General features: G+C 43.6%; 6 protein-coding genes and 1 pseudogene across 22 annotated transcripts in view; 6 read left to right on the plus strand and 1 right to left on the minus strand.

The window, feature by feature from the left end:
- Positions 1–2,194: 2,194 nt before the first annotated feature.
- On the minus strand, positions 2,195–29,270 carry TACC3 (transforming acidic coiled-coil containing protein 3). Of its 4 annotated transcripts, none has more exons than XM_053266044.1 (15): positions 29,112–29,270; positions 26,565–26,718; positions 25,593–25,735; positions 23,485–23,569; positions 22,207–22,384; positions 12,768–12,820; positions 11,673–11,761; positions 11,527–11,599; positions 10,820–10,990; positions 10,012–10,088; positions 7,789–7,832; positions 6,013–6,173; positions 4,105–4,211; positions 3,880–4,000; positions 2,195–2,356 (listed from the first exon to the last, which is right to left on the minus strand). In XM_053266044.1, the coding sequence occupies exons 1-15, from the start codon at positions 29,156–29,158 to the stop codon at positions 2,288–2,290; spliced, it is 1,572 nt and encodes a 523-aa protein (XP_053122019.1). In that variant the 5' UTR covers positions 29,159–29,270; the 3' UTR covers positions 2,195–2,287. The 4 variants fall into 4 exon arrangements, with proteins under 4 accessions (XP_053122019.1, XP_053122018.1, XP_053122021.1 ...); XM_053266043.1 differs by having other exon boundaries at positions 11,673–11,803; XM_053266046.1 differs by lacking the exon at positions 29,112–29,270 and adding an exon at positions 26,860–26,990 and having other exon boundaries at positions 11,673–11,803.
- Positions 29,271–29,598: 328 nt separating this feature from the next.
- LOC128331975 (vomeronasal type-2 receptor 26-like) lies at positions 29,599–52,339 on the plus strand. Of its 14 annotated transcripts, XM_053266091.1 has the most exons (7): positions 35,263–35,532; positions 37,100–37,203; positions 37,781–37,825; positions 40,268–40,422; positions 42,340–42,708; positions 46,493–46,619; positions 47,433–48,964. In XM_053266091.1, exons 5-7 carry the CDS (start codon positions 42,631–42,633, stop codon positions 48,332–48,334), a joined length of 1,107 nt encoding a protein of 368 aa, XP_053122066.1. In that variant the 5' UTR covers positions 35,263–35,532; positions 37,100–37,203; positions 37,781–37,825; positions 40,268–40,422; positions 42,340–42,630; the 3' UTR covers positions 48,335–48,964. The 14 variants fall into 14 exon arrangements, 12 of the variants coding, with proteins under 12 accessions (XP_053122070.1, XP_053122067.1, XP_053122072.1 ...); XM_053266095.1 differs by lacking the exons at positions 35,263–35,532; positions 37,100–37,203 and adding an exon at positions 29,599–29,789; XR_008310496.1 differs by lacking the exons at positions 35,263–35,532; positions 37,100–37,203; positions 37,781–37,825; positions 40,268–40,422 and adding exons at positions 40,438–41,128; positions 48,989–49,064; positions 50,115–52,333 and having other exon boundaries at positions 42,481–42,708; positions 47,433–47,722.
- Positions 52,340–61,799: 9,460 nt separating this feature from the next.
- On the plus strand, positions 61,800–77,620 carry LOC128330963 (vomeronasal type-2 receptor 26-like). The gene is made up of 6 exons (XM_053264330.1): positions 61,800–62,805; positions 65,528–65,649; positions 67,056–67,916; positions 69,300–69,527; positions 70,150–70,276; positions 76,719–77,620. Exons 1-6 carry the CDS (start codon positions 61,800–61,802, stop codon positions 77,618–77,620), a joined length of 3,246 nt encoding a protein of 1,081 aa, XP_053120305.1.
- Positions 77,621–84,704: 7,084 nt separating this feature from the next.
- Positions 84,705–97,847, plus strand: LOC128330964 (vomeronasal type-2 receptor 26-like). The gene is made up of 6 exons (XM_053264331.1): positions 84,705–84,786; positions 86,153–86,499; positions 88,397–89,257; positions 92,439–92,666; positions 94,008–94,134; positions 96,946–97,847. Exons 1-6 carry the CDS (start codon positions 84,705–84,707, stop codon positions 97,845–97,847), a joined length of 2,547 nt encoding a protein of 848 aa, XP_053120306.1.
- A 4,624-nt stretch (positions 97,848–102,471) lies between these two features.
- LOC128330965 (vomeronasal type-2 receptor 26-like) lies at positions 102,472–116,102 on the plus strand. The gene is made up of 6 exons (XM_053264333.1): positions 102,472–102,662; positions 104,815–105,106; positions 109,036–109,896; positions 112,325–112,552; positions 113,368–113,494; positions 115,174–116,102. The coding sequence occupies exons 1-6, from the start codon at positions 102,472–102,474 to the stop codon at positions 116,100–116,102; spliced, it is 2,628 nt and encodes an 875-aa protein (XP_053120308.1).
- Positions 116,103–134,474: 18,372 nt separating this feature from the next.
- LOC128328858 (vomeronasal type-2 receptor 26-like) lies at positions 134,475–137,962 on the plus strand (annotated as a pseudogene).
- A 5,118-nt stretch (positions 137,963–143,080) lies between these two features.
- Positions 143,081–143,860, plus strand: part of LOC128330966 (vomeronasal type-2 receptor 26-like) — a 15,761-nt gene continuing 14,981 nt past the window's right edge. Inside the window, exon 1 of the mRNA XM_053264334.1 lies at positions 143,081–143,124. Coding sequence (XP_053120309.1) covers positions 143,081–143,124 — 44 coding nt within the window. The remainder of the gene's footprint in view (positions 143,125–143,860) is intronic.

Raw genomic sequence — 143,860 nt, forward strand, 5'->3', positions numbered from 1 at the left:
CAGCCAGCAAGAAGCAGTGAAACCTTGGAGCTGAAATCACTGAAGAAAAGAAAGAGCCAGGCTGGATTGAGCCCCAAACCTGTGTCATACTCCAAAGAGTCTGCCAAGCAAGCACAAGAGGACTCCAGGTAGGGACGTGTATAGAGGCAGGTAGTGATTACGTTTCTCCAGCTTTTTATTTCCCCTAACCTGCTCTGTAACTGTACTGAGTTTGTATTTTTTCTGTAAAAGAAATGTTGTAATTGAACTAATTTTTCTAAAGTAATTTTTCTTCTTAAAAAATTAGAAGCTTGTTGATTGTCTCTACCCCATGCCTATAAGCCTTTCCACATTAGTGAGGTTTGTTTTTAAAAAAATGATAAATGTAAAGGGCTGTTGTAGTGGACCCAGCCATACCAAAAGTTCACTTGGTGGCAGTGGTAAAAAGGTTAGGAGGAATAGAGGACTGTTTCTCCACATTCTCTATGGCCGATACACTCGAAACACTGAGCTGTTCCATCGAAACAACTTGTTTGACAAAACGTTTTTTGGCCATCTGAGTTTCATTTTGATCTCAAAACAAAGTAGCTATCAGTTTCATGCACATCCCTAATAAATCATGGCTAGCTTGGAAGCTAATACCTTTAAAGAAACAAGCTGAACGTTTTCCAAGCTAAGAACATTTCTCCTTCCATATAGAGCAGCAGATATGGAACATGCAAGAGACTCATTCACTGGCACTGAAGAACAAATCCCTTATTTGGAAAGACAAACTTCATTCCAGTTCCTCATTAATTCAAACCAGTTAATGTGGCAGAGACTTTCTGCCATTTTAATAGATGGTCACCAGAACATCAAGCTGTTGAGAATAATCAATTAGAAGCGATAAACTCCTGCAAGGATTCCTTGTGTTCATGAACAAGTTCAACAATACCTACCTAATATAATCAGTAAGCCAAGGGTTCTCCTACTCGTTTTTCTTATGTTCCCTAGAATCTGGCGTGTGTTCACATGTAATCAAAGAACTGCATGTACATCTGGAAAGCACTACATTTCTGATCACCTCATTTTAGAAATGCTTGTTAAACCTCTTCATAAGACCAGTGCATTTTTAAAATATCAAGTTAATTAAATAGAGTGAAAAATGACGGCTAGGCCAACACAATATTCCATGTTCTTTTGCTCTGGTTAGATGAGCTGGGTTGAATCACTTAGTTTATGAAAGTAACATAAGCACACACAGATGCACAAACAATGGCAATTTTCACAATTCTTCTGAATGTATGAACCGACACCAAAGAGCATGCTGCATGTTTTGCCTGATAAAGTTCTGAAGTGTATTGAATATATGGGTTATACCAGCTAACACACTCAGAGGCCATTCACACAAACAAAAACTGTTCCCAGGTTTGGGAGCTCCCAATTTTCAGTGGTGTGGGTGCAAGCAACTAGGTAAGAGGAAGGAGAAGTGATTGTGTGGAAGCAAGGTAGAGGAAAAGCTACCAAGGTTTACCCAGCCAAGCTACGTTGCTTCCACACAATCATTTCTCCCTCCTAGTTGTTTACACCCACACAATTGAAAATGATATGTTGTCACTTACCTGAAAGGTCATTCTCCTCATGATGATGGAGTGTGTCCATAGAATTTGGGACAGTTATATTACTCACTCTTTCCTATGACATACATATTTGTTGGAGTAAAATGGCTGAAAACCTTTATGTAACAGCAGTCGGTATCTGCAGCAAAATCTCACCATTCTATCAGATCTTCTATTCTGATTACAATTCAATAGTTCTATGAAGTGTAGTCTATTTTATAGTGAAGTTTTATCCACACTTGCTCATTCACACAGCACCGGATGTGACCATCAAATAATGAGCAGCCATGTGTGAACTTGTGTTCTGTCATGAACTGAAAGGTTACTGTTCAAACCCAGTATTTCTATTAAGTGCAATCACCACGCATACACCTCAATTCATCGACATGTTGGTGCAAACCCTACAGGCTAGGTGTGTATTACTGAAAATGAGCTAGGCAATGCCTTTTACTTAACTTCGGTCCTGCTGCAGATGTTGGCCTACAGCTCCCCATAATCCCTGGTTATTTGCTACTGTGTCTAAGGATTATGCAAACTGTAGTCCAAAAACAGCTGGGGGGTGCTAAATTGAGCAGGCCTGGCTTAAACTGGAGTGGGGGGGAAATCAAACCCTTAAATACAAATGCACCAACATTTTTATTTACAGAAATAATACTATTCAACCACCAAAAGTCTTCTGAAGAATAAAGATCAGCAAAATTCATAAAGATTTAAGTCATTTTCTCCATCTTTGAAATCAAGTCATCACAGATTTTTGTTAGTTCATAGTTTTCTTTTTCCTGTTAAATGGAGAAGAGGAAAAACAGAGCGTCATACACGTTGTAGGTGTTGCAGTCAGTGAAGAGTCACTCATATTCTAGGATAGGTGCTCACAGATTAAGGACAGAGTTTCCCCTGCCCCCTTTCTACAAACTGGGCCTTTTGAAAGAAACAAAATGAGGGGCCAGGATATGAAGAATGGAAAGAGGAAAAAGGCCTGCAAATTACAAGTAGTCAGAGGTATTACACATGATGAATCGGCACTTTGCAGAGACCTCTCTCAGTTGGGGCAGAGCACCTATGTAAGGTTAGAGATGGCTTTGCTTCAACCATAATGGTATCCAAGTGTGTTTCTCTGTAGGAATGAGTGGCAGCCGTTCATCTCATGTGGCAAAAAGAAAACACAAACTCAGGTTCTGGGCTGCTGAATATAACAACATCAGCACCTGGGAGCAAGGGCAGGTTTTACTTTTCCCATTAATGCTCCTAATCAGAGTGTGCTTGATTAGCCTTAACTCAGTACCAAATAATATGGGCCCTCAGGCAATATGGATTTCACTGGCACACCTGAAATGGAGCATTGGTTCACTTACTGTGAAGGCATCTTCTAGTTGCTGCAGTCAAGGCCATCTCGATGGGTTATCCCCCTCCCGTGCTCCAAGGCACGACTATGCTAATTAGCCGAAAGACAGAAGTCTCTAGAGCCTGAGGGGGATGACCCCACCCAGTTCTTACAAGCCAAGTTAGCAAATAAAGACTGACCTATATGCTAAAAATCATTGTAAACAGCTTAGAGAGCTCTGGCTATAGAGCGGTATATAAATGTAAGTGCTATTGCTATATTTCCAACCACAGATTAAGCTACATGGGGTAAATCTTAGTAAGTTAGAACAGACAGGTGAGTTGGATGGACATATGATACTGAAGAGCCCTTGCCAGCTGGAAGAGTGATCTAATTCCAGCACTTGTACTAAACGAGTAAAACAAAAACAGCAACACCCCACCATCAGGAGCAACTCAAGAGTGGCTAGCCGGGAGGGCCGAGATGAGAAACAAATTCAGGTATAAGGAACAGCAAGGGAAGATCGGAAATAAGAGAAAGTCTGCCTGGAGCAACGCAGGACTGTAAGAACTGGGCGGGGTCATCCCCCTCAGGCTCTAGAGACTTCTATCTTTCAGCTAATTAGCATAGTCCTGCCTTGGAGAACGGGAGGGGGAATAACCCATCGAGATGGCCTTGATTGCAGCAACAGAGAATGTAATGTTCCCAAACACATCTTTGTTTTCATAGAACATAAATAGTTTGATACAAGGGACAACAGATAGTTGGCAAGATAGGGTGTGGATTGTTTCTGCTCAAGTATGCTGATCAATAGTCTTCTACAGCAGCCAAGTAGTTTTAGAGGAGGTTTGTTTAGCTGATGCCCATTGTCTAGAGCAGGCACTGTAGTGTTTTCTCACTGGGCACCATCAGTTATGCCCTGCAACTAGATTTAATTTGTGTACCTTGCAGCAGTCTTAAACACAAATAGGACTCACTGACCTTTTGCTCAATGCTTCTCTCTAGTGACTGGATTCTCATTTGTTCTTTGCGCAAACTGGCTTGGAGTGCTGCCACTTCTGCTTTGGCTTTGCTTCTTACTTGGGCAATCTCTTCATTTGCTCTAGATCACAAGGCATCCAGACAGATTAATCACTCAGGAGGATGATATTCAACTTTAAAGCACTGTAACCCTAAAGACAGCCAGATCTCTCGAACATTACTTACTGGGACAGCTTTTCTTCCGCATGTGCCTTTAGTGCTTGGTATCTCTGCTCTTCCTTCTTAATTCTTTCAAAGTAATCCTCAACACATTTCTTTAGAGCCTCTTCATTCTAGAAGAGGAAAGCAGGTCATTTCAGATTACCTCTACAACCAAGAAAAGTAAGTTGGTAGAGCAAGTCCCCACTGCCATTAACTTAACAAGCTGTCGTCAAAAGCAAGCACCAACAGGATCAGCATCAGGGGCGGCATTAATGGGCCAATGCTAAGGTGCACTGCTGATCTTAAAGATCACCTCCTTGTGCTGGGGGCAGACCAATTTCCTCAGGGCCCACCAAAGCAGCATGGTCTAATGCGGGGCAGTTTGCCAAGTGCCCCTGAAGTCAGCCCCAAGTAGAACCACTCAGCGCCAACAGCTGATATACATTACTCATCTTTGAAAACAAAGGAGCAGCATCACATTTTTCGTTGGCTTGTTTTGAATACACAATTTGCTTAGCACTAGAAGAGATCAGCTCAAAACCACAAATGCCATCTGTGCTAGTAAAACATTCCAATTGCAGAACACCACACTCAAAGAGGGGAAAGGAGGCTGAACACTAGGGATAACTGGCAAGCTTCCAACAGGCTTTACAGCTCCCTGCCCTTCACCCGTATCCCACAAATCTACCACTACTGCACTGTTTTACACGCTACAGAGGTTCTTAGAGATACACGTGATCAATGCCATCTCATGCTATTTAGAGAACACTGTTCATCTCAAGCAAAGTGATGTTTATGGTGTTCAGCTCCAAGGCTCCTCCACCCGCTTTGCCAACTATTTTGGTTCCTGTGCAGAGGGGACTGATTTCGGCCATCTTTAAAGGGGACAAACAAACAAGGGCAAAAATATTCACAACCCTTCCTGGTCTCCAATACGGAAATGCTTTGCTAAGAGAGAGAGGGAAAGCTGGTGCTGCAGATTGCAGCCTTTAGCTCTTTGCAAACACAATTGCTGCAAAGGGAGATCCAAGGTCCCTCTTGCTAATTGATTAAAGAGGGGCGGGATCACACTGAACATGACTCCCTCAGTTTACAGGCACTTTACCAGCCAGCGTGGTGTAGTGGCTACAGTGCTGGACTAGGACCGGGGAGACCTGAGTTCAAATCCCTATTCAGCCATGATAATAACTGGGTGACTCTGGGCCAGTCACTTCTCTCTCAGTCTAACCTACTTCACAGGGTTGTTGTGAGGAGAGACCTAAGTATGTAGTACACCACTCGGGGCTCTTTGGAGGAAGAGCGGGATATAAAATGTAATAAATAAATAAATACCTCCTTAGAGAGGCAGTGTATTCCCAGTCACTAATGTGAACAGCCCACAAGGCAGTGTCTTTGTTCCAATAGAGCCACATGTGTCACATGGTGGTCCACAACTGGATTGAACCACCACAGAAATTTACCACAAAAGAGCACTGAAGAAGCAGCATTAGCAGCTAAGGGTAACAACGGTTGTGAGCATCACCACCAAGAGACTGGGGGTGGGGGAGCAGTACAAAGCACAAGGAGGCATTTCAGAAATTATTTCAGATCCTTCAAAAACAATTATTTACGTGCCACTAGCAATTTATATGACTCTTTGCAAAGCAAGGTAAGCTAAAGAAGTGATAGAAACCTCAGTAACTTAACATTTGCACTGTGGAGCAGACTCGAGTGGAGCAGCAAGGGGAAACAGCTGTGTAAATATATTGACACAGATTAAGTCAATGTGAGGCAAAGCTCAAGGATTAAAATTAAGGCTTCACAGAAAAACATGGATTCAACTACAGATCTGATGGCACCACAGTGATATCCTAGGAGGAGTTCCAAGCGTAAAGTACTGCAAAAGAGGGCAGTCAAAGTTGTACAGGGGTGATAAAGTTGGGAGATGCTCACCCTCTGAAATCCTTCTATTGCTTCTTTTTGTTTCTCAAATCTTTTGAAGAGCTCCGAGAAAGATTTTTCCATGGAACTCAGATCAGACATAACTTGTTGTTTTTCATCCATTACTTTCTGAAGTTCTTTTTTTGAAAGCTCCTTTTGGTCCTCGGAATCCTCTATGGAAACAAATTAGGACAAATGACACACAAATTGCTCTCTAGGAGCCAGAAGAGACAAACATCCAGATATGCAATCATCTCCGGGGGGGGGGGGGGGACACTCCCAAGCGAAGTCAAGATAGCCTGCAGCCACAATCGCAGATCTTTACAGAAGAGTGCAGTTGGTAAATATTTTATGGTCTGGTGGTATTTTGGCTGTATCTTTTCACTGGACCACAGTTCAAGTAAACTACCCTATGTTTTTGTTCAAGTCATGAGTAAAAACCGTTTTCTGTCAACAGCCAAGTCCCACCAGCCCCCAAGAGGGCAAACAGCCTATTATTATTTATTATGTATTTATTATTTTATATCCCGCTCTTCCTCCAAGGAGCCCAGAGCGGTGTATTACATACTTAAGTATCTCCTCACAACAACCCTGTGAAGTAGGTTAGGCTGAGAGAGAAGTGACTGGCCCAAAGTCACGCAGCAAGTATTATGGCTGAATGGGGATTTGAACGCGGGTCTTCCTGGTCCTAGTCCAGCACTCTAACCATATATGTAAAGGAAGCATGCAGACCGACATCTTAGGAACATAGTAAGCTACTATATACCAAGTCAGACCATTGGTCTATCTAGCTCAGTATTGTCTACACAGATGGGCAGCGGCTTCTCCAAAGTTGCAGGCAGGAGCCTCTCTCGGCGCTATCTGGAGATGCCACTGAGGTAACTTGGAACCTTCTGCATGCAGGTGCTTTGGCCCATCCCCTAAGGGGAAGATCTTATAGTGTTCACATGTAGTCTCCCATTCAAATGCAAACCAGTGCAGACCCTGCTTAGCAAAGGGGACAATCCATGCTTGCTATCACCAGACTAGAAAAACATAAGCAAGGTGCTCAGGGCAGCAATGAGATGGCTGTATCTAAAAGCTTGCTTAAATGAATTAGTATTCATGTCTGGTAGATCATTAATACCAAATTCTTAAAGATCAGATTTTAAATGTGCTAACTAGATCAAATTCTGTTTGTCCTGCTAATGCCCTCTACTTCCACTGTCCATACATTTTGCGGCTTCACCATCCTCTGAAATTTTTGGCAAGAACAAAGATCTCCTGTGTTTTGGGAAATGTATAGCCCTGTGGTAAGAGCACATGCTTTTAGTGCATTTTATCCTGCCCTTCCTTCAGGGAGCTCAAGGCAGCACACATGCTTCTCATCCCCATGTTAACCTAGCAAACCTGCAAGGTAGGCTGAACAGAGACCACTCTGACCAGTTCGATGTCACCCACTGAGTTTCATGGCCAATGGGGGATTTGAACCCAGGTCCCTCAAGACCTAATCCAACACTGACACTATAGCAAACTGGCTCCTTGTATGCAGGATATCCTATGTTCAACTTGTGGCAGGGCTGGTAAAGGCCTCTGACTGAGAGCTGCTGCCAATCAGTGAAGACAGCACTGGGCTGGAAGGACCAATGGGCCGACTCTGTGGAATGCAACTTCATGTGTTTAAACCTTAGAACGGCCATATCCGGCAAACACACACATTTGTCAGGCACCGTGCCCCTCCTCCCACCTCAAGGACAGCTATTTTTAAAGACCACAAAAAGTCTGCATATATTTGTCAGCTGAACTTACTCATCATCTGCGTTATGGTGCTTTCAAACTCCGCAACAATTTTTCTAAAAAGAAAAACAAGTTAGACCTCATTCGCCCAACCACATCTTCACACCAGTGAAAGCATTTCAGTTCCCGCCATTGGTGATTGTGGCTACAAAAGTGTGAAGGAAAGTTTCTCCCTTTTTCTGGGCATGCTCTCTAGAGATATTCTGCACCCTTATAGGTGAAACATGACCCCAAGTTAGTTATACTTTAGGTCAGGGTTCCAAATCTTGGGTCCACAGCTGCTGCGCTACAACTCCCACCATCCCTAGCCACAATAGCCAAAGGGGACCCAAGGTTGGAAATCCCTGATCTAAGTACTGAAATATAAGATTTCTACCTCCACCTTTCAAATATAAGATTTCCAAGGTGGCTTACGTCATCATCTAAAATTGAGTCCTCACAAAAACAAACCCCAAAACAATAACCAGCAACACATCAGAACAGCTAAAAACCAAGAGCCATTGAAAGACTGGGGAACATACAACTATTTTTACCTGGCTTTTTAAAAGCATACATTTGGCATGAGGTGAGCATAAGGGGTAAAAGGTTGCAGAGCCAAGCCTCCAACTACTGAGAAGATACTCTCTGGTAGGTAGGCACCCACCTCACTACAGAAGGCAGGAACACTCCAGTGCTGATTCTGACAAGCAGGTAAGGCATGCAAGAACAGGCAGCCTTTCAAATACTCTGGTCCTATACCAGTTAGAGCTTTCAAGGTCAATGTTGGTACTTGAACTGTGCCCAGAAATAGACTGTTTGGCAAGTGAAGTCTGGCAGCATGCTCGTTTCTAGACTTCCGAGTTAGCCCCACAACATATTTTTCTGAACAGTCCACGTAGAACACTTTACAGCAAGATACCTTGGATGTTAACTGAACATGGGCAACTGACAGTGTTGTGTTTTTCTAAGGGTTGCAACTGGTGAACCAGCTGAAGTTGGTTAAAAAGTCTTCCATGATACTTGTGAATCTAACACCCCCAAACAGCAGATCTAATCCTTTAGCGGGAAGGAGTGCATTTTCATCCAAAATAGGCTGAACCTACACTTTCTTGTCAGTTTTATCAACTACAAGCCAATGAGTAAACCATTAAAAATGGATTCGGTTCTGGTTCATTTTTTAAAAACAAACTCTGTTTTGGAATGCAGTAACCAGTTCAGAAACTCTGAAACACTTTGGATATACTTCAAACTCTTGCTTGCAATGCAGTTCTATAAAATGAATAAAATAGCTATTTCATTGAATTTTTTTAAAACTACTTTTGAATGTTTTGAAAAAACCTAACTGGATGAAAAGTCAGGAAAATGACCCATTTAGAATAGCAAAATGGCAGCAAGGAGGAACGGCATAACAATGAAACACAAACTTGCAGCCCTAGGTTCAAAAATCCTCCAAACCAAGGCTTTGCTGCCTATCTACCAGGAGAACTGCGAGTCCTAGGCCTTGTCTACTAGTCTCTTTTGCTCCTTCTCTGGTTCTTTTCAGATGGCTCTAGGAAATTGAGCTTCTCCAAAAAAAAGGCTGGAGCAGAGAAGCCTTTGCCACCCCTCAACAGAATCATCCAAATGCCAAATTACTGAATCAGTTACCACTTTGCATATAGAGATTTGGTTTTAGTTCAAGGCAACAGAGATTTTCAGTTTGGATGGAAAAATCACTGGAGGAAAAAAAACAAATATCTGAACCCATTTTGGGGGTTTGGTCCATCTCCCTGCTGCAAACTTCCTTGGCCTTTTCTGGATTGAGCTTAATTTTATTGGTCCTCTATCCATCTTATTACCAACTTCAGACACTGCTGAAGGAGAATCACCTCACCTAGATCTGAAGAGTAACAGAACTTTGTACCAGCATAGTGATGACAACTTATTCCAAATCCCCAACTGATCTTCTCCAATGGTCTCATGTAGGTTAAAAGCCATGGAGAAACTGGCAAGAACCTTGAGGAACAGCTGTTTCCCACACCTTTCAGAACTTGTCTTGTAAGAGCAGAATCATTGCAGCGCAATTCCCCCACAAGTTGATTCACCAAAAATCAACAAGGTTGCACTCCTCCCCACCGACCTTCTCCCAGTGCAGATTGCCCATCAGGCCCAATCTGGGCAATTTCAATTCCAAAACCAAGTGGCCACCCAGACTGAAATAGGTCCATGTGACTGCTGGCACAGAGACCTTTAAGTCATAGAACAAGTTGTACCCACCTCATTTCTTGGCTTTCAATATAGCAATTGTCATGCTTCCTTTTCCATTCAAGTACTTCATTCTGCTTTTCTTGCACCTGAAATTACAAGATTCCCGACATGCTTAGGAAAAATTGGTGGTCAAAGACCTTAATAAAGGATCGGCTGACTGGAAAGACTTCTCTACTCTATCCCTTTTACAGTTATTCATGTTGGACACCCAATTTTAAGACCAGAGTTTTGAAGGATTTGTTGTCAGTGGCTCACATGTAGACTAACAAAGCACCAGTGCTTCTGAAGAGTTTAATTCACTTAACTCCACTGCTCACGCAGTGGTGGTGTTGGGGATTCTGGCAACCTCCCTTTCCCCCAGAAATGCTCTGTGCTACCCAAAAGTATGTCCTTGGGGATTGTGCAGCCCTCAGGGTGGCACACAGCACTTCTGGGGAAGTAGAGACGCAAGTTTTCCGCGGTATAGAAATATTTTAAATAAAATAAAATAAAAATCGACTTTCTACCCCTGCCCCCAAGCACCAGTGCTTTGCTTGTCTGAATGCCAGCCACTGTTCTTTGGGCAGGTTTTCCAAGAGATGTATCTGTATAACCCTGACTCAGCCTGGACATTGCAAATGCATACAGTCTAGCCAGGCCTGTTTTGAGAACTGAACTTTTGGCACTAAAAATACTTTCACGCAGAAACAACCATCCTACTGGAACCAGAGTCTTCATGTTGTTTAGAACACATCCCTTTGGATGATGAGGTGAGTAAACAGGAAAGGCAACTTTGACCTTCAGAACACATTCTAAATATTCCTTCTCAAGTCCTTACCTCAGATGTAAGCTTTTTGACAACAACATCCATCTCCTGCTTAACCTTTTCTACAGCTTCATCCATGTCTTTCTGGCTGTATTTCAACACTTCTATAATAGCCTCAGTCAAAGGTGTACAAGAGAACAATGAAGTATCATCACTGGTTGGCAGGTCTGGAAAACTGTTGCTCTGCAATGAGAAATTTAACTGGTGTTCACTTGGTAGCTCATTTGTGCTAAGATGTTGCAATACTGCACTTAAAATATCTATCCCAGGTTTTCAGGTTAGCATCACATTGCAGCATTATTTGGAGTGGGCTTGTCTGCGAGTACTAGAGCTAAACAAGTATTGGAAGGCCCCACTCTGAATGCTTCCGGAAGGCCCCACTCTGAATGTATGTGCACACACATTGTCTTGATACTGCCGCCGGAACATGACTCATTCCACCTACTGATGACAAAAATACAAGAGGGAACACTGCGTTATGGAATGGACAGCAATAGGAAGTTGCCATTTGCTGTTCTGTTAATAGCTGTAGGGACTAAATAAAAAATTTCCTTGTCAGTAAACAAGACTGCAATGAGATTTCTAATTCCTGAGGCTGCAGAAGTACAGTACTGTAATAAATATGAGGTTCTTGTATTAAGCTGGACCTGGGACACTCTATTTGTATTCTCAAACAGCCACACAAAAATATCTGACAGGACATACTAGATGGCACTTACCACATCTGGAAAAGTTCCTAGAAGGTCCAACCCCAATGGCTTTTCTTCCACAGTTGCTATTTCTGTAGACAGTCTAAAAATCAGAAATAATACTGAAGTATATGTACACTCCAAGCTGAAGAGTGTTAATAATTCTTGATACCTACCCATTTTGAAGTATTTCACGAGCTGCAGGTATTGATTCACAAGCATCAGGACCAAGACTCTTGGGACTCTCACTGAGCAGAGGATCAAACTTCAAGTACAGAGATTGCTTTCTCAGAACTGATTCTTTAAACTGAGGGAAAGTTAGGATTGTTAACCAGTTCAAACCACATTCCCCTGCACAGGGCTGCACAAATTCAGCAGCTGCTGGATAACAGCTCCCATCCCTGACTACTGACCACTGTGGCTGGGGATCATGGGAGTTGTAGTTAAACAGCTGGAGACGTGAAATTGGGTAGTCCTTTTCTAGCATGATAGTTTAATTAACTAGCTATATTTCTCAGGAGCCATTTGCCCCAGTACCATACTTCTGTAAGGATATTGAGAACTGAGGTGATGAGCAGTCTGAAGATTCAACAGCTAAGTACATTCAGTGATAACTGAAATGAAGTTTACATGTTTGCCTAAGTGCTGTTTTTAGATCACCTGTATAGATAGATTCTCAATTCTGTTTTGGAAGATACAACTCAAACGGTGCGGAAGATTGTTCAGTGATCACTAAGGACTTTGCACTCGGCTAAACTTATCCGCTTTCTCTGTTAGCCCTGAATGCTTATGACTGTACATAGCTGTTCAGTAGCAAATTAGAATACCTAATCAAGCTACAGGCAAAAAAGAGAAAGAAAGAAAAAGAAAGAAGACCAGCTGCTTTGATTACAAACTTTTTTACTCATGAATATCACAACACTGAGGGGAAAATGCGTCCACATGGAAACATCTTTTGCCCATATATACATACAAGATGGTTGTTCTTAGCAGGATGTGGAAGTAATTGGAAAGGGGAGATTATGACAATTTCATGCCACAGAGGGAGCTGCTGGCTTCCAGCACCAGTGAGTAGATATTACTCCTCATGTTCCATTGGCTGGGAAAAATATGAACTTCCTTTATCAATTGCCTGCAGATCCCTGGGATATCTGCTCATTCCAAATATTCCCAACATGAGTAAAATTCCTTTATTCTCTTTTATGGGCTATTCTGAGCCAGTAGCTTAATGCTGTAAAATCTGATAATAGGATCAGGTACCAGTTACTTACCGGGGCTGTTCCAAACTGTTCCAGATAATCTACTTCTATGCCATTTCCTAGAACTAGAAGACAAGGCGGGGGGGAATTAATACAGAAGCCCATGATTTCATATAAGTATTCAAACTAGCAGTATTATGTACATAAAACACAACAAAATAGTGTCATTTCTGAAGATAAGCAAGTGCAAGAACATTGTCCTGTAATTTGCAGTAGCCTATGTGTACTGAAGGAGCAACTATCATAATTCTGTACTGCCAGACATGTGCATCCCTAGGTGGTGTGCATAAGTTAAAAATATAAAAAAGAATAAAATGATAAAAACAATGACATGAAACCGATTAATGCTAATTAAAAGCCTGAGAAAACAGGTGCATCTTAAGGGTCTAACAGTGAGTGCATTCCAGAGCCCACGGGCAGCCACAGAGAAGGACCTTTCCCGAGTAGCCACTAAACAAGCTGGCGGTAGTTGTAACCAGACCTCAGTCGATCTTAATAGGCAGCTGGGTTCATGACAAATAAGGCACTCTCTTAAATACCCTGGACCCAAGCCGTTGAAAGCTCTTAATAGGCAGCTGGGTTCACGACAAATAAGGCACTCTCTTAAATACCCTGGAAAGATCTTAATAGGCAGCTGGGTTCATGACAAATAAGGCACTCTCTTAAATACCTTGGACCCAAGCCGTTGAAAGCTGCCATCTTCTGCGACAACTATAGTGTCTGGATAACGTACGAAGGCAGCTCCACGTAGAGTGTGTTACAGTAGCCAACCAGTATATGTACCACTTTTTTCAGGTCATTTATCTCCATGTAGCTGACGTATCAGCCAAAAGGTATGTGCGTGGGGTGGGGAATTAGCCCTGGCCATTGCCTCAACCTGAGAAACCAGAGCAAGTTTTGGATCTAGGAGCACTTCAAAGCTACACACTTGTTCTTTCTTGGGGTAGTATAACCCAATCCAGAACAGGCAGACCTAAACCAACTCTCGAATTCTGACCCCACCCCACCAGTCAGTACCTCCATATTATTTGAATTCAGGCAAGCATTTAGGGAAGCATTCACAAATTCACGGGTGTCTAATTGACAACCAGTTTCATTACCCGTAGATACAAAGGGGTTAAAACCCACATATCCAGAGTTCCCAGAGGGCCGGAAGTTACCACAGTGGTCATTTCCAGCTGCCTTTTTGTCCATGGGAGCCATTTTTGAGGCTCATTTCAGCCATTTTAGTGGGGGAAATCCACAATTTTGGGGACCATTTGGGGATGCCAGAAGACCCATGGAGCATGGTAGGGCACTTTACTTGACCTGTTTCAGTGGGGTAATTTCTTCGGTCTGGGAACCTAACCCCTGTATTCCCATGGACTCAAGGACTCATTATCCACGGTTTCGTTATCCGTGGTAATATGTGGGAATGGAACCCCCACCGATAATAAGGTCCACCTGTAGATAGGATCAGAAGCTGCCAAGAGATTCAAAAGGATAAACAGAGTCACACTCCATCTGTCAATACCCAATTGGAGATCATCTGTCAGGCTGACCCAGGCAGTCTCAACCCCACAGCCTACCTGAAAGCCAGTTTGAAATGGGTCTAACTAATCTGCTCCCTCCAAGACTGCATCGAGTTGAAAGGCCACCACCCTCTCAATCATCTTGTCCAACCATGAAAGATTGGAGACAAGTCTATAATGGGCTAACTGAGGAATCCAGTGCATGTTTCTTCAAGTAAGGTCAAATAGCAGAGATTGATAATATGTACTAGACCCTCTCCAATAATACTATTGGCAGATGAAATGAGCCAAGTCGGGCAAGAATTAAGAGAACAGTTAGTAGTACAGTATGAAGCAGCTTGTCCACATCATCACGAGTCACAAACTGAAAGTGATCCAATCTGATCCCATAAGAGGAGTTGTTGGACACCTCTCTAGTAGACTGTGCAATACATGTGTAAACCAATTCTGCCCAAATAAGAGATTTTATCCACACACAAAATCATTAAAAACGTCACAGCGGTTGATCGAAAATTCAAAATTTGAGTTCAAGGGGGTACATAATAGTCCTCTCACAACCCTAGATAACTCTGCTGAACGTGAACTTGCAGAATCAAAGCAGGAAGAAAAGAACCGCTTCTTTACCACCCATACTGGTGGAGTATAGAACTTCAAATGTGCTTTGTGTTATAACCATTGAATTTGCAGTCTTCCTTCACTTGCACTCTAGTCATCTACTTTGCCACTTCAGCTCCCATAATTCTTCCAAATATCATGGTGCTAACTCTGAAGCAGGTCAGAGAGAATGCTTAGGAGTGATTGTGTCAACTGCTCTAGTGTGTTTGTTATCCATGTTTATACCAGAGCATTGATAAAATCATTGGCAGAGCCAACTTGAAATTCCAAGGCTTCTTGGAATCCTATGGGATGGACTAGCCTAATAGGTCCTCCACCCCTGCAGAGGTGGGTTGAAGCTGCAAATCATACCTTAACCAGATGGTGGTCTGTCCATGACAATGGGAAATTAACAGGAGTCTCCACCTACGGAACACCACCCTGATCAGAGCTAAAGACAAATTGAGCATGTGACCAGAATCATTTGTCGGTCCTGAGACCACTTGGGATAGGCCCATAATCATCATGGCTGTTATAAACTGCTGAGTCACTCCACATTCAAGTCCCCCACTACCAGACTGGGTGATACATGCATCAACTCTGCAATCAGGTCCTTCAGCTCAGTTAGGGACTCTGTTGGGCAGCGGGTTGATCGGTACACCAACACAAGTCTCAGTCTATCCTTGGTCCCTAGGCTTAGGTACACATATTCAATCTAGGCCAATTCCCTGAGGGGGATCCTGAAAAATGAGATGGTATTCTTGAAGACCACAGCCGCACCATCTCCCTACCCACATCCTGTCACCTGCTCCACCACAGAGTATCGCACTGAGAGAAGCTGGGACCAAACCGGACCACTAGCTTCTCCTGACAAGGTCTCCATAATGCATACCAGGTCAGTTCCTTCATCCATAATCCAGTCATCAATGATCTCAGATTTCTATTGGACCAAACTGGCGTTACAAAGTAGCAACGTGAAGTTTTGTGGGTGATTGGCACTGCTCCCCAACGTCAAAAAGCTGGCAGACCAGCTGGAAGGAGAAACTGCTATTATATTTCTAGTTTCCCTTCCCCTGTATTAACCTGACCTACTATGCAGTCTTCAATCCTCGACATTTTGTTTCAACTAATTTAACTAGTAGGTTGTCACTGAAAGGAAACAGCTTTGGGTATGAAATTATTTTGAGACACTGTTTTGAAGTAATGGTGGCTAGTGAGGTGGATTCACTGGTATACCTGGTCCCTCAGTTGAAGCTAGACTCATCTAGATTTAGACCTGCTAATGACCATTCATTAGAAAGGTACATTGGTACTCACCGTGAAGGTGTCTTCTGGCTGGTGTAGAAGAGGTCACCCAACATGGGATTACATCCCTCCACGTGCTCCAGAAGGCAGGAAGTAGTCATACTTAGAAGATCCTTAAACCCTCTGCATGTGGGTGGATCCTCTCAGTACCTAGAACAGCTCAAGCTTCAGAGACACCCATACAGAAAAAACACCAAGAGCAGCAACACACACAACAGAACTACGAGGCCGCAAAGGACCCAACAAAGAACTCAGACTCAGAAGAACTACCCGGGTGGGCCTTGGGTGACCTCTTCTACACCAGCCAGAAGACACCTTCACGGTGAGTACCAATGTACCTTTCTCGGCTGGTGTAGGAGGTCACCCAACATGGGAGATGCCAAAGCACCCACCACGGGCGGGACAGAAAAAAGGCAGAAGAAAATCACTGGGGAGGAAGGACCCTCTGGAGAACCCTCCGCCCAAAAGCAGCCCTGGAAGCCTCATGGTCATCCAGCTTATAATGCCTTGAAAACGTGAATGGTGAAGACCACGTTGCCGCCTTGCAAATCTCATCCAAGGAGGCTGGAGACGACAGTGCGGCCGATGTAGCTGCCGATCTGGTAGAGTGCGCCGTGACATGGCCTGGCGGCGGTAGATTCTGTGCCTTGTATGACTCCAGGATACATGACCGCACCCATCTAGCAATGATGGAGGAAGACACCTTGGACCCACGTTTCGCCTCCTTAAACGCCACGAATAGTGCATCAGACTTTCGGAAGGCCTCCGTCCTGTCTAGGTAAATCCGTAACGCCCGGCGGACATCCAGGCGGTGCCACTCCTTCTCCGCCCGATGCTTTGGGTCCGGGCAAAAAGATGGAAGATAAATGTCGGCGGACCTGTGAAATGACGAGTTCACCTTAGGAATGAATGACGGGTCCGGGATCAATCTCACAGAGTCCTTGGAGAAAATGCAGAGGTTGCTCTTGACCGATAGAGCTTGAAGTTCCGACACCCTCCTAGCTGAAGTAATGGCGATAAGGAAGGCCACCTTCCAGGAGAGCAATTGTAAGGACACCGAACGGAGAGGCTCAAAAGGTGGGAACTGCATACCCCTCAGAACTATGTGGAGATCCCAAGATGGAAAACGATGACACACTGGAGGGGACAGGTGGGTTGCACCCCTCAGAAACTTTCGCAGTAGGGGGTGCCTGGCTTGGAAGGAGTTGCGTTGGGGAAATAGCATCTGCACCAGACAAGCCGCCTGTCTCTTCAAAGTGTTAGGCTTTAGACCCAACGTCAGGCCATCCTGAAGGAAATCCAGAAGATCTCGAAGCTTGCATTCCCTGATCTGCAAGGAGCGCCTGGCAGCCCAGCGCAGGAAAGACCGCCAGGTGGATTGATAGATCTTATTGGTTGAAGGCTTACGAGAGGCTAGGATAGTCTGGATGACACTGTCTGACAGATGTTCCTTCCTTAACAACGACCTTTCAACTTCCAAGCGGTCAGTTGTAACCAATCCGGGTGGAACACTGGACCCTGCTGCAACAGATCTGAGCGCGACGGTAGCCTGAAGGGCCCTTCTACCGCTAGGTCTACTATCTCGGAGAACCATGGTCTTCTGGGCCAGTACGGCGCTATAAGGATGAGTGTGGCCCCCGACGTTCGCAGCTTCCTCAGGCAACGGGAGAGAAGGGGAAACGGGGGGAAAGCGTACAGTAGAGACCGTGGCCACTGCACCGAAAGTGCGTCCGACGCCTCCGCTCCCCGAGTCGGAAAACGAGAGAAGAATCTGGGCAGCTTGGAATTCTGAGGGGTGGCAAACAGGTCTACTAGCGGGGAGCCCAGGATCTGGGTCACCCAGTGAAAGACTGACGGATGAAGACTCCACTCGGCCGGGTGTATCTGCTGCCTGCTCAGCCAGTCGGCTTGAACGTTGGACTTTCCGCTGACATGATGAGCCAGAATGGAAAGGAGATTCGTCTCCGCCCAAGAGAGGAGTTCCACCGCCTGAAGGTGAAGGGACCTCGACCTCGTCCCCCCTTGCCTGTTGATGTGTGCCTTTGTAGACACGTTGTCCGTGCGGATCAACACATGCTGGCCCACCACCATTGGGAGAAAAGCCTGTAGGGCTAGGAAGACCGCCCGTAGCTCGAGCCAGTTTATGCTGTGGCGAGCCTCCTCTCTGGACCAGAGACCTTGCGCTGTTTTGTTGAGGCAGTGAGCCCCCCAGCCAGAGAGGCTGGCGTCCGTTGTCACCAGTACCCGGGCTGGCTCTAGGAAAGGTTTCCCTCGCAGAAGGTTCTCTTTCTGGGTCCACCAAACTAAAGACTGCCGCAGACGGACCTCCGGCTGAATCCACCTGTCCCGCTTGGCAGCAATCCTGTGTTGAAAGGGGAGCAACACCCATTGGAGTTGGCGTAGGTGGAACCTCGCCCAGGGGACTGAGTCCATTGCCGCCACCATGAGGCCCAGGAGACGCGCCAGTTTCAGGATGCTGGAGGAAGGACGACGAAGGACCTCCCGCACCAGAGAGATGAGGACCTCCCTCCTGTCCTGGGGAAGGAAAAGCCTGCAGGCAGAAGTGTCTATGACCACTCCCAGGTGACGGAGACGCGTGGCCGGAACGAGGTGGCTCTTGCCCTTGTTGATCAGAAAACCGTGGGCCTGCAGAAGAGACACTGTCCTGGTTAGAGCTAACTCCACCTCCTCCGCTGATCTTGCCCTGATCATCAGATCGTCCAAATAGCAATAAAGGTGGACTCCCTCCATACGTAGGGTGGCCACCAGGGGGCTCAGTACCTTGGTAAAAACGCGAGGCGCCGAGGACAGGCCGAAGGGTAAGGCCCGATACTGGTAATGACGCCCCTTGTAACAGAATCTCAGAAGTGGACGGCTGCGGGGGTGGATAGGGACATGCAGATATGCGTCCTGGAGATCTATGGACGCTAAGAAGTCCCCGGCTTGAAGGGCTTCTGCAATGGTGGTTAGGGTCTCCATCCGGAAGCGCTTTTTTACCACGTACTTGTTGACTGGGCGAAGGTTTAGAACCGCCCTGGCCGAGCCGTCCTTTTTTGGAACGGTGAAAATGATAGAGTAAATCCCCGCTCCCCTCTGGGACCGGGGCACCAGTTCCACCGCCCCTAAGTCCAGGAGGTGTTGAATGGCCTGCAATAGGCCCTTGTGCTTGACGGGGTTCTTTGACATAGGAGTGATCAGGAACCTGTCTCTTGGAGTCCTTGTGAGTTCTATTTCGTAGCCCTGGGCGATGATGGAGAGGACCCACCGATCTGAGATGGAGTCTTTCCAGGCGGGCAAGAATTCCAAGAGGCGAGCCCCCACCCTGATGCCCTGATTGTCAGGAGTGCTGCTTGGCACCCCTACCCTGGGGAGGGAAGGGCTGGCGGCCCTGATAGGAGGAACCCTGTCTACCCTGGGCCCGGGTCCTACCCCACTGGGACCTAAAGGGGCGAAAGGAGTCCCTTTGTCTGAACTGAGGTCTGAAACCCCTATTCGCCTGGGGAGACCTACGAGAGGAGCCCTTATCCTCCTTACGGGGCGCCGCGGGGAGCACCTTCTTTTTGTCTTTGGTTTCAACTAATACCTCCTTTAGGGCTTCATCGCCAAAGAGCTTGCCTCCTGTATAAGGGACTGCTGCGAGGTTGGACTTGGACGTATTGTCCACCTTCCAATACTTCAGCCATATATTACGCCTGGCTGAAATACCGGCACCTATGGCTCTAGCGGAAAAACACACGCTGTCAAACGTGGCATCAGCGGCTAAGGCGGCGGCCTTCTGAAGGCGTAGCAGCTTCTTGCGCATCTTAGCCTGATCCGCCGGGGGGTCATTAAGGAGTTCATCCAGCCACAGGACCGAAGCCCTAGACACGAGGGATGCCGTAGTGTCGGCCCGAATGGCCATGGCTGCAGATTCGTGCGCCCTATGAAGGGCAGCCTCCGCCTTTTTATCGGCAGGGTCCTTAAATGTAGAATCCCCATCCTTAGGGACCACCACCCCACTAAGAAGAGCCCCAAAGGGAGCGTCAGTGAGGGGGGGCTTTAAGAGCTGAATGGTGTCATCCTCAAAATTATAGAGCCTAGCAGCCGAGGCTGTGGCACACTTGGCGGATGACAGGGCCTCCCATTCCTCCTTGATGGAGGCAGTAAAACCCTCAGGCATAATAGCCCTGTGTTGGGGAACTTTTGACTGAGGAAGCACAAGCGAACCCTTAGAAAAGGCGTCTGGCTCCTGGGGAGATACAGGCTTAAGGCCCAGGGCCAAAAGGGACTGGTTGATGACGGGTTGTGCCTCTTCCAATAGGGACAGCCTCTGATAGTTGGATCCTTGCTCCCTTCCCTGGGGGAGCTCCCCCTCCTCGCATGAGGACGAGAGAGAGACTTCCTCGCCCTCAAGGCCAGAGACTGGAGGAGGGTCGGGCCGGTACACATCAGGGGACTCCTCCCCCGAAACAGCGGAGGAATGGCGGTCCCAAGGGCCAGAATAGGGCTTGGTTCTCAAGGCGCGCCGAAGGCGCTTACGGGTGGGGGATCCATCACCCGAAGAGGAGGAGGAAGAGGAGGAGGAGGAGGGGGACCTAGCCCTCCGTCTCCTAGAGGACTTTGAAGGGGGGCGCTTCTGAAGAGCAGCAGTAACTGTCTTTAACACTGCCTCCTCAATAAGGCCCTTCAAAGCTGCAGAGCTAAGTTCAACATTGGCCCCAGTCAGCTGCTCGCCCAGCCGATCCCGGGGAGGGGGGGGGGGGACTAAGCTCTTCCCCGCTCCCCCTCGAAGGTCCCGCTCTCACCACCTCCAGTCCGGACTGCAGTTGCTCCTGGCTGCCGGATGTTGGTCCGAGAGTCGCCCCTGCTGCCGCTCGTGCAGCCTGCGTTTCAGCGCTGCTATCGTCCCCGAGTGGAGGAGGGGATCCAAGGCGCTCAAAACTGGGCTCGCCCTCGACTTGCTGAGCCGAACGGGCGGCCGCCGGCGAGAGGTGGGGCGGAGGAGTAGCAGCCGCCTCCAGAACAGGTCTCGCGGCCGTGGGAGGCTGTGAAGCCCGCTGGCGCCCAACGGAGGATGGGGAACGCTCCCTGTGGGATCGCCGCCTCTTCTTCTTCTTTCTGGCCGAGAGCGGGGTGCGGGGATCGTCGTGCCCGGCCTGAGCGCGAGCATCCAGATCCCGGCTGCCCTGAAGGTGAGGGGAACGCTGCGGTTCAGATATTGCGGAGCGGCTCCCCCTGGTGGTCAACACGCCATCCTCCTCTGCTACAACGCCCCGTTTGGGCGGGAAAGAACGCTGGCGTGCTGCGGATTCCCTCCTCGCGAGGAGACCTACTCCCTTTCTGGAAGCCATTCGATAGAGGCGCTCGCCCAAGAAGCAGGGAGGGGAGAGGAAGGGAGGGAGAGGCAGGGAGAAAAAGATTGAAAGCTTTTTTTTTTTTTAAGGCGAGAGGAGGAAGAAAACTAGAAGGACAAGAAAGAGCCGAGGGAACAAGGTTGACGGTAGGAATAAGAAGGAAGCTATATCAAGGAGAAGCGAGCTGAGAGCGAGTGCTACCTCTGGAGCGAAGGCAGGAAGTAGAACTGAGAGGATCCACCCACATGCAGAGGGTTTAAGGATCTTCTAAGTATGACTACTTCCTGCCTTCTGGAGCACGTGGAGGGATGTAATCCCATGTTGGGTGACCTCCTACACCAGCCGAGAATTGACTTACTGCAAAACACTTTATGAGAAGATGCCTTTGAGGAGGACAGAAGCCTCTCCAGGTAGAGTAGCTACACCTTCAAGTATCTTTACATAAACAGGAGAAAAAGGCATCCTCACACAACTTCAAAAAGCAGCTTTCATCCTAACAGTGAAGTACTGGGCAGATGTTTCTGTACTTCCTGTATATTCTTTTTGAGAGACCTGTGCCTGCAATGTCATTTCCCTGTGCTCTAAATATCTGTTCCATGCCTCCTATCTGAAGCATAGCAAACAACATTCAGTATAGCTATAACTAGGAAAATCCCCATGTTTATTAGCAGGCCCTAAAAGTTCCTTAGAACTAAAAGGTGCTCTTGCCTTCCAAGGGTGATCTGAATTCGACATTTTCTTTGTCCATTATGCAGTTGCTTTCATTCACTGTTGTTTCAGTCTTTCTACAAGAAGGTCCATCCAAGAGGTTGTCCACAAGTGACTGTCCATTTAAAGACAAAATATCTTGGTTTGAGGCCTCAAGAGATGAAACACTTTGGTGTATCTAAGAAGCAAACAATAATTTTGTTCCATTAAGTGAAGTAGTAAGGTAAATACCAACTGTACAATACATGTCTTAACTTACACCCCTTCACTTAACAGAATAGGTTTGTAGTAGTGTGGTGGCTCTAATGATACATCTGCATCAAAGAACAAAACAGATGACCACATATTTCAACGACAGCAGAACTATTCTTTGTTGTTCTTCAGGCTAAGATTTTGCTTTCAGCATTTCTTGTATTTTGTTGCTCACTAAAGGTCTTACTTAAACAAACCAATTTTTCCTGGAGTTGTACAATATACAGCTTTATTAGCACTGTCTTAATGCAACTATCTAGTAATATATTCAAAACAATATTCCTTACAGAATCTGAATGAAAGGAAGTCATCAGAAACATAATCAGGGGCCTTTTTTTATTCAGCACAACTGAGAAGTAAAGAATATGGTATGGTAGGAAATCCCAATTTTTAATAAAGAAAAAGCAAGTTCCCTCAAGCATGTACAAGTAAGTGGCATACTGCTCAGCCTACTGAAATATTAAAAGCCAGAGGCAGGTTTCAGTAGGACTTCCATTAGCCATGGGAGAAGGATGGGTTTTCCTGCCCTCCACAGCTCTTTGCCCCTCCACATGACTTATAGAAGGAATTCAAAATAGCACAGGTATGTATGCAAAATATACATAGTTCATTATTACAGAATTTGCCTTTTTTGATGCATAATTTGAGCATTCCATATTATTTATTTACTGTAATTGTACACCACCACAAATTATGTCTCTGGGCAGTTTACAACAATTTATAACAAATTTACTAAAATAAATTAAAGCATCAAAACAATATAAAACCACAATTCTAGTTAAGAAGTTTGAACAGAAGAGTCCTTAAAGACTTAAAAAGCTGTCAGATATGGGGAGGCTCATATTTCAGCAGGGAGTGCATTCCAGATTATCAGGGCAACAACAGAGAAGGCCCAACCCTGCATAGCCACCAGACGAGCTGGTGGCAACTACAGATGGACCTCTCCAGATGATCTCAATGGACGATTTAAGTATGGAAATGCACACAGCCCTAATTGTAGGGGTGAAAATGAACATGAGTACATACCATTAGTTCCACTAAAGATTCAGCTTCAGTTTCTGCCTTAGCCACAGCCTGGTTTTCACTTACAGTCTGCTCAGTCTCTGCTTCCCTACAGGAAAGAAGGGAAATTGGACAGCAATCTTTAAAATATGCTACATAAAAGGAACCTACAGAGGTTGCAGTGGATAATTTTGTATGTTTGATGCTGGCCAAAGGTCAGTTTTGCAGACTCTGTTAGAGGTTATTTTTGGAGCCTGTTCAGATCCTATAACTGAATTGCCGACATCACCACCTAGCAACACGTCAAAAGAACACTTGTTTTGCACCCCCTTTCCTCATATGAATTATCTTAGTAGCTGTCTAAGCAGGCAAATTGCATCAAATGACAAGCTCTCTCTGATCTTGTTGTTCAGCTCCAGTAAACACTTCTATAGGAAACATTTTCTGATTTTAAGGAAACTCGGAAGGTGATCAAAGTTATTGAAGAGATCAGTGCATTTATAACAGAAAAGCCAGTAATGTTTGCTTGTAGCTAGCGTAACATCTCAACAACTAGGCCTGGTCTTTCCTTCTGTGCCTATCGCCTCATTTGCAGTATATGCCTTAACTGGTTTTATTGTTGTAAACTGCTTAGAGACTTTGGTAGTGGGCGGGATAGAGATATGCTAAATTAAAAAATAAGTAAACTGACGACTCCTGTAGGAAGGCAACCCCTGCTAACTGGGCAAAGAGGCACCTTTTACCGGGGTGATTCTCTTTATTTAACAGGGGGAGAGTAACTGGCCCTATCCACCCCCAGCACAGTACTTCCAGTGACTGTTGCTGGTGTGTGTCTTATGTTTCTTTTTAGAATGTGAGCCCTTTGGGGACAGGGAGCCATCTTATTTGTTATTTCTCTTTGTAAACTGCCCTGAGCCATTTTTGGAAGGGCGGTATAGAAATCGAATTATTATTATTATTATTATCATCAATCCTAATGTTTGAAAGTTAATTAGTACCAAGAGGCCTACATCTGGCACTTCTCTCAGCTACGATCTCAGTGACAGGGCTGAGGACAGGAGCCTTTTACATAACCAGGCACTGCTGTCAAAGTATCAGAAGTCCTGGCCCACCAGAGTTCCAGGCAAGTAAAGTACTTTCTCTCTGTACACTTAGATTACAGTCCTAGGTACACTCACCTGGAAATAAGTGATGTTTAACTCAACACCACTTACTTTTAAGCAAACATTCACAGACCCAGAATGCACACAACACTGATTATAGTATTGCCCACCTTGTGGTCAAAGGGCACCACAGTCTTGTTTTTACTCATAATTCAAAAAATGTGGATCCTCCCTGATGTCTCTAGAGTAGCCAGGAAAATAGGAAGCTGCTTGTGTCAGACCGTTGGTCCATCTAGCTCAGTATTGTCAACACAGACTGGCAGCGGCTTCTCCAAGGTTACAGGCAGGAGTCTCTCTTAGCCCTATCTTGGAGATGCCAGTGAGGGAACTTGAAAGTTTTGCATGCAAGCATGCAGATGCTCTTCTCCAAGCGGCACCATCCCCTAAGGTGAATATCTTATAGCACTCACATGTAGTCTTCCATTCAAATACAAACCAGGGTGGGCCCTGCTTAGCAAAGAGGACAGTCTGACATTTGACAAGGACAAGCAGCATTGTGTCTGGGAGTGGAGTGTATCGGCTCAAGCAGGTTGCATAGAGCAACTGTGCACATTCCAGCCCAGAAAGATATGTCATCAACAGAGAAATACAGCACCACCTCTTGGATAAAAAACAATGTGCTAGGCTAACATAGCTCTTTCCCTCAGTCCTTAAATCAGGAAGAAGCCACTGTATCATGCAACTCATTTCCAGGCAAAATAGTCGTTTCAGCACTGGCCCCTGCTGCCACTCTTGGTCATGGAAGACCAGAAGAGACACTTGCAGTAAAATCCCAACTGTCATATTCCGGGGAATTATTGCTAGAGAGCAATTTACAGCCATCTTTCTTTGCCCTAAAGACTCCAGAAAGATAATTTGATCAGCACTTCAGCATTCTTTTGGGGAAAGCAATGGTCATTTTATGGTCATTTATTCATCTAGGTTGAAGTACAATGCATTTCTCTAACTAGAAGTAGCTAGTTTACTCACACAGCATTGGATGCAGGCAAGACAAGATCCACTGGAACCTCTACACAATTATCTTCTATTGAAGCAATTTCAGGTTTCTTTCTTATGTCTGGACTCAGACTTCTGCGTTTAGAGGAATCGCACGAAGGGGTTTGAAAGGTTACCTTAGGAGAAAAAGTTTCCAATAGAGAAGTCATCACACAGACAGAGATTATATTATTATTTATTTATATCTCCTTCAGGACTTTCGTTTATTGCATAAAAAATGACAAATAGTAGTCCATTGCAAAAACTTGCAACAAATTGATATTTGTCGATTTTTTATCCAATAAACGAAGGTCCTAAAGGTGAAATAGAGTTATCTTAATATGTGTATTGCGTTGCCTGTATATCAACTTATATATTTATATCCCACTCTTCCTCCAAGGAACCCAGAGTGATGTACATGGTTATGTTTGTCCTCACAACAAGTGAGTTCCGTGGCTGAATGGGGATTTGAATTCAGGTCTTCCCAGACCTAGTCCAACACCCTAACCACTACACCAGCAATATACCAACAACACATGCATGGGTACCTATTATTATGCCTACATTCTCCTACAAAGGATCATCATTCTTAAAGGAAAACAGTAGTGATAATATTTTAAAAAAACCCTGGGGAAAGACAACGTGTGGCCAACTAAGAGGCAAGACAGATCCATTCAGCTACCCATACTCTGTTATAAAAATAGTACAATAAATATTTAAGATGTGGGCCCTCTCCCCAATTCTACGCTTTACACAATCCCACCCCTAGCAATAGTGGTCATTGTCAGCACACAGCCCCAACATGTCATGACTTTGCAGAATGCTGCTGTGACTCTTGAGAGGTCAGTTCGTGAGTCCACTGCAGTGGCTGAAGCATACTAGGTATTTGCCAGCACAGAAATTCATTGTATGAGACTGCGTTGAGAACCTTTGTACTAGAAAAGAACTGTTAGACATTAAACATACCTTCCTAGGCTTCATGATCCCCTTTGGTGGCATGTTTTCTTTCTGCAATGGAGAAATCCTGCCTGTGGCCTCTGGAGTTACGAGAAGTAGAGTAAAACTTTCACCAGCTATGTCATTGCTGATATTTTCTTCAGTTAGGGGTTGCAGACTCATTCTAGAAATAAAGGCAAAAAAGACATGCCCAGGGACACATTTAACTTTAAGATACCTGTGGAGTATAAATATTTTAAATAAATAAGTATTCAAACCGTCTTCTAGACTGTGTGAAGCTGCAGTAAACAAGGCTCAGTTTTACCAAGACTCCTCTTCCAAAAGCTTCAGTATGAGAATAATGAATCTATTTTGTTGTCTTAGAACAAAATAGAAGCTCTACCATCAGGAACATTGGAGGGGGTGGGGGGAAGCACTCAAAGACAATAGAACTTCTACTGAAACAAAATGCAGCAGGAAGGATTTTAGCAGAACTCAACTATTGTAACCATTGCACACTGGTTATCAATTTGGTCATCACCTGTAAGCCCTTAATTGCTTATAGCCAAGATACCTTAAAGACAACTTCTTTCACATGAATCTGCTCATCCAATAAGTACTTTTAGGGAAGCCCCTCTTGCACATCCCACCACTTTATGAGATTTGTCTTGAGACACGCAAGCAGGCCTTTTCTGTGGTAACCCTCAGTCTGTGAAACTCTCTGCCAAGTGACCTTCAACTGTCCCCTTCCTTACCAATTTTTCAGTATTATCTGAAAAGATTTGTCTCATGAGGGTTTTTTTCAAATATCATCTCAATTTAGCACTGCTGTTGATCTTTTACTCCCTAACAGTGCTCCCAGTAATAGGGATTCCCAGTTGTTGTTGTTGACTAAAACTCATATCATCCCCAGCGGCAATGGCCTTTGGCTGGATATGATGAGATTTGCAGTCAACAACATTTGGGAATCTCTGTTAAGGGAACACTGCTTCCAATCAATTTATTTTTTACTGCCCCTAACGGAAGTTCTCCTTTCCATGGCTCCAATCAGCTTGACTAGGAACCTTGTACTGCTCTTCAGGCAGTGAGGTGAGAGCAAAAACCAAACACCTCTTTTCTTTCCTCTTCCTTGAGGCTTTGCCCCAAGGTATACAATGCCAGAGTGTCATATTTGAAGTTTACTGCCAGTTTTAAACCCAACTGTGCATTTGCTGTGGGGCAGTTCTGGAACACTGTTCCCTCCATCAGGGATTCCCAGATGTTGTTCACTACAGCTCCCAGCATACCCAACTGCAGTTGCCTTTGGCTGGAGATGATGGGAGTTGTAGTCAACAACACCTGGGAATCCCTGTTAGAGGGAACACTGTTCTGGAAAGGAGTGTTTTCTTTTTTTCTAGAAATAGTAATATGAATATTTACATGCCACTTTTCAACAAAAAAAGCTCTTCAACCAGTTTACATTTAAAAAGTTAAAATAAGACGGCTCCCTGTCCTCAAAAGAGACATAGCTCATTGGCAAAGCAACTGCTTTGTATGCAGAAGGTCCCAGCTCAGGTTCAATCCATGGCATCTTCAGGTACAGTTGGGAAATCCCCACCTGAAAACCCTGGAGAGATGCTGCCAGTCAGGGTAGACCAAGGGTTCCCAACAGGGGTTACTAGGGGGGACCTGAAGGACTCACAGGGTATACATCAAGCCCTCCTATTTCCTCACACTGTAGCTGCACTATTTGGATACTCCACTCACAGGAGAGCTGCTCTTGTAGTAGCAAGCATGAATTATCCCCTTTGCTAAGCAGAGTCTGCTTACACTATAGGTATTAGAAACTACCTAATCTGGCTCAGTATAAGGTAGTCTCCTATGTTCAAAGAGCTCACAATCTAAGAAGACCCAAAGGGAGCAGAGCTGGTCTGGTAGCAAGCATGAGCTGTCCCCTTTGCTAAGCAGGGCCTGCCCTGCTTTGCATTTGAATGGGAGGCAACAGGTGTGAGCACTGTAAGATCTTCCCCTTAAGGGATGGGAGTCGGGACCACTCTAGGAAGCACATTAGCTTGCTTGCATACAGGTTTCAAGTTCCATCCCTGGCAGCATCTCCAAGATAGGGCTGAGAGAGATTCCTGCCTGTAACCTTGAAGAAGCCACTACCAGTCTGGGTAGACAACACGGGGCTAGGTGGACCAATGGTCTGACTCAATATAAGGCAGCTTTCTATGTTCTATAAGGCCAACACCATCAACACTCACTGGAGAAACGCTGTGGTGGGCTGAGGCCTCCCCTTTCTACATTTAAGAGAATCGCTCCCTGCTAAACACAAGAGCACTAAGTAGGTGCCTCTCTGCTCAGTTAGCAGGGGATATGCTCGTACAGTGCAGGTTGTGTGTTCTAAATCGCTTGCTAACAAATAAAGCGCACGGGGGGCGGGGGGCAGATTGCAAGCATTGCAAGGCCCACTCCGCCCCGTGGGTCGCGGGAGGGCCTTTCAATCCATGTCGCTCGCCCGCCTTGGAACGAGAAGCGCCGACAGCGGCCGGGGATGGAGGCCGCCGCGTTCCCCTCAGGACAAGGGAGGCCACACACCTCTTTTGAGCGCGGTCACCGAGGGGGCTTCCCTGGAGAAACGACATGGTGGCGACGGTCCTTCGCGGCAACAATTCAAACTGGTCTGCGAATGACGAGAGCCTGCTGCGCGCGCAGCGATACCCGCCCACCCCCAGCCGTTTGTCTCAGAGCCCTGGAGAAGGAGCGCGCCGGCAAGGCAAAAGTGGGACGCTACCATGACGCGCAGAGGGAGCGTGATGATGAGATCGCCTAATTGCCCCCTTTCTACTAGTCCATCTTTTGTTCTCGTTAGAAAGACTCAACAGTGGGAGTGTGCTATAGTACGTTTTCCTGTACATTTTCCAGGGGGCGGTGAGAGGGAGAACACAACACCACGACGGGGCTCCCCTACCAAAGGGGTGCTTGTGGATTGCTCCGAATCTCCCTCCCTCCCTTCTGAAACGCTCCGCCTCTCCCCGTCCCATTGGCTGGAAAGTTTGAAATTTCAAACGTCGGCCCACTTAAGGATTAGCAGCTGCTTTTAGACTACAGCCCCCATAATCCCTCGCTCGCGACGCTTCCATCAGACGATTATGGGAGTTGAAGCTCTTCATCGGCTACAGCCAATGCTTTAGTTTAGAGAGAGTTGTTAGTTTCGAGAGCTACTGAAGGATCTAGATAGAGAAAGACCCTGTTGAGCGACAAGGGGCTGCCAAGGTATCGAACGAGCTTTCAGGTCAATTCAAAAGTAAACTAACTCAGCTGCAACCTGTTATTAGCTATTATTATTAATAATAATATGTGTCATACAGTTTGTTTTGTTTGTTTATTGTTAAATTTATATACCGCCTTTCATTAAAGCAATCCCAAGGCGGTTTACAGCAAAAAATTTAAACACAAGATGGTAAAAAAGACACAATTAAAATATTAAGTGAAAAATATTAAACAAATCTGATTAAAAATTTAAAGCAAACGCATAAAAGCAATACAGAGTATAAAGAGTAGCAGCAGAGAATCAAATAAATGCCTGGGCAAAAAGCCAAGATTTTACACTCTTTCTAAAAGCTGTGATGGAGACCGAAGAGCAAATAGCCACTGGAAGAGCGTTCCAGAGTCTGGGGGCGGCAGCAACAGAGAAGGCCCTGTCCCATGTGCGCGACAACCGAGCCTCCCTCATTGTTGGCACCCGGAGCAGAGTCCCCTCAGATGACCTTGTCAAGCGAGCAGTAACCCTTGGGAGCAGGGGGTCCCTCAGGTGTCCCGGGCCCAAACCATTAAGGGCTTTAAAGGTCAAAACTAGCACCTTGAATTGGACCCGGAAACAAACTGGTAGCCAGTGCAGCTCTTTCAAAATGGGTGTGATGTGTTCCCACCAGGCAGCTCCAGATAAAACCCTAGCTGCTGCATTTTGCACTAGCTGCAGTTTCTGTATATTCTTCAAGGGCAGCCCCACGTAGAGCATGTTACAGTAATCCAGCCGTGACGTGGCATGGGTAACTGTGGCCAGATCTGCCTTCTCGAGAAAGGGACGCAGCTGGCGCACTAGCCAAAGCCGTGCAAAGGCACCCCTGGCCACCGTCTCCACCTGAGCTTCCAAAAGCTGAGCTGGGTCCAGTAACAAAACTTTTCAACAAAATATACTCAAATTATGCAGCAAAAGGAATAAGAAGAGGGCTCTCATTCCTAAAAGAGTTAAAGTGTTTAAAGTGTGCTGTCAAGTTGATTTTGCCCCCTGTTTAGAGTCTTTAAAAAGGGAGCTTCCAGTAAACAGCCATTTGAGAGAGGCTACAAGAGTGAGTGCCTGAATATACTTCGGACACATATGCGAAGACACAGCTTCCTTGAGAAGTCCATAATGCTGGGAAAAGTTGAAAGAAAGAGAAGAAGACGACGACCAGCAGCAAGTGGATGGACTCGATTACGACAGCAATGAATGCACCACTGAGAGAACTTAAAGGCCATGTTGAAGACAGATCATCCTGGAGAGAATCTATCTCTGTGGTCGCTACGAGTCGACACCGACTCTAAGGCACTTAATCAATCACCAGTCCACCTACAGCCTGAGAATGAGCAGCTTTGGGGAGATTGTCTCCTCCTCCTTCCAACCAGACAAAATTGATTCTAACTTGCAGGGCAGGAAAAGTGGGGGGAAATGCCCTGTCATCTATAGAAATCAAATGAATGAATAAATGAATCTGCCAGTAGCCAAAGCCATAAAGACCACTAGGTGCTTGCTTATTTATTTACTTTGCACCATCAATGTGCATGGGCAGTGCAGTGGCATAGCAAGCTTGGAGAGGGCCTAGCAACAAAAAGTGAAGATGGGCCCTCTTGCTCCGCCGTCTTCTTTGTTCCTATATGCAGAAAAACTGTAAGGACATGATGAAAACAAGGTTCTTAGAATGCCCTTTCTTATTCTTTCCCTTCTGTGCATATACTATTACACCTTGTACATAGATGCATACAGTTTCACACACTTACTTGTGCACACATATTCCCCTAGCTCAGAAACATTTTTAACCTATATGCCTATTGTGACCTGATATATGCATATATACAACCCTAGTCATGTTCCTATCCCTATTTGCCCATTTGTGCACACACTCTCTCTGTTTTTCTCTCACATACTGTTTATTCCCAAGCATGCGGTCTCAGGAGTTATGATTTAGAGTTACCATACCCAAGAAAGGGGATCTAAAACTCATCAAAGTTGCTGGTTACCATATGAGAAGTAAGAAAGGACTTGACTTTTCAGGGCTGGCAAAATATGTACACCAAGGACAAAACATGAGCAATGGCCAGAGGTAGCCCAGGCTTCCAGACATAAGAAATGAGAAGCACTGAAAATAACTCAGTGCATACTTCTGAGAGGTTTCTGTAGATAATGAAACACAGTTATCATAAAGGACTGCTGTAAGTACTCCAGGAGTGATATATGTGAAATGTTTTAAACACTTGGATCTACTATATAAATACTACTGTTGATTTTCCTCTTCCTGCCACATCTCTTTTTAGCTCATCTATGGCCCTGCTCCATTTATTTTTTATTTTATTTACATTTATAAACTGCCCCATCCAAAGGCTCTGGGCGGTGTACAACAAGTTTAAAAAGACATAGAAACACACACCATTTAAAACACAGTGATCAAAACAATTTAAAAAAATAATTCAAAACCATTTAAAACCAGTTAAAATACTCTAAAAACAAGTAAAAAACCTATAAAACTCCAGGCCTGCCCTTCTACCAGATAGCACCCAAAGAAGACCTTGCTGGGATTCTCTCTTTCCAACTGCATTTCAAGAGGACATGGATTGGAATTATTACTACCAATGATGCGTATGGGGATAGATTTGTGCAAACTGTTTCTACTGTTTTACCAGGCTGGTATCTGTTTTGCTTTCATAGAACAAAGCCACAAAATTACTTTTGTCACTGAACTGAATGGCATGTTTGAAAGGGCAAAAATACATGACAAAATTATACATAGCCAAGCCAATGTTGTAATTCTAAATGGAGAATCATATTTTGTGGTGATTTTGAGATGTTTCTCATATCTATCAGAACGAGAAGATATGAAAAGTAAACCAAAAGGTAAGTGTGGATAATGACAGCACAGATGGAGCTCACTCCAGTAATTTATCAGAGGATTTGGGATTCAGAAATAATCCATGGTGCTCTCTCTTTCACAATTCATTCCAATGCCATACCAAAATTCCACCAGTTTGTTGAGAGCAGAAAACCTCTCAAAGCAGAAAGAGATGGTTTTATCAGGGACTTCTGGCAAGAGGCCTTTGGCTGTGTATTCCCAAATAGAATTCCTGGCAAAGTAGAGGGGAATATTTGCACAGGGGACATGAAGTTGGAAAGTCTTCCTTCATCTTTGAGATGAGGATGACTAGCTTCAGCATCTGCAATGCTGTCTACGTTGTGGCGCATGCTTTACATGCCATGCCCTCATCTGGAGTCAAACAGTGAGCCATGATGTATGGAGAAGAACAGAAGCTTTGGAATCAACATTTGGGGCAGGTAGTGTGCTGGAAATCCTCATGTGGTAGAGCGCCCTATTAGATTCAATTTGTCCTTGATTTATGTAGCAGACTGTCCTCAAAGAGAGGCCTCAATTTGTGCAGTAAACTGTCTCCCCAAACTCTTCTTGTGCTCTCATTTTCGCCTTCTTTTTCTTCCTCAGCATCTATAAAGAACACACTAGTTACTGCTTCTATCACTATTCTCTCATTTCCTCTCAACACAGTCTATGATGACATAGGAACATAGGAAGCTGCCATATACTGAGTCAGACCGTTGGTCTATCTAGCTCAGTATTGTCTTCACAGATTGGCTGCGGCTTCTCCAAAGTTACAGGCAGGAATCTCTCTCAGCCCGTGGAGAAGCCAGGGAGGGAACTTGAAACCTTCTGCTCTTCCCAGAGGGGCTCCATCCCCTGAGGGGAATATCTTACAGTGCTCACACTTCTAGTCTCCCATTCATATGCAATCAGGGTGGACCCTGCTTAGCTAAGGGGACAAGTCATGCTTGCTACCACAAGACCTGCTCTCCTCTCTATTACAGTACATCTATTTCTGCACTGTAATTTGGAATTTTACTTCTTAAAATTTATGACATGACCTACAACAGTTGGTCATTCTGAGAAATACTACTGTTAACTGCAGTTTTGGCTGTGTGTGTGTATTATCTACAACTTTTCCCATATATATCTATATCTATATCTATATCTATATCTATATCTACAATGTGTAATGTCCAAATGTTGAATGCAGACTACTGCTACATGGCCATATTGGTTGTGGATTTGTGGCTTATATTTAATATATTTTCAGAAGAGAAGAATTTATGCATGCATTCATTCATTCAATTTCTATACCACCCTTCCAAAAATGACTCAGGGTGGTTTACACAGAGAAATCTATCTATATATTTAATTCTCCTGGGTGTGCCTTTTGAATGTGCGTCCCGGCAGCCCAGCTGATTGGCTGGGCTGCGGGGGCGCCTGATTGGGTAAGGTGCACCCAGGAGGAAGAGAATTGGCCGGCTATGAACCAGGGCCGCTGGCGGGCCCGGCCTGGTGACGGGTGGTGGCTGCGGGCCCAGCCCGGCCGCAGCGAAGCGGGGGCGGGCCCAGCCGAGGGCCGATGCGGTGAGGTGGCCGGGCCCTGATACCGGGGCATAAGGTCGGGTGGGAGAGGTGGCTGGCCCCGGCTATGAGCCAGGGCTGCTGGTGGTCCTGGCCTGGCGACGGGTGGTGGTTGTGGGCCCGGCCGCGGTGAAGTGGTGGTGGGCCCAGCCGAGGGCCGATGCGGTGAGGTGGCCGTTGGCTGTGCGGTGGGCCCCGATACCGGGGAAGAAGGTGTGGGGGGGAGAGAGGTGGCTGGCCTGTGGCCGGCCACAAAGACTGGCAAGCGGTGGCAGTGGGCATGACAGGCCGCGAAGGCGGCACTTGGCGTGGTGGTCCCGCCGGCGGGACGGGCTGCGGAGGCAGCTCTCAGCCAGGTGGTGCTGGAACCAGCCGCCGAGACCATGGGAGAGAGACTGGGGTAAAGGGAACCGGGCGGCGGGACTCTCCTGTTTGCCGTGGCAGCGGCCCAGTAAGTAGGACTTTTTAAAATTCGGGGGGAGGGGGGCAGGGGGAAGGGGGAGGGCAAGAGGGAGTGGGGCAGGGGGAATGGGAGGGCAAGAGGGAGTGGGGCAGGGGGAGGGGGAGGGCAAGAGGGAGTGGGGGAGGAGAGAGGATCAGGGATAGGGGACAGAGGGCAGGAGAGACTGGGGCAGGAGGGTGAGAGGGAGGGGAGGGGAGGGTGCGAGAGAGGGGTGGGAGGGTGAGGGAGGGCAAGAGAGAGTGGGGTGGAAGGGAGGGGGAGGGAGGGGAAAAGAGGCAAGAGTGTGGGGCAGAAGGGAGGGAAGGAGAGTGGGGCAAGAGGGAGAAGGGAACAGCCAGCCCCAAAGAGCGCACCGGCAGGGGGGGGGGGAGAGGTAGCCAGCCCCAAAGAGCGAACAGATGCTCTGTGCGGGGTTGGCTAGTATTATATTAATTCTCCTGGGTATGCCCAGAGTCCAGCTGATTGGCTGGGCGGCGGACACGCCTGATTGGCTGGGCGGCGGACACGCCTGGTTGGCTGAGGTGCACCCAGGAGGATTGGTTGCCGCGGTGGCGTTCCAGCTGTGGAGGTCAGAGGTGGTGGGCCTGGCCCGGCCGTGGAGGCAAGGCCCAGGAGGGGGGAAAGAAAGTGGGGGCAGAAGTGGCAGTGGGGAGGAGAGGCGACTGGGCCTGGAAGCAGAGACTGGGGCAGAATGAGGGGGGAGAGGTAACTGCCAGCCCCAAAGAGCGCACGGATGCTCTGTGCGGGGTCGGCTAGTAATAAATAAATAAGATGGATCCCTGTCCCCAAAGGGCTCACAAACTAAAAAGAAACATAAGATAGACACCAGCAACGGTCACTGGAGGTGAAACTTCTCTTAATAATTCCAAATCATAATTAATGAAATGGAGGGGGAGAGAGAGAAAAGACTTCATTTCTTGCATAGCTGAGGCTGACAATTATGATACATATATGTGTGTGACAGAATCAGTCAACTTCTTATTTTAACTTTAAAGCTTCCTCAGATTATGGACTCTGATGTTATAAATGTCCCTCAAAGTTTCAATAAACATGTAGCAGAGGAAGAGTACATTCAAAAAGCAGCAATTTAAATTGGGGAAATGGTTAAACAAGGAGGACTGATAACTGAGCTGCCACATCATGTCAGTTTATTATGCTTATTTTGTATTTTTGTGTGGCTCATTGTGGGTATACCCCTGGCAATGGACAGGTGCCCCATAAAGTCTCAGTGCCATCTGAGGCAGATTGCCCTTAATTCATCACAATCCTGCACAAAACATCACAACCTGGGTGATTTGTAGGGCAGAGAATGGAGCACAAAAAGGAACAAGCCGCCAAGAATATCATAGTCCTTTGGGAATGACTCCACAATTGAAGACATATTGGGCTGGGTTCCAGCCAGTACTTCCTCAAACAAAGCAAGTTTCATTCCCATTAAGGGAAGGGGTGGTTTTTGCTGAACCCCACCCCTTCCTTTTTTGCCTCCTGCCACAGAATCTGCTCCCAAGCAGTGTTCTCTCTAAATTTTTTCCTGTGTGTGGAATGAGTTTTGTTCTGGGCATCAGTATCAAGGCAGTGTCTGCATGTGCGTTCAGAGTGGGGCCTTCCTGATTCAACCTGAGCAGGATCTAAAATTTACTGAGTAGATATAAAAAAACTTGTGTGCATGTGCATTCCTTAGAGTGGATCCCCTGTTTCATATCTTCTGTTCCTTCTATCCTTTCCATTTCATACATGGCTGCTTTTTACTCCTATCATTCTCGGAACAGGTGTCAAAACAAGGTGAGATTATCTCCCCCACCCCTGGGAACACATCTATCTAGGTCATGGTCTCAACTGACCATGAACTGGTCAACACAGAACTGACCAGTTCTGTGATGAAACTTTCCTGCCTCTCTGCTTCTGGATCAAGCTGTGATTACTTTAATGCCTATGTCTTACTCTGTGTCATTCTAATCCCAAGTGGCTTTTGCCAGGGCGTGGGTGGAGAACTCTCCTGTGCAGATATCTTGAACATCTGGTTCAAAAGAAAAAGCAAGCTGTGAACTGGTGATTTCCTTACCCCTTAATTATAAGACTGATTGTGGTTGATTATATTGTTTGCTAGTGTGTCTACATGGTTGTAGTGGTAGCCAGTGTGACTGTGAAATATAAATATATTCTAGTGTTTAGTTAGGCCTAGGAACAGATAAGCTTTGCCAGAGTGATTTCTGATACTTTACATTTAGGGTTGAGCCACTGGAGATGTAAGTAGATCACAGTAGTTGAATCTAGATAATAGATTTGTATCCAAGATGGTAGTATTAGTGGTCTTGCTTCTGGTACAGCTCCCACACATGACATGCAAGGTGGTTCACATTCTTAAATGCATGGTTAATGATCCACACTCTCCGCTTCATCAATATCATCAGTCAGGTGACCTCTTCATTGGAGTAATTGCTTCTCAAACCTTCATCATCTCCAATACAATTGCCTTCACTGAAGAACCTCCACCAGCATCATTTGAAGAGCTTGCGTAAGACGTTTGATTTTAAAAATATGTTTTGCATTCCTATTTCTTTGGGGGCTCACTGAAATGATGAATCCTAGTAGCTGCCATTACAGAAGAGTGGCTTAATCATTTGAGGTTCAGGAACAGATCTTAAAACCATTGCAGGAAGACTCAAAGAAATAATCTCTGTAGCATGGATTTAACTTCTTTCAGTTTCTGAGTCTGAGTTTATCTGTCTTTCATAATGCCTTATTCTTTGATTCAGTTCCTTTCCCCTCACTTTTAATCCAGAAGTTTTTTTCATAATAAATGCATAATTTACTATTTATCTCTACACCACCTAGAAATGTACATATCAGGTGGTATAAAAATTAGATAGGTTAGATAGATAGATAGATAGATAGATAGATAGATAGAATAATGTCAGCACACCAGACATGCATTCTCAATTATATTTAGAAATAATTTGATTAAATCATCCGTGTCAATTTTGTGAGACCATATCTAGCAATCCAAAGACTTATACATATATCTAGTTCTGTTTCTACTCCCATATCAATGGTAATTTGCAGACATATTGCCTCATCTTTCCCCCATGCAGGGAACAACAGTTTTGCCTACCTGACTGGAGTATCACAAGGCATAGGTAGGTTAGCGCCAGTGTTGGCGGGGGGGGGGGGCATGCCGAGCAGAAACTTCTGGCACACTCTACACCTGGCACCTCATTCAACACATTTAACAGCATCAATTCCTCCTCTAATGGTTCAGAATGGGCTTAGGTTGGTTGCTGTTTAGGCACCAGACATAGATTTTGTTTGCCTCCCTACAGGAGGACTGATTGGCCTCAGTCTAGGAGGTTGATTTTTTGTGTGCCTGCCCCATTCTATCCCCCTTTTGGCAATTGGTTGCTGCTGGCAGGAACAGTACAGGCAGGGAATACCAGAGGGATGATATTGGTAAGCGTCCTTGGACATTTTTAGCTAAATAAGTGGAAAATTGATTTTTAAAGGCTTCATGGTATGAGGGCTAGGATTGGGATGTCTTCTATGACACTGCTCCCCTCAAAGACTGAATGGTTTGGGGGAAGTGAGGCTGCTGAATTACTCTGACTCTTTAGGGAGTTGGTGAAAAGGGGCAGGGATCCCATTTGTTCTGATCCACTGCTCTGAGCCAAGCAGGCTTTGGGTGAAGCACACTAGTGTCATATCCCCTTGCATGTAATTAGAGCCCATACTGCTGGACTGGAGCATGGGCCAGATGCAGTTATGTAATATTAATGTTGCTGCAAATAAACAATGAATGGCCCTTTCATCCATAGTTGTGTGTCCAAGCATTGCTTCCTTGTATCTTTTTCAGTGTGGGAGCAATACTTTAAATTTTATCAAAATTCATTTACTGTAGCATCTTTCAAATTTCCTTCAAGGGTTTCTTCATGAGCAAGATTCTCACATAGTGAGATGAAGCCACATTATACTGAATTGACATTTGATCCCTACACTGGAATCAATACCCCTCTGAAGTGAAATTCAAAAGAGGATTTCAAACTTTAGTACAAACAGAAATTTGAAGAATCATTTCAGGGTCACTTCAAAAGAAATTAAATATTAGGGAATTTTATCAGTGAGTTTCTCTATATCTATATGCTTGTTCCCACAAGCATAGCAGCCATTCTCTGAGGACAGAGGGACAGAAGCAAGTTCTTTCCCAGTCTTCTTTCCTGATATCTCTTTTTCAGTTAACTGGAATTGATGAGTCCTGAATCTAGGACTGACTGTAAATAAATTATCTACCTTGAGTTCTCCCTAAAGTTTTTACACCTTCTAGGGGAGTGCCCAAGAATTATCAGCACATCCTGTCCTTGGCATTTGCAGTAAGGGAGATCAATGAAAACCCTCAGCTCTTACCCAATGTCACTCTGGGCTTCCGTATCTATGAGAGCTATTTCAATGCAAAGCGGACGTTTCATGCCATAACTCAACTCATATCCACACCAGAGAGATTTGTCCCCAACTACAAATGTGAAAACCAGAATAACTTGATAGCAGTCATTGGGGGACTGGACCCCCAGACCTCCCTACATGTGGCAACTGTGTTAGACATCTACAAGATTCCACAGGTAGGATGTGTGACCACTGATCTCTCCCTGGGTGGAAATGTTTCCACCTTTCCTTTGATTCCATACTTGAAAGTTGTGGCTATTGAGGGGTGTGAGGAGAAACATTAAAATCTTCACACAGCAGAGTATGCTCTGGTGGTAAAGAAGTTTAGCCAAAGAGATTATTTGGAGACATTAGGTTGAGTGCAAAAAACAAAGTTTTATTAAGAAACCAAAACATCACAAACTGAGAAAGCCATTGAACAACATACCCAAACAGGCACTAGCTTTCAACAACAACTGAAGAGTGACTACCCAGCTCCTAGGAACATAGGAAGCTGCCATAATCTGAGTCAGACCATTGGTCCATCTAGCTCAGTATAGTCTACACAGACTGGTAGTGGCTTCTCCAAGGTTGCAGGCAGGAGTCTCCCTCAGCCCTATCTTGGAGATTCCAGGGAGGGAACTGGGAACCTTCTGCTCTTCCCAGAGCAGCTCCATCCTCTGAAGGGAATATCTTACAGTGTTCACACCTCACGTCTCCCATTCATATGCCACCAGGATAGACCCTGCTTAGCTAAGGGGACAAGTCATGCATGCTACCACAAGACCAGCTCTCCTGCCCTGTCTCCCACACAATCACTTACCCCTCCTCCCAGCTAGCACAGCTCCCAAACCTTGGTAGGACACTTATCCTACCCAGTTCTTGGTTGTGTAAACAGATGTGTGTAAACTCTCAATGTGTTATGAGACAAGTGGTTCTCGCTCACCAGGATCATTCTCCCCTCAGAGTTTAACTCGCTAGGTGGACTTGGGCCAGCCACTCTTCTCAGATTCAGCCCCCTATCAGTGCCTGGATATAATTTAACTCAATTACTTGGGCTGTCTTAAGGACTGCATATATAATAGATATGAAGTGCTTTGAACACATGAAGATGCTATACAAATCCTATTTTTACTCCCCTCCCCCTTCCTGGTTATATCTATTCTTAGCTCATCTATGGCCCTCCTCCACCAATGAATGATAAAACTCCAGGCCTTTCCTTCTACCAGACGACCCCTAATGAAGCCCTTCAGTATGCAGGGATTCTCTCTTTGCTTCTGTACTTCAGATGGACGTGGATTGGAATCCTTGCTTCCAATGATGAGTATGGTGATATCTTTATGCAAACTGTGCTTCCAATGTTTTCCCAGGCTGGCATCTGTTTCGCCTTCATAGAAAGAAGCCGCAAATGTACTTTGATCTCTGAAATTATTAACCTGATTCAAAAGGGGGCAAAAATCAATGATAAAATCATGGATAGCAAAGCAAATGTAGTAGTTGCCTATGGAGAATCTTATGCCATGGTATTTTTGAGATGGTTGCCTTATCTATCAGAACAAGAATACTTGGGAAACAAAACAAATGGCAAAGTGTGGATACTGACAGCTCAGATGGAGCTCACTTCAATGGTCTATCAAAGGACGTGGGATACAGAAATAATCCATGGTGCTCTGTCTTTCACAATTCATTCCAATGACATTCCAGGATTTCATCAATTTGTTCAGGATAGAAAACCTCCCAATTCAGCAGGAGATGGTTTTATCAAGGACTTTTGGCAACAAGCCTTTGGCTGTGTGTTCCCCAATCTAGTTCTGGGCAAATTGGAGGGGGCTATTTGCACAGGTGAAGAGAAGCTGGAGAGTCTTCCTGGACCTTTCTTTGAAATGACTATGACTGGTCACAGCTATAGCATCTACAATGCTGTCTATGCTGTGGCCCATTCCTTACATGCCATGTCCTCATCTAAAGTCAAAGACAGAGTAATAGTACATGGATGGAGAATGAAGCATTGGAATCATCAGTTATGGCAGGTAATGGGTGGAATATGTGGGAAACCACCTCAGTGGTGAATTCAACACCTGCTCTCAGATTCCAATTTTCATCTTTCTCTTCTCAGTACTTATGAAAGACAATAGTTAATGGTTCCATCAATATTTCCTCCTTCCATATTTGTCTTCGGTGAATTTTTATATAGATAGTATGCCACAGAGTGTACTTCATTATAATTATATTAATTCATTCAAATATTCAGTTACTTAGAGTGCTTATAGTTTTCACTAATGTACTAAAAAGCATAGGAATTGCAAGTTAAGGTGCTCTTATCAAATTATATTTCATATACATAATAGATCAATCAAAAGTATTATAGTCAAAAGGCCTGCCCAAATAGATATACATGCAATCAGGAATATCAGAAAGGTAGTTTTAACATCTATGAACAGTAAGTTTAGAGGAAAATGTATTAATGTATGTCCAACATAAAACTCAAATGGTCTTCCAGGCAAGCAAACTCATAAAGGATCTCTCTGTTTTAGAACTATTGGTAGTTTGTTTAATCCAACATATTTATGCACAACTGAACAATGTCATGCAAACTTTGAACTATTTAATGGCATTAATTTCCAGTGAAAAGGCCATTATTCTTGACCAGGGTTTATCTCAAAGCTCTGATTGCCCAGACTGCAACCCAAGTAAAGAAACCCATGTACGTTCTAAATCCTGTAGGATGTAGGGCTGACTAATGAAGCGTTAGAAGGTTGGGAAAATGGATTATAAGCTTATCAAGTCATTCTTAATGTTTTTATAATATTTTTCCATTTAATAACTCTCCTTGAACTCAATGACTAACATCCTGACTGAAGCTGGGATCTTGGGGAACTTCTGCATGCAAACAGATGCTCTACCAATGAGCCATGGGCCCATCGCCTAAGGAGAATATCTTATAGCAATGCTTACATGTAGTCACACATAGAAATGCAAACCTGAGTGTAGACCCGGGTTGGCAAAGGGAGCATCCCCACTTCTAATGTGCGAGTTCTCATTTCTGTGTGTGCAGGGAGGTGATTTTCAACTATTTCCGCTTCCCCCAGAAGTGCTCTGAACAATGTGCATGTATGTTCCTGAGAGTTGTGCAAATGTGTGTGTGTGTGTGAAAATTGCTTCTAACCAGGAATAACAACAGCAATAATTTGTTATTAATTATTAATTATTTAATAACTTTTTATTAATTATATAATAACAGATGATGATGATGATGACTGACGATGATGACACTAGCAACAACTATTATTAGTAGTAGTAGTATTACTATTAGGACACCAGGAACAGCTACTGGAAGGACACTCTGCTGGGATAAACTCTTGGATTTTCCTTTTCAATCTAGCTCCATTGCTTTCTGCGAGACATCTCTTTTAACAACAGTGCTGGGGACAAGATTTCCTTCAACCGGAATGGGGAGTTAAAAGCTGGATTTGATGTGATCAACTGGGTGATTTCTTCTAACCAGTCCTTTCATAGGGTGAAAGTTGGGAGGATGGATCCACAGGCTCCTCCAGGCAAAGCACTGACCATTAATGAAAATACCATAACATGGCACAGATGGTTTAACGAGGTGGGTATGGGCAGCTTCTGGAGTATTTTGGTTTTGAATGAGAACAGACTCTCAGGCTGGATGTGGAAAGTACAAAGTGAATTTCATTGGTCGATGTTTAGCCCTTGTAAAATACTGATGTCTTGACTGCAAAGTAGCACAGTGTTCCATATGGTATGACAAATGACGCTCCAAACGCTTGCTGTGTAACTGATTGATTGAAAACATGGAGGATGGAATTTAAATAAATATTTTAGGACTTACACCAAGTTTCTTAATCCATTTAACAGACATCAGTAAAAAGTAAGACTAATGCTATCTTGTACAACACAGCAAAGCAATGAAAACTCTCTTACAAAAATGGTTATAAGCTACTAGGAGTACAAGGTATAGGAGAACTAGTGATACACCAAGAAACACAGAATGATTACATTATATCATTCATAATTTTGACTCAGGTCATCTTAACCATTCATAAGAATTTTGATTAATTTTCTGTTACTGATGTTATATGAAAGGAGACAAAAACATATAATGGTCAGATGATGTACCCAGAATACATAGTGATCCTGGATAAAATAGCTTTTGATGGGAGGAGGAGGAGGAGGAGGCATCTTCGTTGACTGTGGGGCAGCTATTCTGGTGGTGGTGGGGAATAGAAGAAGTAACATTGGCAGGTCAGCAGACTGTTCCAGGGGAAGGGAAGTCAGAAATTTAATAGCTGTCTTCCCCTCCAGTGGTCCTGCCAGTTATTTGACCTTGTGGAGCACTGCCAACAACCCACATAGCCTCACCTTGCTCCTTTGCAATGCCAGGTCGGTCCAGAATAAACCCGAACTCATCCATGATTTGATTGTGGATGAAAGGGCCGACTTGGTGTACATCACTGAGACTTGGTTGGGGGAGTCTAGTGGCCCAGTCCAGTCCCAGCTTTTCCCTCCAGAGTATTCTGTAGAGGAGCAGGGTAGGGGAGGTGGAGTGGCTGTGATCTATAAGGATAAAATCTCTCTTACCAGGGTCCCTGTTGGTGTATCTGACCATACTGAATGTGTGTACTTAAGTTTGGGGACCAGGGCTAGATTGGGACTTCTGTTGGTGTACTGATCGCCCCACTGCCCAACAGAATCCCTTAATGAGCTCACAGACTTTGTCATGGAACTCACATTGGAGTCTCCCAGACTTTTGGTGCTGGGGGACTTTAATGTTCATTTTGGGACCAACTTGTCCAGGGCAGCTCAGGAGTTCATAGTGGCATGACAACTATGGGCCTATCCCAAGTGGTCTCTGGACCGACGGACACTGCAGGTCACACACTAGATTTGGTCTTTTATTCTGATCAGGGTGGTGTTCAGTGGGTGGGGACTCCTGTGATTTCCCCATTGTCATAGATGGACCACCATCTGGTTAAGTTTAGGCTTACAACCACTTCCCACCTCCGCAAGGGTGAGGGGCCTATTAGAATGGTCCGCCTGAAGAGGTTATTGGACCAAATTGGATTCCAAAAAGCCTTGGAGGAATTTAATGTTGGCTTTGCCGGTGATCTTGTTGATGCCCTAGTGGAGAACTGGAACAGCATGCTCACCAGGGCAGTAGACATGATTGTTCCTACATGTACACTCCGACCCCGCTTCAAAACTGGCCACTTGGTATACGAGGATCTACGAGGAAGATCTACGAGGGCAGAAGTGGCAAGGTAGGCAACTGGAGCGCAAGTGTAGAAAGACTCAACTTGAATCCAACAGATTACGACATAGAGCACATTTAAAGCTCTATTTTCAAGCAATACGTGCAGCAAAGAAGCGGTTCTTTTCTGCCCATATTGCATCTGCGAGTTCCTGACCAGTGAAGTTGTTCAGTGTTATGAGGGGGCTAGTATTGCCCCCGCTTCCTTGAATCAGAATTTGGAGCCATCAGTTACCTGCTGTGATGTGTTTAATGAGTTCTTTGCAGATAAAATATCTTGTATTTGGACCGACTTAGATGGAGACTCCACAGTTACTGCTGTGTGAATTGGAGGTGTCCAGCAACTCCTCTTATGTGATTCGACTGGATCGGTTTCAGTTTGTGACTCCTGAGGATGTGGACAAGCTGCTTGGAGCACTGAGGCCTACAACTTGTTCTTGAACCATGCCCAACATGGCTTGTTTTGTCTACCAGGGAGGCTGTTGTAGGAGGCCTGGTAGAAATCATAAATGATTTCTGAGGGAGGGCAGGATGCCTCCTTGTCTTAAGGAGACAATTATTAGACTTCTTCTTAAGAAGCCTGCATTAGATCCCTCAGAGCTGAGCAACTATAGGCCTGTCTCCAACCTCCCATGGCTGGGCAAGGTAATTGAGAAGATGATGGCCTCTCAGCTCCAGACAGTCTTGGAGGAAACTGATTATCTATTCCCATTTCAAACTTGCTTTCAGGTGGGCTATGGGGTGGAGACTGCCTTGGTTGGCCTGATGGATGATCTCCAATTGGGAATTGACAGAGGAAATGTGACTCTTTTGGTCCTTTTGGATCTCTCAGTGGCTTTCAATACTATCGACCATGGTATCCTTCTGCAATGTCTGAGAATATTAGGGGTGGGAGGCACTGTTTTACAGTGGTTCCACTCCTACCTCTTGGACAGATTCCAGTTGGTGTTGATTTGAGATTGTTGCTCTTCAAAATCTGAGCTTATGTGTGGCTTCCCTCTGTGCTCCATACTGTCTCCAATGCTCTTTACCATCTACATGAAACCACTGGGAGAGGTCATCAGGGGATTTGGTGCGGGGTGTTATCAGTATGCTGATGACACCTAGATCTACTTCTCCATGTCAGCATCATCAGGAGATGGAATATGTCCCTATATGCTTGCCTGGAAGCAGTAATGGGCTGGATGAGGGAGAATAAACAGACTGAATCCAGATAAGACAGAGGTACTTATTGTGCAGAGTCAGAACTCCAGAAACGATTTTGATCTACCTGTTGTAGATGGGGCCACACTTCCCCAAAAGGAACAGGTATGCAGTCTGGGAGTACTTCTGGATCCACACCTCTCCATGGTATCTTAGGTTGAGGCCGTGGCCAGAGGGGCTTTCTATCAGCTTTGGCTGATATTCCAGCTGCACCCATTTCTTGAGATGAACAACCTCAAAACAGTGGTACATATGCTGGTAACCTCCATACTTGACTTCTACAATGCGCTCTATGTGGGGCTACCTTTGTACATAGTCAGGAAACTCCAGTTGGTATAGAATGTGGCAGCCAGGTTGGTCTCTGGGTCATCTCGGAGAGACCATATTACTCCTTTGCTGATAGAGCAACACTGGCTGCCAATAGGTTTCCAGGCAAAATACAAAGTGCTACTTATAACCTATAAAGCTCTAAACGGCTTGGGCCCTGGGTATTTAAGAGAATGTCTTCTACATTATGAGCCCCACCATGCATTGAGGTTGTCTGGAGAGGTCTGTCTCCAGTTGCCGCCCGCTCGGCTGGTGGCCACACGGGGATTGGCCTTTTGGGTTGCTGCCCTGAGATTGAGGAATGTGCTCCCTACTGAAATATGATCCTCCCCATCTCTGACAATTTTTAAAAAGCATTTGATAACCCACTTTTTACACAAGCTTTTTCAGCATTTTAAATTTTTAGGTTTTAATCTGTTTTTGACTTTTAAATTGTGTATGTTTTAACTTGTTTTACGTTATTGTTAACTGCCCAGAGATGAAAGTTTGGGGTGGTGTACAAATTTGATAAATACATAAATAAATAAACAAACATCTGATTCAAGCTCTTTATTCTCAATATTATTACGTTTTTCTTACATTCATGACTTAGGTCCAGCCTCTTTCTGTATGCACTGAGAGTTGCCATCCCGGTTCCAGCAAGAAAGTGAAAGAGGGGGAGCCATTTTGTTGCTATGATTGCATCCCATGTCCAGAAGGGAAGATTTCAGACCAGGAAGGTAAGAAATGTTCTGTGCAATGCATGGAGATTAGCTGTGAACCAGAGGGATGTGTATATTAAATAATGCATACATTAGGGCTGATTTTTCTTCATTATGTAAAACAAGATTCATTATTTTCTTCATTATGTAAAACAAGATCTTCATTATGTGAAACAAGTCTGCATGAAGATGGATTGGACAGGAAGTTCACAAAGGGAAAGAATATGTGGACCAGAGTGTCTGTATGTGCCATTGTGTGTTTCTCTCTAATTTCCCATGGATTGTGACACATCTTCAGACACTCAAATGTTAGACATGTATATAGAATACTCCTTGGTCAGTTGAGGTGGATTCGCTGAGTTTAATTTCATTTCAGCTTAAAGACGCAAACAATGAGACTTGGACATGCACAAGTTATAATATGGATCACTGACCCTGTGTCTGTTAACTCTTGATCTGTTATAATTTTAGGGACTAAATCTACTATCATGTTTTACACCATTCCTGTTTTTGTTACTGCTGCATTAGAATAGCTAAAGTTAAAAACCAAACTTGTATTTTGTTTTGTTTGAATATTTTTATTATGTAATGTTGTTTTATAAATATCAAATAACATTTCATATTTGCACCTCCAAACTGGATGCACAAAAGGACCACAGGTGACAAAGCACACTTTGAGAATGGACAGATTCATAGCTGGGGGCAGTCCCACAAGGAACATAGTCTTAATCTTAGGAAATTTGGCTTGAGTGAGAGGGACAGTTATAGCATGCTGCTGATATTTATAGCACATTTGAGAGATTTAAAGTTGTATGTGTTGTTTTTTTTCAGATATGAATGACTGTTATAGATGCACAGATGAAACTTACACAAATAAAAAACAGGATTTCTGTATTTCAAAGGTGGTGACATTCTTATCTTATGAAGAACCTCTGGGGATCAGTTTAGCCTGTTTTGCACATTTGTTTTCTTTGATCACAGCACTGGTGCTAGGATTATTTATGAAGCACCACAACACTCCGATAGTCAAAGCTAACAACAGGAACCTCACCTACACTCTTCTCATCTCCCTCCTGCTCTGCTTCCTTTCTGCATTGCTGTTCATTGGTCAACCTACAAAGGTAACTTGTCTCATCCGACAAAGTGCTTTTGGCATCATTTTCTCAGCGGCTGTTTCTTGTGTGTTAGCAAAAACCATCATGGTGGTTCTGGCTTTCGTGGCCACCAAACCAGGATCCAGGATGAGGAAATGGGTGGGGAAAAGACTGGCCAAAAGCATTGTTCTTTCCTGTTCCTGTATGCAAGTAGGCCTTTGTACTGTGTGGCTGACATCATCTCCCCCATTCCCTGCTGCTGACATGCACTCAGTGGTGAAAAACATTGTACTGGAATGTAACGAGGGTTCTGTGCCTATGTTCTACTGTGTCTTGGGTTATATGGGCATCTTGGCCATTGTCAGTTTCACTGTGGCATTTTATGCCAGGAAACTGCCTGATAGTTTCAATGAGGCCAAGTTTATCACGTTCAGCATGTTGGTCTTTTGCAGTGTTTGGTTGTCTTTCGTTCCTACCTATCTGAGCTCCAAGGGAAAAGACATGGTAGCTGTGGAGATCTTTTCTATCTTGGCTTCCAGTGCTGGGCTGTTGGGTTGCATCTTTCCCCCCAAATGTTACATTATCCTGTTGAAGCCTCAGCTGAATCACAGGGAACAGCTAATGAGAAGAAAGGAGTAACAAACTTGCCCTGTACTATAGCCTATAACTCAGAGGTGTATCCAATCACAGCATCATACTTTTGAGATTGTCTCTCCTAGCTACTAGGGATGTGCAGAACATTCTGTGCTTGGAACGTTCCACCTTGAAACAGGGAGTTTTGAGTGTTATGAGCTTAGAACAGAACACCCTTCAAATGAAGGGCCTGCTCTGAGCTCAGTATGGCCTGTTTTGAGTTGAAACGTTCCAAGCATTCTGAGCGCCATTTTGGATTCCAAAATGGTGCTATTCTGGCCTCTGCCCCCTTTTGGCAACCATTTGCATGATCATCACCACCACACAAATGGCGGCTGCACATGCTCAGAGGCCAGAACACCATTTTGGAATCCAAAATGGTGCTCAGAACATTCTGAGTCAGAACAGCTCAACCAGTTATTCTGATGTAACTTTCTGGGTGGTTAGCATTCCATTCCAAGCTCAGAACTGAATGCTAAATCCAATTGTGCACATCCCTACTACCAACTACCTTGTATAGACTTTCTTGGAATACTCATATAATACTGTCTGAGGATTTTTCATCATCATACTATTTTAAACAGAAATAAAATCAATGTATTGTATATTATGTTGAGATGATGTGTCCAATCTGATTTATTCTAATTGTCTGAAATGTAGAAAAGAAGTATCTTACAACCATGAGATGGACAGCCTACATATTCCGGACAGAATGAAAAATGTTTGAATGAAAGGAGTTGAGTAAATGGGTACACTTTTCTTCACTAACCACAGAGTTACAAGAAAGGGTTACAATCCTGATTTCAAGTATTCATTTCAGCAGTATTATGTGCAGTGTAGAAGCATGGGTTTTCCAGATTATCTAGGGCAATTTCAAACAGTGTGTTGAGTGGGCTATGAAGTTGAGACTGCCTTGGTCAACCTGGTCTAGGAACTGACATAAGGGATGTGAATCTCTTGGCAGCTTTTGATATCATTGAACATGGTTTTAGAAATCACCTGGGAGATTTAGGAATGGGAGACACTAGGGGTGTGCATGGAACCATCTGGCCCGGTTGAGTTAAAGTCTAAACCAGACCCGAATCGGACCAGGACAGTTCGGTCCAGTAACTCCTCGAAATACCCCCTTTTACACACACACATATATACCTTACCCCCTCTGGGGGCTTCTCCGAGGTGGCAAGGGGGGTGTCTGCAGAGGTTCCCCTTCTCCCGCTGGCCTTCCTCCTCTCAAAAACAGCCCCATCCAGGCGTTCTTCAGCCCCATTTGGGTGTTCAGGCCTTTCCCCCAGTATGATGGCCATTTTGGAAGCTGCCATGCCAGTGCAATGCACCTCTGCGTAGCCACATGACACATCTGTTAAGGCATCAGCCATAGGTTCCACTTTCCTGGCTGTGTGGAGCCTGAGCCAGATTGAGATAGCCTGAACTCTAGCCTTAAACCAGCAGGGTTTTTTTGTTGTTGTTGTTTTACAATTAAATTGTAAAAATTTAATTGTAATGATTTGTAATGTCACAAATTGTGTTAATTTCCAACACAAGGGGTTTGTTTTTTTTACAATTCAGTTGTAAAAATGTAATTGTAATGATGTTGTGTAATGTCACAAATTGTGACATGCAGCCACACTTTTCCTTGGTATCTGAAGCCCAAATCAAGATGGAGTACCTGGCACGAGCAAAGGTGCTGCATGTTGCCCTGCTCCTGTACTGCTTTAGGAAGCATCTGTATTGCTAGATCAATTTTCCTGAGATTTGATCCATGGCTGTTTGCTGTTTCCTTCATTAGCTTGCAGGATAGGTTCTGCAGTTGGGAGGGGCTCTCTTCTAGTATCCAATATCATCCTTCATCATTCTTATCCTGACTCAACAGAAAGAAGATTTTATGGTGCACACCACCATAAATGCACCATCTGGACCTTGTCCCAAGCTCAGGAAGAAAAGTTATCGGCTGTTTCTCTAACACTGGCTTGCCATTGTTTTTTTGATGATGAAATTACAAAAAAGTCCAAGCGCTTGGGCATAATATGAAAAACTTTGTTTGAGGTTGGTAATTGGTTTGATAAATGGCATGTCTGGAGGGGGTAATTTTGGCCAAATGCAAGCTGAAGCCTAGAATGGTCAAACACAGGCCTAGAAGAGGATTTCTAACTGCTTAAAGTTATGCTTTTGTATTCAGCTTGCAAAGCAACCTACATAATGTGACAGCTTGTACCAACTGAAATGGAGCTGCTGATGTGAGAAACTGTAACCAAGCCTGTTTTGAGGCCTGTATAATGAACAATGGCCAGACGTGTTGACCTGACTGACAATGGTATAGGGGGAATTTTAACTGCCTACCGTATATTTTGAACAACAAGACTTGTATAAGCAAGTATATAAACAGGATTTAACCACTTGGCCATAGCAGATAAGGCTCGGGGGAATGGAAGAGACCAGCCTACTGTATTGGATGTGTGCCCTGATTCACAAGAGGGCATTTCCAAACAATTAGTCACTGGACAGCATTGGACATACACCCATATGCCCAAACCCTCAAGAGGGAAGTTCCATACAATATAAAAATTAAGTCACTGAGTTAAATGGAAAATCACCCATCTGTGGGACCTATTGAAATAATGTGCTGGGCAGAAGGTCATTAGAGGGGCGGACACTTGCAGTGACCAGAAGCCTATTGAGCAGGAGGAGGTTATTAGGATCTGCATTATTATTTGCCACCCCTTCCTTGTCCAGGCTCGGTACAAAAGATGGCCAAAAGATGGACAATATTACCTTCAGCATCCATCAGAACCAGAAATAGATGCGTCCTACACCTCTGAACCTAACTGATTCAAAGTCCTGGCCAGACTCAGATCAGTTCTGTGTGAGTATATGGATGGGTTGGAAAACTTGATGTATTCTGAATATGTTATCCAGTGGTCTTGATTTATTGCTGCATTATTAGTAGTTGTAATAGGATTTTTTGTTTGCCTTGCCAAAATTGCATGTTTTCTACTGGGTGCAGAGTCACATAAGCCACAAAGCTTAAAGAAACGGCATGGTTCAGAGACACTCCATATGTCTGTATCCAATAAAATATAACTATTTCATACTATACAACTGTTTCCTTGGCTCTCTAAATATACTCAATTTATCTGTAAAAAAAATCTCAGTTTGAATTTATTTGATGCTCTGAGAGTGAAAGCATCTTCCCTAGTTACAGAGAAGGGAAATCATCATCATCATCATCATCATCATCAATTCAATTTCTATACCACCCTTCCAAAAATAGCTCAGGAGAAATAACAAATAAATGATCCCACATACACTCCCAATTTGAGTATACAGACTTGTCAAGGGTACACACAAATGTAACACTTGGGCCTGGGATATTTAAGATAACACTTTTTCTGCATGAGCCCCATTCATTATTAAGGTCACCTGGGGAGTTCTCCACCTGCATTTGTTGCCAGCCCTTTGGGGGCAATTCAAAATCAGGTCTCTTTTATAACTATCCCTGAGCTTTGGAACATCCCCTGTACTGGTGTAACAGTTTTAACATCTCTAGTGATTTTCAGGAAAGTCTTAAAATGATTTTGGTTGATGTTTTAATTGTTTTTCATAATTGTTAATTGTTTGTATTCATTTAATTGATTTTAATGTTTTTGTTGTTAATCACCTTGAGACCTTTGTAATAGGCGGTATACAAATGTATTACATACATACACACACACATACATACATGCATACATACTTGTCTTGATTGCTTTAGTTTCTAATTATGCTCTGCTATAAACTACCATGAGATTTTATAATTTGGTGGTATAATAATGCAACAAATAAATAAATGGTGGGCTTCCAGTCATTGCTGCTTAAGTGAGCAAGATGTGTTTGGGTAAGTGGGGGTGAGAAATCCAAGGTAGCAATATTATTTTCTAATTATTTGCTGTGTTGATTAAAGTATAGTCTCCTTGATCAAGGACTTTCTTGATTAAATACATTGTTTTTTAATTAGGTATATTTTCTGTTTTGTTCTGGATTTCTACGTATTTCCTCTTTATATGCATGCTCAAGAAAAACAAATTGTTCTTCACTTTCATGTCTTCTCCAAAGGAGATCACAGGAATATAAGACAGAAGGTTGTTTGCAGGCAAGGCTCATCTAGACTTCAATCAATGCTTAACTGTCATAATAAAATGATATGAGAATTTGGAGCTAAAGGGCGGGTTCAGATATTTACCGGCTGGTCCGTAAGCCAGTAACATTGTGGTAAAGTGTTAGCATGTGAGAGAGCACTCCCAATGGACATGATGTCTGAACCTCCACAACTTTGCCTAACTTCCAGATCTTGAGAGTATGAAAGTCAGTCAAATGTTGGGTGGAGAATCTTGGTAACTGCACTTTAATGGGCTCAGTTGTCATGCCTGCTTGGAGTGGGCGATCTCACATCCAGGCATTTTACCAAGACGTTACCTGTGGTTGTCGAAACCCACACAGAGTACGAGCGAAAACAGACACAAAACCAAATAAAATATGAATTAAAAGATCGGACTGGCTTGGTTTAGTAAATATGTATAATTCACAGTTCTTTCTCGTAATTCTGTATTGGGTGTCACTACTGGTTATTTATGATAGCCAGAATCAAGTCTTCCTGCCCATGAAACAATTGTATAGAATGGGCATATTTATTTATTTATTTATCTATCTATTTATTAATTTATCCGATTTCTATACCACCCTTCCAAAAATGGCTCAGGGCGGTTTACACAGAGAAATAATAAAGATAATAATAAGATGGATCCCTGTCCCCAGAGGGCTCACAATCTAAAAAGAAACATAAGATAGACACCAGCAACAGTCACTGGAGGTACTGTGCTGGGGGTGGATAGGGTCACAGGGGGTGGATAGGGTGGATAGGGTCATAGGGGGTGGGGTCATAGGGGGTCATAGGGGGTGGATAGGGTGGATAGGATTTAGCTCCCCCTTCTAAATAAAGAGAATCACCATGTTAAAAGGTGCCTCTTTGCCATACCTGAATGTTCTGAGGTGCTTCACACAATCAGTGTGACGCACCATTAGGATTTGTGTGGGTAGAGCAGGCCCAGCCCGCTCTCCCTGCGCATAGGCAGGAAGTCATCCCTGGGTGGCTGGAATGGCCACCCACACGATTGCCAGCTCCATCACGGAGCCAGCAGGGACGGTGGGAATCGGGGGACAGCTGGCCCCTGGAAGTTCCAGAATGCCCCATTCAAGTAGCATCCTGGAGAGCCTCCCGCCAGTGGTCTCCTCAAGAGTCACTGTGGTGAGAAGCCACGTCATGGTGTCTCATGACCACAAAAACACAGTTAATGGAGTGAGCGCTCCAGTAACCTAGTTTAAGGGGAGGGGTTCCTAGGCGGGCTAGCCGCCATGGAACCACTGGGCGAGCCCGGTGGTTCTAATGATCACTAGAAACCAGGCTGGGCTCCCTTAGCCTGGTTTCTAGTGATTGTCAGAATAGCCTCTTTGTCATCCGTTCATATAGGCCCCTTTCAGACATAATGCCAAACCAGAGGTAAACGTGCCATAGATTTGAGTTTATGATGTCCGAAAGTGTGAAACTGCGGTTTCTGCATGCACCTGCAGCTCTGTTTTCACTCCCCAAACTGAATTTGAACCCTCAGTTTGTAGTGAGCTTTGCTGCTGAAACTTGAGGTTAAAAGGCAGCATTATGTCATCTGGATTTGTGTGCAGGCTCCTCCCACCACCATAGAGAAGCCAGCTCAGAGCAGCCCATAAATGAGTCAGTTCTAGGGTGGTCGCATTTCTTGCTGGCTGCCTCTCAGAGCTGATGATCTGCCCTCCGCCGTCTCCTTGCTTCTTCAGCTGCTGCTTGGCAACAGAGGTGCCCCTTCCCTGCAGTTCCTGCATTTAAAGGGACCGAATGGCATTGGGGAAAACACACTTTAAATTTTAAAAAAGGCAAATAGACACACATGCAAGGAGCCCTTTCATTGACCTAACACCTGATCTAACCCCATTCCTGGGGCTCTCAGATGTTATCAATGGAGTCCAGTTTCTTTGGTCTTAATGTACACAAAGGTGCAGCAGTGGGAACCAAACTGAGGGACATGCCCTAGAATCCTTGGGGAAGAAACTGATTCCTGGACCAATGGTCATGCTTGGTTCCACAAGATCAGCTCTCCTCCCTAACAGAAAGATCCAACACACTCTCATCCTCTTGGCAGCTTGCTGGCCAGGGGCTTGGCCTTCTCATGAGAGGACTAGTCCATCAGAGAAGAGAGCTTGGGAGAGCTGGTCTTGTGTAGCATGCATGACTTGTCTCCTTAGCTAAGCAGGGTCCACCCTGGTTGCATTTGAATGGGAGACTACATGTAAGATATTCCATGGCTAGCCAGGTAGCCATGAGAAGCTAAACTGAGCATGGAGATGGCTTACGGGGAGATCAATCAATCAATCTTTATTACGGTCACAGACCAGGATAGAGTACACAGTAAGGGTGATTACATGTTAAAAGTGAGAGTAGATAAAAAGTGATTACGTCTAAAATGGTACATATTAATACTAAAAGGACTAAAAATACTAAAAATAGTAGATAATACACCAAAAGCATATGAGGGCCTAAAAGCCTGAGAAATAATAAAAGTCATTAAAATGCATGAAGGGGCGGGGATAAAAATGGATGTAATAAAGTTAAAAGACATGAGAAGACAGAAATATATAAAAGCCTGAGTAAAAAAACTGGGGGGGGGGAACCAGCCAGATTGAAGGTTGGAAGGAGCAGTAAAAGGGAGGTGCGTGAGCAATTGCAGGCCCTGCCCAGAGTCACCGAGGATCAGATTAAGGCTGATAGGGCTCACTGCCTGTCATCCGCCGACGAATGCTGATCGCAGCCGCACAGTACCTGGCGACGCCATGTGTGATGGCAGGCTTAGAGTCAGAGAGTAGCAAGGAGCTGCAGAATTGGCTCGGACAGCCTGGATACTTGCTTAGCAATGGAAGGATGAGGGAGGTGTGAATGTCTCTATAGAACAAGCAGCAGAGGAGAGCATGCTCAATAGTTTCGATCTGCCCTAGCCCACAGGGGCATAGTCGCTCTGCAAATGGGGTCCTTCTATAACAGCCTTCTAGCACTGCTGAAGGGACACACGGGGAGATCTGACTCTTTTAAGGGGTGCTTATATTCTCATTTCCTGACAGTCACTGGGACCGGTAGGGATGTTGCCTAGGGACCCTTCCAGGGGCTTTGGTGGAACTGTCAACTGGGCTGGGCAGTAACTCTCATGAGAGAGTGGTCCACTCTGGAGCAGAATCCATCTTCTTTGCACAAAAAGAATATCTTGTGTGATTTAATCTGGCCCGAGATGGATGGTTCTGCCCATGAGGTTTGATTGAGACCAAACATGCTTGTACCCAGTGGGGGGTTGCCCCCCTTTCTCCTACCAACTCTACAAAAAATAAAATAAAATAGAACAATACTATCAAAAATTCAAGGGGCAAATCTTGCCCTCTTCCTAATGGTCTTATCCTATCTCTCCATACATAAGCACTCTCACATGGGATATGGATGGGGGTCTAGGGGGAGGGAAAATAGAAATCCCCTGAGAAAATGGTGGGGGGGATGCATCTCCTGACATATCTGCTGGAGAATGAGCTAGTGTGGGTGTGTCACAAATGGCCATTGCCGGTAACAAACTCATTCTGCGAACATATGAGGAAAAAGTCGAGGGAACGCTTGTGCAATCTTTAACCATTTCAAGTGGGAAGAGAGGGGTTGAATCCTCTCTTTCCAGGGGAGAGAAGAGGAGGACCACAAGACCCTTCCTCCCCAACTGCACAAGACAGTGGTGCAAGCGGTGTGAGGAAAGGGTAAAAATGTCTTTGCCCTGTCAAGGGTGGGCGATCACTGCCAAAAAGGCACGATCACTTTGAGCATGCACATTCTAACATGACGGCCAATGGTTGCTGCTCCACTAGGATGCTGATGACTTGCTATGTCCTAACAGGGTCTTTTTTCCCCTCTAGGATAGACTTTGTGGCAAGATAATTGTTATATTTCTTTATCCAGAAGATATATTTGTCTGAAACAAGTAATTTCTTTACAATAAACTAGAATTGAAAGGTATACTGCCTCTGAAATACAAGTTTCACAGTTCTCTTTTAAGGCCATCTAAGCCATTCTAAGTTAATGTGTCTTTCCTTTTTAGCATGGACCTGTTGGGAATGTAATTTTTTTAAAATTAAGTGTACTTAGCTATATCGGGGGTTGGGGGGAGAGTAGCTTATCCTTTTTATTGTCTTATAAAAAAGACTTATAAAAATTCTGTCTTGTAAAAAAAAAAAGTGATTCTCCTAGCTCATATTTTTCATTCCCTCTAGACTTTCTTTTCTATGCCTGGGTGCTCTATTCCTATTGGTTTCAGAAAGGTGTCAAAAGAAGGCAAATTTCTTTCCCCCACTACAGGGACCACATCTTTCCAGGTCATGGTCTCAAGCTGACCAGTCCTGTGGCAAAACACATTTCCCCTCCCTGACTCTGCATCAAGCTCTAATCATTTTAATACCCATGTTTTATTTCAAGTCATTCCAATCCCAAGTGTCCCTTCCTCAGAGAACAACACTTTTCGGTGCAGATGTCCAGAACATGTTTTCTTCTCCAAATCAGTAGGGTGTACCCAGCTGTGAACTGCTGATTTACTTACCCTTTAATTATAAGAATGATTATTATTGATCCTTCTGCTTGCCAACCTGCCTGTATAGTTGTAGTGGCAACTAGCACGAATGAAGAAACAGAATATGGAAGATAGTATAAATATACCCTGTTGAATTTAGAGTTAGCTCACAAACATATACAGTTTGCCAGACTAATTTCTGATACTTTACATTGAGTGCTGATCCCTCAGAGATGGCAATAGATGGCAATAGTTGAATTTGGATCTAGATAATAGATTTGTACCCAGGATGGTAGTATTAGCGATCTTGCTTCTACTACAGTTTCCACACATGATATGCAAGGTGGTTCACATTCTTAAATGCATGGTTAATGATCCACACCCTCCACTTCATCAGTATCATCAGTCAGGTGATCTCTTCATTGGAATCATTGCTTCTCAAACCTTCATCATCTCCGATACAATTGCCTTCACTGAAGAACCTCCACCAGCATCATTTGAAGAGCTTGCGTAAGACATTTGATTTAAAAAGTATATTTTGCATTCCTATTTCTTTTTGGGGTCACTGAATTGATGACTCCTAGTAGCTGCCACCACAGAATGGTGGCTTAATAATATGGGGCACAGAAATAAAAGTTAAAGCAATTACAGGAATGCTCAAATAAATAATTTCCCTAGCATGGATTGAAACTTTCCTATTTCAATTCCTTTTCCACACCCAATTTCTCTGTCTCATGTTATTTCTTTTCTTATTCTGTTCCTGTCCCACTCTCTTTTTAATCCAGCAGTTTTTCATCATAAATATGAAATGGCAGCATACAGGACATACATTCTCAACTATAGTGAGAAATAATGGCTGACATGACGCGCTCGCTAACCGAGCTGGACCACTCCATGTTGGAACTACAGTGGATCTGAAAGGCAGCCCCAACAGTGGAGAAAACCAGCATTACTGCTCTTTCCTCCATTGTGACGAATGGGAGAAACAGAAGTCACACTGACTGTATGATTGTCAGTTCTCTGCAATGTTGAAACTGCCTTCTGGCTCCACACCAGCCCTGTCACAGAGTTCTGGCACCATTAGAGTATGCATCATGATAGTTAGGTCAAACCATCATTAACCCTTCTGTGGGACCATATTTATCACTTCAGTCAATTAAAAATCTATTTAGTTGTGTGTCCCCCTAGATCGATGGCAATTTACAGGCATATCCCTGTCCTCTGAATTTAATTTTATCAATATTCATTTAGTGTCTCTCAAGTTTCCTCCAAGGTCCTTCTTTCTTTGTGAACAAGATCTTCATGCAGTGATATGGATCCCTACATTGGAACCGACATGTCTCCAAAGTGAAATTCAAAAGAAAATTTCAAGGTTTCTTCAAAGAAAAACAGAATGAAAAGGGGAATTTCAGGGCCCCTCCTAAAGAGAAACACCAGAGAATTCTCTCAGAGAGTTTCATTACATCTCATTTGTCTATTCTTGTGTGTGCAGTAGTTCTCCAAGGACAGAGAGACAAAGACAAACCTTTTCCTAGTCTTGTTTCACAATATTGTTTTCATCTAACTGGAACTGATGGGTCTTGAATCTAGGACAGTCTGCAAATAAATTATCTACTTTGAGTTCTACCTTAAGTTTTTGCATCTGTACTATAACCATTTTAGTTTCACATCTGTTTTAATTTTGTCAGTATTTAATGGAAACTTGGGGATAGGACTCCCTCCCTCCGAGGAAGACGTTTCCTAGTTAATCAAGGAAAATATAAAGTTCACCAAGGCATATGCCTTGCCTTTCTGGAGAGCTATCTTAATAATAATATATGGTACAAAAATAGCAACTTATATTGTGCTATTAGATGGGTGATAAACTCCTGTATTTCAGAAGTAGGTCTTTTCTTGGAGATCCTGACAAAACTTGCTAAAGGAAGTCCATTAGTAAATGGGTGTGATTCCTGAGTAGTATGCTTGAGAAAATTGGTTGGGACATCAGCCACTGCATGCATCTTTTGAGTGTCAAATACTGAAGGTTGTGAATCAAATAATTTTGCTTAGTACAACCTTCTCATATAAATAGATAACTGACTGAAAATGTATGTGGTGTATAACTCACATTCTAGGGGAGTGCCCAAGAATTATCAGCACATCCTGTCCTTGGCATTTGCAGTAAGGGAGATCAATGAAAACCCTCAGCTCTTACCCAATGTCACTCTGGGCTTCCGTATCTATGAGAGCTATTTCAATGCAAAGCGGACGTTTCATGCCATAACTCAACTCATATCCACACCAGAGAGATTTGTCCCCAACTACAAATGTGAAAACCAGAATAACTTGATAGCAGTCATTGGGGGACTGGACCCCCAGACCTCCCTACATGTGGCAACTGTGTTAGACATCTACAAGATTCCACAGGTAGGATGTGCGAGATTAAAGTATGGATTGCAGGATGTGCGAGATTAACGTATGGATTGCAACTAGATATTTGCAGCTTGCTCACGACTGTACACTCCTGCTGTTACTAAAACTGCTGCTATCAAATGTCCTAGCTCAAAGAATCAGTCCTGGCCTCCAACTGATCTCAGTGGAAACGGAGGAGGAACAGGAGGAAGCAACACGCAAGTTCTGAGCTCCTGTTTTTATCTTATTTTCTGTTTTTCTTTTTTAATTGAGACTTTTGCCTTTGGTTTATAGCCTAATTGAGCTGTTTGGCTTGTGTTCTGAAGCTGTGTTAATTTTGCGGAATGTTTTCACTATCAGAAGACTGAGTTTATTTTACTGCAAGATTTGTCTCTTCTGACTCAGCGGTTTTCAGCAGGAGTGAATGAGAAGTATCTGCAAGGAGTGTCTGCAGGCTATAAGGAGTGTCTGCAGCTAAGTAAGAAATGAGGAGGAGGCAGGCTAAGAAACATACTAACAAAGTTAAGCTTTTTGAGAAAACCTCTCTGAGCTCTGTCTGTGTCTCTAAGCCTTTCTATGCAGTAGACACAGCTGCTCAAGAGAAGAGTGACTCCTCTTTTTTGCAACTTCAGTCTGCAGGCTCTTTGCATGTTGAAAACGCTGGGAATGACTTTATTGTTGAGAGCCCGAGGACTAGTCCAGCGGGGGTCTGCCGTGAGCAGAGTCAAGTATGTAATAAATTACCTGGCTTTCATCACAATTTGAGCGGGAGGAGTGAGCCCTCCTCACACTCTATGGATGACCCAGCTAATTTATCTCCGAGCAATTTAAGGAAATCTCCCACTCCTGCTATCAGTGAGGAAATCAGTGAGGAAATACCTTTTAAAATGTCCAAACTTATAATGGAGACTTTGATCTACTTGTTTCAGCGTCTCTCTAAAATCACAGCCCACATGGACTCTTTAGCCATGTATTTGAAAAGGTTATCTAACTCAGCTCCATTGGGTAGATCTGGAGACAGTAAATCATTGCAAGTAAAGGAAGGCAAACAGCTTGCTGATGCTTATTCTCAAACAAGTGTGCAGATTCCAGTTTCTGACCATGTGTCTTTAACTGAGTATTCTATTTTATCCAAGGGGGAGGTTTGTTTGCCCCCCTCTGGATATCTCCCCTCACATGCCAAACATGGCAATTCTCAGTCTACTTATCACCCAAACCATATTATTTTGGACATTTGTCATAATTCTACTAATCATCAGCGCTGGAATACAAAAGGAAAAATTAGAGCTTCATTATCTCAGATTTTGTGCTTTCCTCTTCAAGCAATTGATCTGATTTCCTTCTCTAAACTCAAATCTTTTAAATCTTACATGTTCAAACTGTTGCTCAGATTTGAGTATGCTCTAATTCCTCAATCTCTGCTCAGAATGCGGGACTGTCTAGCTAACTGGGAGATATTCCCCAGGAGAGTTATTGGGGAGCTCTCAAACACTCCCGAGGACCCCGTCGAACTATATCTGGGGTCCATGAGGAAAGGTATGATGATCACACGAGCAAATCTGACAACTGGCAACCCACAGAAGAGAAAATCCTCACGCAGTTCCCCTATAGTTAAGAAAGATCATCAAACTCAGACTTGGTGCACAGATCCCATATTGAACACTATTGATGTACCCAGTTCAACTTTGTTAGGCTCAAGTGAATCAAACGATTCTTTGTTTGTCACTGTTTCGGAAGTGGGCGAACTATCCGTTGGATTGCAACCCCCATACTTTTTGGAGGAGAGTGATATAGTTCAAATACATGGGAATTCATCTTTGGCAACGCAGGAAGATATCCAGTCTAGTCTGGTTCCTAATTCGCAAGAATTGAAGTCTCTGGATTCTGATATTCTGCAGCCTTTGGAAGCGCTGAATGATTCTATTTCTAAGAACTCTCTGTTAGCTCCCAACGCTACCAGCTCAATAGAGCTATCAGGCGAAATGGCTAAGATTGAACTAATAGTGGGATCACTCCTGAAGGATGGTTTATGGTCTAACATCTCTAAGTTAAAATCTCTCGAGGCTATTTTAATCGACAACAGGAATCAAAGGAAGAAGATCTCTCCAGAAGAAAGTGCAAGTAATACTATCCCATCTATTTATCTACAGGAGATTGATAAGCCTAATCTCTCCCGCTCGAAGGATCACCCGAGCAACTTGGCTTCTGATAACCTACATCTTATGAGACAGACTAAAATCACAAACTTTCTTCTCCCTTTGGAAAAGACTGCAGGAAGTTTTGTAAATGCATCCAATCTTCTTTTGCAGCAATGACAGTCTCAGTTGGTCTTGGCCAAGTCGAAGTATCCAAATTTTACATCCGCGGACGCACTGCTAGAAGGGAGTGTGGGAGGTTCCTCAGAGTTGGAAACCCTGGTGGCAAAGTCCACGATGGGAAATGGTGTGGGTCCCTCATTTTTGGAGTTTTCAACCAAACAGCTCTTCCCCACCCGCTCAGTGACTTGTTATGCGAGCGGTGAACAGTCGACCTGGAAAATTCTCGGCTGGAATATTGCCGGGTGGAACAGGAAGAGAAATGATGTAGAGTTTATTACTTTTATCCAACAGTGGGATATTTTAGTGTTTCAGGAGACATGGACGAAAGATGAGATCAATATCAGTGGCTATATCATCTACTCACTGAAAGCCCACTCGGATACCAATAGGGGAAGGCTGAAGGCTGGCTTAGCATGTTGTATATCGCTAGCCTTAAATGTAGAATCTATCCGATTAGCTGACCTGCCCCCCTACGTTATGGCTATTTTGATCAAGGCTAGGAGTGGAGACTTGTTATTGATCAATGTTTATCTGCCTCCCAGTCAATCACTTAATTCCACTACAACAATTTGGGAACAGTTGGATATCTATATAACCGAAGCATTATTGAATTTTCCCCATGCTTCTGTAATTCTTATGGGGGATTTTAACTCCAGATGTGGTACTGATGATAAAACATTGATGGCCTCACGTTTTTGGAAATGGGGAGATTGCATAGATGGTGCTTCTCTCATTAACCATTATTCTAAAGATAAATGTATCAACTCATCAGGAGCTCGATTGCTCTATTTAACTAAGATACATGAGTTGACCATTTTAAACGGTACTATACCCTCAGACATTCCTGGGGAATATACGTTTCTTTCCTCCCGGGGAAATAGTGTAGTGGACTATGTTATGGTTTCCAAATCGATCCTTCCCAATGTATCTTCCTTTGAAGTGGGTGAGCAAATTTTTAGTGATCACTTACCCATGAACATCTATTTAGATCTTCCTCAAGAAAGGAGGGGTAATTTGTTCCCCTGTGCTTTTGAGGAAAGTTCTGCCAATCTTAGCTGCAAGATAAAATGGTCCAAGGAGGTAGAAAATGAGATCTCCAGGTTCTATGATTCTCCCGAAGGTAGAGATTTATTTGATTCCATTGTGCAAGCTCACCTGGGACCTCAAACAATTGTTGTATACGGAAAATTGGAAACTGCTTTTATGCAAAAGTTCCTACATTGTAGTAAGCTACATTCCACACAGACCTATAGTAAAAGAGCAGCTAATAACTGGTTTGATCTGCGTTGCAGGGCTTTACGTAAACAACTGCTGAGTATCTATAGAGAATACAGATTGGGTACAGAACAAACAGTTCCATCAATCTACTATCAGATTAAAAAGGCATACAAAAGTAGTCTTAAATATGCTAAACAACAAGCATTGTGAAATGTCTGGAACAAGCTTATCATGGCCACTACTAATAAAGATAGCCACACTTTTTGGAGATTGGTTTCGGCAACTTTTTGGAGATTGGTTTCGGTTAATATCCCTTGTAAAATTCCGGCTAGATCGTGGGAATCTCACTTTTTTGCTGTCTATAATGATGCCCAGCCTAGCCAGATCTTTGTTCCCCCTCTGATTGGGGAGTTGCCCCGTTGGCCTCCTGTTACGCCCGCTGAAATAACGGATCTAATAGGTCACCTTAAAAATGGAAAAGCTCCTGGTCCTGATCTTATTCTTCCTGAACTATTAAAATCTAATATAGAATGGTGGGCTTTAGTTCTAGCTAATTTATTTACATCAATCAATAGTTCAGGCGTTGTTCCAGAGCAATGGAAATCAGCAATAGTGGTTCCCATATTCAAAAATGGTTCCCATTCAGACCCATCCAATTATCGACCCATTAGTTTGCTGTCAGTGGTTGGCAAATTATATGCTCTGTACCTTTTGGTTAAGCTTGAGGCATGGATCTCAGAAAATCAAATTCTCGGGATTGAACAAGCAGGCTTTAGAGCAGGCCACTCTACTCTCGATCATTGTATGATCTTGCACCATCTAGCAAAGAAATACTCTAGTGGCCCCAAATGTAAATTTTTTGTTGCCTTTATTGACTTAAAATCCGCGTTTGATTCTATCTCCAGATATTTGTTATGGTCCAAACTTGAAAAAACAACAATAGATAAGAGATTGCTATTTTTGATGATGCAGCTTTATTCCAATTCCTCATTACGGGTTAGATATGCTATCAATGGGGCCTTAACTGATTCTATCCCCTCTACTCGAGGGGTTAGACAGGGCTGCGTCTTGGCCCCGACACTGTTCAATCTCTTTATCAATGATTTGGCTCCATTTCTGGAGAGTGTGGACTCCCATGCCCCAAAGCTGGCTAACAAACGAGTGCCCATTTTATTCTATGCCGATGACGCAGCTGTGCTATCCCAGTCCAGATTAGGTTTACAAAGACTGTTGCGTGCTTTTGCCGGCTACTGCAATGATAACAAACTAACAGTTAACTACAAAAAAACAAAGGTCCTGGTTTTCTCTAAATCCAGGAAACTATATAAATGGGTAATAAATCAGAACCACATTGAGCAGGTTTACAACTATAAATATTTAGGCATATCATTTCAATATAATCTAAATTGGAAAACTCAAAGGCTGTCTTCAATTCACAAAGCCCACAATACCCTCAGTGCCTTTTTGCGATTTTACTACTCTAAAGGGGGCCAGTTTGTTCCCATGGCACTCTAGGTATTTCGTGCTAAGATCGTGGCCCAACTACTTTCTGGAGTCCCGCTATGGATCCAGGGTGTAACAGCTGAACTGGAGAGAGTACAGTCTATTTTTCTGAGAGCAATTTTTGCAGTGCCTAGATGTGTGCCTTATTCTGCTCTATGTTTGGAATCTGGGTCTTTCTCTATTGTCTGTAAAGCCTGGGAGCTTACTTTTGCTAGATGGAGTAAGCTGAGATTCAGGAATTTTCTTTTTTCCAACATCTATGGGTGGATTCTTATCCTAACCCCTGGCTAACATTTGTAAATAATAAAATTATTCAACTGGGCCTTTCTCCTTCAGAACTCCTCACTTGGGAATATAATAAGGTGCAGGAAATATTATTTCTCCAGTTGCATGATTTTCTCCAGTTGCATGATATTGAATGGCAGGAACTTAGGTCCTCGGCCAATAGGACTTGCTCCCCTTTACATTTTGGGATTTTGCCACCCTGGGGAGATAGAGGTGCTAGTTATTTGACAACGCTACATTTTTCCAAATTTCGGGCTGCATTTGCCCGAGCGCGGTTCAATGTGCTGCCCTCTTCTCTTTTGGATCAGAGGTTTGCAAAAGATAATCCTGTTGCAGTTTTCTGCCCTTGTGGCGTTGGCCTTCTGGAAACTGTCACCCATGTGTTGTTGTACTGCTCGTTGTATCGGGACGCTAGAGAAGAGCTCATTTCCCCTTTGTTACTTAAATTTCCCGGAAGGTGTGATCTCTTTTATACTTATTACTGCCTCGCGGATTCGAGCCCTGGGACTACAGCAGGTGTGGCTAAATTTTTCTATATTGCCATTAGGTTGAGGTCCCTATTAAGTGCCTAACTGCGAGAGCTGTCTGTTGTTTTTAAATAATTTATTATTATTGATTGTAATCTCTCATATTGTGTTTTAGCATTGTTTTATTGACGTACTGTGTATATTTGTTACTACCATTTTTGCTGGCCAATGGCCGTAATAAAACTGATGATGATGATGATGAAAACCCTCAGCTCTTACCCAATGTCACTCTGGGCTTCCGTACCTATGAGAGCTATTTCAGTGCAAAGCAGACATTTCATGCCATAACGCAACTCATCTCCACACCAGAGAGATTTGTCCCCAACTACAAATGTGAAATCCAGAATAACCTGATAGCAATCATTGGTGGTCTGGACCCCCAAACCTCCCTTCATGTGGCAACTGTGTTGGACATCTACAAGATTCCACAGGTAAGTTGTGTGACCACTGGTGTCTCTCTGTGTGGCAATGTCTGCACATTTGCTATGATTTCATAAATAAAAGTTGAATCAAGGTTGTCGGTCCCAAGAAATATTCAATCTTTTCTCCTTGTAATAAAATTAGAACTTTAATTGTCTATACTCACTTGTTTGAAGAAAAGGTTGCTGAATGACTGCATTTGAAGAAGGTTTCCTATATGAATATACTTATATTAACTGATGACACAGCTGAACTCTAGATTAGATCCCAGTTGACTCTCTGGAAACATTATTTCATTTTCACCTGATAATACTACTAATAATACTAATACTAATAATACTACTAATAATAATACTAATACAACTTTATTTGTTAGCCACCAAACAAATTGTTCTCTACAAATTGTAGAGTACAAATTGTACTCTAAGTGACTCACAACAGAGGATTAAAACATACAATAAAAACACAACACATTAAATCACAACAGACAAAAAAGCTGAAAAGAAAATACAAATTACAGTACAAAACAGCTAAAACTCATTTTTAAATTAATTAAAAATCAGATCAAATCTGGAAATCAGAATTTTAAAAGGCCTGGGTGAACAAAAAGGTCTTTACCTGGCTTCTAAAAGAACGAGGTGAAACCAAGTGAACCTCACTGGGGAGGCTATTCCATAAATGCGGTGCAAACACTGAAAAGGCCCTCTTCCTGGTAGCCACCCGCCTCACCCTTTTTGGCAGGGCCTCTGAAGAAGATCTTAAGGTTTGGGTTGGGACATATGGGACAAGGTGCTCCATTCACACGTGCATCCGTTCACAAACATACCTAAGTCTTTCTTTTTAAAATATTTTCTTTGACAATGAGTACAGTATTGGTGTTAAAGAGTGTGTGTTTTTGAGACAGCAGTCCTCATTTGCCAGTATCACTCTCTCCTCAGAATTTAACACACTAGGTGGACTTGGGCCAGTCACATGTCTCTCAGAATGAGCTCCTATCAGTGGCAAGGATATAATGCAACTCAGTTACATTACTGAACTATTTTAAGGGTTGCAGACATAATCCCCTGCTAAGTGAGCAAAAGGGCACCTTTTATAGTGATGATTCTCTTACCTTTAGCAGGGAGAGACCAGCTGGTCCTATCCTACCACAGCATAGCATCCCTCCAGTGGATGTTGCTGGTGTCCGCCTTATGTTTCTTTTTAGAGTGTGAGCCCTTTTGAGACAGGGAACCATCTTATTTATTATTTATTTATTCTTCTGTATAAACGAGTTTGGAAACTTATGTTGAAAAGTGATATATAAAGAGGAGGAGGAGGAGGAGGAGGAGGAGCGGGGGGGGGGGGCTCTGAACACATGAAATGCTAAACAAATCCAAATTGTACATTTTCTTTCCTTCCCGGTTATATCTGTTCTTAGCTCATATATGGTCCTCCTCCAGTGATGAATGATAAAACTCCAGGCCTTTTTTTCTACCAGATGGCCCCTAATGAAGCCCTTCAGTATGCAGGGATTCTCTCTTTGCTTCTGCACTTCAGATGGATGTGGATTGGAATCCTTACTTACAACAATGAGTATGGTGATATCTTTGTGCAAACAGTGTCTCCAATGTTTTCTCAGGCTGGCATCTGTTTTGCCTTCATAGAAAAAAGCCCCAAATTGACTTTTGTCACTGAAATGAATGACCTATTTCAAAAGGGGGCAAAAATCCATGATAAAATCATGGATAGCAAAGCGAAAGTAGTAGTTGCCTATGGAGAATCTTATGCCATGGTATTTTTGAGATGGCTCCCATATCTATCAGAACAAGAACATACGACAAATAATCCAAAAGGTAAAGTATGGATACTGACAGCTCAGATGGAGCTCACTTCAGTGGTCTATCAAAGAACTTGGGATATGGAAATAATCCATGGCGCTCTGAAGTTCACAATTCATTCTAATGACATACCAGGATTTAGCCAATTTATTGAGAACAGAAGACCTCACAATGCTGCAGGAGATGGTTTTATCAAGGACTTCTGGCAACAAGCCTTTGGCTGTGTATTTCTTCAAAATGTTCTGGACAAGGTGGAGGGGGCTATTTGCACAGGTGAAGAGAAGCTGGAGAGTCTTCCTGGGCCTTTCTTTGAAATGATGATGACTGGTCACAGCTATAGCATCTACAATTCTGTCTATGCTGTGGCCCATTCCTTACATGCCATGTCCTCATCTAAAGTCAAAGACAGAGCAATAGTACATGGATGGAGAATGAAGCTTTGGAATCATCAGTTATGGCAGGTAATGGGCGGGATATGTGGGAAACCACCACATTGGTTAATTCAGCACAAATCCTCATTATGTGTAGTACACTCTCTCCCTTCCTCTCCCCAGCAGCTATAAACGACATGATGGTCATGTTTCAACAATATTCTCTCCTTCAGGTATCCCACTACTAATCAGTTGACCTCTTGTTTTTACATTAAGGGACAGAAATTTTGCAAATGCTATGCTAATTTAAATTTCATGGGATGTACAACATAAAACTCATGTGGTCTTCCAGGCAAGAAGGGAAGCACCAGTGCAGTGCAGAGCAACGTAAAGAGAACTTCCCAAGGAACTGCACAGTACACTGGGGAAGAAGCACTTTTTGACACACACAGCCCCTCCATTCCATAGGAAGCCCTCTGTGCAATCCAAAAATATGTCCCTGCCAGAGGCACAATTCTCAAGGACATGTTTGCAGGTGACACAGAGAACCTTTCTATGGAGGGGACGATGTCAAAAATTGCCGCTTCTGCACTGCTCCAAACACTGCAGTTAGTCGGGAAGTTCTGTTTGGCTGCTCTCTCATTGCAATGCTGCATCCTTGCTCCGTATGTCTGCCCCTCTATTTTAGGAATGTGGGCATAGCAGTACCTGGTTTTGGTTGTTCTGTGCCTGTTGGTTGGTTTGAAACAATGTATTTCTGTGCAAGATGAAGATCTTGAACTATCCAGTGGCATTAATTTCCAGCAAAAAGGCCACTATTCCTGACCAGTATTAATCTCGAGGATCTGATTGTCCTAGACTGCAATGAAAGTAAAGAAACTCTTGTAACTTCTAAATCCTCTTAGGATGTAGGGTTGTCTAAAAAGACGTTAGAAGGTCAGGCAAACCAACTACTGGATTTACAAGCTTATCAAGTCATCCTGAATGTCTTTCCACTTAAAAATCATTTACTCTCTTTGCACTCAGTGGCCAACAGCTTGATAAAAGCTGCATGTGTGCAGCCAAAGGATGCATGCCAGCAGTGGAAGCATCCCCACTTCTAAAATGTGGGTGCTTGTGCATAGGGGGTAATTTTCACCAATCTTGGCTTCATCAGGAAGTGCTCTGAGTAATGTGCTATCACATCCCTGAGAATCATACAGTGGATCGGGGGCGGAGCAGGGGGGGGGGAAGAGAAAATTGCTTTCATCTAGGAATAATAATTATAACAATAGTATAATAATGAATAACAATATTTTCAATGAAAAAGTTCTCAAAGTGATTTATATAGAAAAAGAATAAAAAGAAAAAGATGGCCCCCTGTCCCCAAAAGGTTCACAGTCTTTAGAAAGAAAGAAAAAGACAGACACCAGCAACAACTACTGAAGGGACACTGTGCAGGAGTAAACTCTTGGATTTTTCTTTTCCATCTAGCTCCATCACTTTCTGAGGGACGTCTCATTTAACAACAGTGCTGGGGACAAGGTTTCCTTCAACCACAATGGGGAATTAACAGCTGGATTTGATGTGATCAACTGGGTGATTTCTTCCAACCAATCCTTTCATAAGGTGAAAATTGGGAGGATGGATCCTCAGGCTCCTCCAGATAAAGCACTCACCATTAATAAGGAAGCCATAACATGGCACAGATGGTTTAACCAGGTAGGTATGGGCAGCTTCTGGAGTCTTTTGGTTTTGAAGTTCCACAGACTCCCAGCCTGGATGTGCAAAGTGAATTTCATAGGTCTGTATTTAGCCCCTTTAAAATATTGATTTTTCATATGAAAAATAGCATAGTATTCCATTTGACGTAGCACATGACGCTCCATAGACGTCTGCCCTGATTCTTTTGCTGTGTAATTGATTTCCTGAAAACCTGGATAATGCCATTGAAACAGAGACTTCAATACTCAGATCAGATTTATTCATCCAGGTAACAGACCTCAGTAAACAGACAGGAATAATACTATCTTGTAATATCAGAAATCAATGAAAACTCTCTTACAAAAATGTTTTCATATAAGTGGAAGATGTCTTTTCATAGCTTAATCCCACACCACCATGGTATGGTTTGGGAAGTCAGAACAAGCTCAGTCGAGTCTATAATGAATGTTTCTTCCACCCAAATGTAGCCCTTCTTTTCAAGTTATATGACAATCAGCTGGAAAGCACCCATATGATCGGGATTCCTGTACCACTCCAATAACATTAGGAAAGGGTCCAGAAATATAAGGGTTCTTAGCTCCTTATTCTCAATGATGCTGCTGCTTTATTTTTGGCTTAGGTGCAGCCCATTTCAATATGCACTGACAGTTGCCATCCTGGTTCCAGGAAGAAAGTGAAGGAGGGGGACCCATTTTGCTGCTATGATTGCATCCCATGTCCAGATGGGAAGATTTCAGACCAGGAAGGTAAGATATTCTCTGTGCAACATAGTCAGTGAAATTAGCTGTGAACCAGAGGGATGTGCCTATAAAATCATATATCCCTTCAGTCACCTCAGGGAATTGGGACTGGGAGGCACTGTTTTACAGTAGCTCTGCTCCTACCTCTCAGGCGGATTCCTGATGGTGTCACTTGGAGACTGCTGTTGTTCAATTTGAGAGCTTCTGTATGGAGTCCAAAAGGGTGGTAACCTCCAGGCTTGACTACTGCAATTAATTCTGTGTTGGGCTGCCTTTATACTTGGTCCAGAACCTGCAATTGGTGCTTGATGTGGCTGCCAGGTTAGTCTCCAGGGCAACCCAAAGAAACCACATTATACCTTTCTTAAAATAATTTTATGGGCTACCAATATGTTTCTAGGTAAAATACAAAGTACTGATTATCAGCTATAAAGCCCTTAACAGTTTGGACCCATGGTATTTAAGAAAGCACCTTCTTTGTCATGAACCCAGCTGCCTACTGAGAAAATCGGGTTGCAGTTGCCTCTGGCTTGTTTGGTATTGATGTGTCACTGAGCTTCTATATAGCTGCCCTAGGACTTTGGAATACAGTCAAACTCCCTATAAAAATACAGGGAATAGAGGTGCTGTATAGAATGCAGGTATGGATGTAGCTATAATTGAGCAAAAGGGTTCAAAGAACCCTGGCCCCAAACTCCTGAGGGTCACCCAGAACCACCCCTCCCTATTTTCTTCATCATCTCCCTCACTCTGAGGGGCCACCACAGAGAGGGGTGAACACAGCCCCCCCTCCCCTAGCTACACCCCTAAATGCAGGTATATTTCCCAGACTATGGGAAACACCTATATTGGGCAGCAGCAATATAGGAAGATGCTGAGAGGCATGGCATCATTTCATACTGTGAGGGAGATGGCAATGGTAAACCTGTATTCTACCAAAGAAAACCACATGGCTCTGTGGTCGCCAGGAGTTGACACAGACTCGACGGCACAACTTTACCTTTATAGAATGCATGTGTTTCCATAGAATTTCTGACAGGGACTTCTTTTTTTAACCTTTACTGAATTTGTACTGAGTTTTTTTTTGTTTGTAACTGAGGATAGTTATTGATTTTTTTGAATTGGAATAGATTGCTAGGATGGATAATGACTGAGTTTTTAGTATACTGTCAGGGTATATGGATGGTTTGGATGGATAATTACTGAGTTTTATAAATTTCTGACAGGGACTTTTTGGGGGAATACAGGTGCTTCCATGGAATTTCTGACAGGGACCTTTGGAATACAGTCAACTCCCCTATCAGAATAAGTGCTTCCCTATTTCTTACAAATGATGGTGAAAATGACAGATGTAGTCTGCCAGGCTTGTCTAGGAGGAGTGACCTTTACTGGTTTGGTGAAGTTTGGAGCAGCAGTTCAAAAGATATTAAGGTTTTCCTGCCCAATTAAAGCCTATGGGAAGCAAGTGGGGAGAGTCAGTTTGGACATAACAGCACTCTGGGGGAGAGGTTCTGATGTTTGGGGGTGTGTGATATTTGGGGGTTAGTGACATCATATGGCCCATCAGGGGGCAATGACACATGAAATGGGCTTGGGGGACCTCTGGGGAGCATGAGCATGCAACTTGAGTGAGCGAGTACAGGGCAGAAAGACAGCCAATATCATCAACGCGATGAGGTCATTCACACAATTAAAAGCTGTGTTCTACCAGGGTTTAGAGCTGTGTGTGCTCCCAGTTTTCAGTTGTGTGGAAGCAAGGTAGGAGGAAAACCTCGGTAGAAGTGATTGAGTGGAAGCAAGGTAGGAGGAAAAGCTTCCCAGGTTTTCCTTCTACCTTGCCTCCATACAACCAAAAATTGGGAGCACACACAACTCCCATACCTGGGTAGAACACAGTTTTTGATTGTGTGAATGACCTCAAAGCCTTTTTATTTCCTGGGCTACAATAAGGGAAGGTTAAATTCCCCTACATCTCTGGCTTTCTCACCCAGTCGTCCCCTCCTTCCTTCAGATGGGGCCACTCCCATCTCAGCCAAGACTCCAGAAAAACATGTCATAAGTCGAGGTGAGGCTAGCCTTTAGGTTACCATGAGGCTTTCCTCCCGCATAGCTGAGCTTGCACCCAGAGACTCCAGTTCGTTCTCAGGCATTGGCTCAAGGTTGCCTCCCACACAAAGTGTACCTCCTTCTCTTCCTTCTTTTGCCTCTCCCCTTCTGCATGTAGGGAGACCTCATTATCCAACAATGGCGGCATTTTCCAGTGTAGGTCTATTGAACCCTGCTGTTACCTCTCATTCCAGGCTGTTTGGGGCCCTGATCCTGCCTGGGAGATCGACACAGTGACTTTGCCATTGTTCCTACTTTCTGAGCACTTCTCTCCCAGCTCAGGCAGAGGATTAGGCTCACAACTAGCCCACAATGCTTGACAGAAAACAAACAAATGCAACACAAATGCACAAACACACACTCAAGACAAACATACACACAAAACAAACACAGGCAATAACAAAACACATACAAACACATGCCCAGAAGATACATGCACAAATGCTCAAACACACCCATGCAGCACAAATGCACAACCACACAGAGAGAAAACACAAATACCATCATATCCATCCATCCATCCATTCAATTTCTATACCGCCCTTCCTAAAGTGGCTCATGGTGGTTTTCACTAAAATAAAAAATACATAACAATGAAAAAAATAAAAATAAAAGCAGATTTAAATTAACATTAAAACTAAATATCTTTACAAGCCAGGCTAAATAGATGGGTCTTTAAGGCTCTCCTGAAGGCCTCCAAGGAAGACAATCCTCTTATATCCACGGGGAGCACCTTCCACAACCCGGGGCGACAACAGAGAAGACCTGATCCTGTGTCACCACCAGATTAACTGGTGGCACCTGAAGAGAGACCTCTCCTGATGATCTCAATGAGCCGTGGGGATCTTGTAGAGAAAGGCTCGCTCTCAGGTAACCTGGACCTAAACCATTCAGGGCATTAAAGGTAATAATCAGCACTTTGTACTTTAAGAACAGGCATAATGTGGTCTCTCCAGGATACCCCAGAGACCAACCTGGCTGCCACATTCCAGCGGTGCTGGAAGGGAGGTTTCATGGTATCCCCCAGGAAGATCGGGTGTGCCCATGTGATTCGGGAGTGATTGAAAGTAGGCCAGTAGCAGCTCGTGAATGCGCCGCTGGGTGGGTGGGGAGAGGGCAGTGGGAGGCATCTTTAAGGGAAAAGAAAGTCGCTGCTTACCTCCGCAGCGTGCCGCCCAGCAGCCCATGCGGTGGGGAATTGCCGCTGCCACTCACCTGGGGTAAATGGAGCCGAGCCCCTGCCAGCGGCCAGGTGAGTGGTGTCAGCGATTCCCCACCGCAGGGGCTTCTGGGCGGCATGCTGCGGAGGTAAGCAGCGACTTTCTTTTCCCTTAAAGATGCCTCCCGCCACCCCCCACTGTGGCGTGTTCACGAGCCGCTACTGAGTATGGACCATGTTATTTTATGCTGCCAGTTTTATAATGATGCTAGTTTTGAGCTTATTTGCCCTGAACTTGCCTTATACCCAGATTTGGATGATAACTTATGTTTAACTTGTCTTTTAGCTGAACAGAACGTAGCCAGACTGTGGAAGGTTGCCAGATTTTGTTACATTGTGGGTAGGATATGTCTGGAGGTTATGAATACGCCTTAGTTGGTTATTTTATCATTGTTAATTATAATCTTATTCCTTTATTTTATTTTATATTTGTTAGATTGATATTGTTATTTGTATTTTTTAATGTTAAATAGATGTGGGTGTCATCAGCATATTGATAACGCCCAACACCAAATCTCCTGATGACCTCACCCAGTAAAATCTCCTGATGACCTCACTCCTGATGACTTCATCATGAAGATGTTAAGAAGCATTGGTGTCAGAATGGAGCCCTTGGGGACGCCATATAATAGCTCCCATTTTGAAGAGAAACTGTCACCAAGTGCCACCATCTGATCTGAAATCTACCTGAGACATATGAGTGGAACTACTGTAAAACAGTGCCTCCTATCACCAAATCCCCCAGGCTATCCAGAAGGATACCTTGGTGGGTGGTACAGGTGAAACTCGGAAAATTAGAATATCGTGCAAAAGTCCATTAATTTCAGTAATGCAAATTAAAAGGTGAAACTGATATATGAGACAGACGCATTACATGCAAAGTGAGATAAGTCAAGCCTTAATTTGTTATAATTGTGATGATCATGGCGTACAGCTCATGAAAACCGCAAATCCACAATCTCAGAAAATTAGAATATTACATGGAACCAAGAAGACAAGGATTGAAGAACAGAACAATATCGGACCTCTGAAAAGTATACAGTGTACTGTGCTTGATTGGCCAGCAAACTCACCTGACCTGACCCCATAGAGAATCTATGGGGCATTGCCAAGAGAAGGATGAGAGACATGAGACCAAACAATGCAGAAGAGCTGAAGGCCGCTAATGAAGCATCCTGGTCTCCCATAACACCTCATCAGTGCCACAGGCTGATAGCATCCATGCCACGCTGCATTGAGGCAGTAATTGCTGCAAAAGGGGCCCAAACCAAGTACTGAATACATAAGTATGCTTATACTTTTCAGAGGTCCGATATTGTTCTATTCTTCAATCCTTGTCTTCTTGGTTCCATGTAATATTCTAATTTTCTGGGATTGTGGATTTGGGGTTTTCATGAGCTGTACGCCATGATCATCACAATTATAACAAATTAAGGCTTGACTTATCTCGCTTTGCATGTAATGCATCTGTCTCATATATCAGTTTCACCTTTTAATTTGCATTACTGAAATTAATGGACTTTTGCACGATATTCTAATTTTCCGAGTTTCACCTGCATATGCACACAACACAGACATGTAGAGGACACAAATATGCACTCAACACAGAAACAAAAACACATGTATGAAACATATAAATGTGCACTCACAAAAACAAATACATGCAATACAATGTTGCATGCAACACCAAAAGATGTACATATGTGCAGCGCAAAACACACAAGAAAGCACAAACAAGACACAAATGCAAAACATGAACACAACAAAAAAACCCAAACATACACAACACAAATGTGCAAACACTCACATGAGCAATACACACAGTCACAAATGTGCAATGCATGTGAGGCATGCACAAACACATGTATGCACCACAAAACACACAAATACATGCACACAACACACAGAAACACATATATACAACACAAAGACACAAACAGCCAACATACAAACACTTGTACACAACACACTCACGAATGCAATATACATAATTGTATATTGCAACACAAACACAGAATGCACATCATGCACGAACACATGCAACACACATCATGCAATACAAACACAGAATGCACATCATGCACAAACACAGAAACACATGGCACACACAAACACACGCCATGCACAACATGCACACAAACACACATCACAAAAACACATCCCCCCACAAACCCAAGTGCAACACAAATGCACACATGCATGTAGGCATCACAAAACCATAAACACACACAACACAAATGCATGCATGCAACACAAATTATGCAACACAAATGTACAAACATGCACAACATGTGCACAAACACATGCATGCAACACAAACACACACAGAATACACAAACATCATGCAACATAAACACACTAACACATGCAAATGCACACACAAGTGCAAAAACACATGCAACACAAACACAGGAATGCGCACAATACAAATGCACAAATATATGCATAACACACACACAAACACACAAAGCAGAAAAACACATGCAACAGGATCCACAAATATATGCATAACACACACAAACACACAAAGCAGAAAAACACATGCAACAGGATCCACACAAGCACACAAAGGTATGCAACACAAACATGAGAATGCACACCATGCACAAAAATGCACCATGTATACATGTGCAACACAACCTAATCAACATATGCAACACACAGATGCACATGTTTTGCACACACAAATACAACACAAACACCATGCCACACAAATACATGAACACATGAAAATACAGAAATACATCACAAAAGCAACACAAATGCACAAACAGTGCAAACGCACAAACACACACTGAAGACACACATGCATGACACAAACACATGCATACACAAGAGCATGCCACAGACTCCACACATAATCCATAAAAGATTCATGCCATACAAAGAGATGCATGTCACACACACAGCCACAAAAAGAGATGCATGCAGTACACACAGCCACACAAACACCACACTAACAAAACAAAAAACCCCATGGAAACAGATATTCCCACAAAAGACAAACCCATGGACATGTCCTAACCCTAAGAAATTTTGTTTGAGTGAGATGAAAAGTTGCATCATGCTGATGCAATTTATAACATGTTCATGAGATTTAAGATTGTATGGTTTCTTTTTCAGATATGACCGACTGTTATAGATGCACAGATGAAACCTATGCAAACAAAGAGCAGGATTTATGTCTTTCAAAAGCCATGATGTTCTTGTCTTACCAAGAACCGCTGGGGATCAGTCTGACCTCTTTTGCCATTTTGTTTTCTTTGATCACAGTTGGAGTCCTAGGAACATTTATGAAGCACCACAACACTCCCATAGTCAAAGCCAACAACAGGAACCTCACCTACACTCTCCTCACCTCCCTCCTACTCTGTTTTCTTTGTACATTGCTCTTCATTGGCCATCCTCAGAAGATGACATGTCTCCTCCGACAAACTGCTTTTGGCATCGTCTTCTCAGTGGCTGTTTCTTGTGTGCTGGCAAAAACCACCACAGTGAATCTGGCTTTCATGGCCACCAAACCAGGATCCCACATAAGGAAATGGGTGGGGAAAAGACTGGCCAATTCCATTGTTATTTCATGTTCCCTTCTTCAAATAGGCATTTGTGCTGTGTGGCTAACAACCTCTCCCCCATTCCCAGATGTTGACATGCACTCAATAGTTGATGAAATTGTACTGGAATGTAACGAGGGCTCAGCTGCCATGTTTTACTTCATCTTGGGCTACATGGGCTTCTTGGCGATGGTTAGTCTTACTGTGGCTTTCTTTGCCAGGAAGCTGCCGGACAGTTTCAATGAAGCCAAGTTCATCACTTTCAGCATGTTGGTTTTTTGCAGTGTGTGGCTGTCCTTTGTTCCAACCTACTTGAGCACTAAGGGAAAGCAAATGGTAGCTGTGGAGATCTTTTCTATTTTAGCTTCCAGTGCTGGATTGCTGGGTTGTATCTTTTCCCCCAAATGTTACATTATCATACTGAGGCCTGAGTTGAATATCAGGGAACATCTAATGAGAAGAAAGGATTGACAAATCTGCCCTTTGCTATAGACTGTACACCTTAGAGGTGTATCAAAGTACAGCATCACCCTTTTGTGGGGACAATAGCTGCTCCTCCTCAGTGCACAGTGCAGTGTTGGAGGGCAGAGTTGTACCCATACTTATGAGGCCGAGGAGCAGAACATATCCTTTGCCATCTGAGGGGCACACCTGTGGTGAAAGAAGTAGTCAGTATCCTCAGACATGCTACTTAGCAGATGCCAGAGATGGGTTATAGGGGTGTGCACAGAACCAGTTGGTCCAGTTCAGTTCAAGTCCGGACCGGACCCGAACTGGACCGAGCCAGTTCAGTTCGCCACTTCCTTGAACCCCCTGGTTTTGTTCAGTCTGGGTGGTGGTGGTGGTGTCGCGAACATTTTTAAACATTTTTTTTTAAAAAATTAAGTTGTTGGAGGCGGGGGGCGGATCCGCAGAGGTTCCCCTTTCCCCCTGCCAGCCTCTCTTTATGCCACACCGGCTCTTCGGCCAGGCCATGCAGAGGACAATTGCGCAGGCGCGGTGGCCTCCAAAATGACGGCCGCACCAGAGGGGGAAGGCCTGAACGCACTGAAGAAGTCCTGAACACGGGAAGGCCTGAATGCGCCGGTAGCAGCATAAAGGGAGAGCCTGGTGGTGGGAGGGGGAACCTCTACGCCCTCCCCGCTGCCTCCAACAACTCCCCCGAAGGGGATAAGTTAATTTTTAAAAAAAAAAAAAAATCTGCAATGCCCCCAAACAGTCAGGGGTGTTTGGTCCGGGGTCGGACCGAACAGGAGATGATTCGGTTCGACCCCGAACAGTTGACGTCAAACATGTTCGGCGTCGAACCTGTTTGCACATCCCCAATTGGTTATTACCTTCTTCAAATGCATTACTGATATGATAAGGGGGTGGCTGATTGGTGGTTGATCTGCCCCTTATCCTATCACATGAAGGCAACAAGCTCCCTCAGCGTTCGTTTTCTGAGATTCATGGGTGATTCTGGAGAAGGAAAGATCACACACACACACACACACACACACACACACACACACACTCACAACTGTTTGTTTAAATAGGCTTTATTAAGGCTGATGGTTACAAGTGTAGGTGATTAGGCATATAGGCAAGCAGTTATCAATATCATTTTTCTTTTATTGTAGTGTAGTGTTCAGTTACAGCTAAAAGCATTCCTAAAATCATTTCCCCCCTTTTTGTCAAAATGCAGAGCTGCTAACCAAGAAGGAGTTTTGGCCTCACCAAGAAACAGACAGCAAGCTGATGAATTCATCTTTTGTGTGCAAGAGCGCCCTATCTTGCTGTTATTTAGCAACAACTCAGAACAATTCCCCCAACCTGGCAATTCAATCAGTGTTTCCCCTTTAATTTGGTCTAATAATGTCTATGACAGTTAACTCATACCAATAATAAGTGAAAGGCATCTTTGACGCTTAACAGAAAAAGAATTTCTTCCTAACCCTTCTACTAAATGCTGAATAGTTTAAAACAGTTTAATTTCATTAGGAGCAAGTAGCTGAAGGCCTTTTTGCTTTCTCCTGATTGTTCTAAAACAATCCAAGAAGCTATGTTGGCAGAAAGCTAAAAGCTAAAATACAGTTTCTAAGGAGGGAGGGAGACCGGCAAAAGGAATGTCCATTAAGGCAGCTTAGGAAGAGGGGAGGAGGAGGGACTGGAAGGAAGTGGGGGGACCAGACACTGTTTCCTGCCACCTGGCAAATGATGGCTGCGGCAGGGACTTTGCTGGAGCTCAGGATAGGTAAGAGAGAAGATCCAGGGACAGAGGGGGAAAGAGGGAGGGGAAAAGGTGTGTTAGTCAGAAGTGGCTAGTTTGTGAAAGCATGGCTCTGGGCAATATTTACCAGTTTCCAGGTGTGCTGGAATGAAATCTCCGCTGGCTTCTCCTGTGGGAGGGTGACTGGCTCTGAAGATACAGAAGAGCTGTTTTTGTGGCAGCCAGAAAATAGGCTGAAACCCCTTGGAAGCCCTTAGAGGCCAGTCGGGGGGGGGGGGTGAGATGGAAGAGATGACCCCCCCTGATGGCCGCAGCAGCAACCCCCTAAGACTGCCAGACCCACTGGTGAGTGGATTTTTTTAAAATTAAACTTTAGAACCCCTGAACTGGCTCAAATTCAAGCCACTCCAGGGATCTGCTTTTTTTTGGGGGGGGGGGGGGTGGCGGCAAAAAACCAAACATGCCCAGTTCAGTTCAAATCCAGATCAGACTCAAACCAACCAGGGCAAACTAGTTTTGTGCAAACCCCTACCTGAGATTGAAATTTTTATATGTCCAAACGTGCACAAATACAGTTTGGACCCCAAAGCTACCCGAGGCTTCCCTCCCTATACTCCAAACCTTCGGTTTGTAGGAGGTTTCCCTGCTCGTACCTGAGGTTTCATTTCTTGCCTGTTACATCTGAACACTGGATGCAATATTAACCGGAATTGAGGGAGGAGGCTCCTCTCTCACTCTGGCTGCAATTGACTGCGAGGACTGTTCTTCAGTCCAGAAGGAAGCCCACACAGCCAGTCCCCCACCTGCAGTCTCCCTGACTGCAGAGAGCATCCTGTCCATTACATCCAAATGTGGACAAGAGAGTGGGTTGTGGTGGTGGCGGAACCATGCAGGATGGTGGACCTGCCATTCCGCGTTACATGTGAATTCTCTCATTTCCAACAAATGCCCCTCTTGGTTACCTAGGGAACCTGCTCCCTGCTTCCTACTGCCTCCTCCTGTGCCTTGCATGTTAGGCTATAGTATCTTAACTTCTCTCTTCTTCTCAGAGGGAGCTTCTCCAACTCAGGGCTGGGGTGTAATCACCCATAAAATGCCAGGAGAGCTGTTTTTGTGGTAGCAAGTGTGAATTGTCCCCTTTGCTAAGTGGGGTCCACTTTGGTTTCATTTGGATGGGGGACTGCATGTGAGCATTGTAAGATATTCCCCTTAGAGAAGGCGGCCATAGTTCAGTGGAAGAATATATCCTTGCATGCAGAAGGTCTCAGGCAGGGCTGGAAGAGACTACTGCCTGTAATGTTAAATAGCCACTGCCAGTTAGTTTGGACAATTCTGAGCTTGACTCAGTAAGGCAGCTTCCTATGTCCCTGTGTAGGCTAGGGATTTTTGCTTCTGGGCTTCTAAATTATGAATAGATCCTACACTGTAGTGGCAGATGGCGCACCAATCCTCTTCATCTTGTTTAACTAAATCTGCTAAATGAATAACATTGTGACCCATTTTATCTGGATTTATGGACTTGTATCTTCATAGCTGTGGGGGTAGTAGCAGCACACTGTTCTCCTAAGAAGTCAACTCTTCATTGCTTACAGCTCAAACTCAGTGCACAAAAACTTAATAAAAGGCAAGCAGAACTGATCTGTCTATCATGGCCTATGACTACTTAGGACTTTGAGGTAACCACACAGGCTCAGCTACTCTCACAGACTTACGGAAAACTGAAAGAGTTGGCCTGGTTCTCCCTCACGATCTCAAACTGTACTTGCCTCAAGACATAGTATATCGTAGGCAGAAGGAATGAAAGGATGTCACTCCCCAGATGGAGGGGAGGAAGAGGGTTTGGGGCAAATTCATAATCAACAAGAAGAAGCGATAAAAAGAGCCCCTGGTGGCGCAGTGGTAAAAAAACTGCCGCCCTGTAACCAGAAGGTTACAAGTTCGATCCTGACCAGGGGCTCAAGGTTGACTCAGCCTTCCATCCTTCCGAGGTCGGTAAAATGAGTACCCAGAATGTTGGGGGCAATATGCTAAAATCATTGTAAACCGCTTAGAGAGCTTCGGCTATAGAGCGTTATATAAATGTAAGTGCTATTGCTATTGCTAAAACATGTCAAGTGGACAACAGTATAATGTTGGGAAGGATGATGGTGGGCAAAAACCTGTGAGCTTCTTGTTTAAAAGAAAATGTATAGAAAACCAGATGGCAGTTGAATACATCTAGCTTGAAAATATTACAATATATGACCAAAGTGATAGAGTGGAAGTGGTAGCTGGGGAGGATAGTTCTATCCATAGTGTTGTGGAGGTGACAAAATGAAATGTCCTCCAAAAGTCTTTGGGCAGCATAAGATATAGGACTATGAAGGTGTGGGAAGCAGTGGCCAGGAACACCAGTCAGAAAATTATGAGAAGGCGGGATGAATTTGTATCTGTGCTTGCTGATTGAGGCAAAGCTTGATTTCAGCCAGGATTTATTTGGTGGTCCCTAACCCTAGAAGAAATAAAGTATGTATTAAAAAGAAACCATTTACATGTATTCAGGGTGCCATGATATCAAAACTGCAATCTGGAACCAACACTATCCTTGTCCCTTCTGGGACCACGGGACTTCATTTTCTGATACACTTGCCACTTTTTGGTAACGGCTACCCTTACAATTGGCACTTTCATAGTTCTAGACTATTTTAGATATTAAAAGATGACATCTTTTGCAACAGTTGTTATGGGCCGTGATCCTGACCATGACTGGTACTTTAGAATACAAAGAAAAATTGCAGGGCCAAATTAAGCATTTGAGGTGAGTCATTCAGCCCTATAGCAGAATATCAGAATATAGGGCACACGATGATGCCCCAATATTTGATTGATCATACCCAGCTGCTGAATGAGGTAGGAGGGAAAGCCCTCCAACACAGCTGCTGCATACCACATGATCATGGAAGGAACCTCCCATCTTCTTTCCCCCTTGTTGGGGATTCCATGATGTGCTGACACAAGAGATTGGGCCAGCACTTGGAAACCTAACCTCCCTGTGTGTCCGTTTTTGGTCCCTCCCAGCCATGCAGCCTTGGAGGTGGCTGCTTGCCCCATCTGGCAGTGTCTTTCTGGCCCCCACAGGATAGCAGCATGTCATCGCTTGAAAATGGTGTGTCATTGCAGGATCAGGGGCAACTCACACAAGATCTCGGCCTGAGTTCTCATGAGACTTGCCCCAACTGCCAAGGGATATATAAACCAGAGCTGAACAGTGAAGAGTATCCAGTCCAGGAGGAGAGCTGCCAGGAGAAGGAGCTCTGTGCCCCCCTTGGAGAGCTGGAGGCAGCAGTTCCCTGGGGCAGTCTGTGAAAGGAACAGATTGCCAGATAGTGGAATAGCGCTCCCTCAATGGCCATAATTCTGAGGCTGTCTGGAACCCTCTGTACAGGAGGAGGTGGAAACTTACACCCCTCACAGACACTCAAATATCAGGGGATCTCTTCCCCTCACAGAGAATGAAATATCAGGAACACACACAGTTTTAGAACTAGGATTACCAGGATGTCTCACATCCTGGTAATCATCATGTGAACTGCCCTGAAGTGTCAAACAAACAAACAAACCTCGACTCTCTGATCTCAGTTGTGTTCGCACAGATGTCTTGGTACAAATCAAAGTGACCAGACGGGTCAAGCTTTTAAGGATTTGTGATCAGTGACTGACATCCAGACTAACATTGCACATGCTGAAAAAAATGTTCCATGTGTGCATCAGAGAACAGGTAATTTTCACTGATCCGTGGCCTACTGTGCCTTCTGAAAATATCCCCCTAAGGGTAGCAGGTTGCCCCTCTCCTCATGCCACCAACTCTTGCATATGTCTTCTCCAATTTTGGCACTTGTGGTTGGGGAGGAAAAATTGCAGGGATCATATCAGGCCAGCAGCCCTTGAAGCAAAGAATTTGAGCTTCTATCAGAGAATATGAGATGCTCACCAACAGTCCATATTTCTCCCCACTTCCCTCCAAGCTGAAATCTGTGAATAGCTTGAAAATGCATTAGAGTGAAGGAGACAGAATTTTAATGATTCATACTCTTTCCCCTTTGTATGATATTTTTGCTCCCATCCTTGTAGGGGCACAGGAAAGCCAGCAAAAACAATTCATTCATGTCCTCTTTGGAGGTGTGGTGCTATAGAAGGCCAAGGAGGCGGCTTATTTTGTTTACTACATGTATATCCTGCTCTTCCTCCAAGGAGCCCAGTATGGTGTCCATCGTTATGTTTATCCGCACAATGACCCTCTGAGGTAGATTAGGCTGGGAGATAAGTGACTGGCCCAGAGTCACCCAGTGAGGCTCTTCTCACGATCCGGGGTAATTTGGCGGGTAGTTTGGCCTGCGAGCCCGGTGGTTCTCAGGGTCAGGCGAAATCGGGCTAGGTTCCCTGATTTCACCTCATTGTGGGAATAGCCTCAGTGAGTTTCATAGCTGAATGGCGATTTGAACTTGAACACCCTAACTATTACGTTTTGTCAGGCTCCAGGGTTAATTTTATTTTCACCTGTGAAATTGGTATGCTCAAACAGGAAAATCCATTAATCAAACACAAGTATAAAAACATGCACCTGCCTTGCAATGGTCTATCTAGTTAAGTATATTCTATTCTGACCAGCAGTAATTTTACAAGGTTTAAGATTAGGGTCTTTTGCAACCCTACGGGGTGATAACAGGGATTGAGCTGGGTTCTTCTGCTTGCTGGGCATGTGTCCTACCTAGGAGGTACAGAACCATCCCCAAATATGCTTTCTACCTCTCAGTTACGGCCTCTCCATATATTTGATGTTACAAATATGTTTTCTGACACATTTATTTCCTCCCTAGCACCAAATGGAGAAGTTGTATTTCTGGTGTCCTTTCCTTGCTTTGATTTACTCCAAACCTAAGATGCCCCTTCCTCTTCAGCTAAATGGAAGAGAAAGCTTCTGATCAGATGTGACAAACATGTTTTCCATCACAATTCCACAGGGAATCCACAAGTTTAAATTGGTGATTTCCTTCCCCTTTAATTAACAAGAAGATGTCACTAATTCGGTTTGTTTCTAATGGCCAGTAGTACCATGTCAAGTGACTAATAGCGAAATGTTTTTGAAGGATGTTATAAGCATCCCCACACAATCCAGAGCTAGTGTTAGGGACTAGGTGCAGATGGGACTCAATTTGCTTGCGTTCTGATACTTTGCATTTTATGCTTCTCATGTCAAGCCTATTAGTAACAAGAATAACCTTTCAAGTTAGGCCTCTGTAATGACAGAGATGCTAATGCTGGTGTTCTGGATGAAAAGAAGGAGAATTTGTACGTAGACGGAAAATGTATTCATGCATTCAGAATGATGATGATAGTGCTGTTCCTACTATTACTTCTTCCTCATACAGTATGCAAGGCCCGCCTGGTAAAATGCAGCATCTCTCACCCACATCCTCCATTTCACAAATATCACCAGTCAGGTGACTTTATCCTTGGTGGCATTGCTTCTTTTGCTGCAATCATCTCCGATTCAGTTGCCTTTAATGAAGAACCACCACAAGTACTGCATGATGAGCTTATGTAAGGAGATTTTTTTTTAAGATGTCTGTTTTTCTTGGTCAGTAGAGTGGTACTGAGCCTCCCTTGGATGCCACTACCACAAACTTTATAGGCCAACATGCAGATGGATACTGTACTTGAGCAAATGAAGTGACACACATGCCGGAAGATCATGTTGCTGCGCCGAATCCTGCAGTTGTACTAATGCACTATTACATTCTTGCGCAAAGGTTCCCTGAGGTGTGAATGGATGGAAGAAGAGATTTCCCAGGAAGAGGACCACCACAGGTTGCACTCCTTGTTGTACAAACACAAGAAGGTTTGCTGTCTCACAACATTAGTCTGGAACACAAGCTCTAAACTTATTGGAACTCACCAGCAAAGTATTCTTGCACCAGCACAACAGCCTTGCACATGTGCAATGTTAGTTTGTGTGTTGATCATTGTATTCTTGGTTGTTGATATTAAGCTGTATTTGTTCCAGCTTTCCTTATTTTACTTCTTTTTCTGCTACAACTCTGCTTCATTTATAGTACCTTCATAAGAGAATTGGTAATAAAGGCATTTGAATGAGTGTGTGTGTGTGTGTGTGTGTGTGTGTGTGTGTGAATTTCACAGAAGTATGAAATTACAACACTGAGTGCTGATACCAAGGCTGCTCACATGGCCAAAAACTGAGGGGGGAAAGTGTCCCATCCAGGTTGGGAACTGTGAATGTGTCGCTCCCAATTTTTGGTTGTGTGAGAGCAAACAACTAGGCAGAAGGAGGATATGGGATTATGTGGAAGACAGGAGCTGGACAGGGCAGCTTTTCCTCCAACCTTGGTCAAATGTTGGGTATGAAAGTTAGGTATGACGGTGCTGTCCTACCCAGCTCCTTTCTCCCACACAAGCACATCTTCCTCCTCCCATGTAGCTGACTGTTTGCTCCCACACAACTGAAACTTGGGAGCATGCACAACTCCCAAACCTGGGTAGGACACTTGCCCTGCCCAGTTTTTGGTTGTGTGAATAGACTCACTATTTGGTTGTGTGTTATCTTTATGTAGAAAAACAAAAAAAGAGAGAGAAAATGCTTTTTGAAGCTAGCACTATATTTTTACTATTGTGTCTATATAATTATTACACTGCCCATGTTTCTTGTTCCATGTTTGTGTAGAGTCTTTTATTCTAAGGATTATCTCAGGAAAAGATATATTTATATAATTTCATAAATGTTTATAATTAAAAAGATAAAGGATACCAGAATCATAATGTTACAAATGTAGAACATGATTCTGATTCTAGTGCTGTGCCTAAGAATTACCAGCACATCCTGGCCCTGGCATTTGCAGTGAAGGAGATCAATGAAAACCCTCAACTCTTACCCAACATCACTCTAGGCTTCCATATCTATGACAGCTACTTCATTCCAAAGTGGACTTACTATGCCACAATGCAACTCATATCCACAGCAGATAGATTTCTCCCCAACTACAAATGTGACATTCAGAATAACCTTATAGCAGTCATTGGAGGATTGGATCCCCAAACCTCTTTTTATTTGGCAACTGTCTTGGATGTCTACAAGATTCCACAGGTAGGAGATCTGTTTAGTGTATGGCCCTTCTGGGTCCTATGGTTTTGAGAGAGATGGATACTTTTGCCATAACTATTTGACTCACATACCATGCAACACAATGGTTGGAGGACTACCCAGGCTGCTGGATCTGTATAAACTAGGGGTGTGCGAACCAGCTCGACGTTCAAGAGGTTCAAAGTTGAACCTTTGGGTTTGACGGTCCAGGATCAAACTGAACCACCACCTGTTGGGTACGACCCCGGACCAAACACCCCCAGACTGTTTGGGGTTTTGTGATTTATTTATTTTTTAAAAAAAAAAATTCAAGTCACTTACCCCCTTCAGGGGAGTTCCTTGAGGCAGTGGGGGGGGGGGTTTCCAGAGAGGTTCCCCCTCCCCTCACCAGCCTCCCTTATTGCCGCCAGTGGCCCATTCAGCCACTTTGAACTGAGGCATGGTGACCATTTTGGATGCCGCCAAGCCTGTGCAATTGGCCTCTGTGAGGCCTGGCATGCCGTGCCTCAGTTCGAAGGCCTGAATGGGCCCAAAAGTGGCCAAACAGGTCACTGATGGCAATAAGGGAGACTGGCGGGGGAGGGGGAACCTCTGTGGACCCTCCCCCACCACCTCAAGGAACTCCCCAGAAAGGGGTAAGTAACTTAATTTTTTTTAAAACAAAACCTCGCAAACCCTCCTCCCCAGACCAAACCGTACCAGAGGGGTTCGAGGGGGTGCCAGGCCAGCTGGTTCCGTGCACATCCCTAGTATAAACACCACTAATGGTGTTGTAAAACTGGGCAGTTCAGCTCCATCACAAAGTTGCATAAATGCAGCTGCCTATTGGGAGATAATGAGTTTGGCCTTGTGCAACTATATTTGTGCAATTATATAATGGAGTAGAACTGCTCTGCTGTGCCACACCATCAGTGGTGTTTACACTGAAACAGCAGTGTGGGCCGTGCTCTAACTGCCCACATTGCCTTGCACAGTATATGAGCCATAAGTGTTAGTTGGAGTTTAATTCCTAACCAAATCCACTCATTTTACTGAGTCACTGTACAGACTGCAAACAGTGCATGAAAATATTTCTGGAAACTTTAATAAGTACTAGCTGGGGCACAGAGCAGCCACACTTCTAGTTCTCAGCCCCTCATTCTCAGGCATCCCCCCTCCAATGTTTTTTCCCCTCTGGCCAACAGCCTGGCCAACGGCTCTTTTCAGCTGCCCCTCCCCCACCGCTTTCTTCCCCCGCTGCCTGCCGCCACCGCCTTCTTCACACACACCCAGCTGCTTTCCCCAGTGCCACTTTCTTACATAGGAGCATAGGAAGCTGCCATATACTGAGTCAGACCATTGGTCCATCTTGCTCAGTATTGTCTTCACAGACTGGCAGCGGCTTCTCCAAGGTTGCAGGCTGGAATCTCTCTCAGCCCTATCTTAGAGATGCCAGGGAGGGAACTTGGAAGCTAGATACTCTTCCCAGAGTGGCTCCATCCCGTACGGGGAATATCTTACAATGCTCACACTTCTTATCTCCCTTTCGTATGCAACCAGGGTGGACCCTGCTTAGCTTAAGGGGACAAGTCATGCTTGCTATCACAAGTCTAGCTGTCTCTCTTCTTCAACCCCCCAAATGCCACTTTCCCTGCCACCGCTTTCTTCACCACCACTACCACCCACCGCCACCTTCTCGCTTTTCCGGGCACTGCTCTCTCACCCGTTCATCTATTTCTGCCTGTTTGCTCTTGCGAGAGCTACCACACATGGGATTAGTGACAGTAAGAGAAATATTTTAAGAGAAATATAGATAGATAGATAGATAGATAGATAGATAGATAGATAGATAGATAGATAGATTTTATTTTATTTTATTTTATTTTATTATTTTCTGCCTCCTCTCCATGTCTCTCTTTAGCTCATATATGGCTATGCACCAGTGATGAATGACAAAACCCCAGGACTTACCTTCCACCAGTTGACTCCAAGGGAATCCTTCCAGGACACAGCAATTCTCTCTTTGTTGATACATTTCAAGTGGACATGGGTTGGAATCCTCATTATGTCCACTGATACTGGAAAAAGATTTTTGCAAGCTGTCTCTCCAAAATTGACTCAAATGGGTATTTGTTTTGCCTTCCTGGAAACAATCCCAACACTTTCTTTTCTTTCTGAAATTAATGACCAGCTTCGAAACATGGCGAAAATACATGACAGAATCATGGCTAGCAAGGCCAATATAGTGATTGTCTATGGGGATACATTTTCTATGGTATACTTGAGATGGTTGCCATACCTCTCAGAACCAGAACATGTTACAAATAAACCAAGAGGAAAAGTGTGGATCATGACAGCACAGATGGAGCTCACTGCAATAATCTATCAGAAGAATTGGGATCTAGATATGTTTCATGGTGCTCTGTCCTTCACAATTTACTCCAATGACATACCAGGATTTCACCAGTTTGTTGAGAGCAGAAATCCTTCCAGAACAAAAGAAGATGGTTTTATCAGGGACTTCTGGCAACAGGCCTTCATTTGTGTATTTTCTAATCCAGTTGTAGACATGGTGAAGGGGGATATTTGCACTGGAAAGGAAAAACTAGACAGCCTTCCGGAGTCTTTTTTTGACCTGAGGATGACTGGCCACAGCTACAACATCTATAATGCTGTCTATGCTGTGGCCCATGCTTTACATGCTATGTCCTCATCTAAGCTGAAATACAAAGCAATTGTGGAAGGAGAAGGACTGGAGCTTCAGTATCAACTGGCATGGCAGGTATTAGGCTGAGCATGCCCACCTGGCACAACATCAGATCTGTTGGTGTAGCAAATTCTGATCTGTATAGTTAACATTTAATGATTATATCAGATTGTTGTGGGAGAAAAGAAAAATTAAGAAATTGGTTTGTAAATACCTTTTAACATATATGAACATTATATAATTAACAGTTGTAGTAACAATAAATAAGATAAATCTAACAACGAGTGGAGTGCACAATTGGGTATAGTCTAACAAAGAGCTGGGTGGTTTGAGAAAACTGCTGGTGAGTCTGTAAGTGGGGAACATGTCTATAAAATGCCAGCAACAGAGTGTGTGCTCCCAGTAGATGTAGAGCCTGAACCCACCCAAGTCTGGTTTCCACACTTTGCATCCAACATTCTCCTGACAATCTCCACCAAACTTCAATTCTTATTTACAATTTCTGGGAGGATGTCAGGAGAATGTGAGGCAGAGAAACTCAGGAACCAGACTTGGGTAGGTTTAGACATTACACCTTCCAGTATTGTGTGCAGGGCTGCTGAGAGCTGGTTTGGGTCCTGGTAAAAAAAAAAATTTGGGCCCCCCCAGCAAGTAAAGTAAACATTTCCACTAGTGCCTCTGCCTCTACTCCTTCCCGCTTTCTCTGCTGCTCCTTCATGGCAGGTGGGGGAGCAACTTGGGCTAATTGTGATGAAGATGGAGGCAAGCGGGCAGGAGGCTGTGAGCCTGTGGGCTATTATTATTAGATAGATAGATGATGGGACTAAATGGGGTCTATCCAGAAGCCTGGGCTTAAGTGAATTCATGTGGATCCTGTATTGAAATGTGTCTTTGCATGCATGCAATGCAATGCAATGCAATGCAATGGTGTGTGTGTGTGTGTGTGTGTGTGTGTGTGTGTGTGTGTGTTGGGGGTGGATTCCTTTTCTGCTTGGAATACCAGCTCAGGAGTGCTTTTGCTGGGAGTGGAGCAGGTGTACTTAACTAGGAGGACCAACCGCCCTCCACAAGCCGAATGCTGGCCTTTGCCACTAGTCTTTCTTGGTCTTTCAAAGGATCCTGAAGTGGGGAGGAGCTGAACTGCCTCCATTTGCTAGCCCATTTGCTAGGTGACTGGATCTGAAGCTGCGGTAGGGTGTGAGGGAGCCCACTGATTGAGAAAGCAAGAGAAGCTGCACTGGGAGAGTTTCCAGGCAGCTGGGTAGGCGGGATGGTAGGAGCAAATCTTTGGGGTGGGGATTGGAGCAAGGCGCTGAGCTGCGAACATCCAGGCTGATCCAGTTCCACGAGTGGGACGTCGGTGGCTCAGAGTGAAAGTCCATAGTTGAGAGGACACACTTTGCCAGCCTGCGGAAGCACGTGGACTATTTTGGCAAGGCAACAAGGGCCAGAAGTGCTGGCCAAACACAGTGTGGCGACGGTGTGGCTGCCCACTCGGGCCAGTTCCCCTGCATTCGTCAACTGCAATGAGTCTCTCTCAGTCTTGGGCACAGGCAGGGTGAAATTTACAACATTTTATCCATGACTTAGATGAAGCGATGCACACCCTGGTCAGGCTGAGGCTCCCTTCTGGACTGCCAGGCCCCAGTAATTTGTACCAGCTCCCCCCACCCCCCTGGTTGGCCCTGATTGTGTGGCCTCAGTTGCCGACATCTTACCAACATGTTCCCCAGCCTTTCTAAGCTGTTAGATTATTTTAAGTATGCAAAGAATCCTGGTTAGAACTTACTACCTTTGAAATCAAAAGGACATTCCCCCCCCTTTAACTTAAGGCCTATTAATGTGTAATATTAATGAGGTACCTCATTAACAATCATAATGAGTTGCAGAGGTACTTGCAACTGGTACCTCTGAGTACTAGTTACAGGGGAGCAATGGCAGGAGAGAGGGCACGCCCTCAACTCCTGCCTGTGGCTTCCAGCGGCATCTGGTGGGCCACTGTGCAAAACAGGATGCTGGACTAGATGGGACTTGGGCCTGATCCAGCAGGGCTGTTCTTATGTTCTTATATGGGCTTAGTCAAGGGCTGGCAGTCTAGGCCACCCCATCCCTGGCAGAGCCACACAGAAGATTTAGGAGCTTGACTACCAAGCCTGAGGTTGCCAGTTAGAATCCCTGCTGGTATCTTTCCCAGACTATGGAAAATACCTATATCAGGCAGCAGTGATATAGGAAGATGCTGAGAAGCATCATCTCATACTGTGTGGGAGATGGCAATGGTAAACCCCTCCTGTATTCTACCAAAGACAACACAGTGCTCTGTGATCGCCAGGAGTTGACACCGACTTGATGGCACACTTTACTTTTAATTCATACAGTCACATAAGCATGTGCCAGCCCTCCATGCTGGCATGCAATGCAGTTTCTGACACCAGCCTGGGGAGTGAGGAAGGGCGTGCCTTTATGCCGTAGTCCAGCAGCATCCCCTCTGCTTTTGCAGCCTCCTTCCAGCTTGGATCGCATGTTCATTTTCTGCAAGGAAAGCCCTCAGCAAACCCTCTCTCCTCCCCGGATCTCCTCCCTCCAAAAATATTCAAAGAGCAAAAAGGTAACTATGCTCAGGCTCAAAGGCAAGGCAGCGTCCTATGTGCATTTCAGAAGCTTGACTTGCTCTTATCATGCTCCTCCCTGCAGCCCTTCCAGTTTATCCAGAAAATTCGCTAAAATATAGGATTTTTAAAAATCCAGACATACATTGGGATGTGGTGAAATCAGAAGGGAAAGCCCGAATTCTGTGTGAAGTGCTTCCAAAGATTTTGCATGGACTTTGGAGCAAATCTGGTCAATGTGCGGATGCACACATTCCCTTCTGGAAGAGATTTGAGTTAAAAGTCCTGCGTGGAAAGTGCCCAGGAGGACTTTCCATGATGGGTTGGGGCTTGCACCTGCTGATTTCAACAATGGATCTACAGGCTGTCTTGATTGCCTGTCTCCTGGATTTGCAGACCCAAAGAAAGTTGCTGCTCATGCACTACTGATGGGATAGGAGATCATCTGCCCTCCAATCCATTCCGAAATCAGTGTGTAAACAAGCCTAATGTGTGAACAGGGTGACAGTTTACTTGATTTCATTATAGTGCCCACCTGCTTTCATAGTTCCCCATTGCTGTTCTCCTCTTACTCAATTTACAACCCAGCACGCTGTTGCACCCCTGCAGCCTTTTCTAAACTCTTGTCCTGTTCTTTTCCCTTTCAGCTCCATAACTTTCTGAGAGGTGTCTCATTTAACAACAGTGCTGGGGATAAGGTTTTCTTAAACCAAAATGGGCACTTAATAGCTGCTTTTGATGTTATGAACTGGATTATTTCCTCTAACCAATCCTTTCATAGGGTGAAAGTTGGGAGGGTGGATCCCCAGGCTCCTCCAGATGAAGCATTCATCATCAATGAAAGTGCCATAACCTGGCCCACATGGTTTAACCAGGTACATCTCATTGGTCCTGTTGTTGACAATTTGAGAAATTTTCTAGTTCTGAGTGAGCCCTGAGTATTAGACCTAATCTGAAAAGTTAATGGCATGTTCACGTCCCTTATAAAACACTGATTTCCCCTTTCTACTGAAAATAGCATTACTTATGAATCCATATTTCAAAAGGGGACCCACAAGCTTTTTGCCCTAACATCTGTTCTGTACTGTTAAATTTGACATAAGAAGAATATACACCATTAGCGTTCCTATGTAATCAGGATTGGAGGGAAATCCTGAAAGGAACACACTATTAGCAATCCACAAATTATTCTTCTTTACTTACCCTAGTGGGACCCAGAAATTACACTGATATAGGTTTGACTGCTTTAAGCTTCTTTAAGAGGTTTTTCCTGATGAGCGGAACCATTCGCCATATCACTCTGTAATAACAATAAGATTTTTGGTTTAACCATTTTAAAAAATCACTCAGTGCAGCAATGCTACTTTTATGTTAATGGATCAACAAAACTGAACTTTTGAATTGGTATGAGAAAGGAAATGTAAAATTAAAACAGTAAAATTTAACATCCAGAATTTATTTTGGAAGTAAAGATCTGTCATACTGGAATGATGAAAGAGCTTCTCATTTGTTAGGTTCACTACAGTGACCATGAATGCCCTGCCCGAAACGGAAGTTTGTTTTTGTTGATGTATTAATATGAAGGCAATTTTCTCATTGAGAAGCATCATTAAAAGGCAAGAAAGGCAAAACAATATTGGATAAATGGAGAAAAGTGATTTTTTGAATTTTGTTTGGAGTGAGAAACTCAGTGTTTCGTCTAGAATGATATATAATCAAAATTGTTAAGGAAGGTAGGACTGGGACAGAGCAAAAGGAAACAAAGACCCTAGCACAGATCTTTCAAAAATTACAATGCCAGTACAGGATAAAGCCAAGAAGAAGAGACTCCCATATCACTTTAGTTACGTGAAAAGGTCTCCGAATGTTCAGAATTCCGTGTTAATTATCTCAATATTACATTTTACATTTGCACTGCTAACTGGGCAAAGAGGCACCTTTTACCGTGGTGATTCTCTTTATTTAGCAGGGGGAGAGTAACTGGCCCTATCCACCCCCAGCACAGTACCTCCAGTGACTGTTGCTGGTGTCTATCTTGTGTTTCTTTTTAGAATGTGAGCCCTTTGGGGACAGGGAGCCATCTTGTTTATTTATTATTTCTCTTTGTAAACCGCCCTGAGCCATTTTTGGAAGGGCGGTATAGAAATCAAATTAATAATAATAATAATAGTAGTAGTAGTAGTAGTAGTAATAATTTCCTTTCATTTCTGGATTAGGTACAGCCTCTTTCTCAATGTACTATGAATTGTTATCCTGGGTATAGCAGGAAATTTAAGGAAGGGAAGCCATTTTGTTGCTATGATTGCTTCACATGTTCAGAAGGGACAATTTCAAACCAGACAGGTAAGATATATACTGATGCCACACAAGTCCTCTTTAAAAGTTATTTGAAAGATCCAATACGGATGGGAGCTGAAGCACAGGAAAAAAGTGTGTGTGTGATAATTTTCTCTTTTTATTGTGCACAAATTAAGCCAATATGCATTACAATTGATGCCATCCAGACGAACAAAGTGCAGTACTTTGTCAAAATTCCTGGTGCTGATGCTGAGTTCCCAACACTGGCACTTACATGTGTGGTGAACTTCAATGATCTTTCCTTTACTTGGAAGCACTCTGTGCCACCTGAATATACATCCCTGAGGACTGCCCAACCCTCAGACACATATTTTTGGGTGACACAGAGCACATTCAAGGAAAGAGGAGGTTGTTGAAATTTAGCCCCCGACACACACAATTGCTGGTGCTGCATTAGTTGAAAGCATCAGCAGCACCCATCTTTACAATGGATGTTAGCCCTTTTATTCTGTGCCTCAAAAGATTCTCCAAAGATTCTCAGGGAGAGAATATGAGGTGGGAAATTCTGAAGATTTTCTGCTGAGCTTTAAAATATTCTTGGAATATTCATTAAATAATTCTCACTTGATCATTTCCAAAAATTGTGTTTTCTGAAATAAGAAACATTCCCCTAACAGGCTTATATTCAAACATCTTAGGGAGGGAAATATAGAAAACAGAGGGGATAGTCCTGGAATAAATTGATCTTCACTAAGATCAGTTTACTAAAACTAAACTGATTGTAGAAATGGAAAATTTGAGAAGAAGGCAACTGAGGTGATCAGGGGCTTAGAGCATCCTTTCAAGTCAAGGCTACAACACCTGGGGCTTTTTAGTTTAGAAAAAATACAACTGAGGGGAAACATGATTGATTGATTGATTGCCGTCAAGTTGGTGTCAACTCTCTATAAAACCATGCATGATGTGGAGAAATTTTTCTCCCTCTCACATAACTCTAGAACCAGGTATCATCCCATGAAACTTATTGCAAAGAAATTTAGGACAGACAAAAGGGAGTACTTTTTCACACAATGTATCAAATCAAATCAAATTTATTATTGCAGTCCATGACCAAGAAAACAAGCAATAAAAACAATACAATACAATAAATATATACAATATCAAAAGAATAAATTAGACAAAACTGAGTTACAAGATGGCAAGGTCATACACAGCTAAGTTTATCTCGTCTCATTTTACATGTCGCAGACACAAAATGTATAAACAACCTTTTGAATTCTCTGCCAGCAGCCTGGCTTTAAGAGGGCTTTATAACAACAACAACAATAACAACAAAAATATTTATATATCACTTTTCAACAAAAGTTTCCAAAGCGATTTACATAGAGAAATAATAAATAAATGAGATGGATCCCTGTCCCCAAAGCGCTCACAATCTAAAAGCAACATAGGATAGACACCAGCAACTGTCACTGGAGGTACTGGGCTGGGGGTGGACAGGGCCAGTTACTCTCCCCCTGCTAAATAAAGAGAATCGCCACATTAAAAAGGTGCCTCTTTGCGCAGCTAGCAGGGGTTTAGATAAATTCATGGAGGACAGGTCTATCAATGGCTACTAGACTGAGGGCTATAGGCCACCTCCAGCCTCAGAGGCAAGATCCCTACAAATACCAGTTGCAGGGAAGTAACAGCAGGAGAGAGGGCATGCCTTCAGCCCTTGCCTGTGGACTTCCCAGAGGCATCTGGTGGGCCACTGTGTGAAGCAGAATGCTGGACTAGATGGGCCTTGGGCCTGTTCCAGCAAGGCTGTTGTTATGCTTTTATGTTACATTTGAACCAATTAAGGTAGAGAGCCTTGGATTAGCCTTTATTATTTATAAACCTTTCTTTGTTGGAGGTTGCTGCAAATTCATCAGGATGTCCAAAGCATACTCTTAAAACAAGTTGAGAGTTCTGCTTGCTTTAACAATATCTCTCCACAGCACCAAAACAAAAACTCCCAAGAACTCATTTTGTTTTGCAAAAAGCAGGGAGTATAGGTGCTTCAAAATTCAAGTTAACAAAGTCCTGAGTCTAGGCTTTTAGACTCGGGAAGTCCAGACTTTTCTCCTCTGCTCTTCCCCAAATGTTATTTTGTTTATAAAATAAACTTTATATTTATATACCACTTTTCAACAAAAGTTCCCACAGCAGTTTACATAGATATAAATAAATTGAAGGAAGGAAGGAAGGAAGGAAGGAAGGAAGGAAGGAAGGAAGGAAGGAAATGTCTCCCTGTCTCTAAAGGCTCACAATCTAAAAAGGAAATAAAAAATAGACACCACCAGCAGCCACTGGAGGGATGCTGTGCTGGGGATGGATAGGGCCAGTTGCTCTCCCCCTGCTAAATGAAGAGAATCATCACTTTTAAAAGGTGACTCTTTGTTCAGTTAGCAGCTTTAAAAAAAAGATTAAAAGCTGTTTATAAAAGCTGTTTATCTAGCCCCCCCTCCCTCTGCCCCCTGCCAAAGGATGCTCCTTAAGTATTCTGGAGCTCTGAATTCTTTGTTAAAATTCCCCCATAGAGCCATCTATGGAGTAATATGGGTATTAGAATTATTCCTGTGTGAGAATGACCCAGTGGTGAGAATATGGGTATTTGGAGAATAATTCTCCAAAATATTATCATTCCTTCTAGGTGAATCATAACTGAATAAAATTGAATTGGGGAAATATTCTTTGTCAAGTCTACCACAATGACCCTGTGATATGAGAGAAGGAAATTTTATCTGTATGAGAGAAAGACTTAGGACAAGTTGATGAGATTTATGACAGGTTTGTTTGTCAAGTTTAAGACCACATGGTTTTCTTTTTCAGACATGAATGACTGCTATAAATGTCCCAATGAAACATATCCAAACAAAAACAAGGATTTATGTATTCCCAAGTATATAAGCTTCTTGTCTTATGAAAAGCCTCTGGGGCTCAGCTTAGCCTGTTTTGCTCTTTCCTTTTGTCTGATCACAGCTCTGGTGCTAGGCACATTTATGAAGTATCACAACACTCCCATCGTCAAAGCCAACAACCGGAGCATCACCTACACTCTCCTCATCTCCCTCCTCCTCTGCTTCCTTTCTGCACTGCTATTCATTGGACATCCTGAGAAGGTGGTGTGTCTCCTCCGGCAAACTGCTTTTGGCATCATCTTCTCTGTGGCTGTTTCTTGTGTGCTGGCAAAAACCATTATGGTGGTTCTGGCTTTCATGATCACCAAACCAGGAAGCAGGATAAGGAAATGGGTGGGGAAAGGACTGGCCAACTCCATTGTTCTTTCCTGCTCTTTTATTCAAGCAAGCATTTGTATTGTATGGCTAGCAACCTCTCCTCCATTTCCAGATGCTGACAAGCACTCGGTGAGTGAAGAAATCACACTTGGATGTAACGAGGGATCTGTAACCATGTTTTACTGTGTTCTTGGCTATATGGGCTTCCTGGCCATTATCAGTTTCACTGTGGCTTTTCTGGTGAGGAGGTTACCTGACAGTTTCAATGAAGCTAAGTTCATCACTTTCAGCATGTTGGTCTTTTGCAGTGTGTGGTTATCCTTTGTTCCTACCTACCTGAGCACTAAGGGAAAATATATGGTAGCTGTGGAGATCTTTTCTATCATAGTCTCCAGTGCTGGACTGCTGGGTTGCATCTTTTTCCCCAAATGTTACATTATTGTGTTGAGACCTGAGCTGAACAGCAGGGAACAGATAATAAAAAGAAAGACCTGAAGAATGTGTCTGTGTCTTTTGCCATAGTTTGCAATCCAGAGGATATTTGCTCTGATGCAAAAGCACTTTTCCTAGATCTCTGCTTTGCGCACCAGCCCTTTATCAATCAAGGTTTTCTTAAATAAAAAGTACGTTTTATTTATGGTCTTGGACCAGCAGAACAAAAAGAGTAATTACAATAAACTCAAACCTTTTGACTGGTGCAAACAATTTGCCATTATTAGTGTTGCTGCTATATCTACTCACTGTATCTATACCTATACACTAATTTGCTATACCCACATTTTCAGATGTTACCAAAATCTGAGGTTATCTCACAGTGGATTCCACAAGATGTCATACAAAATTTTGCAATGTTATATGTCAGGGCTGTATTCCAGTCAGCCAAAATATGGAGCACATAAAATTAGTGTGAATGTCCTGGTGTATTCACTAAAGTGGGAAATATAAAAGTTTTATTAAGATCACAATTAAAAGTAACAGGCAAACCTAAGCATTCATGGACGCACTACTTGCAGTTTCACATATCCACGGTCAGGTAACTGGCACCTGACCTTGGCATATGCAATTAAAACCAGCACACAAAGGGTAAAGACCCATGTATCCATGGGCTGTGGGTGGATGGAAATAACCTCCAAGGTCATTTCTGCCCATCATTTTGTGACTAGGAGCCATTTTGTGGCTCAATTTGTTTTTTAAAAGTATCTAAAAACATGATTTTTGTGGGAGAGTAGATTTGAGCACTTTTGGAGGGCTGGAGGCCCGTGGACCATAGTAGGGCACTTTATTTAGCATTCCCCCCTGTATTGGTCTGTTTTCACTGAAGTTTCCCAGCCTCCAGGAACCTTACCCCCATGATACCATAGACCTAATGACTCAGTATTTGCAGTTTCCTTATCTGTGGCAAAGATGGGGAATGGAACTCCCACAAATACCAGGTTTTTCCTGTATAACAGGACATGCCTCAGTGTTTTGACCAATCCAGTGCCACAAGGGCGATTCTTTTTGCATGTGGGATTTTCTGAAATTTTCCCTCAAGCAACACAGAAGGGAAGACATTGAGCCATGCCAAAGTAAACACTCTCTGATGTTTGGCTACAGTAGGTGTGGTAAAATAATCAACCTTTTTTTTTTTTTTTTTTAAAAGGGAAACTGCCATGTGTAATGCAATCAGTTTATCTCTGCTGGATGTCATATGCATTGTTAAGATCAAGTTGATAGGTCTTGTTTTTGACTGGGGGCAGGGGGACAGTTGAAATATATCAATTGATTACACATATTTATATTCCCCCCCTTCAAAATAATATATTATAGTGTTTGATTACTGAATAAATTAGAGTTGCTGGGGTCTTTTTTAAAAATGCTAACACTGTATACTGCTTTGACATGGTTGTTTCTGTTTTCCATTGATATGGTGCAGATGGTGATATATACTGTTATTTTGTCCTTTTGTTTCTTTTGAGTCACCTTGAGCTCAGAATCTGTGGAGTGGAAGTATACAAATAAAGTGATTCTCTCTCTCTCTCTCTCTCTCTCTCTCTCTCTGTATATATATATATATATATATATATATATATATATATATATATATCCATCCATTATTTCTCCTTCAGCATCCCCTTCAGTAACTCACTTGATAGCTATAAACTCCTTTTAATTTAGTCTGATATTATTTTTCACTGATTGCTACAGTGAAGGAAACTCTTAGAACAGTTGTTTTCTCTAAAATTTCAGGTAAAGGTAAAGTGTGCTGTCAAGTCAATTCGATTCCTGGCCCCCACATTTACTCACCTGACCTCTGAAGCCATTTCTGTGGTTATGCAAATGTGCGTGGTCATGCAAATGGCCTCCATGCATGTGCAGAGGCCAGGTGAGAGAATGCCAGGAGCCATGCCGCTGCCATGTAGGCTGCTACGGGGAGCACCACTGCAGCTTCTAGGAGCAGTGTCACACTGGTAAGCTGCACCTCATTTATTTTTAAAGGTGCCTCTCACCACCCCCATAGTGCTGCTCACCCTCACCTGCCACTCTAAGCTTTATCCCCTTTACAAGCAACTGTAGCCATTCAGATTGGCAAACCAGTTCAAGCTGGTTTGGTTGAACTGACTAGCTGGGCTGGTCAGTTCGAATGGATCGGTTTGTGGATGAGCAGTTCACACCAAACTCTGTCCAAATACAGACTGAACCACAGAAGATGGCCCCCCCACACCCCTATAGCACATCATTACAGCACTACATGTATTGACGATAAATACAATTGGTCTACCCATTAATTTTTAATAATTTCTTGAAGAAGAAGAAAACTTTGTAAAAGTGCCATAATTGCTTTCTTTGATGACCATAAGTTACACAAAATTTTGGGAAAGCAATTTTTAACACTTGAAAAAACTTTTTAAAAACTTTTTACAAAAAATCATTAAAACTTGTGTGGAATGATGACCTCCAAATTCCGTACTCATAGTGCTATCATTGTCTGCTACCATCATATGTATTTTGAGAACCTTCTGCCCAGCCATTCCCGAGTAATGTTATATTATGTTATGTTATAATTATAATTATCAAAAAAGGACACTACCCCTTTTCTATGAAGGCACGGGAAAGTTTTCTCCAAAGGAATGCTCAATGATGGCCAGTGTGGGGCTTCAATTTCAAAACTTTTTGTAACTTTCTGTCATTAAAAAAGCAGTTGTGGCAATTCTTAAACATTTTTTTAGGATGTTTGAAAAATTATTAAAAATCAAGAGGCAGACTGTGTTACTAGCAGAGCTTATCTGTTGCCTCCCAGGAGCCCCCTCATTTGTGTGAGTCTCCAGGCTTGGAGATCTCACTCTGTACATGCTCAGGAGCCACACAACATAGTGAGCTCTCTGTTTATACACATGGGGACAGGTCACTTAGTGACAGTGGGCCAATTGGTCCTAGATTTGGCTCCTAACTTAGGAGCCTAAGAGATGCACCCATCAAATGTACTGATTAGATTACTGGACGTCTCCATTTATGCAGATGCCCCTTCTCGCATCTATAAAAGCTGTTTTCATGACAAAAGCCTTGGCATTCCTTGGCAATTCCCACTTCCACTCAGGAGGAAAGATCAGCAACAGTGGGATTCTTGCTGGTCCCTCCCAACACACCTGTTAGACAGCTACAGTCAGTTGGAATTCACCCCCAGGATATGTCTTTGAGTATAAGAACCCCCAGTTACATGATCCAGCGTGCTCTCTCGTGCCTCTTACTTGGGACTCTATTGAGTACCCCTTGTGCTCTCACTTGCGATCCACATAAACCTTGGAATCACCAGCTGCTTGGGTAATCTGCTGCTCAAGCCTTTACACCAGTCAGTGTCCAGCTTTTCATGCCCCTTTTTGGATCGAACCTTTTGCCGATCCATCCAGCCTTCCTTGCAGCCACAGAAAGCTGGACCACAGAGGAAATCATCTCATGGGCATCTTTTCCTCTACTAACCCCTGAAACCTTCCTGCTTCCAAACATGCTGTTCCTCAGGAGTGAGACTCTACAGCCATCCCAGGAGCACCAAGGTCTCATTGCCCAGAACAGGTGAAATTGCAAGTTTGAAAAGTGTGCCCTGCAACTGGATCCACTCTATCCCTTTCTTAGATCCAAGCTATCCCACCCCCAACCATCCCACCCCCAACCATCTCTATCTTTCAAGCCTCTTTCTCTTGCCCGCCTGGGAACTTACTCAATTAGGCCTCTAAGCCAAAACTCCTCATTGCAGTTAAACATATTTTTGATAGTAATATTGCTTTAACCACCAATCTCTCTCCTCTGTGCTATAATAAATATCTTTTTATTTTGAAACTTAAATCTTGTCTCAGTCCAATTCATTTCCTGCGTCCTCAACTTTGTGCAAATTAAAACTTACGTGAAACTGTTCCTTTCTAAGCTAAATTCCCCACTTGATCCCAAAAGGTAGTTTTTGGGGTATTCACCGATCACCCCAGAGAAGTTTCACTAACAACTGATTGCCTTCAAGTTCAACACACATAATACATTGCTGTCATCATGTGCTACCACCATGTGAAATTTCAGAGCTTTCTGCTAATCATTATAGAGTTAGTAATTTTTGTGTGTGTTTCTCATTGATCCTATGGAAAATCTGACCCATGTTGGAAATTCTGACCATAAATCTGACCTGACCACATGACATTCTAAAGGGTTTCTCATTCCAATTCCCATTGTATTTATGTCAGATTGGGCCATGTCAGATTGGCCTTTTTTTTAGTGTATAGCCTAATTTCTGGTGTCCTTTTCTTGTTCTGGTTTATTCAAAGGCTAAAATGTCCCTTCCTTTACAACTAAGTAGAACCCAAAACCTTCTGCTCGGATGTGACAAACATGTTTTCCAAGAAAATTCCACAGGGAATCCACAAGTTTAAATTGCTGGCTTTCCCCCACAAATTATTTTAAAAAGTATACAACTAATTCTGTTGTTTGTTTCTACAGGACAGAACCAAACTCTGTCAAGTAGCCAATAACTAAAAAAAGGACTAGGGACAGATGTGGCTCAATTTGTTTGAGTTCTAATAACTTACATTATATTATATAATCTTGGTGCCAAATAGCCTGTTAGGAATAGAATGACCATTCAAGTCAGTCCATTGTAATGACAAAGACTCTAATGAGAGTGCTGTTGCTGAAGACAAGACAATTTGTAGGTAGAAGGCTGATTTGTTCATGTGTAAAGGATGATATTAGTGCTGTTACTGCTAGTACTGCTTCCTCACACAGTAAGCAAGGCTGTGAAATGCAGGATCTGTCATCCACACCTTCCACTTCACAAATACCACCACTCAGGTGACTTTATCCTTGGTGGCATTGCTTCTCATGCTACAATCATCTCCAGTTCAATTGCCTTCAATGAAGAGCCACCACAAGCATTGCGTGAGGAGCTTGTGTAAGGTGTTATTTTTTTTAATTCCGTTTTTGTTCCTCAGTACAGTACTATTGACTGTCACCTGGATGCCATCCCCACCGTGTTCATAGCATTTATTATTGCTGATATTCAAATGTATTTGTTCCTGCTTTCCTTATTTCCCTTCATTATCTTTTACAGCTTTGTTTCACTGATAATTGCAGACATGATGTACTGTAGTAGGTCAGTGTACAAAGGGCTGTGGGACCTCAGGGAGCCTCCCACTTCCTTGTGGCAATGGCTAGGTGTACTGCTGAGAAAATGCAGGGTGGGGGGGGGGCAGAGAAAGGGATTTTTGCTTCTCTCCCCTCCCTTCAAAAGCCATTTCGACTGCTGCACAACCCTCAACTGCTGTACACCATGTCAGCCATTGCCTTCATAGGGGAATTGGTGGCTATAATGGTATTTGAATCTCTCTCTCTCCCCCCCCACCCCCGTGTGTGTGTGTGTGTGTGTGTGTGTGTGAGAGAGAGAGAGAGAGAGAGAGAGAGAGAATGTTATATAGCAGCATCTTGTAATGATTTTGTATGGTTGTTTTAGTACACTGTACCCTAAACATAGGCCTTACCTAGCAAATATAAAAAGTATGATCTTATACTGTTTAATGGAGATTCTGTTTGATTGTGTGTTATCTTTGTGTAGACAAACAAAAAGGAGAAAGTGCTCTTTTAAACTGCTATGAGGGTAGGTTGTTGTTGTTTTTAGGGTTTTTTTTGTTTTTTTTAACAATTATGGCCATATTCTTTGCTCCCTTCCTGTTTAGAGTATTCTCTTGGCATAGACCCCCTTAGGATTACCCCAAGAAAGGCTACATGTAATAAATTATTCTAATGAAAAGTTTACAGGTGTCACGATCCCCTGCCCTTGCCTGAAAGACTGGATTACCTACCTGGCTGGGCAACAACATCACAGGGAGTGTGTAAAGCCGGCACAGCAGCAACGACCCATTTGGCTCTTCCCCCAGCCCAGAGGAGAGCCAGGAGGAGTGGGCAGCCACTGCCCTGAGATGGGTCAGCATGGCCCGACAGGCTGCTGCCTGGGCTGGTGGCAGTGAGGAAAGCCTCACACCTGCCCCACTGTTCCAGCCCAACTTGATAACGCCTGCAACAGGGGTGGGGTTGACAAAGGAGGCCCCCTCAGAGGCTAGGGATTGGGTGGCCCAGTCAATTGCCTGACCTCTGAGGGGGAAGAGCAAGGAGGGGAGAACAGTTGTCCTGATTGCAGGGCTTTATATATGGAACAAGCAGCCGAGATGAGGATGTCAGTTGGTATTGAGGCTGCCTGGACTGGACGGTTCCCGGGGAGGACCGTAGACCTTTCCTCCCATTGATTGGTGGAGGAGGAGAAGGGTGAACGTCAACTCCCTCCCCACCAACTCTGAGACATCGCAAGTCTTGACAGAGCAGACTCTATGACCCTCCTGTGAGGTAGACAGAGACAGAGTACAACACAGGACATACCAAACATAAAAACAGAATGTCCTTTTAAAAAATTCCTTTATTAATTCTTAATATACAAAGAAAACAGCAAGAAAAAAATAACCTATTAAATTACTTAATATCCACAGTTCGTCCATCCACACATTAATATCTTTAGAAGGGGGAAGACAACCATAATTTCCCCTATTACTATATAAAATAAAATCTGACCATGTAACCCAAAAGGCAAATGGGACTGAATGATATGAGTCAACTTTTCTGAAATCATAATAAGCCACAAATTCTTATAACTCACAAATTATCTAAAGCCATGTTTTGAAATTCTGGCATCAGTTAACATAAATACAAGTAACTCTTTAGATAATAAACCCACATTTTCCCCAACACATATATTTAATAACGCCAGCTGTGGACAAACACTAATCTTCTGGTTTGTGATCTGACTCATTTCTGTAAATACTTCTAACTGGAAAGATGAAACTCCTGAACAAGTCCACCAAAAGTGAAAATAGGTTCCTGTTATTCCACAACCACTTCAGCAGAGATGGGAACTTTCAGAATGTCCTTCTGATGCAGACTACAACTTCAATTCTAGGGCAGTGCCTAAGAATTATCAGCACATCCTGGCCTTGGCATTTGCAGCAAAGGAAATCAATGAAAACTCTCAACTCTTACCCAATGTCACCTTGGGCTTCCACATCTATGACAGTTATTTTGATGCAAAGTGGACCTATTATGCTGCAATGCAACTTCTGTCTACAGTGGAGAGATTTGTCCCCAACTACAAATGTGGCACGCAGAATAACCTTATAGCAGTCATTGGAGGACTGGATGCTCATATCTCCCATTATGTGGCAATTGTCTTGGATATATACAAGATTCCTCAGGTAGGATATCCCTTCCTGTGCTCTTCCAGATGTGATCCTATGGTTTTGAGAAAGATGGATGCATTTTCAGCAATTACATTATTATTTCTTGTTTACAGTCAGACAGGTGTTATTGACTGGTTTGTTTTATCCATATATCGAGTCCTTCCCAAGGACCTGGGATGGCTGAATTTTATTATCAATGTTGCTGTTTTATAGATACCGTCGCAGAATATAGGCTGTTCCCAGTAAAGTTGCTTTTTGTAATTGGCTGATGGTGGTGTTGGTGGTGGTTGTTGTTATTGTTGTTGTTGTTGTTATTATTTCTTGTTTACACAGTCAGACATGTGTTATTGACTAGTTTGTTTTATCCAGACATCGAGTCCTTCCCAAGGACCTGGGATGGCTGAATTTTATTATCAGTATTGTTGTTGTTATAGATATTGCCACAAAATATAGGCTGTTCCCAGTAAAGTTGCTTTTTGTAATTGGCTGATGGTTATTTCTGTGGCCCCTATGGTGCTGAGGTGCTCTTCAAGGTCTTCTGGAATTGCACCTAGGGCGCCAGTTACTACTGGGATTATTTTCTTCTTCTTCTGCCACAGCCTTTCAATTTCAGTTTGTAGATCTTAGTATTTTGTTATTTTTCTTTTTTCTTTTTCTATTCTGCTATCCCCTGGTATTGCTATGTCGATTATTTTAACTTGTTTTTCTTTCTTCTCAACTACAGTTATATCTGGTGTATTGTGTGGCAGATGTTTATCTGTTTGTAGTCAAAAGTCCCATAATCTTTTTGCATCTTCATTTTCTACAACCTTTTCAATTTTATGGTCCCACCAATTTTTGGCTACATGTAGCTTTTATTTTTTGCAGATGTTCCAGTGCATCATCGCTGCTACCTTGTCATGCCTTTGTTTGTAGTCAGTCTGTGCGATCTTTTAACAACAGCTGATTAAGAACATAAGGACATAAGAACAGCCCTGCTGGATCAGGCCCAAGGCCCATCTAGTCCAGCATCCTGTTTCGCACAGTTTCGCACAGTGGCCCACCAGATGCCGCTGGAAGCCACAGACAGGAGTTGAGGGCGTGCCCTCTCTTCTGCCATTACTCCCCTGCAACTGGTACTAAGTGGTCCACTGTTTCATCTGCTTCTTTACAAAGGCGGCACTTGCTCTTTGTTGTTGATTAGTGCCTGTTTTTGTGCAGCCAGTATTAAACCCTCTGTTTCTTTCTTTCTTCAAGTTGCCATTCTTAAGCCACTGCCAGGTCCTGGTGATGTTTGATTTTCTGGTTATGTAGTGCAAGTATTGACCATGAAGTGGCTTCTTTTTCCATTTTTCTGCTTGTTTCTTGACTTGTTCTTTCTTGTAGTCCTGTTTTGTTTCATTGGTGTGAAAGTAACACCAATATTAATAGAAGAAGTAATGTTGGCAGGTCAGCAGGCCGTTCCAGGGGAATGGTAGTCATAAATTTAATAGCTGTCTCCCCTTCCGGCTGTCCTGCCAGCTCTGTGACCACGGGGAGCACTGCCAACAACCCACATAGCCTTACCCTAACCCTTACCTTGCTCCTCTGCAATGCCAGGTTGGTCTAAAATAAACCTGAGCTCATCCATGATTTGATTATGGATGAAGGGGCTGACCTGGTGTGTATCACCGAGACTTGGTTGTGGGAGGCTGGTGGCCCAGTCTGGTCCCAGCTTCTTCCTCCAGGGTATTCTGTAGAGGAGCAGGTGAGGGGACATGGGCAGGGAGGTGGAGTGGCTGTGGTCTATAAGGATAACATCTCCCTTACCAGGGTCCCTGCCAAGGTATCTGACCATATTGAATATATGTACCTAAGTTTAGGGACCAGAGATAGATTGGGACTTCTGTTGGTATACTGATTGCCCCACCACCCAACAGAATCCCTTACTGAGCTCACAGACTTTGTCGTGGAACTCGCATTGGAGTCTCCCAGACTTTTGGTGCTGGGGGACTTTAATGTTCATTTTGGGACCAATTTATCCAGGGCAGCTCAGGAGTTCATAGTGGCCATGACAACTATGGGCCTATCCCAAGTGGTCTCCGGACCAACGCACATTTCAGGTCACACACTAGATTTGGTCTTTTACTCTGATCAGGGCGGTGTTCAGTGGGTGGGGACTCCTGTGATTTCCCCATTGTCATGGATGGACCACCATCTGGTTAAGGTTAGGTTTACAACCACTTTCCACCTCTGCAGGAGTGAGGGGCCTATTAGAATGGTCCGCCCGAAGAGGTTATTGGATCCAATAGGATTCCAAGAAGCCTTGGAGGGATTTAATGTTGGCTTTGCCGGGTCAATCAATCAAAATAGTCCTATTCTATAATGGCTAGACCTCATATGGAATACTATGCCCAATTCTGGGCAATGCTTTTAAAGAGGGACATTGATAATCTGCTAAGCTTCAGAGGTGCTACAAAAATGACAAGGGGCATGGAAAACAAGCCCTATGAACTGTCTTCAGATATCTGAAGGACTGTCTATAGAAGAAGGAGGGGACAAGATAGTGAAATCCAAAATGGATTGTGAGGAGCTCCAAAAGGATCATCTCTCTAAACTGGGGGAATGGGCGAAAAAATGGCAAATGCAGTTCAATGTTGGCAAGTGTAAAGCGATGCACATTGGGATGAAAAACCCCAACTTCAAGTATACGCTGATGGAATCTGAGCTGTCGGTGACTGACCAGGAGAGGGATCTTGGGGTCTTGGTGGACAGTTCGTTGAAAGTGTCGACTCAATGTGCGGCAGCTGTGAAAAAGGCCAGTTCCATGCTAGGGATCATTAGGAAGGGGATTGAAAATAAAATGGCTATTATAATGCCCTTATACAAAACTACAAAACTCCTGCTTGTAGGCTACCAGTGACATCTGGTGGGCCACTGTGTGAAACAGGATGCTGGACTAGATGGACCTTGGGCCTGATCCAGCAGGGCTTTTCTTATGTTCTTATGACATGTTTGCTATTGCTCATGAGGACAGGACTAGAATCAATGGGATGAAATTACAAGGAAGCATGTTTAGGTTAGATATGAGAAGGTAATACTAACTGTAAGAGCGGTTTGACATTAGAGCAGCCTGCCTTGTGCAAGGAAGGGATATCCTTCTCTAGATGTTGCTAAAGAGAGGCTGCATTACCATCTTTAAGGTATGTTGCACTGTACTGCTGCTCTTTTGGAGTAGAATACCTTCATTGTCCCTCTGAACTTCTAAATTCTGTTATTCTGTTAGTTTTAAAGAGCAGGTGTTGTGAGCCAAGTATTCCCCAGTTTTGTTCAGTTCTGAAGCTCCTAACTATCAAAAGTTAGCCACTCCTAGCTCAGCCTGTGCCCATTATGGCAGAATTCAGAAGTAATAGGAAACCAGAGGTCCCTTCACCAACGATTATCCTTAGCCGCACATCTGAATTTGGGAAACCAGAATTTAATGTGAGAAGGGACCCACAGTTTCCCCCCCGAACGCCACTCTTAAACTTCAGTTCAGAGTCAAGTTTGGACTCATTCAACTCTGGTTTTACAGCACCAGCATTACATCCAAATGCTGGGACCGCAGGTTCAGCCCTATGGAACTGGAGTTGAGGGAAGAAATTCCTCCCCCACACCGGCACGATTGGCTGTGCAGGCTCCCCTTCTGTTGGGAAGAAAACCCGCATGGCAGCAACCCCCGCCTCTCTGCAGTCTCTCCCGAATGTCTGAATGCAGATGGGAGAGCGAGGGGAGAGGGGGCTTGAACTGCAAGTCCATTGGACCTGCAATTCCATATTACATCTGAAGGAGACCTGTGTGTAGCATGGGAATGAGAACATTCACTCTGTTTACTAAGTTGCTGTAAGAATTGCTAACAGATATGATTTTTTTTAAAAAAAAACACTTTAAATACATGTGTTTTTTTCCCATTTTCACTTTTGCCTCCCCTCCATGTCTCTCTTTAGCTCATATATGGCTCTGCTCCAGTGATGAATGACAAAACTCCAGGACTTTCCTTCTACCAGATGGCCCCAAATGAAGCCTTTCAGTACACAGGGATTCTCTCTTTGCTGTTGCATTTCAAATGGACATGGATTGGAGTACTTGTGATGGATAATGACAATGGAGAAAGATTTGTGCAGACTGTGTTTCCAATGCTTTCCAACCGTGGCATCTGTTTTGCCTTCACAGAAAGAATCCGTGCAATTAGCTTTATCTCTGAAATTGATGGCATGTTTCAAAATGGGGCAAAAATATATGACAAAATCATGGATAACCAAGCCAATGTCGTGGTTGTCTATGGAGATACTTACTCCATGCTATATTTGAGACTGTTCCCATATCTATCAGAACAAGAACATGCGACAAACAGAGCAAAAGGTAAAGTGTGGATCATGACAACACAGATGGAGCTCATTTCCTTAGTCTACCAGAGGACTTGGGATTTAGATATGTTCCATGGTGCTCTGTCCTTCACAATTCATTCCAAGGACATACCAGAATTTCACCAGTTTGTTGAGAACAGAAACCCTTCCAACACAAGAGGAGATGGTTTTATCAGGGACTTCTGGCAACATGCCTTCAGCTGCGTATTCCATAATGCAGTTGTGGACAATATGAAGGGGGGGATTTGTTCTGGAAAGGAGAAACTGGAGAGCCTTCCTGAGTCTTTTTTTGACCTGAGGATGACTGGCCACAGCTACAGCATCTACAACGCTGTCTGTGCTGTGGGCCATGCTTTACATGCCATGTCCTTATCTAGGCTCAAATACAGCGCAAAGATTAATGAAAGTGGACCAGAGTTTCAACATCAACAGGCATGGCAGGTATTAGGCTGAGCATGCCCACCTGGTAGAACACACCCAGATCGGTTGGGGTAATAATCTCAGATCTGTGTAGTTAACTGTTTTATTATTTATATCAAATACATAGTTGCAGAAGAAAAGAGTGATTAAAAACTGGTTGTAAATACATTTTACAAAATATTGAAATTAAACTACAAACTCTGTTACCCACAAGAAACCAACAAAATCAAGCAGGATAAAAGAAACTTGCTATAGTTAGAAAGTCAAACAATTATAAATACATATATGAAAATACACTGAACAGATGCTCCGAATATTAATATTCTGCTGTAAACATTCTCATAAAAAGCCACTGAATGTGTTTTGACTACAAGTCTTCATCATCAGTTACTTTAAAATATATCTTAAAGTCACTAATACAGAAACATTATATTCAAATTCCTAAAATATATATTAAAAATACAATTATGCAAAAGCACCTAGAGATAGGGATGTGCACAAATTGAATTTTGCTATTCGATTCAAGTTCGAATGGAATCACCCTGATTCGATTTGAGCTTGAATCTGCTTCCCTTGAATCTAGGTCGATTCAATTCAAATTTGATTCTATTTGAATTTGAATAGATTCAGCCTAGTTCTTAAGTGCTAGGGATAACAAAATGGGTTGGGTGGCAGGGCACTATGGGTGCTGTCTACTGCAAGTCAGTAGGGAAAATGGATGAAATTTGTTTTAGCAATTTTTAACTTTTTCCTGTGTTTGACAATGTTAGTATGTGTAGATTTAGATTCCTGGTTGTTTTAAATAAATTATTTCTGCCATAGGGAATAATGGTTATTGGAACTTGCCCATAATTCTGAACTGTGTTGCTGCCTACTCTAAGGCTGAAAAATAAAAATAAAACACACACACACACACACACACACACACAGCACCTAGAGATACCAAAATGGGTTGGGTGGTAGGGCCCTATGGGTGCCAACTACCATCCAACCCCCAAAGGGGTGAATTTTAAGGAATTTTTATGTAATGTGGATTCTTGGTTTGTAATAACTTCTTCATAGGGAACCACACCCTATGAAGAAGTCACTACAAACCGAGAATCCCAAACCAGTGTGGATTACTGGTTTGTAATAACTTCTTCAGAAAGTCATTACAAATGGAGAACCCACAATACAGAAAAATTCCTTTAAATGCACCCCTTTGCCTAATTGCTTTGGGGGTTGGGTGGTAGTTGGCATCCATGGGGCCCTACAACCCATCCTGTTTTGGTGTCTCTAGGTTACGTGGGGAATTATGGGCTAGTTTGTATCCCCATTATCCCCTATGGCAGAAATGCTTTTTAAAAACCCATCATGCCAGAGAAGCTCGAAGGACTGGCATTGCAGGGACAAAATGCAGGCTCGAATCACCAAATTGATTCAAGCTGAATCTAGGGTGATTTAATTTGTCTTTGAATCTGGTCAATGCCCTCAAGGATGATTTGATTCAAGGTCAAATCACTCAAATCAACCAGATTCAAGTTGAATCGATTCAACCATGAATGGATTCTCACAACCCTACCTAGAGATGTAGCCATTTATCTAACTCCAGCTGTAGTTCTCACTCATCTGTATTCTCTTATTCAGCTCTTTCAAACGTATCAGAGAAACAGGTTGGATTGAGTTACATGTGTTCTCTGTAGGGGTTTCACAATCTATAGACTTGTTCACATGACCACTACGTATGTAAGGCAGACATCCAACCCATCTTTGGGAGCTGTGCATGCTCTCCATTTACAATAATTTAAAAGCTAGGTTGGAGAGGAGAAAGTGATCATGTGGGAAGCAGCCTGAAAGCATGCATGGAGGTCATGAAAACTGTCTCAGCACATGTCTGGATGCCCAAAACTGGGCTGCAGCTGGCCTCGGCTGTCCTTCAGGAGGCTTGTGGGGAGCATGGAGAAGCCGCCACTGCCACTCTCTGCTGCCTCCAGTGTCTCCAGTACTTCTGCCATGGTCTCCACTAAAGATATAGAATATCCTTTCTCTTGCCTCCCCCCCCACCTCCAGCCTTTAGGATAGGGATTAGGGAATGCACCTTTTAAAGGGGAATCCTCGCCGGATTCCTTTTGCAAGTATCCCTGAACCAGCCTGTGAACTGGTTCTTAGAACTGAGGCCAATCCAGTTCAAACTCAGACTAGTCAAACCGGGCCAGTTTAATTCGAACCATGGTTCAAATCGAGCTGGCTCACACACCCCTACTTTTAACTTACACATGATTGATAATGGGGAGAGCCCTTGCCTTGTCCTACCCACTTAACTGTTGTGTGAACAAGCCTTACGTATGGTTCTACATGATTGCATGCTATCATTATTATTTATGTCCTCCAGCTCAGCTTTAAACATCCAACACACTGCTGCACTAGTGCAACTTTTTCTAAACTCTTGCCTTGTCCTTTTTTCAACTAGCTTCTTCACTTTCTGAGAGGGATCTCATTTAACAACACTGCTGGGGACAAGGTTTTCTTTAACCAGAATGGAGAGATAGTAGCTGGACTTGATGTGGTCAACTGGATTATTTCCTTCAACCAATCCTTTCATCAAGTAAAAGTTGGGAGGATGGATCCACAGGATCCTCCAGAGCAAATGTTTACCATTAATGAGGATTTCATATCATGGCACAGCTGGTTTAACCAGGTACATTCCAACTGTTAGCAGAGTGGGAGGTCTTCCAGTTCTGAACGAGCACTGAGTCTCAGCACTGATTTGCAAAGTTAATTGTTTGAATCCAAAGGTTACTTCTTCTGAAACCTCCCCAGAATGAATGAGTCCTCTTCTGAAACAATGAATTCTTCCTCCATAAAAAGAAAACTGGATGAGAACCTTCTACTATAAACCAATTTCATTGCAATGCTCTCCCCCCAATAATATACGGGATGGCAATTTACTAAAGGAATATTAGTATCCTTCCCACTCAATTGCAGTTCCTCCCCCAGTCAGCATATAATCAGGCAGGAAGCACCCATGCAGTTGCCTCCCGAACCTAGTAAAAATCTTTTGAATGTCATCATGGGGCTAGTTCAGATTATTGCTAACTAGCATGTGCAGCAGGGTTGGGGACATGCTGATAGCTCACCTGCCCCCAAATCTCAGGGCATCCCTTACTCATGTGAGGAGGGTGTTCATTTGATCCACCCTCTACATGTGCTCTACATCCCTGAGCATGTGCAGAGGGATTATTTAAATGAAGACCTCCCACACATGGAATTCACAGATGTCCCAAGTCCATGTTGGGACATCCTCAGGTGAAGTCAGGGTGGGTATGCTCTCAGCATTTATTGCTTGTGCTGAGTGGCAACTGTCAAAATCAGCCCCAGGTCAGCACAGGATAAAGCCACGAAGAAGAAGGACTTTCAAGATTCTAAATTCCCTTTTCTCAAGATTATATTTTTATTTATTTATTTGTTTGTTTTTGTTTGTTTGTTTGTTTGTTTGTTTGTTTATTTGATTAGGCACAGCCTCTTTCTTTGTGTAGTGAGAATTGTCATCCTGGTTATGGCAGGAAACTGAAGGAAGGGGAACCGTTTTGTTGCTATGATTGCTTCCCTTGTCCAGAAGGGACAATTTCAGACCAGAAAGGTAAGAAATATATTGGTAAGAAATAGGTTGCTTGTAACCCAGAGGGCTGTGCACGTCATTTTTGTGGACTTAAACCATGACTGAAAATTCAGTGGGGATGGGCTAGGAACAAGCTGCAGTACATGATAGGGGTGTGCACAAAGCATTTGATTTCGAATTCGATGTTGAGCAGGCCAGTTGGGCTGCTCAATCATGAACTGAACTGGGGCCAGTTTGGTCCATGATCAAACCGAACCAAGCCCGGTTTGAGGGGACTGGTTCAACTGCAAAGGGCAGCAACGGAGGAGGGGTAAGAACGGTAGTCTAAGGTTCTTACTGGCCCAGCCCAGCACAGCTGCCAGTGCTACCACTCACCACCTCCCAGTGCAGCCCAATCACCAGATCACTCTGTAAGCAGGCCACCCACATGGAGACCATGCAAATGGCCTCTGCACATCTGCAGAGGCAGGAACTGCACTGCCACTGCACAAGCGGCCTGCTTCCAGAGCGATCCGGCGATTGGGCTGTACTGGGTGGTAGTGAGTGCCAGTGCCAGTAGCCAAGCTAGGCTGGTAAGAACCTTAGACTACCTTTCTCACTGCTCCCCCACTGCCCTTCAGTGGATTCCCCCACCCCTTTACTTGTAAAGGTGAATCCTCACCAGATTCCCTTTACAAGTATTGTTGCTCAAACCACAGAACCAGTTCAGGCAAATGGACCGGACCTACAGCTCAGTTTGACTGAACCAGTTCAATTCAAATTGGAACTAAACCACAATTTGGGGTTCATGCACACCCCTAGCATATGAAGTTATCCAGATGTGGCGCAGTGTGGCGTGCTGTGGCACAGTATGGCATGGAGTGGTGTGGTGTGGTGTGTCTTTGTATAATCATTTGCTCTTTTTATTGTACACATACTCTGCAGTCTCAATGAGGTTTCCAGATTCTTTTAGGAACAAAAGTTACGGCTTTCAATGTAGAAAATGGAAAACCATGACAATTATACTCTAAATAAGACTCATTGAAGTTATTATCATGACCGCAGGAAAACGGCCGTGATAACCATGAAAGGGAGCCTAGACTGCTTTGTTCCTGAATTTGTGTGCTGCAGTGGGAGCCCCACGGCTCCTGGCAGTAAACCGCAGAAAGTACCCCCACCCTTAAATGAGTTTAGCAGAGCGAGCGCTCCACTAACTCCGTTTATCTGATTGTGAGTCGCCATGGCATGACTCCGTGCCACGGCGACTCATGAGAAGACCCCTGACTGGGAGGCTACAACAAGTATCCCGGCACGGGGGTCTCCCCAGCATGCCCTGTGCACTCACACGGGGCATGCATTGCTGGGACTTCCAATCCCCACTGCCCCTATCGACTCTGTGATGGAGCCGGTAGTCATGTGGGCAGCCAATCTGGCCACCCAGGGCTCAGCACTGGATTGTCTGTGGGGCGAGTGGGTCAAGCCCGCTCTCCCCACAGAAGCCCCGTAGGCTTTACACACAGATTGTGTGTAGCGCCTCATTACATAGTTACAGTTAACCTTGACCATTATCCCAATCAAAATATCAGAAGAATACACAGAATGACCCCCTTGATATGGGAGGAAGAATTTTTATCTGTAAGAGAAAAACATGTATGGAAAGTTGATGAGATTTATGACTTGTTTCTTTGTTGAGTTTAAGACCAGATTGTTTTCTTTTTTAGATATGAATAACTGCTACAAGTGTCCAAATGAAAAATATCCAAACAGAAACAAGGATTTATGTATTCCCAAGGATATAGGCTTCTTGTCTTATGAAAAACCTCTGGGATTCAGTTTAGCCTGTTTTGCTCTTTCCTTTTCTTTGGTCACAGCTTTGGTGCTAGGCACATTTATGAAGCATCACGACACCCCAGTAGTTAAAGCCAACAACCAGAGCCTCACCTACTCTCTCCTCATCTCCCTCCTGCTCTGTTTTCTTTCTGCACTAATATTCATTGGCCACCCAGGGAAGGTGACATGTCTCTTTCGACAAACTACTTTTGGCATCATCTTCTCTGTGGCTGTTTCTTGTGTGCTGGCAAAAACCATTACGGTGGTTCTGGCTTTCATGGCCACCAAACCAGGAAGCAGGATAAGGAAATGGGTGGGGAAAGGACTGGCCAACTCCATTGTTCTTTCCTGCTCACTCATTCAAGGAGGAATTTGTGCAGTGTGGCTGACAACCTCGCCCCCTTTCCCAGATACTGACAAGCATTCAGTAATGGGAGAAATCATACTTGGATGTAATGAGGGATCTGTAACCATGTTTTACTGTGTTCTTGGCTACATGGGCTTCCTGGCCATTATCAGTTTCACTGTGGCATTTCTGGCGAGGAAGCTACCTGACAGTTTCAATGAAGCCAAGTTCATCACTTTCAGCATGTTGGTCTTTTGCAGTGTGTGGTTGTCCTTTGTTCCTACCTACCTGAGCACTAAGGGAAAATATATGGTAGCTGTGGAGGTCTTCTCAATTATCGCTTCCAGTGCTGGGTTGCTGGGTTGCATCTTTTCCCCTAAATGTTATATTATTGTGCTGAGGCCTAACCTGAATACCAGGGAGCAGCTCATCAGAAGAAAAGTCTCGCTGCTTGCACCCTCTAACCCCAGTTAAGGGCTGGGGTTAAATGGGCTAGCGGAGGTGGAAGTGCCAGTATCGGCACTCCACATGAGCAGCCCTAGCCAGGCTGAGCTTCCCTAGCCTGGATTGGGCTGCTAGTGTGAATAGTCTCATATATTCCTCTACCTATATAAAATCTATGATCCCATCCTTTTTGGATCAGAGCAGAAAGGCAGCAATAGCAATTCATTCATGTCCTCTTTGGGAATGTGGAAGCAGAGCAAGAGCAATGGAAGGGTCCATTTTTATTAGGGTCAGCGTTATTTTTATTTTCATTAATACAGTTCATCTATCAAACAATCAAATGCATCTGCTAGGCTGGTTCACATATCATCAAAGTGGTGGTGGTGGTGGGGAACCGGGGCTACCCACATTTTGTGTGAACTCACCAAAATCCCTGTAGCCCATGCTGCCCTCCTACCATGCACTTATGATTGTGTAAACCCACTCACCTTTTCTACCTTGGAAACAGGCCTGGAAACAACAGAGAGCTGTGGCTACAGGGGGCTACTGATCTGACCATGGATGTGCCACTCTACAAAGCACACTCTATGAGCTTGTTCCTTGAGCCACTTCAGCAGAGCTGGGGCCACCTCCTCTTCCTCGTAGCCAATCAGAGAACAGCTGCTGTCATGAGGCTTTCCAGTCTATTGGCAGTGCAAAGCATGCTGGAAGGCCTTCAAGGCCCAGAGGCTTTCCATGTTTGCAGTTCCAGATTTCAAAGATGCCTGGCTGAGTCTATGTTGCCTGTGTTTGCTGACGAAAACAAAGGTTCTGATTGTGTGCTGTAACTAGGGTAGGTTCTTTCCTGCCCTCCAGCCCATTCCCAAATGATTGTGTAAACACATCTACTGATTCAGAACATTGTTACAGATACACTAACTTGTCTACTCTGGCTTGAGGCAATTCTCCAGGATTTAAGACAGAGGTGTTTCTCAGCCCTAACTGGAGATGGCAGGGATTGGACTTGGGACCTTCTGAACTTGGGACCTTCTGCATGCAAAGGATGTGTCCTAAGCATTAGTTACAACTCCCCTCATGTTTTCCACCACTCATCTATGGACTCTCAATTGTATTTTATGGCACAAAATGTTTTTTCTGTCAAATTTATTACTCTCTGATACCAAATGTAATGTATTTCTGGTGTCCTTCCATTGCTCAGGTTCATTCAGAGGCTAAAAAGTTCCTTCTTTTACAACTAAGTACAACCCAAATCTTATGTCCGGATGTGACAAACATGTTTTCCAAGAAAATTCCACAGGAAACCCACAAGATTTAATTGGTGGCTTTCTTTACCTTCAATTCTTTGGATCCTTGCCAAAATTGGCTGCTTCTATCTAGCAGGGAAATTTTTGGAAATGGCCTAGTTAGTATAATAAACTCATTGAAGAGGGAGTGTAGGATCCCTCCTTGTTAGAAGGAGGCAATGATTAGAAGTCTTCTTAGAAGTCTTCCCTAGATCCCTCAGTGATGGATAGTTGTAGGCCAATATCCAATCTCCCATGGTTAGACAAGATGATTGAGAGAGTGATGGCTAACCAGCTCCAGGCAGTTTTGGAGGAAACCAATTATCTAGACCCATTTCAAACTCACTTTAGAGCAGGCTAAGGGTTAAGTCTGCCTTGGTCGGCCTGATGGATGACCTTTACCAGGGAATCAACAGTGTGACCGTTGGTTCTTTTGGATATCTTGGCAGTGTTTGATACCGCCGACCATACTATCCTTCTGGATCACCTGGGGGAGTTGGAGACAGGAGGCACCACTCCTGTCTCTGACTGAGATTCCAGATAGTGGAGCTTGGTGATGGTTGCTCTTTGAATGGGAGCTATTATATGGAGTCCCTCAAGTCTCTATTCTGTCACCAATGCTTTTTAACATCTACATGAAACTGCTGGGTGAGGTCATCAGGAGATTTGGTGCAGGGTGTTATCAGTATGCTGATGACATCCAAATCTATTTCTCCTTATCATCATCATCATCATCATCATCATCATCATCATCATCATTAGGAAATGGCTGTCACTCACTAAATGCCTGCCTACAGGCAGTAATAGGCTGGATGAGGGATAACAAATTGAAGTTGAATCCAAGCAAGACAGAGGTGTTGTTGGGGCACATGTACCCCAACCTTAGATCCAGAGGTACTGCCCCAGAAGTATATGGAATTCAGGCCTGTGTCTGATTTCATTTTATATTAAGAGTTCAATTAAATGCCTGGACTCAGGGTGAATTGACACCCAGATCTGCCTGGGTAATGCCTGATAAATGATTTGTAGAGGCAGGGGTAATCTAGCATTGTTTATCAGTGTTTGTGGAACTCACAAGAGACTCAATGGGTCAGGCTTAATTACCAGTCTCACACTGCTGAAATGATCCCTTTTCCTCACTGACAGGATGCTTCTACCTCAGTCAAATGTATTGATTAACTCGTCTCACACATGTACCCCCTTTTATGTTACTTTAAGTATTCTCTTGTTATAATTACACACTAGATAGAGGTACACAAGAAATAATGTAATTGCTGTCTCACACAAATAGAACTAATTATCTCACTAACTCCTGACTTTTAACACCTTTTGGGACCAGGCTAGCAAATCTGGGACAAGAGAAGGGGCACATTTGCAACTCAGAGATGCAGATTTACTTTGGGCAATGTCCCCTCCTCAAGATAGCAGCTAACAGAAGATGAGATTGAGATCTCTCTGGACTGACTGAATAATTAAAAGATGATATCCAGAAGGTAACAGCAAGTTGTCACCTTTTTGGGGACCCAGGAAAAGATGAGGAGAATTCAAATAGACTCTATGAGAGATCAAAGGAAAATACAACTATAAAGAATGAAGCTTACTGGACAGAGAACTAGCAGTCTTGTGCCTACAAGCAATCTTGTGCCTACAAGCAAGATCTGCTCATCAGCAATCCAAGGGTTGGCTGCCCAAGCCGTGGGGCTAGAGGCAGGAACTCTTTCCATGGGAGAAGGGACTGTTTGTGACTTCTGCTGCAAAGTGAGAAGTCAAGACTTCCCCAGCCATGGTGCTCTGACGCTCAGCCATGCTCTGAGCAAACTGCATGCTTGATCTAAAAGCTCCTGTCTCCAGCCAAAAGCTTCTCTCCTTCAGCTGAAAGCTCCACCGTTCTCAAGCTTCTGATCCAGGTAATATGCTGCCTCCACAAGCCTTGGATCCCTCCATTCTTTCCCCTTCTTCTCCTTTCCCCTCGTCCCTCTACTAATTCCTGATCTCCCCAAACCATGCCAGCCCTCAGCCTTCCTTACCCCCTCTTTTTCCATCTGTATCTGAATTGTATTAGGCTCTAGGAAGATTTAATACACACACACATGTTAGTTAGGAACACTGGGTAAATATTTGTGCTGGCTAGGGTTGAAATACTGTTAGTAATATTGATAGAATGTTCTGCTTTCTGCTCAGCTAGATTGATGTTATTCTTTTATACTCAATAAAGCCCATTGAATCATTTAGGATTGGTTTGATCTCCTTTCTTCCTTACATAAGAACATCCCTGCTGGATCAGGCCCAAGGCCCATCTAGTCCAGCATCCTGTTTCGCACAGTGGCCCACCAGATGCCGCTGGAAGCCACAGACAGGAGTTGAGGGCGTGCCCTCTCTCCTGCCATTACTCCCCTGCAACTGGTACTCAGAGGCACCCTGCCCTTGATGCTGGAGGTAGCCCACAGCCCTCCGACTAGTAGCCATTGATAGACCTCTCCTCCATGAAGTCATCCAAACCCCTCTTAAAGCCATCCAGGTTGTTGACTGTCACCACGTCCTGTGGCAGAGAGTTCCACAAGTGCTTCCATTTGTTGGTCCTAGACCTCCTGGCAATCAATTTCATGGAGTGACCCCTGGTTCTAGTGTTGTGTGAGAGGGAAAAGAATCTCTCTCTCTCCACTTTCTCCACACCATGCATGATTTTATAGAACTCTATCATGTCTCCCCACAGTCATCTTTTTTCTAAACTAAAAAGCCCCAGGTGTTGTAGTCTTGCCTCATAAGAAAGGTGCTCTAGGCCCCTGATCATCTTGGTTGCCCTCTTCTGTACCTTCTCCAGTTCAACAATGTCCTTTTTAAGATGTGGTGACCAGAATTGTACGCAGTACTCCAAGTGTGGTCGCACCATAGTTTTGTATTAGGGCATTATAATGTTAGCCGTTTTATTTTCTAATTATTTCTAATGATCCCTAGCATGGAATTTGCCTTTTTCACAGCTGCCGCACATTGAGTTAACACTTTCAACGAGTGTCCTTGCGCCCAGATCCTACATGGTCACTATATAAAAGAACTTGGTCACTTGGTGACACTGATGAGACAGGCCTAATTTTGTATGCTAGCTAATGAGCATATTTAGTGTACAAATCAGGCCTGGACCACAACAGAGCTCATTGTGGGGAATCGGAATTTGAGGGATGAGTTTGATCTTCCTGTGTTGGATGGGGTTACATTCCCCCAGAAGGAACAGGTATGCAGCGAGAGGTAAGTACACCCTACCCCGCTCATAAATAGGCACCCCCGCCACCATCAGCCTCCTCACCACGGTTCCGTGCACATCTCTCGCAGTGGATTTTGGATCAGTTATTCTTTTTTGGCCATTTTTGGACTCTGTGTTTGGCAAAATGTGATGTTCTGTGTTGGTAGGGACTGTATGGTTCTGTTTTGCAGCATTTTTGAAGGCACGGTTGCAAAATGTGTGCACTCTGCTTCTTTCAGCCATAGAGAACAATGGGGGAATTAAATCACCCAATTGTTCCCCATGGGTAAGAGACACCAAAGAGACACCAAAGTGGCTTGGGTGGTACAGTGTGAAGGGTGCCACCTGCCACCCAGCCCACAATGGGCAAGCAGGTGATTTTTAATTTTTGTTAACCTTTCCCTCTCAAAAATCCCATATGATCCTAAACAGGTTTGGGGGAAAGTTCAATTGTTTTCAAATCAATTGTCAGCTTGCCCATTTTTTTAATGGGTTGGGTGGTAGATAGTACCCACCATGCCATACCACCCAACCTGCTTTGGTGTCCATAGGACCTATTCAAGGGGAAGAATGGGGTGATTGAAGTGAATCACCTCGAATCACTTGATATTTTTGAGTTGTTTCTTTGAAATGCCAGCAATGGCTGCTGCTTCAATGAATCAATTTGAGTATTTGCTATTCAACTGGAACGCAAATCAAATTGCAAAAACCAATTTGTGCACATCTCTACTATTCCCCGTGTGTTCTTTTTAGATTATGAGATTGTTAATAAATGGCACCCACCATATTTTTATTTTACAGTGTAAGCTTTTACGCTTTTAAGCTTTAAGCCTTTGCCACCACCATGGTCCTTATCAGAATCTCATCCAAACCCCCCATGTTCTCTTTACTAAAGGAAAAACTATGCTGATCAGATCAAGGGCTAACAACACTTTAAAAAGTAATATCTAGTTTGCCCTTAGGTCAAAACCTGTCCCTCTATGGAAGGAAGACAACAAAGGCAATGCTCTCCTGTACTCTTCTGAAGCGTAGCAAACCTGGGAGTGTGAAATTACAACTCTGTAGATCATATTTTAAGTCAAGCCAATTCTATGACCAAATGCATTTAGTTTCTCTCTGGCTCCTTTTTCTGCTGAAACTTTTTCTAGGCTCAAGTATCCCTTCCTATCTAACTATGTGGAAGAGAGAACATTTGCCATGATTTGACAAACATATTTACTCCTACATATCCAAAGGGAAGCCCCAAATTTGAATTGTCTATCAGTTCTCCTTTAATTATCAAAAGGACTGTAATCAATGTTACTGCTTCTCAAACTTCCTTGGGGAGTTGTGGTAGCCACGAATAATATCACCATCTGTGAAGGATGCTATAAATATACCCTGTAGCATTCAAAGCTAAGTCATGGGACCAGGAAAGGGCAAGAATCTGTCAGATAGACCATAGATACTTTGCATATGGACTCCAAGCTACAGGCCTATCAGTTGCCTGTATGATAATTCTGGTCAGATCAGTGTCATCACAGAGACACTGAAGCTAAATGTTATAGATAGGAATGAAATCTGTGCCATAAGGGAAAATTTGGATTTAGAATGGTGGTATTGGTGCTACTGTTCCTGGTAGTGCTTCTTCACATGATTTGTGAGGCTCACATTGCTAAATGTATAATAAGTGGTCCACATCCTCCACTTCATAAGTATCATCAGTCAGGAGACTTCCTTGTTGCTGGCATTGCTTCTCACACCTTCATCCTCTCTGGGCCCGTAGACTTCACCTACAATCCACCACCGCCATTGTTTGAAGAGCTTAAGTAAGGAGTTGATTATTTTGACTTAGTAATTTTTTTTTGGGTGATATTAGAATACTGCTATCCCAGATTAGGCTGTAGAAAAAGTTAATTACAATTAAGGGCCAAACCAGACAAGATATCTGAGATTCATGATTAAATGTGGTTTCACATACAAAGCAAAGTTCAGGTGGGGATTGGTCAGGCCAAAAAAATCACAAAATGAGTGAAATTGAACCCCTCCCCCCTTTTGTGGTACAGTGAACACATGCCAAACCAGTGCCCCTGTAGTGCCCCCTGTATGGGGGGCTATTCCATTTCACTCATTTTGTGAATTTTTTTTTTTTTTTGCCTGACCAATCCTCACCTGAACTTTGCTTTGTATGTAAAACCACATTTAATCATGAATCTCAGATATCTGGACTTTGCTTTGTATATGAAAACATACCTATAGGTAGTTGTATGGGTTTTATTCATATGATGCATAGCAGATCCAGTTGTGTGTGGATTGGATCATGAAAATATGAGTGGAAGGAAAGTGTTATTCTCCTTTTGAGCCCTGCAGCCCTAAATTAAATATTTCCTAATGGAAATATTTTATACTATTAATATTATCATCCAAAAGAATATTTACATACTGCTTTACATGATGATTTATATACGAAAAGGAATAAAAAGAGGATGAGAAAATATTCCCAGTTGTGAATGACTGGACTTACAATTTAAAAAGAAACACAATGGGGACCCCAGCAACCACCACAGGAGGAAGACTAATCTGTCTGGACTGAATAAGAACAATTGCTCCCCACTGCTAAATATGAGAGGGTCGACTTTTAAAAGGTGCCTCTATGCTCTGTTTGCCCAGGTTAATGGGGAATACCCAAAGCAAGAATCTTCCCTTTTATCCACAGAGAAAAACAGCCCAAATTGACTGGCTTTCAGATTTTCCTCATCCACCAGCATGACACGTTTCTCTGTGTTTACTCTATCTCATCTTCTGCCATTCTCTGCTGCATCCCTCTTATTCCTTTTGTTATCCTTCTGATGCCTGATGCAACTCTTCTAGTGCAGTGCCTAAGAATTACCAGCATATTCTAGCCTTGGCATTTGCAGTGAAGGAGATCAATGAAAAGCCTCAGCTCTTACCCAATGTCACCTTGGGATTCCACATCTACGACAGCTATTTCAATGCTAAGTGGACCTACCATGCCACAATGCGGCTCATATCTCCACAAAAGAGGTTTGTTCCCAATTATAAATGTGGCATCCAGAATAAGCTTATAGCAGTTATTGGAGGACTGGACCTGGACATTTCCCTTCATATAGCAACTGTCTTAGATACATACAAAATTCCACAGGTAGGATCTCTGCCTCTCTCTCTCTCTCTCTCTCTCTCCCCCCCCCCGTTGGAAAATTAACACTTTTCTATTTTTTTAAGCACATCCAATAAACTAAGATGAACAGACTCATTCACAGAATTTCTTTTCTTGTTGAACTATACCCATTTTACTGGGTTGAAAACTTGATTGAAAAATATCTATATGATCCATATAATCTCAAGATGCTTGGAGTTCCAGGACCACAATCCTTGCTGACATATTGGCCCATATGTTGCGCAGTGTTACACCATCATTTCCAATTGGCCCACAGTGCTGTTGACAGCTAAGGAAGTGATGCCCATCTTGCACAAGAGCCTTAGCGCACAAATACATAAACTTTGGGAGCACAACTGACATTGGAACTAATGTAAATTGCACTATTGAAGCACATGTGTGCAACTTTAAGTATTTGCACACTTGTGCTCTTGTGCAAGACTCCTGGCCCTTCCTTAGATGCCCTCAGTAGTGTGAGCTGTTCAGAAATGGGCCACTATATGTTAAATGCCTTGAACACTTGAATTCATCATATAGGCTATGTTATTTTATCTTTAGCCTTACCTTTCACATCTCTCCTTAGCTCATTTATGGCTCTGCTCTAGTGATGAATGATAAAACCCCAGGCCTTCCTTTCTACCGGATGACCCCTAAGGAATCTCTTCAGTATACAGGAATTCTCTCTTTACTTCTGCATTTTGGATGGATATGGATTGTGGTACTCGCAATGGATAACGACAATGGAGACAGATTTGTACATACTGTGCTCCCAGGGTTTTCTCAGAGAGGCATCTGTTTTTCCTTCATAGAAAGAATCCCCAAATATACGTTTGTCACTGAAATACTAAGTATGGCAGAACATGGAGCAAAAATACATGATAAATTGATACACAGCAAAGCCAATGTAGTGGTAGCTTATGGAGAATCTTATTCCATAGTATTTTTGAGATGGTTGCCATATTTATCAGAACTAGAAGATGGAACAAATAAACCAAAAGGTAATGTATGGATAGCGACAGCCCAGGTGGAGATCACTTCTTTTGTCTATCAGAGGACCTGGGATACAGAAATAATACATGGTGTTATGTCTTTCACAAAACATTACAATGATCCACCAGGATTTTACCAATATGTTGAGAGCAGCAATCCTACCATACCAAGAGGAGATGGTTTTATTCTGGACTTCTGGCAACAAGCCTTTGCTTGTGCATTCCCACATACAGTTGTGGGTGAGGTGAAGGGAAATATTTGCACAGGGGAGGAGAAGCTGGAGAGCCTTCCTGGGCCTTTCTTTGAAATGAAGATGACTGGCCACAGCTACAGTATCTACAATGCTGCCTATGCTGTGGCTCATGCTTTGCATGCCATGTCATCAGCTAGATTCAAACACAGAGCAATGGATGTGGGAGGAAGACTAACTCTTCAGAATCAACAGTTTTGGCAGGTAATTGGCTCAGAATCCTCACGCAGTACAGAACCTTGTCTCAGGACTCAACCTATGTAGTCTCTCAAAATGCTTCCTATGTTGACTCAGTAATATTTTTTTCCTGTCTCCATAATATTGTGATTAATTAAATAATAGTCTGAATTTCAATAAGCCACCTCTGTTTTCTAGTCTTTGAACTGTACAAGCTTGAAATTTGAAGGGTTAAAAATGACCCCTCTGTTGTTAGGTTGTTAGGTAGTAGGGGTGTGGATTTCATATTTTTCCTATTTCATCTTTTGCCAAATCCGAAGGGCCCCCCCAATTCGGGGAGGGTCCAAAATGGACCCTCCCGAAGCCCCCAATTTTCAGTTTCAGAGCCAAATTGCTCCAAAACCAAATCCGAATTGCGGGCTGCAAATCTCCCCGCCGCTTCCCCCCTCCCTTCCACCCAAGTCCATTGCCCAACTTCTGTTCTCCTTCCCCAGTCCATCCCCATCCTCTTCCTGCCACTAGCAGCTTTCTCTCCCAGGCGCTGGGCTCCCCTCCCCACCATTTTTGCCCACCTGCCTCCTCTGATAGGGCCTGCCACCGCTGCCTCCATACCCCCCCATCTGCCTCCTCCACCACCCACAAGAGTGAGGAGCTCTCAGGATGGCAAGCTCCCTGCTGCTCCGGAAACTGCCAGCCCTGCTTCTGCCTGCGCAGGCCTGAAGGGTGGGAAATTCAAAGAGACATCAGAACAGGCTGAGGAACTAAGGAACTAAAGGAGCGATCGCAAAACAGGTCAGAAAATTTCCCCGAAATACAAAATTTCATTTCCGAAATGGGGTCATTTCGATTCGGGTACAAAAATCTTCATTGTGTCATTTTCCATTTTTGTTAGGTATACAAAATGTCCAAAAGTGCCATTTTCAGACACAAAATGTTTTGTACCCGAATTGAAATGCACATCCCTATTATGTAGTTTCTGGGCCGACACTTCTACAGTATCATGCTTCTCCCACCAAAAGATGTAGGGGAACTCTATGGTAGTGATGACAACAAATAAAGTATACTCTTCTGACACTATTGAATCTACAGAGAGTTGTCCAGTGAAGTTTAAAAAAAAAATAAAATAGGAGCCTTTTCCACCAGGGCCCACAAAAATATCTTGAGGGTACCTCAGGAGCCTCCTGGACCTTATTTGTGGAGAACTTTGCAGGTAAAGATATTTGCTTCCATTTCAAATTGTACTCCAAACTGACAGAAACTATTGATGGAGTTGTGGCAGGTGCTTGTCCTCTTCTCATTGCATCTTTTCAGCTTCTACAATCTGATAATTTGAACACAGAAACATAGGAAGCTGCCATATACTGAGTCAGACCATTGGTCTATCTATCTCAATATTGTCTACACAGACTGGCAGCGGCTTCACCAAGGCTGCAGGCAGGAATCTCTCTCAGCTCTATCTTGGAGATGGCAGGAAGGGAACTTGGACCGTTTTGCATGCAAGCATACAGGTGCTCTTCCCAGAGCTGCCCCATCCCCTAAGGCAGTGGTTCCCAAAATGGAAGCCTCCAGATGTTGCTGAACTACAGCTCCCATCATCCCCAGCCATAATAAATTGTAGCTGGGGCTGCTGGGAGTTTTAGTTCAGCAACATCTGGAGGCTCCAAGTTTGGGAACCACTGTCCTAATGGGAATATCTTGCAATTTGCATACATGTTGTTTCTCATTTAAATAGAAACCAGGGTGAACCCTGGTTAGCAAAGAGGATAATTCATGCTTTCTATCACAAGACCAGATCTCCTCCCTTAAATGTATTATGACAGCACTCTAATGCTGCCATTATCTTCCACCTGGAATTTATCATTCTAATCCCTTGACTTTTCTTTTTGATTCTAGCTCCATCACTATCTAAGAAGTGTCTTATTCAATAACAGTGCAGGGGACAAAGTTTCTTTTGACCAAAATGGGGAATTAGTTTCTGGATTTGATGTGATCAGCTGGATCATTTCCTCAAACCAATCCTTTCATCGAGTGAAAGTTGGGAGGATGGATCCTCATGCCCCTCTAGGCCAAGCATTCATCATAAATCAGGATGCCATAACATGGAACAGCTGGTTTAACCAGGTAGATTTCAGTTCCGGGCAACTTTAGAAGTCTTCCCATTCTTAATGGGTACTGAGTTTATCTGCAGTTGATTTCATTGGATGGTGCTCAGCCTTATAAAGTACTGAGCACATGTTTTATGAATTGATGTAACCATCGTTCCTTATGGTTGTTTTTACCATGTTACCTGAATCAATTGTTTGCTACAGAAAATGAATTTGCAGTTAAGATCATTTTTGTTGCAGTGTTTAAGAATCACTAATTAGGAAAACATATTCCTTGTGAGGTCTTATTATTGAAGACCTTGTGAGGAACCCTCATAAGTAGTAATGTTGCTCTTGCTTCAACAACAACAATAATACTGTGTAATGACCCACGTATATGGTGCTAACATTACCAATACAGTCATCTCTCGCCAACCGTGAGGGTGCCATTCTGGGAAAACCACATAGTTGGCAAATTTGTGGTTGGCGAGGCATTGAAATCAATAGGAAACAGGGGGTTAGGGGAAGTGCGGTCACAAAGATACCACAAAATACAGTTAAAATAGAAAACATCACCCCTGACCCCCAGAAATCACCCCCCCCCCAATTACCAAAAAATCTCACCAAACTCGGGTTGCGGTTGGTGAGACCTTCCACAATTTCCCAGTCGTGGATACTTAAATCCATGATTGGGAAACCTGTGGTTCATGAGGGATGACTGTATTAGCAAAGCGGGCATAGAGTAATCGCATGAAGGTCAAGAATAATGACTCCCATCCTGCTTCAATACCAATGATAATGTCCAAGAACATTTTCAAGGATTCACGCTAATTTTCTCATGATTATTATTGTTTCCGTACGGATTAGGTACAGCCACTTTCATTGTGTAATGACAACTGCCATCCTGGTTATAGGAAGAAAAAGAAGGAAGGGGAGCCATTTTGCTGCTATGACTGCACTCCATGTCTAGTAGGGAAGATTTCAGACCAGAAAGGTAAGAACTGCTTTATATCATTTCAAAGGTAAGAAATTATATATATTCATATCATACCTGGGCTATGACATGCACATCCAGAAGACGGTGCCTATGAAACAGGACTGTAAAATTACAATCCTCCAACTGTTTTTGGCCTAGGGATGTGCACGGACTGAAGTTCATGCACAGGTTCAGTGCCGAACCAGTTTGGCTTTGCTGGGGGTGGGGGGTGGGAAGAGGTGAACGGGATCTTCAAAAAGGACAAGAGCAGGTCCTTGATTGCTCTCCGCCACCCCATGCAGCTTCCTGCTGCAGTTATGTTCCTTCCAAGTACCTACACATGGGACCGGCACATGGCGTCAGTGCATGTGTGGACACCATTTGCTTGATGAGCAACACCATGTGGACTATGTCCTTACAACACTTCCAAAATCCCCAGCCCCAGTTGCCAATTGCCTGTGGCCAATATGAGATTATGGGATTATGAGGTTATGGGAGTTGTAGGCCAACTTCAGGAATGCTGAAATTGTGCAGCCCTTATATAAAAACATATATACCTCAGGGTTATTTTCCTTCGCTGTTAGAAATATTGGTTGACAGCCAGATTATTGACAGCCAGACCAAATATTGGTTGACAGCCAGATTTGTGAAGGCCTGGGAAAAACTGGGGCAGCGAGGGGGGAGCCTCATTTTTCCAACACAAAACACACTTTTCCCTTCATTTCCCACCCATTTTTACAGGCCTCCACATCTCTAATTCAGACTAAGTAACTCAGTAATGCTACTGAGGAGTTACTGTACTCCTTAATTTACTTAATTTCAATAAGGTGAATAATTTAGGATTACTTAATTTCAATAGGGTGGATAATTTAACCAGGATGTCAGTCATTAATTATTACTAAACTTCTTCAACATGACTTACATTGTAAAAGTGAAGGCAACAGTTGAAATATTCTAAAAATATTAATCCCCCCCCCCCAGTTCAGGTTATTCTGGTCACTTTCTTGAACAGGATATGTCTTGTGGTATGATAGAATGCACAGTATTATTTGTTCCTAGTTCTCAGAAGTCTCCGTGACTGTTTGAGACCCCACAGCTATTAACTTCTACTGGACTTGAAGATTCATGCAACCAAGAGCGTCATGTACACCTGGGGCAGGTGGTAAATGAGCCACAGCTACAGCTCATGCCCACTAACCTTTTACCGCCCCAGCTGCCTTGCTCTCTCCTTTCACCTTCTGCCACATTAAACCCAGGTGCATGAGTTGGATATTCTCTTGGTGACCCATCCATCCTGTCCATATGGGCCACTCCTGCAGGGAACATTGTCCTGTCAGAGGTACTACAGATATTCCTGTCCATAATGAGAACAATGAGATTTAATAACATATCATTGTCCTAGGGAATCTGACAGGTCATGCACTAGCTTTAGGATTTTGCTCAAGATGTATTAAAAGTGCAGTTGCAATTGATCAATCTTTATTATGGTCTTTGACCAGCATAAAGTAGATTATATTAGAGGAGCATTAAAATGACATTAAAACAAGTTATGGCCAGAATTGTGAGTATAGAGGCTAAAAGCTTCACGCTGTTATACAGCTACTGTTAGAATATGGTGAGCTATCTTAAACTGCTGTTAAAACGAGTAAAATCAGTGTAAAAATGGTAGAATGGGCGAGACTATATAAAAGGCTTAAGTGGTTAAAGTCTTAAAATCTGGACATCTTTAGTCTTAAAACTGTCTGTAAAGCTAAAAATGTGATATAACTATAAAATGCTATATGAAATGATAAGGCTAAACTGAGACTGCGCGCTGTGTTGGGCCTGCTTAGATCTTGCTGCCTGTCAAGACCCAATGAATTGTACAGACTTTTGTGCAGAACTTGGCAAAATTATGTGTGATAACAAGGTTGGAGTCAGAGAGCAGAAGGGAGATGTGGAATTTGACTTGAGCAACCTGGGGACTTGCTTAATGGCAGAAGGATTAGAGTTATACAAGTGTCCCTGTAAAAGGGGCAGTGGAGGAGGACATGCTCTGTTGTTTCTAACTGCCCAGAATTGCAGGGGCACAGGCCATCAGATAAGGGGGTCTTCCTACATCTGCCTTATAGCACAGCTGATGGGAGGGCACCACAGCGGGCCAGGGTGAAGGCCCTTCTGTGTTTGGGGCTTCCAGCTGTGTGAGGTATACAGCAGGAGATGCAATGTATCTTATTCTTTCATTGATGTGGAAGTTCGGGACCCTGTCTAAATTAGTCTAGTGCTCTATGTCCATTATGCGTTGTTTGATTGGTGTTTTTGCCTGTTCGTAGCCCATGGAAAGTGAGAGGGGAGGGGAAAGTTCCATGGATGGCATTTTTGTCAGAAGTGTCAGTTTCCAGGTGTACTGGTAGTTGACCTGTAGTGTTAGGTGGGGCTAGATCCAGTGGGACGAGGTACCATCTTATCCAGTAGTTGAATATGGTCATCCAAACCCTGGGCTCCATTTTCACCAGACCTGCCTCTAGACATAAGCTAGTGTTAGTGACACACCATAGGGATGTGCAAACAGGTTTGAATTTGAATATGTTAGGTTTGAAGGTTGGAACATGAACCAACAGGGCATTGAATTGGTAATGCTGGTCCGATTTCAAACAAAACAGAACCTGGTTCTATTCGAACTGGTTTGAGGTTCCAAAACTCAGTTAGGTGGTGGCACCCATGGGTGCCAACTACCATCCAAACCCCAAAGCAAAAGAACACTCCTATGATATTTAATGTTTTATTGATTTTTTTAAAATTTCCCCCATAGGGTATAACTTGAACTGGCCCATTATTCCCTATGTGGAGCACCTAGGGAGAAAATCCAAGGGTGGGTGGTAGGTACTCAGTGGTACCTACCACCCACTGAACCCCAAAGCAATTGGACACTCCTGCTATTATTAATGAATTTTTGAAGATTTTTTCAATTTTTGCATTTCTCCCATAGGGAATAATGGGGATTTGATGCAGCCACATCCCCCCAATTTGGGGAGTGCCTGGGCACCCAAAATTGGGTTTTGTGGCATGGCAGGTATGGCCACAACCCCCTCCAGGAAGCCCCAAGTTGGTAGGGTTTACGGTTTTTTAAATATATATATTTTAAAGATTATAGCCTGTTTCAATGCAATGAATAGGAGTCCCTCCCCCATTCATATAAGTAGAACAGTGTGAGACGTGACCTACTGACCGTAATTGCTATGAACTCAGAGTTCACAGCAATTAAGGTCACACAGTGTTCATTGCATTGAAAATGAGTTTGAAGTTGAAGTTATGAGTTTGAAGGTGCTTGATAGATGACCTTCGGGGTTGCGCCTTACTTTGAGGGATGTATCATCGTGTAGGATACAGATGAGGTATAGCAGGCACCGGTCAGTTGAGGAGGCTTCTACTTTTCACCAAAGTTTAACTCGTGAAATAGAATCAAATGCAGCCTTGAGGTCTATAAAAGCTGTGTATAGGAAGTTATGGTATGGGTGGAGTATTTCTCAATTAGATGGCAAAAACTACCACGCCTACAAAATCAACACAAGACCATAATCTGTGCAGGACCTGCTCAAGCAGAAGAGGCAATGTGAACAACTACTTAAATGCAAGAAAAGAGATGCTATGAAAGTTACCTGGTCACGCCTCATCCAGGGAGTCAGATCCAATGATTCAACCTCATTCTCGAGCATTACAGCAAATCTCCCTGGTAATGGTCCAACACACCTGGACAGTTACTTTCCACCAGCCATATGGGGAAAGTACTTCCATGATCTGTAGTTAGGCAAGAGTTAGACCTCTTCTTAAGAAGCCTCCCCTGGATCCCTCAGCGATTGATAGTTATAGACCAATCTCCAATCTCCCTTTGTTGGGCAAGATGATTGAGACGGTGGTGGCCAACCAGCTCCAGGCAGTTTGGAGGAAACTGATTATGTAGACCCCTTTCAAACTGGCATAGAATGGGCTAAGACAGCCTTGGTTGACCTGATGGATGACCTTTACCGGGGAAAAGACTGAGGGACTGTGACTCTGTTGGTTCTCTTGGATCTCTAAGCTGCATTCAATACCATCAACCATGGCATCTTTCTGGGTCACCTGGGGAAGTTGGGGATAGAGGCACTGCTTTGCAGTGGTTCTGCTCCTATCTCTCGGGTAGATTCCAGATAGTAGCGCTTGGTGACAGTTGCTCCTCAAAACAGGAGCTGTTATATGGATTCCCCCAGGGCTCCATTCTGTCACCAATGCTCTTTAATATCTACATGAAACCGCTGGGTGAGGTCATCAGGAGATTTGGTGCTGGGTGTTATCAGTATGCTGATGACACCCAAATCTACTTCATCACTGCATCAGGAAATGCTGTTCATTCCCTAAATGCCTTCATACAGGCAGTAATGGCAGTAATGGGTAGGATGAGGGATAACAAATTGTTGTTGTATTGTTTTGTTGTAAAATGCCCAGAGACTTGCATTTCGGGCAATATACAAATACGTTAAATAAATAAATAAATAAATAAATAATTGAGAGACATTTATTTATTATTTAATATATTTATAGTCCGCCCCTCCAGTACACTACTAATCAGGGCAGCTCACAACAATAAAATGTAAAATAACATTAATAAAATTAAGTAAACAAGTTAAAAGTCCAGGCTAAAACCACAATCAGAATTAAGTTGCACATTAAGGCCTTTTGGGATATGATATATAATGAGTTGAAGAAATTTTTTAAAATGATAATTTCCTAAGAGGCCAAAATCCTTCCTGCTGGGAATAATGCAAGGAGAGTTCTCCAGAAGAAACTTAACATTTTTAATGTATGAAACCACGGCAGCTAGAATAGTATACGCACAGAAATTGAAAGATAATAAAATGCCCTCAAAAGAAGATTGGTTGGTAAAAATTTTGGAATATGCTGAGATGGCAAAACTTACAGCACTCATAAGGGATGAAAACTTGGAATGTTTCAAAGAAGATTGGGAGCCATTCTTATTTTACTTAAAGAACTATTTTTCCAATATGGACCTTTCAGCAGGGTTTGAAATTTAGTAACAACAGCAGGTTGGGTAGGGTAAAATCGAGTTTGCAATGTGGAGTATATGTGCTTTGAATTATTTTAGCAATGGTAGGTTTGTATAGCTAATATGAACCGTACAGATTGGTAAGCGGGAAGTCAACATTTACTTAATCAAATGTAATTGGATTGTTACGATATTGTAAAAACCAATAAAATTTTAAAATGCAAAAAGAAAAAAGAAAAAAAGAATTAAGTTGCACATTAAAAGTTATTTTAAACGCTGAACATTAAGAATTTTTTAAATTAAAACTAAAGAAACTGCCAGATATAAGCAAAGATGGAACATTTAAAAGCCTCTTTAAAAAGATGTGTTTTTGTTGTTTTTTAAAAACACTGAGGGAGGGAGTATAGCAAAGCTCTTCAGGGAGGGTGTTCCCCAAAGCCAAGGGGCCACAACCAAAAAGGCCCTGTCTCTAGTCCCCTCCAACTGGATCTCTGTTAGTGGTGGGGCCATGAGCAGGGCCTGAGTTGATGAGCAGAGGGCCCTGGCTGGTTTATATGGGTGAATGCAATGCAACAGGTACCGCAGCCTCAAGCCATGTAGAGCTTTAAAGGTCAAGATCAACACATCTGGCCGTATTCCTAAAGACTGGGGGCTATTGGTGAAAGCGTGAACGTCCATGTTGCTGTCACTGAGCTCAGGTTCTGGATGGTAGAGGAAGGCTAGTAGTGGCTCTGCTTTCTTTTGAAAAGCAGCAGGCGCGTAACAATGATCAGGCAAGGGGAGACAGTCATCTGGGGGCCCCACAGCTTAGTGGGCACCCAAGAGACATGTCACATACCTCCCCTACCCAGTGCAGACCCCAGCTTCCTTGATTACTGCAATTTTTTTAAAATGTAAAAAAAAAATTCCACCTTTGTTCAGAGGCATAACTGTAACCACACACTATAACAAGCCATTATCTTCCACCAAACAGATAGTCCTGGAAAGCTCATGGCAGGTTTTCCCCACTGCTACCCAGGACATGGTGGCCCTGGCACAGCACCATTCGCCAACTTCAGGGGGCATCATGGCCATGCAGCCACCCTCCAAACTGGCTGGCTGAGGTCCAGCTGCCCTCCAAGCCCTGAGCTGCACCCTGTTTTCTGCTCCCACAATGCTCTGGGGTGCTCTTATTTGCATGCCTGCCTGCCTGCCACAGCTTCCTGCTCACACAGTCCCACCCCCCGGTATCTGCTTAGCAAGGCTTTCCGAGGAGTCAAGGGATTCCTTGATCGCGTTAGGCAAAAGTTTCAAAAATTTTCAGAGGCTGATCCAAATTTGCAGCCCCTCAGGGGTGAAGACAGAGAGAAAACTTCAATCCCTCACTTCCATTTCTTTTGGAGGGAAGAGGAATGACACTTCTGCAGGTAGTAAAATTGAAGGTGTGGGTTATGGGTTTAGCCGGGGAGCAGAGTTCAGCAGAATAAGAGGGGAATCCTTAAATGCTAAATGGGGCTCTCCACCCCTATCTCCCCCGCAAACCTGAGCTCCACTTTTAGATTTCATAAAGTGCAGGCAGTTGGGGCTCCTAAAACAAGCCCTGCCCTTCCTCCTCTGGCTTTTTGCTTACCTCTGCCTGAGAAATTGTTCTGTAGGATTAGAAAGAAAACTTACTGTTTGACACTCGTTTACTTTGGGTTGGTCCTAAATAAACCTCATTTTGGTTTGCAGATTTTCCTTCTGCTCCTACACCAGCTCCTAAGATTTTGGAAAAGACCCCCCCCATCCCCCCCCTTTTAAAGTGAAGATTGGCAATATACAGACATGCCCCGTTGCCACAGAAGATTGTTTTAACAGGAATTGTAACGCAGGCAGGACTATGTGGAGACAACCCAAAGTAATTGAGTGACATCCATAAAGCTATAAAAGAGGAAAGGAAAGGTTGTGGTCGAGTTGGTGTCCACTCCTGGCAACACAGAGCCATGTGGTTTCCTTGGTAGAATGCAGGAGGGGTTTACCATTGCCTCCCCCATGCAGTATGAGATGATGCCTTTCAGCATCTTCCTATATCGCTGCTGCCCGATGGTGGAGGGGGGGGGGCCCATTTAAGAATCTTGTCTCAGGGCCCACTCCAACCTAGTTACGCCCCTGAAAAGCAGCAAGTTGCATTGTCAGTTCAGCAAAATCTGAGTCTATGGACTTTTGGGTTTCACTCTGTTCAGCTTTGGGAGTGTTAATCTGCTGAAGCTTAGAGAGGATTGAGTTAGATTCAGGCCAGTGCTGCGTTTGCAGCACAGCCAGGAGCGGCTCTTCCGTGCCTTAAAGGCAGGGAGAGCCTCTCTTGGCTGCTTTGCGAATGCAGCGCTGGCCATCTAACTCCCCAACGCGACTGTGCGGCCCCATTCAGGAGCTAGATCGAGGCCAGCGCTGCGTTCGCAGCATGGCCAGAAGCGTCTCTCCCTGGGAAGAGCCGCTCCTGGCCATGCTGTGAATGCAGCGATGGCCATTTAGCTCCCAAACAGGGCCACGCAGCTCCGCTTGGGAGCTAAACCAACCCCCCGCATCTGACGTCAGATGGGGGCATGTCGGGGCTGCAAGGTGCGGGTTCTTGGATCCCCATCGTCCAATGGTGGCTACACCCCTATTGCCTTGGCTGAATGGTGGTCACCATGATGGTCACTGTTGGGGCTGTTCCTGGTTCTTTTCTTGACTTCGTTCATCATGGTTTTTCTGGAAGTATTGGCCCAGAAGGGAAGAGGCCACTGTAATGGTAGGAGCTCATGTGTAGAGCTAGCATGTCGCCATCTTGGCTCCTCCATATTAAAGGTGAAGGGGTGGGGTGGCTTCAGTGATCCCAGTGGCATATTCAGATTATTACCTGGGATTACAAGGCTACACAAATGGCTTTTATTTACCTATTGTTTCATTAAAAACAATCCCAAGATGGTTTACACTATTAAAAACAATATAAATCTATTACCTAATAAAAACAAAACACATCTTGAATTTTAACATTAAAAAATCTATTTTAAACATTAAAAACATACTTATTTTTAAAATACTTTGTTTTTTACAATATTTGTAACACTGTAGAACACAACATACAGAGTAGCAACAGGGAATTACAATACATTATTTCTTATAACATTCTTATATGAAATATAGGAAATATATTTTAAAATAGCATTCTTATATGAAAGCCTGAGTAAAAAGCCATTTTAATAGTTGCCCTATAAATGCAGACTAAGAACAGATGCTTACTCGGAGAGCCTTCCAAAGCCTGGGGGCAATGACCGAGAAGGCCCTGTCCCACATGTACGAAAACCAAGTCTTACTCATCATTGGCACATGGAGGAGAGTCTGCTCGGATGATCTTGTCAGGCAGAGGGAAACCTTTGGGAGCAGGCAGTCCTTCAGATATCTAGGTCCCCCAAACCAATAAAGGCTTTAAAGGTCAAAACCAGCAGGCTCAGAAACAAATTGGCATCCAATGTAGCTCTTTCAGAATGGAGTGAAATGGTCCCATTGGGCAACTCCATACAAAGCCCTAGTTGCTGTTTCCTGCACTAGCTGCATTTCCCAAATATTCTTCAAGGGCAGCCTCACAAAGAGCACATTGAAGTAGTCCAGCTTTGACATGACTGAAGAGTGGGTAACTGTAGCCAGAACTGCTTTCTCAAGAAACGAACACAGCTGGCACTCTATCTGAAACTGTGCAAAGGTATTTCTGGTCACCGCCTCTATTAGTGTATAAGGAACAGTTATGGCATGCTGGTGAGATACATAACATGCATACAACAATAAGAATACATCTTCAACCTTGTCTTTTTCAGATATGAATGACTGTTATGAATGTGAGGACCAATACTATCCAAATAAAAAACAGGATCTATGCATTCTCAAGAAAATAAGTTTCTTATCTTATGAAGAACCTTTGGGAATCATTTTAGCCATTTTTGTTCTTTCTTTCTCTTTGATCACAGTTCTAGTTCTGAGAATGTTCTGGAAGCATCACAACACCCCCATCATCAAAGCCAACAACCGGAACCTCACCTACACTCTTCTTAGCTCCCTCTTCCTCTGCTTTCTCTGTGCATTGCTATTCATTGGCCACCCATGGAAGGTGACGTGTCTCCTCCGACAAACAGCTTTTGGCATAGTCTTCTCAGTGGCTGTTTCTTGTGTGCTGGCAAAAACCATCATGGTGGTTCTGGCTTTCATGGCCACCAAACCAGGATCCAGGATGAGGAAATGGGTGGGGAGAGGACTGGCCAATGCTGTTGTTTTTTCATGTTCCCTTATTCAAGTCGGCATTTGTATTGTGTGGCTGGCAACCTCTCCTCCACACACAGATGCTGATATGCACTCAAGAGCTGAAGAAATTGTATTGGAATGTAATGAAGGGTAATCTATCATGTTTTATTGTGTCCTGGGCTATATGGGCTTCCTAGCCCTTGTCAGTTTTACTGTGGCATTTCTGGCCAGGAAGCTACCTGACAGTTTCAATGAAGCCAAGTTCATAACTTTCAGCATGTTGGTCTTTTGCAGTGTGTGGTTATCCTTTGTTCCAAGCTACCTGAGCACCAAGGGAAAAGACATGGTAGCTGTGGAGGTCTTCTCTCTTTTAGCCTCCAGTGCTGGGCTGCTGGGTTGCATCTTTCTTCCCAAATGTTACATTATAGTGTTGAGGCCTGAGTTGAACAACAAGGAACAGCTAATAAAAAGGAAGAGCTGAAATAATATTTCTGTGTCCTTTTGCTTAGAATGCAACCCACAGAGGTGCAAGCTGTAACCTATGGTGGCTTGGAGGTATTTCTATCCCCCACTCCATGAGTTTCTTTGTCAGTGTCTGCCCTGTGTGGACCTTCCATAAAGCTCTTCAAGTGTGTTCTAGTTTAAGACTGAATTAGTAATTACCTATAATGAAAGTAGACTGATTCAGAGGTTTCAAAATTGCACCAATGTAGTCATGTAAAGCAGCATGAAGGAGGAGGAAGTGCCCCACTCCTCATGCTTATAGTCATGATTGCTTATCAGAAGCAAGCTGGATCAATCCAGCCCTGCAACCACAGAAGTGCCCGCCAGCATGCGTAAGGCTCTTCCTTCTTTAGACAAGCCCTGCTATAAGTGTGAGCAATGAGGCACCCTGCTGATTGATTCAGTGGTGGTGGGATTTCCTCCACCTTTGCCCCATTGTACATGGCCACAGTGGTTGATTTTATAACATCTGAATCAGGCTAGTGTCATGTCCAGATGCAGTATTTTCCCCTCAGCTTCTCTTTCAGCCGGTCTTCTTGAAACCCACAAACTTTGTCAATTATATCTAATATTTACTTGGTCTATTTTCCATGGTCAGTTTCACTATCACAGGATTTTCAATATTAAAATACCATATGACCTGTATGATTTTCTATAAGCTATCTGAAGTTTTTCCTCCCAAGGATCCCTTTTTACAATGATCTGTGTCAGAATATCCCTTCAGAGATATTCTGCATACCAGAGAGGGAAATACAGATGTCCTCTTCTCCATTCCTGGTGGATATGGAACGTTTGAGATCCTGGATGCTTGAACACTCAAATTAAGAATTCCCAAACTGTTATGAAGGAATTTTAGTTAAAAGTCTTACTAAATTGGGAAGTCGTGTAGGTTTTTCAGAAAGAGATAAGAAATCAAGAAGCAGCTTTGCTAAAGCCATCAAAACTTTGTATCCCTTATGAAACCAGAAATAACGTATTGTATGATGTGTCTTCATATGGTATGTAGACAACATTAACTTAGCAAATGCGACATCAGTGTGTCCCATGAGTTGCGCATCAAGATCATATGCTCCATTCGAAAAACTATTAATCGTCATTAGAAGCAGAAGAGTTATCAGTCAAATTTAAGATATTTTATTTTTGTCTTATGGGGAATGGGGCCATAGACTAGTGACAGAGAAACTACTTTGTTTGCAAAGGGTCCCAAATTCGGTCCCTGATATCTGCAGGTAAGGCTTGGAAGCATTTCCAAGAGCCGCTGCCAGTCAGTGTAGACCAGGGTGAACAACTCAAATGCTTCAATGGGACAGAACCAAGCATGACAGAAGGCCCATTCACACTCATGCAATGAGGTTCAGATCTGTAAACAGATACAATCATTCTCATATTACGTTGACCACAGGCATAGAAGTACACTTCCTAGCTGTACCATGCATTTGATGTGTCTGTATCCAGGTTCACTTTTTGCCTGCTGGGCACAGCCATTCTGACCGCCTGTATGTCGGTCACAGCTGCTCACCTGACTCTTCTCATGAGTAAGCCTAGGGACTGCATATGTTAACCCAAAGGGAAGGGGCTGGGGCCCCCTTCCCCAACACCACTGTATAAAAAAATAGAACTGAGCCATTCAAGAATTCCTGTGTTGGGCTGCCTTTTAAACCTGACCCCAAGTATCTCTGCTCCACCATTTGTTACTGTCCCAGCGATCTAGTGGGGTTGCTCTGGTTATGTTGTCACTGCGACTGCATGTGCTGGTGAACATACTACTTTATCGCTTCATTATGGGAGAACAAAGCACATAGTGCCCATCTTGCCATCCTATCCCCTTTCCTTCCTGCTTGCCAGGAGGGCAGAAAAAGGGACCAAGTGGGAAGATGGCATACCCCCATGTGACTTTCCTATTTGACAGGCTTGGGATGGGACGTGACAGCATCCCTGTTTCCAGGCATCTGCTTTATTAGATCGTAGACAGGAGACAGGGGCACAATCCCAGGTGGGTCTTGGCCACCCTCTCTATGAAGAAGGTTCCAGAAACAGCATGAAACCATGGTTATGGTAGTGCCTTTGTTCGGATGTAACAGTGCAGCTACAAAACCTCAGGACTGAGGTGGCGAAACTCACTACAAACTGAAGGTTCAAATTTGAGTCTGTTGAGGGAAACCGCAGGTCACTTTTTCTGCAAAACAGTGGTTTCATGCATTCAGGCGTACACAAATTCCAACCTCTGCCCCATTTAACTGTGGTTTTGCGTTACATGTTAAAGCGGCCTATGCCTCCTAGAAGGGCAGGAGAGAATCATTGTAATGAGTTCCCCTAGAACTCAACTGCAGAAAATATTCTCTGTCACCCACCTAGACCCTGCAGTTAAGGGCACCTAAAGGAAGCCCTCCAGTGTTACTCGCAACTGCCAGGCATGTTTGAAGGGAAGCCAGGCTGTGCATGAAGTACTCCTGCCCATTTAGGGTTTTACAGGTCAAAAAACAGCACTTTGAATTGAGAGTACAGCCAGCATGGCACAATAGCTGCTGCACTCTTGCTTTCACCCTCAACAGCACTCTGCTCCTGTCTTCTGAACTGCCTGCAGAGGGCAGTGCTGAGCAACAGGAAGTGTTTTGAACCGCTACTTTTCTGTTCCCTTCTCAGTGTACTTTGTATAGGCAGGAGGAGGAGGTGGGTATGGGTGTAAGCAAAAGAAGGTGCTGGGAGAAATGACGCGTAGCAGCTTGGTGTAAGGCCAGAAGGTGAAAAAATAAAGGGAAAATAGGAAGAGGAGCAAGGAAGGGGAAATGGGAGGAGAGTTATTTGCACATATTATTTGGAAGGAGTGGGTGGATATTAAGGTTGGGATATTGGGAGGGGACGAGTTAAGCTTACAGTTCTTCTGCCCTGCTAGTATTTACATTTGGACTGTTTTGCAAATGAATGTGAGAAATGCTTGGAGTTTATTATTATTCTTTTTTAAAGGAATGTTTCTGATGGCAACTGCAAAAGTGGGGGATTATTGTTGCAGCAATGTTTTTAAAAGACTTCTGTAAAATGTGCCTCTGAGCATCCAATAAGGGCCGTTACGTCAGCAGGCAATATCTACAATCTGCACAGTTAGCCAAATGCCAAGTGCTCCTTCCTATTCAAATAATTGGAAGATAATTTCTATTCAGACATGGCAAACATGTTTGCTACCACAAATCCACAGAGAATTCCCTCTGCTCAGCTTGGAATTAGTGATTACCTTCCCACTTCATAATCAAAAGGAGTGCAATTAATGTCTCTGCTTGTCAAAAAGCACCAGCAAAACTGACACCGCATGTTGTGAAAAGCACCATAAATATACTCTGTATCATTCAAAACCAGCTGAGGGCTCAGTAACAGGCAAGGATCCACCAGTCTGATTTCTCATATTCTACATTATTAGATTCCAGGCTTCATGGCTTGGGTTATTATAACCTTGATAACACTTTTGTGTCTATATCTAGAGGGAAGATATGTACTTAGGGCTATAGTATTAGTGGTCTGGTTGGTGGTACTTCCTCACGTTATAGGCAGGGCTCATAAATGTACAGCCGGAGAACCAAATCCTCCATTTCACGAGTTTCATCAGCCAGGAGACTGCACTGTTGGTGGCATTGCTTCTCAGGCCTTTATAATCTCCAGTTCAATAGAATTCACTGAAGAACCCCCACCAACATTGTTAGAAGAAGTTAAGTAAGGAGTCATCTTTAACTTTGTGTTGCATTATCTGAGGGATGGGGGAAGATGAAATGGTCACAGACAGGAATGATCAGACTGAAGATCAGACTGAACAGCCTGATCCCTGTTTTGGATTTACTGTAGGTTTTAAAAGTATTTGTATGCTCACTGTCCATTTCCCTGAATAACGAGGAGGTCCAGAGGAAGCACTACTTGTATGCTGGCTTGCTCTTGGAAGGCTTGTGATGTCTTTGTAATGATTGGTTTCAGGAGGTACAGATGGTTGCACGGAGAAAGGGAGACTGCTGACAATAGCATCCCCCATAAGAACAGAAGAACAGCCCTGCTGGATCAGGTCCAAGGCCCATCTCGTCCAGCATCTTGTTTTGCACAGTGGCCCACCAGATGCTGCTGGAAGTCACAGGCAGGAGTTGAGGGCATACCCTCTCTCCTGCTGTTACTACCCTGCAACTGGTACTCCTTGTACAAAGAAAAACCTTGGCACAAATTTAGTCTAAATATCAGCCAGGATTTGCAGTCTGAGTCTTAACACATCTCTTGATCTTTCAGCTATTTGGCATCAGGTACAATAGAGTTTATTTGTGTCATCGGATTTATATTGTAGGAATGAAACTGATTGCCAAGAAATTTAGGACTGACAGAAGGAAGTACTTTTTCACACAATGCACACCTGACCTATGAAATTCTCTGCCACAAGATGTGGTGAAGCCCACATCCCAGATGGCTTTAAGAGGGGTTTAGAAAATTTCATGGAGGACAGGTCTATCATTGGTTACTAGTCTATAGGCCCATCTCCAGCCTCAGAGGCAAGATGCCTCTAAATACTAGTTGCAGCAGCAGGAGAGAGTAGAGAGGGCATGCAATCAGCTCTTGCCTTTGGGCTTCCAAGAAGCATTTGGTGGGTACTGTGTGAAAAAGGATGCTGGACTAGATAGGTATTGGGTCTGATCCAGCAGGGCTGATCTGATGTTCTTATGAATGAAAGCTAACATTTAATTCATTTCCAGTTCTTGGTATCAAAGCCAAACAGTTCTGATTTCATTTTCATCTACAATTGAATTTGATTGTCTGAATAAGAAAATTGATGTCACTGGCCATAGCGTAGAATATCATTGACATGTATGAGAGTGCATTAAATAGCACTTTGAATGATTTTGAATTGTGTAGTTCATTTTAATATGTTTAGTAGTCTATGTAGGTGCAGTACTTAAAAAAAAAGATCTGTAGTAATCTTTTCTGAAGATGAATACTGATGTGACTGCAATTCTAATTTTTGTGCATGTCGGGGGTTGTAATTTTTATCCCCCAGTTAATTACCAGTGCACTAAAGAAGCTACCCACTCCAGTTACAGTAGTTTGTAGAGTTTAGTTGTTGCAGCTATTTAGAGATGTTAGAAGAGGGAGAGATCCTCCCTGAAATTTTCTTGGTTAGGTAAGTTTCCCACCAGACACCAGAAATCAGAGTTTCAACTAAGCTTTATTCATGCTAGCAACAAGCTCTGATGGCGGCCGTACACTCTAGCAATTTCTACGTACCTTTTTATACTCAGATAACAACACATTCGACACTTCTGCATTGCATACAAGCCAAGACATCCCTTTTTAACTCCAAAGGTCCCAGATACTTTCAAGTGTGATTTCTCTCACCCACACTTCTCAAGAGATGAACTTGTGGGCCGCAGTCTCTTCCATCCCTAACAGATATTCTTTCAAGTAGTGTAATCAGACGCCTTCAAGGCAAGGCACAGGATGTACCATACATGAAAGACGCCATCTATCTTAGCTAGCTAGATACTATTCAAACTAATCGTGCTGTTTCTTTTTCGCTGCTCAAGCAAGTTGCGAATATCTTCTAACAGAGAAGACACATGGAAGTTCTTGTAGAACTAAGTATTTATTGGTGAAGTACACGTTGGATAGGAAAGACTGATTGATTAAGTGCCATCAAGTCAGTGTCAACTCTTTGCGACCACATAGAAAGATTCTCACCAGGATGATCAGTCTTCAACTTGGCCTTTACGGTCTCTCAGTGGTGCATTCATTGCTATGGTAATCGAGTCCATCCACCTTGCTGCTGGTCGTCGTCTTCTCTTTCTTTCAACTTTCCCCAGCATTATGGACATCTCGAGGTTGCTCGATCTTCGTATAATGTGTCCAAAGTATGATAG

Source organism: Hemicordylus capensis, chromosome 6 (assembly GCF_027244095.1).
Source record: "Hemicordylus capensis ecotype Gifberg chromosome 6, rHemCap1.1.pri, whole genome shotgun sequence".
Taxonomy (NCBI): Eukaryota; Metazoa; Chordata; class Lepidosauria; order Squamata; family Cordylidae; genus Hemicordylus; species Hemicordylus capensis.

Coding starts and splice junctions, on each gene's coding strand:
- TACC3 (XM_053266043.1), bottom strand. CDS start 29,158: ATGTCGTTTCTCCAGGGAAGCCCCCTCGGTGACCGCGCTCAAAAGAG. Junction 23,570..25,592: donor TTGCCTGCATCCAATGCTGT/GTGAGTAAACTA, acceptor TCTTTCCTGTAG/GGAAGCAGAGACTGAGCAGA. Junction 10,991..11,526: donor TAGGAACTTTTCCAGATGTG/GTAAGTGCCATC, acceptor TTCTCATTGCAG/AGCAACAGTTTTCCAGACCT.
- LOC128331975 (XM_053266088.1), top strand. CDS start 40,439: ATGCAAACTGTGCTTCCAATGTTTTCCCAGGCTGGCATCTGTTTCGCC. Junction 41,129..42,480: donor GGAATCATCAGTTATGGCAG/GTAATGGGTGGA, acceptor TTTTCAATCTAG/CTCCATTGCTTTCTGCGAGA. Junction 46,620..47,432: donor GAAGATTTCAGACCAGGAAG/GTAAGAAATGTT, acceptor GTTTTTTTTCAG/ATATGAATGACTGTTATAGA.
- LOC128330963 (XM_053264330.1), top strand. CDS start 61,800: ATGGGAAATGGTGTGGGTCCCTCATTTTTGGAGTTTTCAACCAAACAG. Junction 62,806..65,527: donor GTTCTATGATTCTCCCGAAG/GTAGAGATTTAT, acceptor TCTCCACACCAG/AGAGATTTGTCCCCAACTAC. Junction 67,917..69,299: donor GGAATCATCAGTTATGGCAG/GTAATGGGCGGG, acceptor TTTTCCATCTAG/CTCCATCACTTTCTGAGGGA.
- LOC128330964 (XM_053264331.1), top strand. CDS start 84,705: ATGTATTCATGCATTCAGAATGATGATGATAGTGCTGTTCCTACTATT. Junction 92,667..94,007: donor GGCCCACATGGTTTAACCAG/GTACATCTCATT, acceptor TTTCTGGATTAG/GTACAGCCTCTTTCTCAATG. Junction 94,135..96,945: donor GACAATTTCAAACCAGACAG/GTAAGATATATA, acceptor TTTCTTTTTCAG/ACATGAATGACTGCTATAAA.
- LOC128330965 (XM_053264333.1), top strand. CDS start 102,472: ATGACAAAGACTCTAATGAGAGTGCTGTTGCTGAAGACAAGACAATTT. Junction 102,663..104,814: donor TCACAAATACCACCACTCAG/GTGACTTTATCC, acceptor CTTCAATTCTAG/GGCAGTGCCTAAGAATTATC. Junction 105,107..109,035: donor ATATATACAAGATTCCTCAG/GTAGGATATCCC, acceptor GTCTCTCTTTAG/CTCATATATGGCTCTGCTCC.